This window comes from Vulpes lagopus, chromosome 2 (assembly GCF_018345385.1).
Source record: "Vulpes lagopus strain Blue_001 chromosome 2, ASM1834538v1, whole genome shotgun sequence".
In the NCBI taxonomy this organism is placed as follows: domain Eukaryota; kingdom Metazoa; phylum Chordata; class Mammalia; order Carnivora; family Canidae; genus Vulpes; species Vulpes lagopus.
Genome location: NC_054825.1, coordinates 84,563,159 through 84,707,337, shown reverse-complemented (window position 1 = coordinate 84,707,337; position 144,179 = coordinate 84,563,159).

The window sequence follows — 144,179 nt, the reverse complement described above, 5'->3', positions numbered from 1 at the left end:
ATCACAGTGGGACATATGGGAAAGCTGCCTTTCTCCTGCCCCACCACTCTTCCCTGATTATCAGCTCAGCCGTGGTTGTGATCTTGATCCTTTCATTATTTCAGCAAGGGAATGTTAAGCTTTACTAACTCCTTATTCAAAATGTCCTTGAAGAAAGACAATGAAGTGTCAGAAAATAATAGATTCACAACTTCTCCACAAACCTCTTAAATGTCCTTGGAAATGCAATTGTTTGACTCAGTTTCCCTCTCTCTTGGGGAGAGTAGGAATTACAGGCATCTAAGGTAAGCTAGATTCTTAGATGCCTTTGATACCTAGAATGGTCTACACAATAGTAAGATCTTTTCTATAATGTATCTTTTACATTTCATATTGTCTCACTAAAGTTCAAAATATCTAATAAAACCACTAATAACATAATTTAGTGTTAGCTCTTGGCTTTGCAACAAGCCGGTTCCATCCTGCAGCAAAAAAAAAAAGAGGGCGGGGAGGGAGTTGTTGTTCTAAATGATAGGCAGTTTATTCATTATTATTTAAAATCCATGTTTCATTTTTTTCTTTGTTGGTTTTTAACCTTGAAATCTGTTTTGTGATATAAAGAATATGAAAAGATTTAGAAGGAAAAAAAATCTTTGAATACACTACTCCAAATATTTTAAACCCCTTTGGTATGCACAGATAAAATCCATTGTATTTTGTGTGTGGGATCTTGGTTATGTAGCTATGAATTATGTAAACAATGTTTATGCAACATAAAGAACAATTGTCCAAAATATGAATAATCGTTTTCTTCCTTTTGAGTTGTAAATTCATTGGTGTTGCTGTCATGGAGGAATACTTTATTGACCATAAGCCTAGTTTTCTGCCTTGCGTTTTGGTTAGAGTTTTGGCTCACATGAGCAGATCAATTAATGAGTTTCCCCACATTCAACCTGTTGTTCTTGGGAACAGTGTCAAGTGTGACAAAACAATGACCCCATAGAACACAAACTTCAGGCTGGCCTCTATGACATCTGGGCTGCCTCTTGTGTCAACAAATGTCTAAAATTATAGCATCTAATTGATCACTTTTCCACAAGGGAAATAGTATAGGAAAATAGCCCCAGGCTCTGAAAGCTGCCAGACCTTTCAGTTTGGTTGGCCTTTTTAATATATTAGGGTCCAGCTTAGCTCTGTACTCATACTACATTTTTTTGCTTTTCCCTTCTAAAATATCTCGTTATATCTATGAACTAATTAATAGGCCAGTTGAATTTTTTACTGCCCATAGAAAAGATTTGTGGGGTGGAATGAACACAGAGTAATATCGCTCTGTTTTTGTCTCTGTCTCTCTGTGGGCTTGAAGAAGGATCTACTCATTAGTGATAAATATTAAGTCCTATGTTGTGTTTAAAAGAACAACTTAAAAATATACAATGGAAGAAGTTTGATTTGATGAGAGCTTAATACGAAGAGAAGTTCCCTCTGGACTGGAGGTGGGTCACCTGTCAAATGTGAGTGAACAGGATGGGGAGGCTATCCGTTCTGCAGGACTGGCCTCAAGGTACGTTGAAGGAAGCATCATCCAACAGTTATGACAATCCTTACGGCCTCTTCAGGCGTTCTGACAACTGTCTGTTTGTAGGCCCTCCCTTTCAAATAAGATTTGCCCAAAACTTAGAAAGCGCATTGAAGAATGACCAGGATAATTGGATCTCAAAATAGTGGCACTTGAGTGATGAGCCAGGAAGGATATAATTTAGGATGGTGCATAACTGCTCTTGTAAATATTTGAAGGGTACTGTGAGAAAGGGGTCGTATATCTTCACTGTGGCTTCAGAGAGTGAAATTCTGGCCAACAGGTAGAATTATAAAAAGTATATTCCAGCTTAAGGAAAGGAAGCTATTTCGAATGGTCCAGGCTCTTCGAAGTGGGAGTGCTACAGGATCTAGGGAATTCCCTTCACTGGGGGTGAGCAGAGAGAGGATGGCTGCTCCCCTTGTGGAAGGGGGGTGGGGAGTCCCAGTAGGGACTGTACTGGATGCTCTCTGTGGAGACTCTCATCACAGTCTGAGTCTGTTACAGAACACAAATTCTCTGTGTCTCTAAATGTGTAAAGATTTACCTATAATAGGCACTTTACAAAAATGACGTAAAAATGTCCATTACGAAGGCATTGGCTAAGAGCTGGGGTTCTAGAACTAGGCTAGGTGGGGTTACTATTTAGGAGACAAGGTACTTAACCTCTCGATTTACACAAGTATAAAATGCAGGGTAGTAGAAGGCATCTCATAGGGTTGTTGTAAGGAATAATCAAGACATATATGTGAAGCTGTTAGAGCAGGGCCTGACACCAGAAAGCTCTCTCTATGGGTTAGCTGCTTTTAAATCATCACGGTGCTTGCATATACTAAGTTAACCCTGCATCTTAACTGAATTCAGATAGCCATACATTCTGGTTGTGAAGTCCTGAAGGATGAGAGTCTACTAAGAAGGTTCTTTGAGTTAATCCTTAGTAGTTCCTGAGACTGAACACAGACCGACTAATCAGAGAATTTTTTCTGCTATTAGTGGACAATGATTTTTCTGACTAAATAGATACCAAAATGCATGATACTCTGGTTCAACTAATTGCTTTCCCAATGAGCCATAAACCGTCTAGTTAATATGTCTCTGTCCCCTCTAAAAAATCAAGTTTTCCAGTTTTCCCAGGCTGGTTAAACTCCTAATTATTATTCTAGTAACAAAATTGGAGCCTATTCAGGAAATCAGTGTGAAATAACTTTGAATTTTAACATAAATAAGTAAATAGTGCCTAATTTTAGAGGTAAATGTATATTTAGCACAAGCATGTGCTGCAAACATAATCCAACAGAGGCAGAAAAGGACATTTTGGATCAAGGGAAAAACGGTAGCATGGTAATGGGTTATTAACTCTGCATCATTTGCCCACTCCCTTACTAATGTTTAACAAGGCTTTATTGATCACAATAGCCTTGATTTGTTCATGGGAACAGAAGATTACATTGTGGGCACCAAACCAATTCTTGTATACAACATCTGCCAGCCAAAGACTTCATTAATAATTGATTTTTGGGGAATTGTACAAGCCCATATGGGCCTCTTTTTTGCCAGCATGTTCCATCATAATATACAGATTGATTTACGAATAATCACAGGATATTAGTTCTGGAAAAGACCACAGATTGGAATTTGGAGGAGTTATTCAGTGGCACAGCCAGAATCAGTTTTTTCTGACTCCTTTTGTAAAGTCTTTTACACAAAAAGTATGTTGAATCTTTCATCAACAGACTCTAAACCTTCGATGCACATATAAAACCTTACAGCTCAATGATAAAAAGCATGTCTCCAAGAGGCTCACTCCAGATGACCTGTAGATACTCTTGACTACATCTTCTGTGAAGTTCCCCCATGAAGCTGAATCTCTATGCCAGACACCATGAAGACTGGGTTCAGAAATTCTTTGTTTAGTGAGACACGCAGAGTCCCCAGTTAGTATGGAAAGGTCTCAGGTATTCCAATTTGCAGTGCAAAACTTTCTCCAAAATTATATAACACTCTTGCCTGGAAACTAGTTTCCTACTCATTAACACCCAGGACATCAGGTAGAATTAGCAGATCATGATTTGCCCAGATGTCTGGCTTGTTCTGCCTCTAATAGCCTGCACATTCACCTATGGGGAAGGCCACAGGTATGCCCCAGAGGTTGGAAGGCTCTCCTAGCTCTATCCTCTAGTGTCTGATGTCTGATTTTTTTTTTAAATTTATTTATGATAGTCACAGAGAGAGAGAGAGGCAGGGACACAGGCAGAGGGAGAAGCAGGCTCCATGCACCGAGAGCCCGATGTGGGATTCAATCCCGGGTCTCCAGGATCGCGCCCTGGGCCAAAGGCAGGCGCCAAACCGCTGCGCCACCCAGGGATCCCTTGCTAATTTCAAATGTACTTGCAATATGGTGTCCATTATAATAGAAGTATTTTTATCTGATCTTTGCTATTTATTATCCTTTCCTGATTTTCAGGTTGAGGAGACATTACACGTGCTCATAAGTGTTTTTCTATCCTTCAGATATAAAACTCTTTCTTTATTCCCATCGAAGGAACTCTTTAAGAATAAGGCAAAAGTTAATTAAACTATACTTAAAATGTCAAAAAAAAAAAAAAAAAAAGCTTGCCTTGAATGTTTAAGGATCACATTTCTACCTTGGCCATTTTAATTGCTGTTTTCACATGAACCGCCTGCTTGGTCTTTGGTTTGGCCCTGGTCTTCCTCAGTTCTATGATTTGTGGGTCAGCACCAAGTCACTCCTGGTCCTGCAGGGCCTGTGTCTGGCAAGCTGAACTCTTGCTTGTCTAGGAGGGGAGTTCAGACATTCAATTTCTTCATCACCAGTTGTGTGAATATATCATGATTTACTGCCCAGGGCTGTGGCTGCTGCTGTAGCATTCCTTACCTGGTCCATCTACGACTCTGGCTGGTTCTGCACATGGCTGAGCACTCAAAACTCAAAAGAACCCAAGGGGCATGGTCTCCACCTTCCTGTACTTGATAGTAGCTCCTATAAGCCAGATATTAAGATAGAACTCATGCTGCCAGGGGCTTACCAGCACCTTCCAGTTACAGGGCAGCCAACCGCTTCCAAGACCACAAAATGCCATAGCTTACCTTGACAAGAGATGGCCAAAAAGACCAGCCACAGGCTCCCTCAGGGGTGCATAGATGCACTTCCATGAAGCCTTGAAATAAAAATAGAATGCAAACTGGAACCACAAGTAAAACCCTGGGAGGACCTCCTGAAAACTTTGGAGAGAGTGGCCCAGTGCTCCAATCTTCCCAGTTTTTCCAAAGCTCACATCATGAGAACCCAACGATTGCTTTTTCTTGATTCCCCTTTCCCCTCCTGGCATGGCTATTCCCTGCTCCTTCTCCTCTCACAAGGGGTTTTCTTGCTTTAAGTACTCACAGCCTTCTGACACCCATAGTAGGGACCCTTTGCCATGCTGGGTGGCCATTATCTACTGGGTAAGGGTCCCTTTTTCATTGCTTAGCCCTTAGAGGTCTTCTCCCTTCCCTGGCTCCTGCCCTGGTCACACCCCAGTTCTTAGTCTCAGGAAGAGGTGTGTCCCACTGCACTGAAATAATAGAGTTGGGTGGCATCATTGACCAAGGTAAAGGTCAGGTTTTGTTTCTACCTGCCGGTAGGCATGGACCCCACTACCTGTGTGAGGAAACCAGTGGTCTGTGGGAAGACTATGTTGCAAGGTTTCATCATAAGCTGCCCATGCTTCAGTCTGATCCCTGCAGTGGCCCAGCTGTCTTGTGGAGAATCATCCCCTTGCCTTCTGTCATCAGGGATGCTTCTGTCTCCAGGCAGCATCCACTCTCACTGAAACCATCATGCCAGGGGATCCTGGTCAGACATGTCCCTCGTAGGAAAGCATTTCTAATTGTAGAGCAAGAAAAATTGATCGGTTGTCCCAAGTGCTATTGTGAAATGACACTAGTACTATGGTTGGATTTTCTGCTAAGTGGATATACTCTTCTGAGTCTGATATTGATGCCGTCCACAAATAGGTGGGTGCCAGCTCACAGAGGGGGTTCATCATGCTCTCCATCCCTTAAAGCAAACATACAACTTATGAGGTTACTTGCCCTGGAGTGTCCTAAATGCCTAATGTTTGGCATATGACCTCCTGGTCTGAAGGGCCATGATGTACTTGAGAATGCCTTCCTAACATTTCATAAACTGGGTTCACATAGTCTCTATCAGCCATTGCAGGAGTTCACAAACTTTCCAAAAAGAACCAGATAATAAATATCTTAGGGTTTATGGGTCAGTGCTTTCTTTCTTGTAACTACTCAGTTCTGACATTGTAGAACAAAAGCAGCCTTAGGTTCTTAGGTGACTCAGTGGGTTGGACATCTGCCCTCAGCTCAAGTAATGATCCCAGGGTGCTGAGTTTGAGTTGTGCATGCACTGGGCTCAGTGGGGAGTCTGCTTCCTCCTTTGCCCCTCCTGCTCATGCTCTCTTGCTTGCTCTGGCTTTCTCAAATAAATCAAATCAAATCTTTTTTTTTTAATCTTTTTTTTTTTAAAGTAGCCATAGAGAATATGTAAATGGTGGGTGTGGCTGTATTCTTATAGAATGTATTTATAAAATCAAATGGTAAATAGTTTGCAAATAACTAAGATATTACAATCCCCTTCCTGGTTGCCCCCGAGAAATATGCTAGTCAGACTTAACTGAGTAGAGTTTTGGGGCCATATTTTGTACAGGTAAGCAGGCCGTATAATGGCAGATAGGCAGAATGTCAGCTGTTCCAGAATGGCCTAGGTCAATCAAAGACATCTAATAATTTTGGAAGCTGGGAGATTCATCCCGTTGTCTCTGTGCCCTAAGGACTCTGGTTCCCTGTACTCCTTTCTCTTAGTCTGTTTACATACCAATTCTTCTGGGAGTAGATCAGTAGATTCAGAGTCTAGGTTAGTTTAGCTTTTTTTGGGGGGGGGGGCTATATATCACCTGTAAGTTCAACGAGAACAGGACATTGATCATTGTCTAACACAGTGTCAGACTCATGGTAGATGTCCATTTATGTTTTGATTTTTTTTTTTTTACAGTTGTTCAGTTGAACTCATTCCTCATACATGCTTCTCAGAAAAGGCTGTCCAAATGAATGTGAACTATTCTACTTCGCAATGACACTCATCTTGTCACAGCCACCCTTGAGGTGTGGAGGCTCCACCTTGTAGTGTGCTATCACATAGGGCCAGGGCTACCAATAGACACAGAATCTCACTACACTCAGTCCCACGTTCTGTTTTGAATGCTTATAGTTTTCATTCTTATTTGTTAGGCGGTGAAAGCCACAGAGCAGATACCCTCTCTAGGAAGGCCAAGTGTGAAGAAGAAACTGCAGCTGAGGCTTCCGTGGTCTGGTTCTGTTTACAACTGACGGAGGTGAGCCAACATGGCCACAGGCTGACATCTACATGTTCCTGGCTTCAGGCCTCTGAGGCAGCTCTGAGAGGGGTAGAGTGCCAAGGGAGCTGCTTCTAGTAGAGTGGGAAGCTGGGAGGCAGCCTGGCTGCAGATTATTCTCACCTTCCTGTGGTCCCACTACTTTTCTAAGAGAAGAATTTAGAAACGACACATCCAAATCTACAAGTTGACTCTTGAGCTGGGCCAACAAGGAGCCATGTAAGTTCTGCTCTTCTTTGTGGTTTGGCAGTTTCAGAAGCATGGCAGTCCATTTTGTTCCTTTTCCCATTGGGTATTTATTTGATGAATGGAACGTCAGCCTCAACATAATATACTATGGTAACAGCATTGGCCAATGCGCTGTATCATACAACTTTAGTTCTTAGCTCTATGTGAAATGTCTGGCATTCATTTGGAGAAGAATGTCAGCTCAGACACATATCTCCTATTGTCTACTGCAAAGGTATGGAAAATGGAGAAGAGCTTTGTAAGATCTGAAACTTCAATGAGCATAGTTAATGAGAGAAACAATAGCAGGTTTGGCTGAGTTATCTTTTGAGTCAAGATTTTAGTAGGTAGATTAACTATTTGTATAAGCAAAACAGAAATAGAAAACACTAGCCCTAGTTCAGAAACAAAGTTCTTGAAAAGAAACGTTGACCTCTTAATCACCAGTTTATTATTTTTTTTTAAAGATTTTATTTATTTATGAGAGACACAGAGGTAGAGACACAAGCAGAGGGAGAAGCAGGCTTCATGCAGGGAGCCGGACATGGGACCTGATCCCGGGTCTCCAGGATCACATCCCAGGCTGCAGGCGGCGCCAAACCGCTGCGCCACTGGGGCTGCCCTTAATTACCAGTTTAGAATTAGTTGCCAAGACTGTCTTGTAATGATACTAGCATTCTAATTTTTCCTCTAATACCAATGGGACTGGTGTCTTCACAAAGCCAAGAGAAATAGACTTTTCTAGAAATCCTCACACAGCTGTGCTTTTCTGATACTTAAGATGACTTTTCTAACTCCTTTATTTTTTGGCTAATGGTGATTTACATTTGACCTAGTCTCCTTTACTGTATCTTTTGGTCTGAAAAATTTCTATTTCTCTTATGACTGCTTTTAAATAGGATGCCTATCAAATTATTTTTTCATTTATAAAGCCGGCACATGTTGAATGAGGATGATATGATGAGAAGGGACCATTGTGAATATTTAAATGTAATTTCAGAGGATTTATACAAGAATGAAATTGGAAGAAAACCCAGAAAGTTACCAATTTAAAATTATTTTATTTTCCTAATAAGTATTTCTTGCTTTTGATTAGCTCTTTATTAGAAAGAAATGGATTGAGACGCAATAGGTCTGAGTTTTTGCCCTAACATGACAAATAATTTACAGTCAGAGTCTCAGCTACACCAGCACTTCAATGAGGGTGCCATTTTAGGAAGAAAACAGCTTCAAACATGGCTGGAATAAATAATGTACTTTGTTTCTTGGAGACCTCAAAACAGTCTTTTTGTTGTGACACATGATGTGATGGTATCTCATTGCATATAAAGTCCATGTTCCCGAAGATAGCATCTAAGCATCTTTGTGTTCTAATTCTTAATTCCCTTGCCAGATCGCTTCCCATTTGTCTTCTTGGTCTCTTTTTTTGTGAATATAGTAGACTCTTTGCTGACCTTTTATCATACCATGTATTTTCCTGACTCTGCACTTTTGCCCTTGCTCTTCTCTCTGCTAACCTCAGCAGAATGATTTTTCCCCTTTGAGCTCACTAATAACACAGCATTTATCATATAGGGCAAGTATTTGTTGACGAATTTTATTTTTCACCTCCAAAGTTAGGGTCCTGAGGGTAGGGGACATGTCTGGCCTCTGGAACCCTGGTAAATGGTTGAGAACATGAAAGATGGATGAAGAGATGTCCTTGGCTGAAACTAGTCCACGTACTTATTCACAGAACTGTCCTGAGGCATACCTATAATTATTTCAAAGGCAACAAAAATGTCCTTTCTCTGTCAGTAGGAGGGGAAAGGCAAGTGTTATATCAGGATGCCTAAATGAAATGCACAACCTGGATCTTGAGAAGAAAGGAGAAAATTTCTCTGATTAAACACATCAGTTGGCAGAAGGCCTGAAATCATGGGTAAGAGTGTTATTTTGCTGAACACTTGAATCAAGAAACACTCAAAAGGACATCAGCCACCACAGGTATGGTACCTGAGGTGGATATTCCTGATACCTGTTGAAAGCTTGGCATGAGAAGCCTGAGAAGTACAAATGGGCAAGGAGGTGGTAGAAGTGTCCTGCTGATAAATGCTTGGGCTTTGGAAAATCTAGGGAAGGGAAAAATATCTCAAAGTGTTGTCTTGGGCAGTCAGGAACAGCAGAAATGGGTGAGCGACAAGTTGTGAGGGAGGGTTGAATGGCAGCTCTTCTAGATGACTTTGATACATTGCCAGTAGATGATGCTGTTGCCTCATCAGGCAAATGCAACTTGTCCAAAGGAGGCCTCACACCGCAGGAGCCAGAGTACAGGGTCTGTCCCAGTGCTGCCCCTCACTCAGAGGCCTGGAGGGAAGGGACCTCTGAGTTTTCCAGGGACTCTTCATTTGTAAAACCAAGAAATCCCAGACTGAGTGATTTTTGAAGCCTCTTCGATGATTTTTTCTTTTTTTTTTTTTTTTAAGATTTTATTTATCTATTCATGAGAGACACACACAGAGAGAGAGAGGCAGAGACACAGGCAGAGGGAGAAGCAGGCTCCATGCAGGGAGCCCGACGTGGGCCTCAACCCCGGATCTCCAGGATCAGGCCCTGGGCGGAAGGCGGCGCTAAACCGCTGAGCCACCCGGGCTGCCCGACTTTTTGGATATATTGTTTATCTTTAACATTCAAACCTTAGAGATGCCTTCTATGTATGCATGCTTTTTTTTTACAAAAATATTAATTTTTATTTAACCAAATCTCACTTAGATAATTATATGTTAGATCAAATGCACAATGGCACACCTGTGTGTATTGGTGTACTTCCTGGACCTAAACAACAATCTCATGTTAAATCTTATTTCTGTGAGCAAGAATTGTAGACCTAGAAAGAATCTTACAGGCTGTACCGTTCTATCCTTTACTTCCTAGTATCTAAGCATTGGCTTCTTGAGAATGGGAAGGGGGATCCTTGTCATTTTTTGTTATTCCTTTTTAGAAGCTGCAGTTCTAGAACTCTGGACTTGTCTGCCAAGTCAGCTCTGCACTACATCAGCTCTTCAATGAGGGTGCCATTTTAGGGAGGAAACAGGGCTTTCATGAATTCTGAAAGCCCTGTTAAAACATATGGGCTCAATGAATAAATGACTGACATAGAACTTCCAGCTATTGTATTTGAACTACTTTTCTTGCCTACTCTTGGAACAGGGGTCTAGAAAGACCTTTGCTCTGTATTTGCTTCAGATGTTTTCAGTTACATGGGAATTCAACTTCAAGGCAAGAATATGGTGGTAGATCAAATGCTAGAATTGTGCCCCTCCCTTCCCCTAATCCAGAAGAAGTATTCAGCTCCACGTCTCTGCCTCCTGCTTACCATTGGTGAAACCCAGATAATTTTAACAGACAGAAGGGCTCACTACTCTTCCTGGCGAGTCTTGAAAGTCATTCTCAGCTGTTTCTTACAGTGATTGCAACAACGATTCATCAAAAATAAAATAGCATACCCTGAACCTATGAAAAAATAGTTAAAACCCTCCCCTAGTAGGACAAGACAATTGTTGACTATTAGAATTGGCAAAATAGGGGGGAAAAAATCAAGGTTTGAAAACTCATATGCTCCAGTTTATAACTTACGTAAGTGGACGATATGCATTTTTATCTGAAAAATAAGATGGCCCTCAATTTTGTTCTCCCAAATGAGGACAATGTTTAGTAAATATTTAGGTTCTCTTGCTTTAAGAAGAAAGTCGAGAATGGCAGTGACCTCTGAATGCCCCAGTGACCCCTAATGACCTCCCAATGACCCAGCAAATCATCTCAGTAGATCTGTTCGGCTGCAGTGTTCAGAGTTAACAAGGTTTCATTAGGGCAGAAAAAAATTTGCCTTTGCTTCCAAACATGAGCTGAGCTCTGATAGGGCCTCCACAGGGGAACAGATTTCCCTTTTTTATCTTTCTGCCTCCCTGGTGTGTAATCTTGTCTTTTGAAATAGTGGCAATCAGAACAAATTACCTAAAGAGTGGGGAATGAAAAGATTTCACAGTCATTCGGGGTATTTTTTGGTTTTCTTTAACAATTGGTACCTTCTCTTAGTAATTGAAAATGATCCAACGACTCTATATGTACTTGGTAATGCTTTTCTAAACATGTGAGCTGGAGAGAACACTTAAGGTGACAGAGATTGTTTCAACCAGCACTCAAAGAGCTCTGGAAAACCAGCAACCTGCCTCCTGGCCTGGTTCTTTCCCTGAACAAGGACCCAGAGGTTGGGGACAATGACTTCTATGGTTGGGAGGGAGTCAGAGTCCAGAAGAGGACAAATTTCTGTGGCTGCTGTTTGGCTCACATGCCAGATACAGAGTTCATCGTGGTTATCATGTTCTTTGCAATCTTTTTTTTTTTTTTTAAGGATTTTAATTTATTTATTCATGAGAGACACACACACACACACACACACACACACACACAGAGAGAGAGAGAGAGAGAGAGAGAGAGAGAGGCAGAGACACAGGCAGAGGGAGAAACAGGTTCCTTGCAGGGAGCCTGATGTGGGACTCGATCCCAGGACCCCAGGATCATGCCCTGAGCCAAAGGTAGACACTCAACCACTGAGCCATCCGAGATCCCCTCTTTGCAGTCTTGAGAAAAGATAAAGAACAATGTTACTCAGAATCCATGCCCCGATTCTTGGTTGGTGCCCCTGTCTTCCCAGGACCTGGGTGCCTCTAAGGAGGGCAGCCTGAGCGCACCTCTGAAACATGGAGAGTTCACCGAGTTGGCGGTTCTAATCATCACACTCTGACCTCACATGTATGTTGGAAAACGTGTTCACTTCCAGAGTTTCAGGGAGATGAAGAAGGTGCCCCAGTCCACTAGGACCAAGAAGGATTTGATACACTGAGAGGATAAATTGCAAGATTAGGGTAGAGGAGGAGGTGCTGACATTCCTGGGGCATGCTTGGAGGGAACACCTGCCACCTTAGATGTTGTTTCTGGAGGTTTACAGCTGATAAGTGAGACATGTGTGGACAAGCAAACGGCCAGCCATGTGAAAGGTCACCTTCTAGACAAAGCAGCAAGGCTTCAGCTTCACTGAGAAGACCACGAGAAGCTCTAAGAAGGCAAAGTGGTCACGTCGCTACTAGAGAGTCGGGTGGAGAAAGGTGAGCATCTTGTGCCTTGCAGATATGCCCATTGATGGATGAAGAAATGAGCAAAGATTGTAAGAACCCTCTCTAGGGCTTGAAACCTTCTGAGTCTCATGTTATCCAAGATGAAGGTGTTTGGGGGATATCAGCAAAGTCTGGAGAGACTTCCAGAGGTGATAAGGTCTCCATTGTGTGTAAGTGATAAGGAGTTAAACAAGAAGACATTTTCAATAGCAACTCAAGAAAGTGAATATCAAAATCAGTAATTTCTAATGGGTAAGGCCGTGAGCTCCTTGAGCTTGAAGGGTATGATAGCCCCAAGTGGAGGTATGTGTAAGTGGGAGTCAGTGCAGGGCATCTCTGCAGGTGTATCTAATCAAAAGGAAGCATCAGGGAGCTGCGTGAGTGCTGGGTTGAGGCACAACACTCAGCCTTAGTGGCTGAGAGACTGGGCGCCTGCCAGCAATTCAGTCCTTAGGAGATGGAGTGCAAGGTGCACAGCCTAGACCTTGTTGTGGACTTCAAGGTCAGAGCAGGACCATTTTTATCAAGGATACTAGACCAAGTTCAATATAAGGCCCAATGACCTCCCTTCTCCCTTGGAACAATGCAGAAAGTATAGTTACTCCCTGAGCTGCTTTATTTTTATTTTTTAAAAATTTTTATTTATTTATTTGACAGACAGAGAGCACAAGCAGGGGGGATCGGCAGAGGGAGAGGGAGAAGAAGGCTCCCCCATGGAGCAGGGAGCCCCACTCTGGGCTCCATCGCAGGATCCCCCCCCCCACCCCATGATATCCTGAGCTGAAGGCAGACGCTTAACTGACTGAGCCATGCAGGTGCCCCTCCTTGAGTTACTTTAAAGCTGGGCAATTCAAATATTCATTTCTGTCTTCCATTAGTCAAGTCAAATTTTTCACGTGCTTGGCCAAAAGCTATTAAAAAAATCAGTATAATAACCAGGGTTCAGAGTAATTTTTAAAAAGTACAACAAAGTTTACAAATTATGAGACCACCCCATAAACATACAAACAAGCAACATTACCAACTCACGTTCAAACTCAGCATCAGAAAAAGGAAGTATAATTGTGAATTTTAACAGCTGCATTTGAACTGCATTTTGCATGGGTTTGTGGAGCAATTGTGCAAAAAGAGTTAATGAGTCATGAGCATGTCTACATCAGACTACGAGTAGCCCATCAATTTCTGAAATTGATCTTGAATATATTCATGTCAGAGTCATCTCAGGATGCTTCTGATATGAGTCTTGTGCTAAAGAGTGGAGTTATTTTGGAGATGTTCTAACTAGGGGACCCTCTTGAAGAAGTCCCTGAAAAATCCTCCTCTATCTACCGTGATGATGGCTGCACAGTCCATTCTGCTTCACAAAAAGCAGTTAATGTCTGGTGGGCCAGAGAGGTGCTAGAGGTGGAGATGAAGAATAGGGAGATGTTTTGGGCAACTAAAACAACTTTTGGAATTTACCTGTATTTAACCTTCCATACATTTTTTCAGAGGAAAATATAGTGGCAGAGTTTTGACAATTATGGAAGCTTGGTGGTTGGTCAAGGGAGTTCACTATACTGTCTTTACTGTTTAAAATTTTCTATAATAAAGTTAAAATAGTTCTCTAAAGTAGTTCCTAGAATTTTTTTTTTTAATAAAAAGAAAATGATTTAAGGAATTCCTGATTCTCATTGATTTTATTCATTGAAAATCAACTTAAGAGAAATAGATCTAGTTATATATGCCTATTATTTTGCCTATTTTGCACATTTACATATGCCTATGATTTATATTTCTAGGGAGTAAGAGAAAGAAAGTGAATAAATGAGGATTTTTCCTAAAGACATTATGTATTTTTTTCACACTACATTAATGCTTATAATCTGAAAAATTCCATTAAGATATGTAAAGTAGACAACTAGAGTCTAGTTGTCTTTCCACTTGATGCAATAGGCTATGGAAATGGCTCTTAATTGAATATACATGCTCAAAAGTACACACACCTTTCATTACATTGTTATCTTTTATGTAGGAAAACTCCAGTGAGCATTGATTCTAATCCTGGAGTGTATTCTGAAATATTCAGTACAGCCAGATTTCCTGATAACTCATTCAGGAGGAAATAGCCCTTGGCTTAGCCACCTGCATACCATCTTCATTTTAATAATTATGTATAGCTTATAAATTAATAACCATGAACTCTCATGCCTGGTTATGTATTTTAAAGATCTGTGTGAAAACTCATTAAGACAGGCTGTGTATGAATTTGATTGTGTTTTCTGTTCGTACAGGAAATACAAGAGCTTAGACAACCAAAATGGCTATATTTTACAGAATATTAAGAAAAACTTCAGCACTATTGATATAGTAGTTTAATAAAGTCATTCAGTGAAGAAATATCTATGAAGTACTTTCATGAGTCTGGCATGGTGGTAGGTGCTACGAACAGTGAAGAGCAAGCCAGGTGATTACTGTCTTCATGGGCCCTCCAGACTAGAAAGGGAGCAAATGTTAATCTAAATAACACATCCATGTGACTGTGTAATTACAAATGCCACCAAGTGCTATGAGAAAAGCATAGGGTATTTTGAGAGTATCCAACAGCTATCCCCATCTAGCTAAGGGTCAGGGAAGACATCCTTGAGGAGGTGATATTTGAACTCACATCAGGAAGGTACAAAGGGTGCCAGATTGAGGGAGATGAACATGGGAAGTCTCTGATTCTAGGAAGAAACATGGCACTTTGGAAGTACTGAGAGGCCAGGGTGGCTGGCAGGGGGGAAATGGTGAGCAATGAAGCTGGAGAAGTAAGCTCAAGCTGAATCCTGCAGGGCCATGCGCGCCATGGAAAGAATTTGGTCTTTATCTTAAGAGCAATTGGAAAGTCTATTAAGGGTTCTAAGCAGGGGGAATAAAATGATCTGATTTATGCTTTTAAGGAAATCACTTTGACTGGAGTCTGGAAAATGGACTAGCGAAGGGCAAACATGCCTGCGGCCCCTGGTGATTAAACTATTAGGGCCAGCCTCTCGGCCATCACTTGGGAATGTGGAGGTGAGTAGAATATTATCCCGTCCTCTTCAAGATCACAAGGTGTGGAGTCAGACTTGTAAACAGATAAGGATGATGCAGCATGATGAGCTTCATATGAAAGGTGAGTAAAATCCATTATGTGAGCCTAGTGGCTAAGGCACTTAATTCTGACTTGGAGGATCAGAGGGACTGCACGAGGAGGTATCATATGATCTGCATCCTAAAGAATGAGCAAGAACCAAAGAGGAGATTCAGAATTATTCCAACAAGAAGGCAGAGAAAGAGCAAATTTAAAGGTAGTTTGAAATGCTCTGAACTTCAGGGAATGGGAATGGGAGTGATAAGCAGGCTGATATGGCTGCCACCTTGCCTTCAGCCCAGTTCAGATGCTTCCAGATTCCTGTCTTGTGTATCTGTACTTCAATAATTCTTTGATCACACCAGGGCCAGAAATCCATCAACCTCTATAGATGTTCACTGGGTCTCACTCCCCTATGTCCTGAGTTGTCTGAACTAAATTCCATGAGCCATTATTAGCATCATTTCCTGGTATAAAGCCTCAACTCTTCTGCCCTTCTCTAACTCTTTCTTGAAGACTCAGTGGCCCTCAACCTCGGTTAGCTCCAGCTCTGCCTATTGCACCCTCTGCTTGAGCAGCTGCCCTTTGCTGGAGAAAAACTCATGTCCATGGGCTTTGGAATATCTGGGGTCACTGAACTCAAGGCAGCGCTCAGTGTAGGAAAGTGGCCTTGGCACATTTTCTTAACTGGTTCACCCCAGTAGCTGGGAGGGTCCCAAATGACCATTGTTCACCTTTTCCTTTCTCCTCAAAATAGCCACACTTTCATACTTATTCTCAGCGAATGACCTAGCCTTCTGTTCATTGAGAAAATAGAAGCAATCAGAGGAGACTTTCACATGCTTCCATATCACAGCTACTCATGAACCAGAGTCTGGGCCTGTAGGCTTGTTTCCTTCCCACTGTTATGGATGAACTAACTGCCAACCCTACTCCTGTGAGAAGCTAGCTCCCTTATCTATGCCCATGTCCTTCCTCCTCTTCAGGGACATGGCTCTATCAATTCTTCTGTTCCTTTACTCTATCATTAATTTCCCCCTCTCTGCTGAATCATCTCCATTAACATGAAATAAATTATAATACCTCTCATCTTAAGAAAAAAAGTAACTCTTGACCCCACATCCCCAAACATCTGATCATTTCTTGTCACCTCCACTGCCATAAGTGGAGGCTCCTAGTCTAAGCCATCAGTGTCTCTGACTTTGATTTTTCACTGCAACAACCTCTTAACCGCTTCCACATTTGTTCCTTTCGACTCTACATAATATCTCAGCATCCAGAGTGATCCTTGCACAATGTAACTAATATCTTGTCACTTTTCTGTTCAAAATCTCCCAATAACATACTGTCTCATTCAGAATAATATCCAAAGATGATATAATGCCCCGAGAAGCCCTTTGTGATTGGCCCCCCTGTTTCCTATCTGACCTCTACTCCTACCAGAAATCCCATTGTTTGCTCTACTTCAGGCATCCTGACATTCACATTGTGGATGTTCCCTGGACCTAGCAGGCATACTACTCTCTCTGAACCCTTGTTCTCACTACTCCTTTCTGCAAAGCTTCTCCCAAGAGCTTCCCATTTGACTCCCTCACTTCCACTCTCCACTCATGCTACTTTATCACTAAGATCTTCCTCAATCACTCTGTTTAGATTAGCCACTCTTTACCTGTTGCATTTCTCATTTCCATCTGTGCATTATTTTTCTCAATAGCATTATGGCATCTGATATACTATATTAGTTAGATTCATGATAGACCCTATAAATATTAGTACCAACATTTCTGTAATTTAACATATTCCAAGTCCATCCCATATGCTCCCTTCATAGTTCACTGCTAATGTTCTAGCTAGTGGGTGGCTTACCTTCACCTGGGATTCAGGTGCCCAGATCCTCTCATCTTGAGGCTCTGTCTTAAGAACCTTAGTCTTCTGCGTGCAGCAGAAACCAGGGGAAGAATAATAAATGGAGAAGGCACAGCAGGTTCTTAAAAACCCTGTCCTGGAAATGAAACACATCACTTCTGTTCACATGACATTGGAAAAAGTTAGTAATGTGGACACAGTTGGATGCAAGGGAGACTGTAAAATGTAGTGGCAGGGCCTCTTCATGCCAGTGACAACTCCACTCTGGAAATGTTGTTGGACAAAGGCCATCTCTACTGTACACATTATACATTTACTTGTCTAGGTTCAGGGTTCCTTCATTACAATAGAAACTCTATGGAGAAGTGATATTTTTCTGTTTAGCTTTCTTGTAATTCCAGGACATAGAACAGTTCCTGGTTCCTGGTAGATCCCCAATTATTTATTTATTTTTTTAAAGGCCATAGAGGGAGGAAGGGAGGGGTTCCTGATGGAGTGGGAGTGGAGGCTGAAAAGATAGAATCAGATCATGAAAGACTATGGCTGTATGTACTTACAGTCAGCATAAGCATGGGCTTCTCCAAAGCCTGAATATGACCAGATCACAGGCAAATTGGACTAGAACCAAAGCATTTGGCCCACTTTTTTTCCATAAAACCATTTGGACAATAGTTGCACAACAGGAATTTCTCTATTGCCATCCTGTGGCTTCGTAGATAAGCAGCAGTGAATCAGCCAGCACCAAAAAAATGTAATTCTGTTTGATTTAACTGCACTTGTATACACATGGACTATGTTCCTCCATGGGAAAGTTTTACTTTGTTCAGTGGACTGCGTGTTAAATCTGTGGCATAATTCCAAATTATTTCTTTGGCTTTTTCCTCTACATGCTCTCCTAATTTAGGCTTGATCTGTCATTACACAGGTAAGTATAAAGCATGAAATACCATTAATGTACTCTGGATTGAAGTGATATTATGGGAGTGACTTCAGACTTCAAGCCAGATTCTGAGACTCCTTTGGGCCTCCCTGTTATGTCATCATTTGAGAGCACACATTGAATTGAGTGAACTGTGTTTTTGATTTAATAATTCATGGTGGGTTCCTTTAAAATACAACATGAGCATGATATATCAAACTAAGAGAAGATACACATATATATTTGGTCAACATATTGCCAAACAGTCAGGTACTGGAAATGTTATATAATCGACTAAACACTAGTTATGTTGACATAATCTCTGTACACTGTGGGTGTCATTACTTGGTCACATAGCTTATCACAAAAACGACTTGCATCATAAAAATCACTCATAAGATATATCCCCAAAACAGGTTTTATAATGTGAATTGTCACGTATGCATAAAATGCTGGTTTTATAAAACATTTTATTAAACATTGGAAAGAATGCTTATTATTTGAAGAGAAATGAGTCCAAAGGACTTGTCAACCAAAACAGTGGGTGTGTGGTTGCAAAAATGACATACAGAACTATCTGAGAGAAAGAGAGACGGAAGTTGGCAAATGCCTGACAAACCCTTCAAGCTCTTACTCCATAGTATTTTTGTTTAAACCAAGACATGTTAAGTTCAATTTATTTTACTAAATAAATTGTATCTTGAGGCAAAATTCTTTCTGAAACATCTACATAGACTTTGGGACCCATCATATGGTGTTCACTGTAAAATTGAAGAGTAACTACTTCTACACCTCTGAGTGGGAGATGGGAAAAAATATGAAGTCTCCTCAGCCCAGAAGCCTGGGAGTACCAGGGTATAACATTGGGGGTAAGTGGAATGAAGCCTTGGCTCGTAATTATCTATGTTATACAACTCCCTTGATTACAGTAGAGACATACAAATTGATGCTCTTCTACTAAATAGTTGGGAGAAAAATACTAAGGGTAGGATGTGTAAGGATATTTAACTTTTTCACTCTTTTATTAGTACTGTTATTCAAAACACCAAAAAAAATTGAGTGAGCTATTTCTCTGAGTTAATTCATTGCAGAGATACTTCTATTTTCTAAGCACTATGACAATCACAATTGTCTTTCAGAAATATTTTGATAAGTAAACTTATTTTTTTCATCTAATGGAAATATTAACTAGAAATCTGTTCATGCAAGTGGGAGTTATATCCCATGTGTTATATTGCTAGGGGTGCTGTAACAAGGTACTACCAACTGGGTGGTTTGAATTATAAAATTTATTATCTCACAGCTCTGGAGGCTAAATCAAGGTGTCAGCAATGTTGGCTCCTTCTGAGGTTGTGAAGGAGAATCTGTTCCATCCTCTTTCTGATTTTGTTGGTTTGCTGGCAATCCTTAGCATCTCCTTGGTTTATAGAGTCATCCCAATTTCTGCCTTCATTTCCATATGTGTACATATGTACAAATTTTTCCTTTTTATAAGGACACTGGTTATATTAGATTAAGGGTCCACCCTACTCCAGTATGATCTCAGCTTAACTAACTACATCTGCAGCAATCCTACTTCCAAATAAGATTCCAATCTGAAGTACTGGGGTCAGGAAATCCACATATGAATTTTGTGAGGATACAATTCATCCTCTAATACTGTCTAACCAATTATCCCAGAGAAAGGAGAAGATGGAGTGGGGGGGGCACATCCAGTGAAATTTATATTCCTTATGCTGTATATCCAAACCCAGTTTGGTTTTCCTAGGTGATCCATTTTTACCTAAGAAGATGGAAGAAGAGAATTCAAGTTTCCCTCCTTTTATTGGTTTCTCTTGTATCTAAGGAGGATAAAAATATCTGCTCCCACATCCCGCCCAGTAGACTTATGAGGATAAGATGAAACAAAGGATGTTGTAATATTTTGGAAAGCATAATGCATTGTGTCTCCAAGTGGTAGTGTTGTTTTTTGTTTCTACTGCTGTAAGAGTCAATGGCTCCCTAATTGGCTGATTATGAAAATTGTCTTGAGAGCATTCTACTTAGGGGGATTCCTGGGTCCATCTTCAGAGATTCTAACGCAGTAGTTCTGCAGTAACTAGGGCCTAGGAAATGTTTTAAGGGCTCTCCAGGTAATTTTGGTGATTAGCCAGGTGTGGAACTACTGGGTTTGGAAAATTTCTCCTTTAAAAATGAGCATTGTCAATAATGTATATTTAACTTTATTATTCATGTAAAAGGGAAAATATTGATTGATGGTTCTAAAAATAGCACTATCAATTGATTTTAGGAAAACAATATGTGTTTAGTGGAAAAGTTCTGGGTTGGGCATTCCTGGATTTGAATCTTGATTCTATATATAGTTTTTAGTGCTTGCTTATATATCTATTTTAGTGCTTATATATCCATTGTATATGTAAGTTGGGGTAATTTCTCTGAGCTTTAATTTCATTGCCTATAAAGTAAGGATAGTAATGCATACCTTGCAGGGTCTTTGGGAGAATTAAATTGGATAGCTTATGAAAGGCTGCTGGAATAAACAAGTGTTTATTAAAAGGTCATTTTTTTTCTTACTCTTCTAATAATTGATTTATTTCGAGTCACTATCTCTAAGTTTTTGAAAATGAGAAAGAGTTAAGATAGATTAATTAGAACTATACACAGTGATCCCTTTTGCTCTACCTTTTATCTTTTTAATTAATATTTCTTGGATTCAAAGTTTTAAATGTGTAATTATGATTGCTGGATGTTTTCAGAGTACACCAGGTCCTAATAGTGCTATACTAGTTTTGTGGAAGAGTGAGAATGTTGGCAGTAAATCCTGAATTCTAGGGAAGTGGGTGAGCTCTAGTGTGATGAATGACCCATTAATTTATGAGAAACTTGGGTACATGCTGTAGGGCAGGACAGAGCTGAAGGCACTGGACCATAATGTGGTTTAAGTATTAAACTTTGAGTAGCATGTAGAAGAGGTCTCCATAGCATAGCATGGAATGTTTTAAGTAAGCATCTGGCTTTTAATGAGTCATCATTATTAATGCATGGCCGGTCTTTCCTCAAGGATCTTCTTGTTGGTCTTCCAACGATGCCACTTGTGTACTAAGAGTTCCCAAAGTTGGAAAGAAAATAGTAAGAAACAGGAGGAAAGTACACAGTTTATTTGCAATTGTGTCTTAGGTATAGGGAATCAATCTAATTGTTGGATCTAGTATCTTTCCAAATTGGTTCAGGCATACCTTGAGGTAGCCAATTGGAACTTTCAAGAAATTCTATTTAATTTCATTTTCCTTCTATGCACATTAATGGCAGATGTTAGCACCTGTTTCTGTTCCAAAGCCTCCCTTAGGAGATTTCTCTGCCTCTTGTGGTATTTGCATTCTTGTATAAGACCACACAAAACAAGCAGGAAGCCTACCCAGAATATGGACTAGCATACTATTTCATTACTGATCAAGAAATACTTATAATTTGGCTGGAAAAACTCAAATAATGTAGACCTTTCCATATTTATTGGGTGGTTTTAGTATGCCTTTCAGAAGTTATTTCTCCATCTTCCTATGTGTGATCCATAATAATGGATGCAGCAGGACAATGTTGATAAATGTTAAAAAAATGTCATCAGGTTCTTCTCCAGTTCTAGACAGCCTATAATGACCTTTCATTCTTGCTGGCATACAAGAGTAAAGGGAGAGTTTTTGTAAAAGAAATGAGGGAAAATCACACTCAGAGAAAGGAGCAGATCTTTGTAAGAAGACTCTGAACTAAGCATTTTTTCCTCTCTAAATCTATAGGGGCGAGATAAGTTGCTAGCACCTCTAGATGTACTGAGAAGGGTCAAGCAGGTTATGGGGACCCAGAATCTAGAGAGGAATCATCTAAGTTACTGATGATGCCAGAGATTGGAATTTTCAGATCAGAGGAAGGTAACAATGTGAGACAAGATTTGAGATGACATGGATCTATGTATGTTATGTGTGCAATTCCAGGCAGAATGTTTGGGATGTCACCAACAAGACGGAGAAGCTTGATTACTGAAGATTTTGGACCTGTGGAGTCAAGGGTGGGGCTCTTTGGTTGACCAGGAGGCCTGGCATTTTTGTTTAGGTGGGAAGGGGTCAAAGTCAAAGCTTCTCAGTGGGTCCAAAGAAAAGCACATGAGGGAGCCTGAGCCCATCACAGAATAATAAAATCTTTCTTGAGCTAAACTGTTGACCTGGCCAGTAGCCAGAATAGCAGTAGCAGAGAGCCTCTCAAGGTCAGACACATGAAATGGAGAAGCTAGGAGGACCTTTACAGCTTATCCACATTCCAAAGGTTGACAGCATAGGCGGGAGAAAGAAAGAAATCCCATTTAAGAACAGATCCTAGGGGGATCCCTGGGTGGCTCAGCGGTTTGGCGCCTGCCTTTGGCCCAGGATGAGATTCTGGAGTCCGGGGATCGAGTCCCACGTCGGGCTCCCGGCATGGAGCCTGCTTCTCCCTCCTCCTGTGTCTCTGCCTCTCTCTCTCTCTCTCTCTCTCTCTCTCTATCATGAATAAATAAATAAATAAATCTTTTTTAAAAAAGAGCAGATCCTAGAGTTTTGCTTTTAGATACTGGCTTAGAAAACTCAGGGCTTAATTTTCTTAATTTCATAAAAATGTAATTACTGGTTAAACAAGGTGTTGTCCTACCATTTGAAGTGAGCAGATACTGGGAATGCTGCAAATGCAACTCTTTGCAAGGCAGATTGATGCCATTGGTGCCTTTTGCTCAGATGTCTCCTATCAAATGCCTGTGAATGTCTGTGAAATTGTGCTGTGGTTGTGGAAGGGAGAAGCTTCCATAACCTCCTGGTTTTATATGTGGGAATAATAACTCTTAGGTTAAATGTTATCTGGAAAGCCATCTCTTATTATTCCCAAGTGAAATATACTTTCTGCTAAAACAACTCATTGCTTCACTGTTGAACTGCTTCATTCATTCATTCATTCATTCATTCAGCAATTTGTTCAACATTTATTTTTTATTTTTTTATTATTTTTTGTTCAACATTTAATCTGGGCCCTCACTGTCATACAGGCATAGTACTTTCTCGTACTTGCAGATTGCATTTGCATTGATCCTTACCCTGCGACTTGACATTTAATATATTTAAACAGGGACAGGATATAAATATGGGGGCAAGTTATAGATGAAGCCTTTCCTTCTTAGAATGACAGATTCTAGAGATGCAACAACATCAGTTAATTTTTATGAAAAGCCACAAACGTAAATGGCTATCTTCTAACAATGTAATTTGAAGAAAGATTTATTTATAGATCACAAGGACTCATGATCTGGCTGGATAATTCATCTTTCACAAGGAAATCTCTGGAGAATGCCTAAACCAGGTCTTTTCACATCCACAGTTGGAGGCTATATCCAACTTTATATTTATTTTCTAAAGGCTCTCAACCATGCATAGCTTTTCTAGAGTACAAACCTCAAAATGCTTTCTATGCCTCCAATACAACATTAAGAGAAAACATGAAAAAAAAAAAAAAAGATGAACTGTTTAAATTCTACTTTTCTTTTTTTCTTTTTTTAAATTTGGAGAACAGCAACCTTTACTGGCTGAGGTCAGCCCTTGTCTCCCCTTGTGTAACCAGTCAGTATTTACTGCGGATTACCATGTGTTAAGTGCTTGACACATACTAAATCATATAATCCTCCTGGCAGCCCTAAGAGTTTGGCACTCTTTCCCTATCTTACAGATGAGGACCAAGAGGTGCAGAGGCCAGGTAAAGTGGTCGAGTTCCTATTGCTAGAAAGTACTGTTTTGGGGTGTGAACATGGGCAACTTGGCTCCAGAATCCATGCTTTTTGACCACTTCCCTAGGCTGGGAGAGGCAACAGGGGCAAAATGGGTGCTAGTTCCTTCCTACACTCACATCTGCATTTATCTCCAGAGGCTATCTTTGTCTAGTTCAAAATGAAAAGCAAGTTAAAGTTAAACTGTAAGAGCTAAAGTGACACCGAGTATTCTTTTTTTTCTTTTTTAAGGATTTTATTTATTTATTCATGAAAGACACAGACCGTGAGGCAGAAACACAGGCAGAGGGAGAAGCAGACTCCCTGTGGGTAGCCTGATGCAGGACTCGATCCCAGGACCCCGGGATCATGACCTGAGCCAAAGGCAGACACTCAACTACTGAGCCACCCAGGTGCCCGACACTGGGCATTCTTATTATTCTTTGGTCAAAGGCTCCAACGTGTGTTGAGCCTGGAGTGGAGGCCAGCTTTGGAACAAAGCCCTTTAGGCCAGATATCAGCCCCAGGATATGATAATATATGTGTGAGCCCTCCAAACTTACTCACTTACTTACTTAATTTATTTATTTTCTGTCTATTTTCTCTTCTTTCATTAATTAATTTTTAAAATATACATTCAGATTGAATAAAGAGCAGGCATGGTCTTAGCTCATTGGCTTATTTCTGACCTACCTCAATGTTCACCCTGGTGGTGGTAGTGGTGATGGTGGGGGGTGGGGTGGAGGGAGAAAAGAAGAGAGAGGACTAATGGAGGACTAATTCAGATCGGATTTCAACAGAGACATATGGGAAATCCAGCATGGAGTGTAATGGCAGAACTAAACAATGTCTTTATTCCAATGACACTGAGAGAGACATGTCTAAACATCTTTTTTTTTTTCTTTCTCTTTTTCCTACTTAAGGGAGTTGAAACTCGTTGGAGAGGCTGGGGATAATCCTCATTTCTGTAGGACTAGAAATGTGTGTGAGGAGCATTAGGTTAAGGCGAATGCCTTTCATGCTTTCTGGAAAGGAGAGTGAGCAGGCAACTGGGCTGTCTGCAGCCAGGCTCACATCAGCAGCCTGCTAATGGCCCTCAGGGCCATAGCCAGAGGGATTCCTTCAATAGAGGGCTTACTGAACTTGGTGATGCAAAGAAGGGAAGAGACCTGAGGGAGGAAAGTAGCCTCAATGAAATGAAGCTTTTCGGTGGCTTTGGAAATAGCCATGCCAGTCAGCAGGTGTGTGAGTCTTGCACCCATGACACATATTACCTAAATCCCCTTGAGAGCACCGCTGGAACCTTCTGAAGGCTGAATCGCCTTGCCTGCCTTGCCACTGAGTGAAAAGTAAAGCACTATATGTGTTATTTTTTGTTACCTGCACAGCCAATAGGCTTCCTGTAGAGAGGTCTCCCCCACATCTGTGCGTCTTGAACGTATTATCTGCATCGTCTTTACGTAAAAAGGAAATTTTCATCTCCTGGAAAGCCATTGTGTGATCTGTGAGAAGTTGGCCTCAAATCTGGCAAGTGGGCTTTCAAACAAGGTTATTATCATTGAGTAAAGAAAAAAAAAAGTCAAGTGTTTGTTTTATTTCTTCATTAATATCTACAATGTTTGCCTTTTGCCATTCAGGATTTAAGTAAATATACTTAGGGATGGCCATTTACGTCAGTCACTTAATTTTCTTCTCGGAGTCATTCCAGCCTATGAATGGGGCTAGAATGAAAGTCAACTGTTTTATCAAGGTCATTTCTTCCCTGACTGCCTCTGACCGTCTCTTATCTCCTGAGATTCGCTATGATAGGAAAAGCCACTTCCCAGTATTCCAGGTGTACCTCATTTTAAGAGTAAGGAGATCTTACAGTGTTCACAAGAATCTGCTTTAAAGGTACTTGTGACAGGTCTGTTCTATATAAAGCTTCTCTTTTGCTTTTAAAAATCATTTGCAGGCACTTTTTCAGGAATAAGTTGATGTACTATGTGTAGCTTGGGCACGAGAACTTGTCCTTGGAGAGGAACTCTGAGGTGATCTGAAGGACACACAACCCTGTTGTGGCCTTACTGCTCTGTGATAAAATCCCCACAGGTCAGCATTGTCTGGCCCTCATTTCTTTTACTTTCTTTCTTTCTTTCTTTCTTTCTTTCTTTCTTTCTTTCTTTCTTCTTCCTTCCTTCCTTCCTTCCTTCCTTCCTTCCTTCCTTTCTTTCTTTTCTTTCTTTCTTTCTTTCTTCTTTTTCTTTCTTTCTTTTCTTTTTTTTTTAAGACTTATTTATTCATGAGAGAAAGAGAGAGAAAGAGAGAGAGAGAGAGAGAGGCAGAGACACAGGCAGAGGGAGAAGCAGGCTCCATGCTGGGAGCCTGACGTGGGACTCCAGGACCATGGCCTGGGCCAAAGGCAGGCACTAAACCTCTGAGCCACCCAGGGATCCCCCCGGCCCTCATTTCTGACCAGACATTTCCATCCTCTCAGGTGTTTCTCTGAGGACTGGGAACAGGTAGAGAGGGGAGGTGCAGCTAGAGGCTTGGCATGGCGCAAGGAACCAGCCCAGCGTTGGGCTTCAATTGCCCTGAGGACCAAGACCATACCCACCGCTGACTGGATTTGATACCAGGAGTCTTTAGCTTCTAAGAGGCTTGATTATCTTCCTAGGAAGGTAGAGCCAGTCATACATCCTTCACGGGGTTCTGGTCAAGATTAAACTCTTCCCTCCAAATCCTCAGTTTTGTTTGAATAATTCCTGCCCAGCCTTCAGTCCCCAACTGAGATGTCACCACTTCCAGAATCTTCCCGTGTCTGGGTAGGAATCCTCCTGTAGGACCCCAATACCACTGTTTTCTCTGCCATATCACATTGCATCTCTTACCCATTAAACAGCAAGCTCTATGAGGACAGAAAACAGATCTATCTTGCTTATATGGCGCACATCATAGTGCCAAGCACGTGGTCAGCTCTTGATATTTGTGGAATGACATAGAATTAATACCCGTAAAACACCTAGTGCACATGTGGCTATGGTGGCGACCCTCTGCCTATCCTTGCTCTTTCTGGAGCACAGCCCAACTATAGGTGGGGGATTCATACTCCAGTGGCCATTTGCTCACAGGGATGGATTTCTCTTCTGCCCACACTGATGCCTAAAGCTAGAACTTTTTGATTTCTTCGTTTCCATAGGCCATTTATGCATAAAACTGCTTCCTGTTTGCATCAAACCGTCTTGTTTTGGAGACTCCCTGAAGCTTTATTAAAAACTGATCCTCTTAGGAATGAGTGGTTAGGTGGTGAGACCCTGGATCGGTGGTGGTTAGGTGGCACAATGCCACATAAGTGAGTCTCAGTGGTGGGGAGAAGAGGAAATGGAGGTGGGGGGCACCAGAGGGAGAGGCTGGGTTAGATTTTGGGGACCTGGGGAGAATACTGAACCAGAGACAGGGGAAGAGGTCAGACACAAGGACATCTGACCCCAGCATATGTGTTTGGCAAACTAAAATACATAGAAAATAAGGTGATATGTGATAGTTCATCACTGATATGTTCTTCTGTATAAAAAGGCCAAAGAAGAGGAAGAGTAACACAGAGGGGTTGTGACAAAGATGGAATAAGAAGTCCCAGCTGGGCCACCATTTGGCTTTAAGACCAAATGAGGCCTGTCTTGGAATAACCATGGTGCTGGTTTTGCTCCATATTGCTTGGCCTATAACTAGCTAACTGTGATCTCAGCTGGGCCTGCCCGTTCCTGTCACCTGCCTCCCACTGCTGACTTAAGGGAAAGGTTTTGGGATGGCTGCAAAACTTGGCCGGGTTTGAAGGCTTTAGGTTCTTTTGAGAAAAAGTTCAGTTCTATTGCCAATTCTAAGTTATAGTGACCTCCTTTAAGAGTAATGATTAACTTCATGGCTAAAGATTACTGAGAGAAGAAAATTCAAGTAATTCTCAGGCTATTAAAGTAATCCCTGCCTCGCCCCAAGGATTACTGGGAAAATTCACTGAGGAAGGGAAAAAGGGAAAAGGAAAATTAGTCATTATGCCCTTAGAGGATGGAAAATTAAGGAGTTTCTCTGTAGCTTAAGTTAATAAACAGAGTTCAAGCCACCTGCATTAAGATCCAGGTCTTAAGAAAAAGCACATGTGGAGGAGGAATTTGAGTGACCAGGATTTCACTCAAGGGAGCTGTGGTTGATGGGTTGAGTAGTGAGCTCTCTGCTGTTGGAGTATGAACAAAGGTGTATTCAGGCGGGGCGACTGCACCTTTTCAACCCTTGACATAAAGTGTAGGGAACACGACCAGCCCAAACAGCTCTCATTTGCTTGCTTTGGTCATATTTACCAAATGCTTATTTCTATTTGTGTGTATGTGTTTGTTCCACCAATGTCATCTGTGCTACCAACCAGACTGATCTCCTTCTGGGTGTATTTGTGTGTTCCAAGGATCATGGCCACCCCCACCCCCACCCCTCGACCCTATAGTCACCATGGTCAGTTAGCCCTTAATATCCTCTCACCTTCTCTGACTCAGGGCGCCTTCCTACCCGATACCCCTTGAAATTGTCACCTTTAGAGGGTGGTTTCTCTGGGCTAAAGGCACTGAATCTGGTTTCCAATATCAACTCCCAGTGACGGCTCCTTTGTGTCTTCCCAGCTTGTCACATCTGTCAATCAGCTCACTGGGTATCTCAGATCTGGGGACAGAGAGAGTGGGTGGGGGAGAACGGGGAGGGAAAGGTGATCTGGGAATCTGGAATTGTTCCTATGAAAAGTGCAGGGCTCAGGAGGCAGGATGTGCTGTGATGGGCCCAGGAGCCCCTGCCCAGGCGCCCCGAGGCCTGCCGAAGACCACCGGGGCTTCATTTAAGACGGGGAATAGAGTATTCAAACCCATCGGAGAAATGGACAGTTTGAATTAGCAACAAAGCGCTGGGTTTTGAAGCGTGGGTCAGCAGCTGGAAGGGAGAGTGGCCCCACTCCCTGGCACGCCAGCACCGTGATAGCTCAGCTCCGCCTGAAAACGCTGTAAGCTTCCCTGTAAGAGAAGCACTTTGTAGTTTCACCTGAGTGTTCCCTCCTTCTTCCCCGCCCTCCCTTTCCTCAGAATCCACAGCAGCCTCCTCCTAATCCTCCTCGGGGACCCCACGTTTGACCTGCCACGTGCCAAGTACGCCTTGGCTCATGGGTATGTGGGTGAGGACGCGGGGACCCAGGGTGTTCAGAGGCCCCCGAGGACTTGGCTGCCCTTCAGCAAGGAGTGATCTTATTGTGCAGTTCCTCCTGCAAACTGCCTTTTTCCTTTAGGAAAGATTAAGTGAAATTTACTGGCCGACTCCCCGGCTGGAATTTTTGTTCTTCTGTGTGGAGTAAAATATTCTAAAGCTTTGACAACCTAATCATTAAAAAACAAAAACAAAACACATATCACTTAAATGACTGAAGACTGAGGGTGGATTCTCCTTTATGTATACTGGGGAAAAAAAAAATCCAAACAGGGAAAATGTCAAGGTCCTCTGTCAAGAAATTAAGAAAGGAAACAGGAAAATACAATCTCTTCATTAAAGGGGTATCCCCTGTTATCCCTTAGCTCCCCCCTTTACCCCCGCCCCCCAAGTTTTGGGTGTGAGGAGGTAGAAAATGAGAGACAAGATTAAGGAGGTGAGGGAAAGATCAGAGAGTCTACGTCTCTGGCATTCTCCAGGATGGACACAATCCCAGAGTGAAAGAGCAATTCTCCCAATATGGGATAGAATTTGGTTGTGAGGCCTCTTGCCCTGGAAAGTCCCTGGGCAACTCTGGGTCAGACCTCTATGTTCTACTTCTTTGTTTTTATTCCTTAGCTAATGCACTTCCTAGCATTATGCAGTGGCTTGCTCCTGTTCACTGTTTACCACACAGAGCTTACTAAATCAGAGCATCCTTTTCTAACTAAATGCTTTTACCTAAACTGTTATCTAGGACATATTTTTAAAAATTTAAGCAACCTATAAGTGAGAATCAGGATCAACTCCTCTTAGTTTTCACCATTTGGATTGGGGGTGAGATAGACATCATGATGCTTGCTGTAATGTTCCCAGTTTAAATTTTCATTTATCAGTCAACAAACATTCATTGTGTGCTTGGTAAGTGCATGGCCAGCACAGGGTACAACAGTGTGCAAAGGAAACACTCTGCTCCCCCTTTGGGCACATAGGTCAGGTTGGAAGAAACAGAAATTGTTAAATAATCACAACAGTGTATGATTACAAACTGTAATAGGTACAATAGAGGGAGAGTGCCATGTACTCACATATTTCCCTGGAGAGCAGAGAAACGGGGCTGACTTCATAGCAATGCCAGGCCCTGGATGGAACAGGCTGGGCTCTGTGGAAACTTACATCTGAAGGTTATTCTTTCTGCTATGAAGTTGGAAAGAGGAGAGTGAGGGTGAACTCCTCTAAACTGCTGAAGATTTGGGTGGACAGGAAGAATTTATTAGACTCAGGCAATATTGCTTTGCCCCATAAAGCTGGTGGTAATCCTCTTTGAGGGTCACTGAGCATCCAAGTGAAACTGACCTAACTTTGGATCCAAGTGTATGAGGTCGAGGCATTTTTAAGATCCATCCTTGGAGAAGAATTAGCTTTACAAAGGCTCCACCGAGTTTCCGATGATATTAAACTGCCTTCCTTTCATTAGGAATTACATTCAGTGCATTAAAATGAGCACTAGCAGTAAAAAAATTTAATTAAAATAATAACTACTGGAATAGCCCAAATAAAAAATGATTTAAAAAATCTAATTAAAAGAAGAGTGGCTATAAACACATGTTTTAACCTTTCTGTGGGATTTAAAAATGTCTTCCATAAGTTCTCAGGAAATTAGAGTTCCAATTTTATGGCAAAATGATAAACTCTTAGTACATGAAAGTGATGGTATTTTGTTTAAATTCCAGAGTTTATACATAAACTTTACAAACTGAAGTGGTCATGCAGAATTTTTCATACCCAAAACAGACATGAGAAAGTTGATTTGAACACTAAAATCTATTACTTCCTTTATGATCATATTCTCATAGGATTTTAGAACTTTAAGTTCATTGCGTTTATATTTCCAGTGTCAGTTTTTCTCTTCAGGCTGCAAAAACTTCACTTTCCCTTTCTCCTGGTATCTGAGCCCACTCCCGCCATCTTTTTACTGTTCACTACTCTTGTGTTATTTCACACACTCATTGATATAACTTGATTTCAAAGGTCTACAAACTAACAATGCAATAAAGGAATTTGTAATTCATTTTAGTGGTAGATCTTTACTGATATTTCTCTACAGTTCTTAATGACACTATGTCTGTAAGAGGCATTGATTTAGTGCTGAAATGAGAGCTTAAGTTATAGCTACATTTGTTAAAATGAGCTCTTTGGTCATGTCTTGGGTTCTGCTTAATAATTTCTTTAGCATCAGCATCTTCATGCTGGCCAGGCTGGCATTTTATTTATAGGCTGAATCATTTACATGAATCCAGAGGGTCTATACCGGTTCCAGGAGACCACCAGTCCAACTGTAGTCACTGGTGCAGGTTTGGCAATGTCTAGCATCCTTTGCATTACTCAACTTCTACTCTATGTATAAAAAAAGGAATATTTTCTTTCCAAAAGATGGAAGGTGAAGATGGTTGCCAACCTCATGAAGAGTAATAACGTGTTAAGGATTTGATCTTCGCATGGGATCCTGTTCCCTTAATTATGGACCATGTCTATTTACTCTGTTTTTGTTGCAGCTTGACATAGTGTCAGATAACCAATCAACAGTAGACCTTGTCTCCTCAAAGAGATTGTACAGGGATCCCTGGGTGGCCCAGCAGTTTAGCTCCGCCTTCGGCCGGGGGCCTAATCCTGAAGACCTGGGATTGAGTCCCACATTGGGCTCCCTGCAGGGAGCCTGCTTCTCCCTCTGCCTGGGTCTCTGCCTCTCTCTGTGTGTGTCTTTCATGAATAAATGAACAAAATCTTTAAAAAAAAAAAAAAGAGAGAGAGATTGTACGATGCTTACTAGCACGACCTACACAATCTGGTGTCTGTGTCTGCCTGTTCACTGTCCCTACCGATTATCAAGCCCTGTTGTGGGAAAACACATACTATATACTGTAGTTCTATATAGTAATCACCAAATAGGGAATTGAATCAGAGATGTGAATTGGCAGAGAATATAGATGTATTATTTCTGTTTTATATTTTCAGTTGCCCTTTTGCCTTTTACTGAAAGAAGCCATGAGGAGCAGCCAAAGCAGATTGTCTTGGCATCTTCCCCCAAACCTGACTAATATTAGGGAGGATATTGTCTGTCATAATTCCTCACATCCAGGTGAGTAATTTCCTTTAGACTTAAGTACTGAATATGTTTTGCTCTTTCTAGGAAACTGGTATTTTTCTCCTTATGGACAATGAAAACATGTAACTGACAATATTTCCATTTTTACTTTGAGGGCAAGAAGCTCAGAAACACTTCAGAACCAATTATTGTTACTCTGTTGGACCTTTTGGCTTATGAATTTGAGTCCTGTTTTTTCCCTCTGATTCTAACAATATAATACAATTTATACCTTTCTTGGTGTTTAATTTTATTCTTATTTGGCATATATTACTTTTAGGTCATCTCAGAAGCTTTGTTATTTAAAGAAGATTGTCAACCAGTTAATAAAAAAAGCTAGAAAAAATAAATAAAATAAATAAATAAATAAAGCTATAATAGTAGTTTCTGATCATTCCCACAGGTCATTTTCCTATACCATTTCTGACATACGGTCAGGTCCTCTGTGTTTTTGGATCATCATGTCAGGAGAAGGAGGTGAGGAAGAAAAAGTCAGAGTTCCCTGTTGTGATTCCCTTGACAACTCCCACTATTTAAGAGAGCAGCTCATTTGTCTCTGAGCCAAACTGCCAGGGTTCTCACAGTCCTGCCTTCTTCTCTTGGAAATAAAGGGACTGAGGTTTGAAAGAGGCAATTTATCTCTTTTATGGAAGCAGGAAAAAAAAATCCTACTCTTGTGGTATAAAATGTTGGAAGCTTTAGGATTATCTTGTTTTCCTATTTCTATAGTCAACCTAACTCAAAACCTGTATTTTGTCTGAAGGGAAGATCAGAGTTATTTTCATAGTTTCACACCTTCTGTAAATAGAGTTCCAGGTTTTCAAACAAAAAGAACAGCAGCAATAATGAGAAGTGTACTGGATGAAGTGGCACATTTGCGCAAGACAGATTTGAGAGCAGCATCACCTACTCTCCTGTGGGGGTCTGCACTCAATCCCTGAGTGTCTCTCCTGCCACCCCATCCCATCTATGCCCCAGGGAATGGGACTTAAATTGCAAATAAAAAATACTATGGCAGGTTTAAGGGGGACCACAGAAGAAAGGAGAAAATTCTACATATTAGTATTCTCTAAGGCATTTTTTTTCGCTTTTAAACAAGAAGACCTGCATTTTCTTTTTTCCTTTTTTTACGTTGAAGAGTAATTGACATACAATATTGTATTAGTTTCAAGTGTACAAGTGATTTGATATTTATATACAATGAAATGGTCATCATGATAAGTCTAGTTACCATCAGTCAACATACAAAGTTAGTATACTTTTTTTTTTTAATGTTTATTTTTTTTTTTAATTTTTGTTTATTTATGATAGTCAGAGAGAGAGAGAGGCAGAGACACAGGCAGAGGGAGAAGCAGGCTCCATGCACCGGGAGCCTGACGTGGGATTCGATCCCGGGTCTCCAGGATCGCGCCCTGGGCCAAAGGCAGGCGCCAAACCGCTGCGCCACCCAGGGATCCCCAAAGTTAGTATACTATTATTGACTGTATTCTCTATTCTGTACATTGCATCCCTGTGTCTTATTTTATGACTGGAAGATTGAACATCTTTATCCTATTTACTTGTTATGTCCAGACATTCACACCCCTCTCCTCTGGGGACCAGTTTGTTTTCTGTATCTCTCAGTCTGTTACTGTTTTGTTTTGGTGTTTTCCTTTGTTCTTTAGATTTCATATAAATGAAATCATATGGTATTTGCCTTTCTCTGTATGACTTATTTCATAGCATAACATAGCAGGTCCATCCATATTGTTGCAAATGACAAGATTTATTTCTTTTTATGGTCAAGTAATACTCCATTGCCTATATACTCCCCTGGGTTTACTACAACTTTAACCATTCATTTATCATCTGATGCTTAGGCTGCTTCCATATCTTGGTTATTGTAAATAATGCTGTGTTGAACACAGGGGTGCATATTTTTTTGAGTTAGAGTTTTCAGTTTCTTTGGATAAATACCTAGAAATGGAATTGCTAGATTGTATGGTATTTTTACATTTAATTTTTGGAGGAACTTTTCCATAGGGGCTGTACTAATTTACATTCCTACCAACAGTGCATAATGGGCTCCTTTTCCTTTACATGCTTGTTATTTCTTGTTTTTCTTGATAATAGCAAGGTATTAAGCATTTGCAATTTTCATTTGGCCCAGCCAATTATGCAGTTGGAGGCCTGGGAATTTAAAAGAGAATAGTATCTCCAGCCCCATCCTAGATCTAAATCAGATTTCTAGGTAATTCACCTGCATATTAATGTTTGAGAAGCACTGATCTAGAGGTTCCTATCTAATATGATAGTCACTGACCACATGCAGGTTACTGAGCACTTGAAATGTATTTAGTCCAAATTGAGATGTGCTTTAAGTATAAAAAACATACCAGGTTTTGAAGACTTAGTATGAAAACCGAATATAAAACATCAGTAACTTTATACTGATTAACATTGACATGACAACATTTTGGAGATGTTGAGGTAAATAAATATATTATCTAATGTAATTTTACCTATTTCCTTTTCTTTTTTAATGTGGAAGCTGGATAACTTTACATAGTGGTCTGCATCTGTGGCTCATATTGTATTTGTATCGGACAGTACTGGTTAGATTCCCCCATTCTACTTTCTTTTTTCGTCTCAGCTTACGTATCCTCTGTCACATTCTTTCAGGAACAGGTTAAATAAGTGCTATATTAAAATGGTAAGCTAATTCCATCTAAAGCGCTACTGTCAGTCCAGTACTTTAACATGTTGCCATTTCTAGATATTGTTGAGTTTTAACTGGGATCTTTAGTACCTTATTCCATTGCAGCGTTCTAGAAGTTTAGCTTACTTACATCAGCATCCCCTAGAGGGCTTGTTAAAGTGCCAATCAGATTGCTGAATCCTGCCCCCAATGTATCTGACTCAGTCTGTCTGAGGTTGGGCCTAAGAATTTCATTTCTAACAAGTTCCCAGGTGATACCAAAGCCTCTGATATGGAATCCATACCATAAGATCAACTATTCTCATGGCTCCCAACCCTGGCTACACGTCAGAATTGCCTGGGTAACTTTTTAAAAAATCACATGGGTGCCTACACCCCACCTCCCCAAGCTGGAATTTAGTTGTTTTTGGATGTGACTCTGGGAATGATATTTTATTTATTTATTTTTTATATATTTAAACAGCTACCTTTTATGTTTATATATTTATATATTTAATAATCTCTGCACCCAACAAGGGGGGCTCGAGCCCAGGACCCCAAGATCAAGAGTCATATGCTCTTCTGACTGAGCCAGGCAGGCGCCCCAGGTAATGATAAGCAACATTGAGAATGAATGCTGTAATTAAAAAACAGCAATAAGTGGGAATTATAGGCATTGGGACAGGGCCAGCATAGAGACATTTCTCTCTTCTCTTTTCCTTTGGAAGGAACAGAGAGCAAACTAGATGCTCAATCTTCACCCTACCCTGATGGGACATGGAGGCTGATTTGCACCGTTGCGAATCAGATGGGTTTCAGGGAGAGGTAGTGATTTGCCCCTACTGCACAAGAAGGTAACAGGAACTCAGTGTTTCCTCCTTACTTTGAACACCCTGGGAAGTTCCTGATGTGTTAAGAGGCCAAGACTTGGCATCTGAGGTTTCTGTCGTGTGTTTCCCTGTGTGGTTGGTGTCCCTCAGTGTGGCTCCTGGAACACACACAGTGCAGAGGTATTTGATTTACTTCAGGCAAACTTGGCACCAACAATATCATTTTCATTTGTGACTTCAATGTGTTTCTCAAGAAGATACATTTAAGAAATAATTTAATCTCTTGTGTTTGCCTTCAAGTGATGAGAAAAACATGAATATGAATTCAGTTTAATGATGAATCACCAGCTTAGCCTAGCCTGGGATTTGACTGACTCACTTGGTGTATGACTCATGTGTTATTCGATTTATATTGTTTGAAGATAGATTGCTGTGGCTCCTGGAAGTGTTGTATTTTCTTCTGAACTTTTGAAAACTGTTCTTTACAGTGGATAAAAAAATAAAAAGAAAATAGAAATGATTAATAATGAAATGTTACACACATATACACTTGTATACACCCAACAGGACTTTGGCAGGGAGAGATGCTGTAGTTTCCAAGCGTATGGCAGTAACGTAAAGTAGGTTATTTGTCTTGACTAGATTAATATGAAATATATTTGTTTCTTGACAAATATGATTGATGGGCATGAGCAACCATCCCCAGGTTATTTATTTTGATTTGCTTCTCAATAATTGGGATGACTTCAGATGGCTGTTCATTTGTTCCTGTTTTTTTAGTCCCAACCAGTAGTAAGAATTCCCAAAAACTGTGAGCGTGAAGAATGCAAATATTTTTAAGTTCAAATTTCTTTTTTTTTTTTTTTAAAGATTTTATTTATTATTCATGAAGGACAGGGAGAGAGAGAGAGGCAGATACACAGGCAGAAGGAGAAGCAGGTGCCATGCAGGGAGCCCGATGTGGGACTCAATCCCAGGACCCAGGGATCACCACCTGAGCCAAAGGCAGATGCTCAATCACTGAACCACCCAGGTGCCCCTAGTTCGAATTTCTTAAGGTTATTTCTTGAGTTACTATTTTCTCTTCTTTTTTAGATACACACAAATGCATTCCATGTTTCCTGAGTTCTAAATTTAACATCTCACCACCACTCTCTTGCCTCCCCTTCTTTCTAGTAGAGGTTAGACATACACTTCAAGCCAGGTATGCTTGCTGCTGATATGGTGCTGTCCATAGCTCTGATCTTTGGAACAGTTACTATTTTTTTACCTTGATAATTATTCACAATATGTTGATTGAGAAGATATTCCTTCACAAATCAAATGGTAGGTTATTGGATGACAGAAATCAACCTTGTATATCAAAGCAGCCAAAGTCATATGCTGTATCAAAGTAGCCAAAGTCATATGCTGATAATTTTAACGGGATCTCTTAAATGACCAAAAATACATAGAATTTTCTTAGGACAACCCGTAACATATAAGATGTTTTAAAGTACCTGAGCATTCCAAATATTAGTGATGCAGAGGCAACTGCATTGATTTGGAAATCTAAGATAAGTACCCAAAATGAAGTTCTGTAAAAAATTTACCACATCTAGTATAATGGGTACGCGAAATCCCTAAATCATACAGAAAACTCATTTCACCTCATAATATCTTTCTTGATACACTGGCTTAAAAAGTTAATAAAAACTGTGGAAAATGGTTGGTTTGAATTTTGTCCTTCTTTCCACAAATTTCTATTGATGAAGATACTATCCATCAGTAAAAATGTTTGAAAGGACTCTAGTAGGTATACAAAAGGCTTGTGTATATTTTAAATAAATAATTTAGAGTTTACCTAAAAGAATTGAGTGTGAAAGTCTTGGTAGACATCATCTAAATAACTCAATGTAAAAAATTTGTGAAAATAGTTAAGTGTGCTAAAACTATCTGGAAAATCTTTAAAAACTGTCTAAGACCTAACTGTATACACAGGCAGGTATCTCTGATTTTCCCAGAATGATTTTTGGTATTTTTGTTTTCTGGTCTATAATAGAGACTTTTAGCTTCAAATAACAGAAACCCAACATAAACAAGAGAGCAGAAAAAGAAATGTTAGGAATCCAGGGTTCTAAGTTTGTTCTCAGAGCTCTGTCTCCATTTTACTTCTCTTGACTTCTTTTTTACATTTTGGCCTTCTTTGTATTTATTATCTAAATAAAATGACTTCTGGGGCACCTGGGTGGCTTAGACGGTTAGCATCTGCCTTTGGCTCAGGTCATGATCTCAGGGTCCTGGGATTGAGGCTGAGTCAGGCTGCCTGCTCAACAGAGCGTCTACTTCTCCCTCTACCTCTCCCGTCATACCCCCACCATCCCTGTTCATGCTGTCTCTGAAATGAATAAAGAAAATCTTTAAAAATACATAAGTAAAATGGCTTTTTTTTATGGTTAGGAAAGATGGCAATAGGCCACTCCAGATTTCATTTTTCTTATAACTTGCCACTCTAGAGAGCAGGAGACCCTTTCTTATTGTACTTCTATGTAGGAAATCTTGGCAAAGGTCCCCGCTGGTTGATCCTGCTTGGGTCATAGGTTTATTCCTGAATCAATCATATTGGAAGTGGGAAGGATCACACTGGCCTCTCCTATTAGAGAAGAGGAGTGGGTATGATCAGCCTCATTAAAACCAAATAAATCAAAAAAAAAAAAACCAAATAAATCATATTCCTATTAGGAAAAATGTATACTTTTATTAGAGAAAAGAGAGAAGGAAGTTAGACAGACAAAATACAACAGATGTCCACTATTAGGCTGCTTTAAGTTATTTTTGTTTTTATAAACTGTAAATTAATGGCAAGTTTGTCTTATCTGTTTAGTGATTTCTACATATGTTTTTGTGTGTATGATTGTTTATGTGTGTGCTCATTTTTTGTTTTGTTTTAAATATAGGATCATATTCTTTAAAGGAAAGTTTAACTTTTACTGGGAAATATATTCACCCATGTCCTGAACTCAGCATGTTTCCAGAGTTTGTCCTTGGCATTGCTTTGGAAGCTCTGAACTGTAAATAATCTGTTTAATAACCACATGGAAAGGGAGAAGAAAGAAATATAAATATGGGAGAAATAATTCTTCAAATGATTCTATAATGCTGCCTTACAGAAAGTCCTAAATGTGGGCAAGCACTCCACTTACTGCATAAGCCCCCAGGAAGCCTGCTTTTGTCCCCTCCTCTCCTACTATAATCACCATCACCAGAGATTCCTTTGCTTGTTTTTCAATTTATGTAAATGAAATCATATAGTATGTACTCTTTTGTGTCTGGCTTATTTCACTCAGCACTATTTGTGACATTTCTCTGTGTTTTTGAATGCAATTTGTTCATTTTCATTACTCTTTGGGATTCCATTGTATGCATACACCACATTTTATTTAACATTCTGTTGTTGATGGATGCTTGGGTTGTTTCCAATTTGGGGCTACTACGAAAAGTGTTGCTATGTACATTTTTACATGCTGTATAAGAAGCATATGTACACATTTCGATTGTTTATATACCCAGAAGAGAAATTACTGGATCATAGTATATGTATATATTCAGCTTTAGTAGATGTGTCAAATTTAGTTTTCAAAGTGATTTGTACCAGCTTATACTCCTACCAACAATTAATGAGAATTCTAATTGTTTTCACATTCTTACTAACATTTGATATTGTCAGAGTTTTAAATTTTAGCTATGTTCAAGGATTTGCATATTTCTTTTATCATGATTTTAGTTTGTATTTCCCTGATGACAAATGGGGTTGAGCATCTTTTAATGTGTTACTAGGTCATTTGTCTATTTTGTCCTGTGGAGTGCTTGTTCAAGATTTTTGCCCATTTTTTCCCCCAGATTTTTTTTTTTCTTATGATTTGTAGGAATTCTTTATATGTTCTGGAAGCAAGACTATACAAACACACATACATATTTGTGACTTGTTTTTTCAGTCTTAATGGTATCATTAAATGAAGGGAAATTTTTATTTTACTAGATTTTAATCTACCTCCCTCTCTCTCTCTTTTAATCATTAGTGCTTTGTACATCTTTAAAATTCTTGGGCATTGTTGGACCTTTGCATCTCCATATACATCTTACAATAAGCTTTTCAATTTCCATAAAAAGCCTGTTGGTGTTGAGATGGCTTTGAATCAAAATTTTTGGAAGATCTCCCCTGGGAAGTTGTGCTTAGGCTGAAGAGTAAAGGAATAAAAGGAGCCAGTTATGTATGGAGGGGGTGGGGAGAAAGAATTTTCTAGGGCAAAGAAAACATAGTGTACAAAGGTTCAAAGTGTAAAAAAAAGGTAGCAAAATTGAGGAACTGAAGATGGCTTGTGTGGCAGAAGCAAAGTGGTGGGTGAAGCTGATCTGTTAGTCAAAGCCCAGATCCTGCAGTCTTAAGGCCATAGTAAGGGGTTTGATTAACAAGTGATTTGCAGAGACTCAGAAACTGTTGCTTTGTTTGTATGCTATCAAAATGCTGTTTTTTTTTTTTTGTAAGATTTTACTTTGGCATTTATTCAAATACTCTTTATTTTTTTTATAGGTAATTTAATTTGAAAGGCCCTTAGTAATTTACAAAGCTATAATTTGATTCTCTTTGACTGAAAACAAAAGTTTTGTTGAATTCCATGACTCAAATTTGGGCTGAATATATCCATGGGTACTTTCTAAATCCATTTAACTCTCACAATTCCTTGTATTATTTGAACTCAGTGCATTAAATCATTTCTTTGAAAACTAGGCAAAAATGTCCCCCACATGACTCAGTATATGTTCACTTCATGTCTACTTTCATTCTTTTTTGTTCACTGGGAAGAATTACAAAAAAGATGAGTCAACGGTAAATGGTAAATGCGGGAGTCTGAATCTATGCCCATTATCCTCAGGCATCCATAGAAACACTTGTAGCTTAGAACTCTTATCAAAAGGCCTTTTGTTATTTCAAGGGCAGCACTAACATGCACAGTGACTATATGTTTTTGAATGCTTCAAAGAATCTTTGCTGTTCTCCAGAAAGAATACAGCTGCTTTAGCAACTGCAACAGGGCTCCATGTATAAAGTGCTCTCCAAGTGAGTCCAAACGGTTTTATTTATGTCAAATGGTCAACCTTTACAATGGTTCTTTATATCAAAGCAATGGCATGTGGCTCTAGAAAGTAAAGCCTTGTTACTTTGTCTTACTACCATAAAAAGAATGCAGTTCAATAAATAGTTGAATGAGTTTATGGACAAGATACATTGTTAAGCTCTTCTGAGCATGCAAAGATCACCAAGGCTGGAAAGCTAATATCAAGGGTCTTAACCATTCCTGAGCACAGGGTGGTGGGGTACTCTTACAGAAAATGCTGTGGAGCAGAGTAAGAAGAAATGGAAGACACAACGGGGGAGTATTTAATAAGCTCAAATGAACCATAAATAAAATGGTGTTAGTCCTTTCTTTATCCAGCTCTGCTCTGCCTTGGTAGCCCTGGCCTCACCAACAGGTGTGGTCTGGAAAAGTCTTGTCACTAGGGGTGGTCACTTACTGAGTAGATTGGGGTAAATTTCTTCAGAGTACATAGTTAATTCTGGCTCTGAGCTCCTGAGCTCTTGTTAGGGTCTAGCCTTTTTTTCTGAGGGTATGACCCTGTTCCCTAAATACTCAGCTATCTTCTGGGGTTCTTCACAAATGGGACAGTCCCTGGGACTCCTATGTTTCTTCCTGCTTGATTTCTGAATGTGCTTTTGGCAAGAGACTCTCCTCTTGCAGCCCAACTGCTCGGCCTAGGGCCCCTTGGGAAATAGTACTGGCATCCATAGGTTGCCAAATTTCTTGAACGAGGATATGAATGATAAGCTTACTTCCTTGCAGTAGGGTCAGCTTGGCAGCTTTGTTTGTCCCTTAGCCCATCAATTTTTTGTTTTCTTTCCATTCCTTATCCAGCCACAATGAGGCCTCCTTCAATTTATCCTCACTTCTATAGGTAATTATTCTGGATTTAGATTTGCCTTCTTGGCCTTTTAGAGTTCTACCACGTATTTACCAAATGCTTTCTATATATTCTTGGTGTCCTATATTCTTTGCTTCTGATCCAGGAACTCACTACATAGAAAAAGATTTAAGTCTGCTTCAGGTTCATAGTTCTTATGAACCCCTCTCTCAAAGGTATTTGGCCTCAGAGAGCAATCAAAAAGCTTGCTGAAAACCAAAAACACTAGATGGAAGATATTGTCTTGCCTAGTTAGTGTTTGTCCTGCTTGATGCAGCATATACTATGAGTCAACAAATAGTACATGGTGCTATTCTTCTAGAAACAGAAGGCACAGGTGTGTGTACCAGGGATGTAAGTTGAAGCGGTTCCTTACATAAAAGTCTTAATGACATACCTCCTACAAAAATCTTTCATTTAATCTCTGTAACTCTGGGCTCAACTGATTTAGAGATTTCAGATCCCAGGAGACACCCGTGTCCATCAGGAAACACAATAGTGTTTCCACTGAATTGAAAGCTTAGTCTATTACCTGGGCTCTTCTTTTTTTGTTTTTCTCCAGTTTTATTGAGTTATAATTGACATACAATATTATGTAAGTTTAAGGTGTACAATGTGATGATTTAATATATATATTTGATATATATTTATATATATTTGCTATATATATTTTGCTATATATATTTGTTATATTATTTTGCTATATATATGTATATATATAGTACATATATATAGTATATATACATTCTCTCTATACATAAATATAGCTATATATATGTATATATATATATATAGCTACACAATAAAGTTAACTCATCCATCATCTTACATAGTTACCTTTTTGTATGTATGTGTGGTGAGAGCTTTAAAGATTTAACCTCTTATGAAGTATAGTCACCATGCTGTAGATTAGATCCCCAGAACTTACTTGTCCTACAACTGAAAGTTGGTACCTTTGGCCGCTTTCATTCATTTCTCTCTGACGCCCACCCCTGGCAACCATCAATCTACTCCCTGTTTCTATGAATTCAGTTTTGTAGATTCCATATATAAGTGGCAGCACACAGTATTTGTCTTTGACTTCTTTCACTTAGCATAATGTTCTCAAAGTTCACCCATGTTATCCAAATAACAGAGTTTCTTTTTAATGGCTGGATAATATTCCAGTGTGTGTGTGTCCATGTGTGTATGTGTGTCTCTGTGGAAGACAGTATGGATGTCCCTCAAAAAATTAAACATAGATGGGATGCCTGGGTGGCTTAGTGGTTGAGTGCCTGCCTCAGCTCAGGGCGTGATTCCAGGGTCCGGCATCAAGTTCCATATCAGGCTCCTTGCAGGAATCCTGCTTCTCCCTCTGCCTATGTCTCTGCCTCTCTCTCTGTGTCTCTCATGAATAAAAAAATAAGATCTTAAAAAAAGATTAAACATAGAACTATCATATTATCCTATAATCTCACTTTTGGGTATATAGCCAAAAGAAATGAAATCATCATTTTGAAAAGATATCTGCACTTACATGTTTATTAAAACATTATTTACAATAACCAAGGCATGGAAACAATCTAAATGTCTTTCGACAGATGAATGGATAAAGAAAATGACACACACATTGGTGACTCCACCAATTTATATTCACCAAGAGTGCACAAAGTTTCCCTTTTCTCCACATTTTCACCAGCACTTGTCTCATCTTTTTTTGAGAATAGCTATCCTGGAACACCTGAGTGGCTCAGCGGTTTAGCGCCTGCCTTCAGACCAGGGCATGTTCCTGGAGTTCCGAGATCGAGTCTCACATTGGGCACCCTGCATGGGGCCTGCTTCTCCCTCTGCCTATGTCTCTGCCTCTCTCTGTGTCTCTCATGAATAAATATATAAAATCTTAAAAAGAGAGAGAGAGAGAGAGAGAGAGAATAGCTATCCTAACTGGTGTCAGGTGATATTTCATTGTGATTTTAATTTGCATTTTCCTGATGATTAGTGATATTGATCATCTTTGCATTTAGCTGAGGGCCATTTATATATTTTCTTTGGAAAAATATCTATTCCAGTCTTTTGCTTATTTTTTAATCAGACTGTTCATTTGCTCTTGAATTTATGAGTTTTTAAATATATTTTGGATAGAAGCTACTCATCAGATTTATGATTTACAATATTTTCTCCCATTCTGTAGGCTGCCTTTTCATTGTTGATTGTTTCTTTTACTGTGTAGAAGCTTTTTAGTTTGATGTAGTCCCACTTAATTATTTCATTTTGCTTTTGTTGCTTGTGATTTTGGTGTCATATCCAAAAAATCACTGCCAAGACCAATGTCAAGGAGAGTTTTCCTTATGTCTTTTTCTAGGAGTTTTAGGATTTCAGGACTCATATTTAAGTCTTTAATTCATTTCAAGTTAATTTTTGTGAGTGGTATAAGATAGGGCTCCAGTTTCATTCTTTTGCAAGTGGTTATCCAGTTTTATGAACACCAATTATTTAAAGAGACCATCTTTTCCACATTGACTATTCTTGGCTCGCTTGTCCTATATTAGTTGACCATATGCATGGTTTATTTCTGGATTTTTAATCCTATTCCTTGGTCTGTGTGTGTTTTTTTATGCCAATGCCATGCTGTTTTGATTATTATAGCTTTGTGGTATTGTCTGAAATTAGAATATGTGATTAAATCCAACTTTGTTCTTTTCCTCAGGATTGCTTTGACTGTTTGGAGTCTTTTGCGGTTCCATACAAATTTCAGAATTTTTTTGTATTTTTATAAAAAATACCATTGGAATTTTGGTAGGGATTGCACTGAATCTGTAGATGGCTTTAGATGGTATGGACATTTTAACATCATTAATTCTTCCAATCCATGAACATGTGCTATGTTTTAATTTATTTATATATTTTTTCCATTTCTTTCATCAATGTCTTATAGTTCTCAGTATATAGATATTTCAACTCCTTGATTAAACTTATTTCTAAGTCTTTTGTTATTTTTGGTGTTATTATGAATGGGGTTGTTTTCTTTATTTCTCTTTCAGATATCTCAATATTAGTATATAGAAATGCAATGGATTTTTGTATACTGATTTTGCAACTGATTTTATATCATGCAAAGGTACTGAGGCTGAGTTGCATTACATTCATTAGAAATATTTATTAGTTACTTATTATTTTTGAAGGAATGGTTTGGACATAAAAGCTTATGAGAATATCAGGTAGCCAAAAGTGAGAAGATGAGGTTTTCATTTGTTGTGTTTTTTTGTTGTCTAGAAAATGAAGCACCTTTCCTATTTGGGGGGAGGCTTCATATTGGGTTAATCTTGGTGAGGGCAGTACCCCGCTTCTTCTTAAGGGTGCTGAGACGCCTACCCCAGGAAGGTTGGTGTACAAGACTGTTACCTGCCTCAACCAATCAGAAGCTTATGGAATGGTTTGGAATCCAGAGTGAGTATGTCAAAGGAGAGATGATGGCTACAATTCATTTGCATCAGTGTGTCCTATATTTTAGGTATCTTGAATAATATGGAACAATGGAAGTAATCCAGAAACTTACCTGATAACTAATTAAGATTATTTTTAGTTGTTCTGATTTTTTAAAAAGTATCTCCTTTTTCCCCAAACGGAAGTATGGTACAACCAAAATAATTGTAGAAAAATTCTGACATGCATGCTGTGTTTTTTCCTGTTTATTTCCAGCACCTGATCTGACATGTTGCAAGTATTTGACAAATGTTTGTATAAATGGGTTTTAGGAGAAAGAAAATATAATATTATTAATGAAAAGGCCTACTTTGTTGCATTCTTCAATTAGATTTCTAGTAAAATAAAACACTGACCATTTTACTTCACTTTTGCATATTTATTAGCAGTATTATCACCTTTATTATTACTCTTTGGTTATTTCTACAACAAATACTCTTTACTTTTTAAATTTCCTAATATTTTACCATTCGGATCTGACTGGTAGTTCTGACAAAAGTAACCATTTTTCTTTAGTTTAGAGATTAAACTGGGTGAAATTTATTGCCAGAATTCATTAAAATATCGATGACCCAGTGATCCTACTACATATTAATGAAACCATCACTGATTTGGAAATCACTAGTGTGTTATTTTGGCTCATATCTTTAAGGGCATTAAAGTTCACAGCTCACTGGCTTCAAAATTTCAATAGAATAGTATTACAAAACAGTTTGATTAAAATGTCTAAGAGCCATCAGATTGAATATCCCCATCACCTCCCTGAGAACAACTTTCTTGAGAGATATAGTAGTCTATGTACAACTCTCATGTAACAATCAGAAAAAAAAATGGGAAGAAGTAAGAATTGAAATCGGTATCCCACATTTATAAAGTTTAAATATCTTCCTTTTGGAAAAAGTGCCAGGATACTAAATGTAGAAGTTGTTTTTCACAGCAGACAAACCTGGTTGGTACGTTCTTGGGCTATAGAGGTACTCATTAGCATTGAATAACCTTGCCCATGGTAAATATTTAGAATGTGAGTTCTAATTCTAGTCAATATATCTGAAAATGGATATGTGACTTGACCAGGAAACTTACAGAGTTTCATTATTTCTTTTTTTGGATTGTATTTAATGGAATGTTACAGACTTTTCATAAAGAAAAATTGCTAATAATTTCAGTGTTAAAATCCGGACTAAAAAATCCCAGCACATTTTCCTTCTAATGCTTACCTCCCATGTAGCATACATTATACAAAAGTATCTAAGGGTAGAAGAGATCGGTAAAAATCCAATAAACTATATGACTTGAATATACTTTTCCCAACAAAAGAAGTAATTGTAGTAAAGCTAAAGCAATTTAATTCCAATCATGGAATTTGCGATTGAGCTGCTCCCTGATAACAGGTGGCAATGTTTGCTACATGATTGGAGGGAAAGGAGCCAGTAGAAACCACTCCTGGCACCTTCTGACCATCTGCAGTTACCTCTTAGATTCCTATTAAATTACAGCATCTGATCTGCAAAATTAAATTTTCTTTTTAAGAGTAAGAGGAAGAAAGAGAGGGAAAATAAGAGCTCAAGCAAAATCAGTCTTTGCATCAGAGAGGCACAGAACAACCATTGAAGGATTAAAAATGACCTTCTCTGAGGACATGCTCCTCTCTTCCCAGACTGCTCTCATGCTGCCCAGCAGACGCAGAAGCAAGTCACAGGGCCACGGTCATGGGAATGCTGGGGTGTGGGGCTTGCTGGCCTGATGTGCTCATGGAAGCCCTGCATGTGGACTGTCCTGCAGCTGAACTGAGAGGGAGAGCAGCATGGCTCCACTAAGAACCAGTGGGAAGGGCCGGGCACTTAGATAGGCTTCTTTCCAATTCTAGCTGTGTCCTTCTAGTTAACTACACAGGTCATTTGTTTCATTTCTCAAAGTAACAGTTCCCTAGAAGGGTTGACATGAAGATTGGGTATAAGGGATGCAGCACAGTGCCTGGAGTTAGCAACGTTTTGAGTAAATTGCAATGATGATGTTGCTGGAGGTGATGAGGAAGAGGATGAGGGAGTGAATAAACATGAGGAAGAAGACGATGATGAAAAGAACTAAGCACTGGGGCACCTGGATGGCTCAGTTGCTTAAGTGTGTGCCTTGGGCTTGGGTCATGATGTCAGGGTTGGGGATAGAGCCCAGTGTCAGTCTCCACACTCAGTGGGGAGTCTGTCCCTTTGCCTCTTCCCCTTCCCCTTCTAGTGCTCTGTTTCTCTCAAATAAATAAATAAATAAAATCTTAAAACAAGAACAACAACAAAACATCAAGCATTGGCTAAGGCTGGCTTTTACTTCAACTTTGGGTAAACCAAGCTCACTATCCAGATGAAAGTATTTTCTTCATGGCACGGAGTTGGACCAGGCATTACAATGTACCTTCCTGTTTTGTTTTTTTAAGATTTTATTTATTTATTCATGGACACACACATACACACACACACACACACACACACACACACACACACACGCACGCACGGGCGGGTGGGGGGGGGGCAACCTAATACAGCCTGGGTGGCTCAGTGGTTAAGTGCTTGCCTTCGGCCCAGGGCGTGATCCTGGAGTCCCCGGATTGAGTCCCTCATCGGGCTCCCTGCATGGAGCCTGCTTCTCCCTTTGCCTGTGTCTCTGCCTCTTGCTTTCGGTGTGTCTCTCATGAATAAATAAATACAAATCTTTGAAAAATGAAACAAAAACAAATATTAACAGTGCTGTAAGCTAATGAGTACCATTAAGAAAGGGAAAAATGCTTTGAGAAAATTTAATAATAAAATTCAAGATTTCCATCAAGTTTACTGATTCCTTAAAACTCATGAAAGTTACAATTTTCAAAAAATCTTTTTTTTCCCCATTGTATACTGACAGTTAAAAACATAGCAGTAAAATTGATAATTAAGATTACTGGGCATGTAGGGCTATTACATTAGAACTTTCTGAATGAGTAATATACAGATAAGCTTTATTACAGGAACCTGATTAACAAGTTTATCGTCTGTATAGTAGATGTTCTTTCTGCCTGCCGACGCTACTTGGAAAACAAGCTGGAAAAGACATTTGAAACATTCTTTTTTGCATTCTTTGATTATGTCTTGTTTGCCTCGAATCCTTATTTATGGATGAGATAATGTCTGAAAACTTCCCCTTCTTTATCTTGAGATAGAAGTATTTTTCTCCTTATGGCCTAAGTCAGCATTATTTTGGAGGACTATACAAGTTATTTTGAATTCATTATTTTCTTCAGTCGCTTTTAGACTGTTATCAGCTGTAAATTGTCACAGACCTTCTTTCGGGACTAAAGAAAAATAAATGAAGAAATGAAGCTTGAACATAGGATATGATAATCTTTCTCAAGGATCATTTTTTCCCAAAATCAGGCATTTTTAAAAAGATTTACTTATTTGAGAGAGAGACTGTGCATGAGCAAGGGGAGGGGCAGAGGGAGACAATCATCAGACTCCCCGCTGAGCATAGAGCCCAAGGTGGGGCTCAATCCCATGACCCTGAGGTTATGACCTGAGATGAAATCAAGAGTTGGTCGCCTAACTAACTGAGCCACCCAGGTGCTCCCCAAATCAGGCATTTTTAATGGGATTGTCAGAGAAAATTCTTAAGACATTTCTAGGATTCTGAATCCCTCTTATCAAATGAGTGTGAGATTTGGGCAGTCTCCAAAAACAGTATAGCAAAATGTCTATCATGCTATGATTCAAGGAAGAACTTCTTTTACTAAAAGACATGACAATTCAGAGCAAAGAACTAAAAATATGGTTAGTAACTCACTCCCTTTGGAGTGCTACCTACAGAGTTATCTTCCCTTGCTGAACTTTTTCATGCCATCAAATTTGTTACATGGTGTTTGATTGTCGCCTAGTGGCACAAGAAAGGTCTGAATAGAGGAGATAAGTAAAATCACAGAACTGGACCATAATCCTAATTAATTCTTTAGGCCTCCCCTTATATATTGTGACAACAAGTTATGGGACAATGAAAAGACCATCATCCTTGAAATTAGAGTACCAATGTTCTGGCCCTCCTTCTGCCACCTGGAAACCTTGGGCAAATAACTTAAACAGGCCGAGACTCAGTTTTTCCATCTGCTCATCAAACAATAGAATTATCATAAACATTAAATGTGGTAACATATCTATAATTACTTTGTGAAATATAAAAGGTTGCATAAATCCAATATATTATTTTCTAAGTTATAGTGAATCTTATCTTGTGTATATGTTAAAAGGTTACATAAGAATGTTTTTACTAAATTTCCTTTTTTTGACACATCTACTTTGTCTTAAAGAAGATTCCATGATAATCTGGTTAGAAATTTTCCAGAAAAAAAAAAAAAAAAAAGAGAAAAAAAAAAAAAAAAAAAAAAGAAATTTTCCAGAGCAGAACTAGGGAATGTTTTCCCTAGAATGTTTTAATTTCTCTAGGTCATTGTGTGAGAAATATCTTCCTGGGCCTTTGTCACAACCCCATAGACTTGGACAAGGAGCCAGAAGACCTGGGTTTGTGTCCAAATTCATCATTAACTGTATGACTTTGACCTGATTCTGTTACCTCTCTGAGCTTGTTTCTCAAACAGTAAAAAAAAAAAAAAAAAGTAGAAAGAGTGTTACCCAACTTGCTTATCTCACAGAAGTATTATGGAAAACAAATAAGAAAATGGACATAGACCACTTGGTAAGCTATAATAAAATTCTGCTCAAACATAAATTCTGCATTATTCCTCTGACATCACTAATAATAGTTTGTTATATCATAAATGTACTTGACTACAAGAATAGCTTTTTATTTGGAGGGTATTTTTTTTTTTTATCAAATGTACAGTTAAATGAAAGCATAATAACAATGTTTGCTTACAAAGACCAACAAGAAATGGCAGTAAACTACAGCTTCAGTGAAGTAGCTACTCAAAGGGGAATGAAATGCATTATCTCAAAATATTTGAAGATGGACCATTAGCTGCTTGGTTATTACTGCTAAAAATAGTTTTCTCTCCATATAAAATTATCTCAGTATTATAAGCAACCATTTTAAACTTTAAAAAAGCGTGGCACAGGTGACCTAACTTCTTTTATACAATGTGAGATGAAATGGAAAAGAATACATTTCCCAGAAAAATTCAGACAACTAATACAAATAGTTTAGTGCCACACTCCACCTACTGAAGTTCACAGCATTCCTTTAGTTTCCTGAGTAACTGATTCAAATCACCATTCAAAAGGCTCTTTGGGCCCTGTGTTATCCAAACAGACTGTATTGATCTAATAAATCAGATAATTGGTGAGTAAATACAGAATTTTCTTCGTGCTATGCTGATATAGCTTCAAAGGTGAAATTTGTCTCAGAACAAAGAAAAAGTCCCACAGAGAGACTAGCACATGTGGAAAATGATTCTTCTCCCCACATAAACTGGACCTTTGACATTTTTTCATTTTAAGAAGAAAAAGCATTTAATATATCAAAATTACACATTCATCTGCATTCTCCAGTGTGCTTCTAAAATAGTTTACTGTGAAACTGCCTTGCGGTAATACACTGACGAGTTTTGTGTAAATATATACTATCACCAAAAAAAGTTATATATCATAGGATATTTGGCACCTTGCTATTGACTAGTTTTCATTAGACTGCGTGGGAAAGGGCCATAAGCAATATCAGAATGTTTTGAACACTTAACAGAGAACCAAGAGGAATGTTAAGTAAACCAAACAGCTTCTTTTGAATGTGTCAGTTTATACCAGTTCAGTTCTGGAAAGCAAGAGTTAGAGATTTCCTTTCTTATCAACTAAACACTCTTTCTGATCTCTTTCTCTTTAATAGGCAGCACCAGGCCAGAAGACTTGATCCTCCTGTCTATCACCCTGACTGACCACCATCGATAGTTATGAAGACGTATCAATGGCTCCCAACAAATATAGACTGTAGGAAAGAGAGTAGAGTATGATGTTGGCAAAGCAAGGTGTTTTCTGCTTAGCCTTGAAAGCAGCTATAAAAACAACCCTGGCAACTCAAGACTGAAATGTTTCAAATGGAGTAGGTCATGGCCATGTGATGAGCCTCTTGCTGGTAATAATTTTCTGTTGGCTTCTGAGGGAGAGACCCATAAACATGGTTAAAACTACTTTTTGGTTATGGTTTATATGTGAAAGTCACAAAACTGATTGCACTTTTGGCCATTCTGTGGGACAGAAAGTTAAACACAATATTTGGATTGTTAAAAAATTCAGTAAGTAATTGGAGTTCACTTATATATGATAAAATCTGTCAATAAGCACTAAACTTGCCATCAAGAGAATTTCTTTTGCAAAGTTTGGGGGAGGGGCCGAGGGCAAAGGAGAGGGAAAATCTTAAGCATTTTCCATGCCCATTGCATGAGCCCAATATGGGGCTCAATCTCACAGCCGTGAGATTATGACCTGAGCTGAAATCAAGAGTTGGATGCTTAACTGATTGAGCCACTCAGGTGCCCCACTATCAAGAGGATTTTCAACGTGAATTTCCAACTATAAGCTGCCTATAAAATAAAGATCACATGGTACTGATTCATTAAAGCCAGAAATTGGCCACAAGAGCTCTCCGTGTGATGGACACACTAAGCAGGAATTGTGATTTAGATGCTTCCATTTGATGGTGAGTCTCAGTTTTTGAAATATTTGAAACCAAGAACAATTAATTAATTAATTAATTAATTAATTAATTAATTTATCATAGTCACAGAGAGAGAGAGAGAGAGGCAGAGACACAGGCAGAGGGAGAAGCAGGCTCCATGCACCGGGAGCCCGACGTGGGATTCCATCCCGGGTCTCGAGGATCGCGCCCTGGGCCGAAGGCAGGCGCCAAACCTCTGCGTCACCCAGGGATCCCCGAAACCGAGAACTTTTAAATAAAAAAATGCATTCATTATATTCTGTTGACTTCTTCTCTGTCTTTGCCTCAACAAAGGCTCACTAAAAGCAGGCTGAGAATTTACTTAATTCATTTAGTCTGAGACAATTGAAACTATAGCTCTAGTTTATTTATTTATTTTTAAATTAATTTTTATTGGTGTTCAATTTACCAACATACAGAAAAACACCCAGTGCTCATCCCGTCAAGTGTCCCCCTCAGTGCCCGTCACCCATTCCCCTCCAACACCCGCCCTCCTCCCCTTCCACCACCCCTAGATCGTTTCCCCGAGTTAGGAGTCTTTATGTTCTGTCTCCCTTTCTGATATTTCCCAACATTTCTTCTCCCTTCCCTTATATTCCCTTTCACTATTATTTATATTCCCCAAATGAATGAGAACATACACTGTTTGTCCTTCTCCGATTGACTTATTTCACTCAGCATAATACCCTCCAGTTCCATCCACGTCGAAGCAAATGGTGGGTACTTGTCATTTCTAATGGCTGAGGAATATTCCATTGTATACATAAACCACATCTTCTTTATCCATCATCTTTCGATGGACACCGAGGCTCCTTCCACAGTTTGGCTACTGTGGACATTGCTGCTAGAAACATCGGGGTGCAGGTGTCCCGGCGTTTCACTGCATCTGTATCTTTGTGGTAAATCCCCAGCAGTGCAATTGCTGGGTCGTAGGGCAGGTTTATTTTTAACTCTCTGAGGAACCTCCACACAGTTTTCCAGAGTGGCTGCACCAGTTCACATTCCCACCAACAGTGTAAGAGGGTCCCCTTTCTCCACATCCTCTCCAACATTTGTTGTTTCCTGCCTTGCTAATTTTCCCCATTCTCACATTCCAAGTATTTGCTAAAATTCTATGTTCCCTGCATCAAGTGAAACTTCACTATAAAATATTGAAGATGGCTTTGGCCCCCTGGCCACCTCACTCACTTAAGGTTCTCTGAGAAATTCTTTTGCCCTGTCCTTGGACTTCTGTGATAGCACTTCTGTTAAGCACCACTTCTCAAACTGTCATGTGCATACGAATTGCCCAGGGACTTTGTTAAAGCACTTTGTTAAAGGAATGTTAAAGCATTCCAAGATGCTTTCAGATGATCATGCTAGCCTGTAGATATACTTTGAGTACCAAGGCACTAAACTTTGGCCTTTTTTTCTCCACTACTTACTCCACCCATGGAAGGAAGGGGGATTTATCTAATTGGTGTAGTCAGAATCTGACAGTTATTCACCCATGATCATCCTATTGAGATATGAGGGCAGAGGCCACTTGTTGCAGGTGGCCGCCTCTTTTGCCCTCTCCCCTTGTAGGTGCCCTGCCAAGAGCGGGGAGTGTCCTCCATCTGTCGAAGTTCCTGGGAAGTTTCTGCTGGTAGGGCAGAAAATGTATAGCAGTGCCTATCACAGCCTGGTCTGTAAAGTCAGTGTCCTTGGGGATGCTGTAAGCCTCTTTGGCAAAGGATCCAAATATTGTTCCCAGCCCAGCTCCACCAGCAATAAAGCAAACCTTCAGCTCCTTCATTTGAATCCTATGTATGTTTCTCAGTTTGTTACAAACCTAGTAGAAAGAGGACGGTAATTAGTTGGTCCTCTAAACTCTAAGGAATGCTATAGAAAAGTCGGCCTTCTGATATGGGAGCTCATCCTGGCTTCTTGGATAGTAGAGAACAGTTGTCTACTGTAGAGGATCTGCAGCTGCTTATTACCTCCAGTGTCAAGGTTAAGGCACAGATGAAGGTTATTTTAAATAGAGTTTGAAAAATTGAGTCAACTGTCCTGCTGTTGCTGGGCTTTTTACATCCTCAGAATCTATTGAGCATGAGTAGGTTCCCATTAGAAAGGTGGGATTCAGATGAGAGAGGGACCTGTTTTTACCTATGGACTCCCTGGGAAGGCCCTAGAACTCAGAGCAATGCAGGTGTGGAGCTTCTTTCTAAGGGAGGATAGGATACTATTTTAAGGAGGTTAGAGATTCCAAGAGTTATGCCGTAACAATAATGACTCAAGTTGTATTTAATTCTAGCCTACTTAGTCTCCTACTCCTCCACCCGCTTGTCAGTTTGCCTGTCACCGAGCCTCACGGAGTGAATTACCTTTAACATTGTCTGACCAAAAGTCTATATCCTTAAGCAACCATGGCCAATTGCCCAGGTCTGTGTTCTCTTTCGTGGGAATTGTCTTGGCCCGAAGGAGCTTACAATGCCAGGATTGATGGCATATTTGTCTTTTTTTTTTGAAGATTTTATTTATTCATGAGAGACACAGAAAGAGAGGCAGAGGGAGATGCAGGCTTCATACAGGGAGCCAATGTGGGACTTGATCCCGGGACCCTAGGATCACACCCTGAGGCAAAGGCAGATGCTCAACCACTGAACCATCCAGGTGTCCCTTGATGGCATATTTGAAAGTGTATTGGCTATTGTGTCAGACCAACATTCAAATACTAGCTCTGTTAATTATTAACTAGATGTTTTAGAGTCTAGACCTCGTTTAATTTCTCCGAGTCTTAGCTTTTCTCTGTTTATTCATCTAAAAAATGAGAAGAATGTTTAGGGTTAAATGAGATAGCAGAAATAAAGTATCTGGCATACAATAGACAACCCATAACCAGCACATATTACTAATATTACAACATTCAATCTTCACTTCCCATCATCTTCTTCAATATCTACTTTTTTTGTCACGATCTCCAGGAAAACACATATACACACCTATATATATGCACATGCATTATTTGAATTCAGTTGCTCACTGATCTTAATGTTAACCTATACAAATTAAGTCAAGTAGTAATGTGCCTCAAAATACCATGTACCAAATTCTGGATTATATATGGTGTTAATGATTCTACTACTTTCATCCATTTTCTTGAACTTTGAAGTATGGTAAAATGTCTCTGAGGACTTACCATTTGAGGTCAAAAGCAAGTCTATGAATTCCAGTCTTACGAAGCAGCCAATTTCATGTAAGTGAGCTCACCCATCCGGAAATTTGAATCTGTTCATATTGAAAGAGATACTCAAACTTGGTAACAGGATTGAAAACATGAGGAAGTTTTTAAGCACATCACAATGTGACCTGACAGGTTTGATAGTAATATGCAAAGGAGTATGTTTCAATGGGAACCATCTTCCCTTCCCTTAAGTGCCCACAAGGAAGACCCATAACTCATCTCTCAAACTCATTTCAATTTCTTTAACAACATGTGCTACTATCTCATCTTCATGGAAAAGAACACCTATGGAAACCAATAATAGTACTCACTTTTAAAGACTTTCTGGTCAGAAAATATAAAATGGTTATAACTCCAAATTCATAGAAAAAAACTCCAATTTCATAGAAAATCAATTTAGCAAGATTTCTCTTTGGAGGTGGAAATGTGGTAGATAATGCCATTTGATAAAGATTATACTAAGCATAAAATTAGAACTGTTGGAGAAATAGCTTCTTTCTTAAAATACTAAGTATTCAAGAGAAAAATTTTAAAAGAGGAGCTGATTTAAGATAATTTCGGCATTGGCAGAAATGTATGCTCCTTCAGGGCAGGGCTCTCTGTTTTGTTCTCTGACATGTGCCAAATGCCTGGAACCGTATCTAATACTCAGTGGGTTTTAATAGATACTTACTGAATGAACTTATGTACCATTTAAAAAAACTATATGACCAGTCACACTATGAAGTCATCCCAAGGAAGAAATTATTATTGTTCAATCATTTTAGGACAAAAAGCAGTTAATCTGTTTTTTTCACTTGCCAAATTGCTAGCTTCTTTTGCTCTTTTCTTAAAAAGAGAAAAAAAAGCAAAAGATTTGTACTTTCACCAATGTGACTATTTATTCCTTTAAGTGAAATGTGAGAATCCATTCAAATAAGTTCAAATCTAATTGCAATTCAGTTCTGTCCAGAACATGGTACTTAGCAATGCAAGAGAACATTCAAAAGTTAATAAACAACAACAGCATCAGCAGGTACAAAAACAAGAGTGAACAATTCTATGTCCTTGAAGGATGAGATCAGACCACACCACCACACCTTCCCTTGTGCTCAAGTATGTGTATCTTGTTATAGACTGACCAGAGTGGTTGGTTAGTTTTTCCTTTCTGCCCGGAGTGGTCTGAAGTGGTTCTGTAACTTGTGTCTGTCCAGGTCTCAAACTCTGGTTTTATGATTGCTTGTCTTTTTATCAATCGGAAACTTTTTCCTATATTAGTGAAACTAATTTGCAACAGTGATAAAATATATTACCTTAGCCTAGGCTAAAATTCTGATCTGATTACTATGTGATCGTCACCTCTTCACCCTACACATAATTTACGTGATTGTGTAAAGAAGACTTTGAAGCTTATTGATAATCCCTGAGGTCCAGAGAATCTGATCAGCACACGAACCTTTACTTAACTTATTTGGAAATGATCAATGACCCCAAATATAAGGGCAGGCCAGCAGATGCTCTTATTACCTTTCAGCAGATTGCCCTTTTCCTGTTTTCATGGTGCTTCAAATTGACTTTCTAAGTTGAAGGGCAATTTTTGGCAGAAGAACTCCAGCTTTCAATTTCCTGCATATTTTCTTGGTTTAGAAAATTTAAAGCCTTGGATATTTAGGGCTATCTCCTTTGGTTATATTTTGAATATCTCTTAGATATACAAATATTTTTCCTTAGATGCATGTCGACGTATCAGAAACTTGCTGACTTTCATCCTTTTCACTTCTTTTTTTTTTTTTTTTTTAAAGTCAACATAGTATTTTTACTTCCAGAGATTTCCTCTATATATCCGGTGCATTGTCTATGCTGAGCCATCCTGTATTTTAAACTATGTATCACAAGCTATTGAAAAGATACTGAAGTACTTGTGGTAAGGCACAATCTGGAAACTCCAGGGACCTAAGGATTGGGCACATTTACTTCTCCTCCGTAGAATAGTGGTGGTATAAGGGAAAGAGAAATTGAGAAACAATGTGACAAATTTAACATAGAAATGTGCTATGAAGATCTGATAAAATGAGTAGAAAAACTTGAAAGTTGTTAACTTGAAAAATGTTAAATAACATGGCATATAAATCTATTTGCAAAGTTTTTGGCTCAGCGATAATAGATTTTTGACGTCCTAAACAGAACTTTCTTTTTAGGCAGAGGACAGAATTTTGAAAGGAGACCAGGAGTAGAAGGGGAAGGAAGATTAGGCCTGCTAAATTAGTCAAGTCTAATTTATCTTATTGACCAGGAGGCAAGTGGTGGACACATTAGTTCCTTACATCACATCTTTCTTTTCTGTCTTCTTTGGTAAAAGAATTCCTTACTTTTGTTCAGAGTGGCAATGAACCCAGAATTACTTGCAACTACTGGTGGTCAGATGACCCAATTTCAGTCAGTAAAATACAAAAGAAAGCTTACTGTTGGAGCTTCCAAGAAGTCGTACTACTTTTTCTAATAAAAGTAGGGAAATGTCAGCTGGGATCTGTCTCTTGTCCTCAGCCCTTCCCTCTTCTTCCTGCGTGGAATGACAGTTTATGATCTCAAGTGGGGCAGTGATCTTGTAATCATGAAGACAAAGGTCACAACTTAAGGATGACAGCGCATGATAGAGGAGGAGCTTGATTCCTTGAATGCTTGTCCCAGCTTTGATTATTCCCCTTTAGTGTCCTTGTAAAATGAAATCGATAACCTCCTGAATGTTTCAGCTGCTCTAGTTAATCTCTATTCCGTGCAGCCAAATGCAATCCTAAATGACTCAGCTTAATTCGATAGTGGTTTGGTAAATTCTACAATTTATGATCCTTTTTGCTACTTCCATGTAAGACTAGAGATCAGCAATTTTATTGTCTGCCTCTGGGCCTAGAATTGGCCTTATGAGTTTACAAAGGCCAAAGTTATCATGAGCAGCATCTCCTCTCTGGTATCTGAAATAGTTGTCAGGAAGAAATAGAAATGCAATATTTTTTGTTTGTTTGATCATCATTCCTGCTTCTGTTTCCCCTTGATTGTGCTTTGGAGACTGTTTTGGAACTCACTCCTTCCCTGTTCTTTACATCCGTCTTTGCCATCCTCGACACCCCTCTGCCACCCTGACCACCTTTTCACTCTGGGTTGTTACAAATGCACAGTTCTCTGCATACATTTTACAACCAATTTTAGAGCTGAAAGTACCCCAGAGAGGGTCTGTTTCAATGCTGTTATTTCACTGAAAAGGAAATGAGGAGAAAGGATAGTAAGATAATTGCCAGATGAAAACCTCCCGGTAAAACATGAGTTACCAGCCGTCAGTTGTGTGGGACAAGCACTAATTACCATGGCAAACATTTATGGTGTTTTTACTCTATGCCTGGCCCGGTGCTAAGCATCATTCATGCTTATTCAATATTTCATCTTGCCAGCAACACCATGAGGAAGCATTTGTAAAATGAGGACGCTCAGGCTCAGGAAGGTGAAATAACTTCCCAAAGTCACATACCTACTCATACTTCACTCCATGAGAGTCTAGGGAATGGAATACTCAAACGTTCGGCCTTCATCATAGCAGATGGCAAGCAAATCAGCTTGTGTCTGCCAGAGCAGAGATTAAACATAACATATAATTTGTCTGTCACAGATTAATGATGATGAAAAAAATTGCCCTGTCACACATTAATTACTTACAGTTTGAGGATGGTAAGATTTTTATTCATCCCCTCATTAAATCAAAGGCTACTCTACTTGAGGCATTTAGCCAGAGCCTGGGGATATAACATGCTACAAGTGCCAGTTCTTGTCTTCAAGAGAGTTACAGTCTGTAGGGGTAAAGTGAGAAGGAAACAAACAAGAAAGTCTATATGCTACAGGATTATGCTGTATTTCACAGAGGATGTTTTTGAAACACATAGAGGAGAAAGCTCATGCAAGATGTCCAGGAGGCTGTAACATCCATGCCATGACCTGCAGGAGAAGCAGAGGCTCAACAAGTGAAGTTGGAGAAGGGGCAAGGGCATTGTGTGCATGAGGGAAAACTGATAGTAATGCTGAGGACCAAGAGTAAGACAGAACATGGTGAATTGCGGGATGTCCTCTGGGCAGAATGGCTAGAGTCTTTATTTAAAGGATCATATGTATGGAAATAAGCTGGGGTTTGGTTAGAAAAGAGAAGTGGGAAGCTATCAAATGACTTTAATCTGGAGAGTGGTGGGATCAGATTTATATTATAGAAAAATCATCCTGGCTGTTCCATGGAGGTAATTATCAAAAAGAGATTTTTGATTCTGTGTTTTAAAAAGTGTATTGTCTTTGTTTTAACATTCCTTGTTTCATACCATTTATCATAAATACTCATCAGAAGACTAACATAGAAAAAAACAGATTCCTTGCTTTATCACAAATGCCTCAGAATCCTGGGATCATGTAGAAGTTGGGTTTTCTCTGTGTGTTTGGACAATGGCATGAATCGCTTCAGGTGAATACAAGCTACTCTTTTATGGATTTGGGACAGAGAAATATGCTGCATTTAATGCATTCATGCACAATTGTCTGTGTTTGTGCAAAATCTTTGGTAGTTGAACAGGAAGTGTGATAGAGATGCTCTGACGAATAATACACTCATTTTCTCAGACTTATACATATAAAAATGAAAATCCTGTCTTGCTCTTTCTGAAAAGCCAAATGCTCTACCCTGAGGTCATCTCTATAGGCCGGTTCCAAGACATTCTTATCATGGTTGAAGACATTTTCTAAAATAAAAATAAAAAAAACATTCCAGTGACTGCTCTGTGCTATGTCAGAGTTGCAAGACAAAAATGATGGTAGGTAATTATGCAAATGGACCTGTTCCACTTGTGCTAAATATTAATGATAGTCATTGTGTTCTATGATTTATTGTTATGCTCAGATCCATTCATCTGTTTGTGACTGCCCTAAGCAAATGTGAAAAAAGAAAACAAAGCCCCATTTTAAGCATCATATCCAGTAATGATGAATATTTTCAATCAAGCCCATAATACGATACAAAGTACTTATGCAATAAATACTGAAAAATAGGGAGGCATGCTGAAAAGATGTGATTGTTTCACTTAATGCCAGATTTGTCTGCAGCAAATGAAGAACATTAAACTTGATCAAATTCTAAAATTTCAATTCCTGAGTCTGGTTGTGATGTACTCCAAATGATAGATTTATTAATTAGAATATTTTAAAATCTGTGACTTTGTGCTAATTCTATTTAAACAAATAATGCTAATGCCTCACTGAGAGGGAAGAGGAGTCTTACATGATTCACAACATATCAGGCACAAAGTTATTAAATTTTTCTTAAGATTCACAAAGTCTTGAATTATTTCTTAAGGCTCATAGTAGGTAAATGAAAAGAGTCTATGGAGTTCTTAGTGCTTTCTTCACTTTGATATTTTCATAAATATTGATGATTTATTATTTTTGGTACTTGTGTCTTCTTCATGATTTGTCTTTGCTATTTTACCAGTGATGCGACTTTGAACAATGTTCAAAAGACTTTGAACAATCTAAGATCCCAGTGTGTCTACATTTGAATTCTATAAAATAATCCAATCCAGTATAAGCCATTAATACTACCACAAGGGATTGTTATGAGATTCAGATATGTTTAATACAATATCTGGTATGTATTAAGCTCTTGGTGGAATGTGAACTAAGCCACTGCTCTTTAGTAAGCAGGAATAGCATCCCAAAGTTAAATGAGGGCGAGAATAGAAGCAGACACAGGTAAGTTCAAGATATTTTTGCTCCCTTCTTTCAAATTCAAAATGAGAAATGTGGGATCCCTGGGTGGCTCAGCGGTTTAGCATCTGCCTTCGGCCCAGGGTGTGATCCCGCAGTCCCGGGATCCAGTCCCACATCGGACTCCCTGCATGGAGCCTTCTTCTCCCTCTGCCTGTGTCTCTGCCTCTCTCTCTCTGTACCTCTCATGAATAAATAAAATCTTTTAAAAAAACCACAACAAACAAAGTGAGAAATGTCAACAAAATTCTTAGTATACTTACACACAATTTGAAGGAAGTAAATGAATTTGAGAGAAATCTGGATTAGTAAAATGAGCAATTGCTATATGTCACGTGATTGTGCTACATTTTCCTTAGTATTCCTGATATGCATCTCAACAAGAAGAGGTGTCACATTGCTTTACTTTAAAAAATCAGATCTGACTCTGAGCCTCCAGTCTCTGAGCAGTCAGATGCAGATGCCTGAGATCACATGAAGACCTGTATGAGACTTTGAAGCCTGGTTGCAAATGTCTTCACCATTGCTGCTTTGAGGCTTGGTCTCCATTCTACTGGAGCACAGATCTTGTATGATTTTTCAGATCCTCCCAGTTGTCTCCTGCCTCATCTCACTTGGCTGGTATCCTGCCCGAACCTCATTGCTCCACTGTTTCAGATTTGGATGATATGCCATCTGGCAGGACACAGATATGATTTCCTGAGAGCCATCAGCGGGCTGGCTAGTGGTGAAATGCAGTTCAGGGGAGTTATATCTCTTTGACGTGAGCTTTGAGCAATGAGGAGTGGGAAATGAAAGGGAGCCAGGGTCAATTACCTGTATTTTCGGTTCTTGTGGACTGTTATAAGGTACAATTCCTCCTTGCAAACCTGGCTGGAGAAGACCCTCAGGCCAAGTGAACATGCCTGTTGAGCAACCCGCTTTCTGTCTTCATGGCTTCTGAAATGCAATTTAGTTAGTGACCCATTGCATCTCATTGTCTCACATCGTTCATGCCTCCTCTCCTTTTTCCTGCTACTCTCACTGCCTTGGACTTGCATCTCCCAAATAAAGTTTTATCACTTTCATCTTTGTCCCAAGCTGTGCTTTACAGAAAATTGGGCTAAGACAGACATAGCCGTTCTCCATCATATGCTGTGTGGAACTGGAGTGTGAATCTTTGCTGTTGGAGGAAGACTCCTCTAAAATTGATCTCTTCTCAGTCTTGGGTTACTCATCCTCTTTAGGGCAGAGCAGGTTCTTTCCTTCATCCAAACCCCGATATCAACCTTTCTTAATGAGTGTAGATTCCCAAACAAAACTTGGATGAAGAATTGTCTTCAGGGGCTTTACATCACCCATTTTTTACCCCTCAAGGGTAAAAATTACCTCCTGTGGTCAGGAAGACCAGACTTTGGTCTCAAGCGTGGCTATTATCTTAAGATGGAGACGGAAAGGGGAATGTCAGGACAGTGAGACATCATTGTTGGAGAAGAAAGACCACAGTATTCCATCAGATATTCACTAATGCGATATTGTTTTGGGGTTTGGTCTACAGGTGGGCAATAGAGTCTAAAATGTTTTGCTATTGTTATTGTTCTGGGGCTACTGATCAATGCAATTAAAGAAATCCAGGGTATAAAATTAGAAAGGAGAAAAAGGGATGGTTACTTGCAAATGATGTGATTATTTACTTGAAATAGTCAAGATAATCAACTGAAAACGTAATATTAATAAAAAGAACTAAGGAAGACATTTACAATTAATAAACTAAAACAAGAATTTTTTTATACAACTGGTGGGAAAATATATTGGGAGGAAATGTCCCATTTACAATAGAAAGAAAATGATAAAACACCTAGGAATAACAACAACAACAAAGAAGAAAGTATGCAAGACCCACAAAAATAAAATATCAAAGCTCTACTGAAAACATAAAAGAAGTGGAAGAATGGTATAATCTATTCTTGAATGGAAAATTCCATATCATAAAGGTATTAATTCTCCCTAAGTTTTGAGATCAATTCAAGCCTATTCTAAAGTTCCTATGAGAAAATGAATATGCAAGAATTCCCAGGACAATTCAGAATCAAAAGGAATAAGGAAAGAAAACTAGCCCCAGAGAAAATAAAGCCTACCATAAAGTTACAGTGATTTAATATTGTGGTACTTGCCAATGGAACAGGCTGGAGTCCAGAAAGAGAGCCAGATACAAAAGAGGGGAATCAGGCCCTCTGAAGTATGGTTGGTCCTGATGTAAAAACCTTGAATGTAGCTAGCTAACTTAAAAATGCATAGACTCCGGCCTGGCAGTTCTATTTTTAGGAAGTTATCATAGAGGCATACTCAGAAACACTTAAGTATTTACAGATATATTTGTTGCACCATTTCTATAATGACAAAAGCAAAAATAAAAGCCAATAAAATCTAAAAGTCCAAAAGCAGATAACAAGTAAACCGAAATACCCATAGAATGAACTATCAAGCAGCCATTTAAAAAATTCCACGAGGCAGCTTTATATGAACTGATTCAGCCTGACCTTCAATAAAATTTAAGTGGAAAAACTAAGCAGAATACATATATGCACAAAACCCATATCTATATAAAAATATACATGGGGCACCTGGGTGGCTCAGTCGGTAATTGTCTGCCTTCGGCTCAGGTCATGATCTCAGGATCCTGAGCCCAGTGGGCTCCTTGCTCAGAGGAGGGTCTGCATCTCCCTCTCCCTCTGCTTCTCCCCCTGCTTGTGCTCTCCCTCTCTGTCAAATAAATAAATAAAGTCTTAAAAAACAAAAACAAAAACTAAACATACACACGTCTCTGTGTGTGTGAGTGTGTGTGTGTGTGTGTGTGTGTGTGTGTGTGTGTCATAGTCAGACTTCCATGTTCTAAGATATCATGGAATGAGTTTAAAAATTCCTAGGAATTTGCTTTTGATAACAGCAAAAATTCAACCGTTCTAGTTCACTCTCCATCCCCCAATCTCACACCATTGTACTAGTAACTAAATATGTAAGCATATTTATATTTCAGAGATGAAGCAAATTTGCCTAATTAATATTTAACAGCTTACATAAATATTTAATATAATAATGCTTACATTAAAGGCTTTTCTATCTCAGTTTGCAACATATTAAATAGGAGAAAAACCTCTAAAAATATTCAAGTCTAAGTTTCTGAAAATATTTCTTTGCAAGGGGGGATTAAAATAATTTTCCTTTTCTTTGCAAGAGAGGAATTTATTATCTTTTAAATTTGATATTTTATTCATATTTCTTTTTGTAGACTTCAAGTTTTCAAAGCACATTACACAGTAATTTCATTGACTTTTTTTGTAATCTTAGGGATAGTCTATTTTCTGTATTCTATGAGGAAACAAGTCAAAAAGACTGTATCTGCTGATATCGGAATGAGGTATTAATGACGATTTAAAGGAAGTAAGCATCTCAACACATGAGCTAATGAGGAAATAGCTATTATTGGGAATAGTATACTAATCAAATTCCCCTTTATAACCTTTCATCAGCCACAAAATTTTTCTGAAGCTACATATAATTTGATTAAACAAATTAAAATTTCATTAACAATTTCTCCTGGGTTCCTTTACATTCACAGGTTTTTACTTAACCATATTTAGTACTTCCCAGAAATTACTTTCTGTTTTTGGAAGCATTGACTCTATTCAGATGATGATTTGCTGATCAATTAGTAGATCCGAGTTTAGTTCCTTCATATCATTCCCCCATTTTTTGGATCAGTTTTTCTAATGCCATGTGTTTTGTTCTTTAGCATTATCATTACCTGAATAAATGAAACCTAAAATAACAGAACTAGAAGAAATGCCAATAATTATTTTCTTAAAGTCTCACATTGTGTACAAACCATGCAGATCTAGGATTCGTCTAATATTTATCAAGCGAGCACATGTCCTATGAGATGTCAGTAAGGTCCATAAGAAAAGAATTTTATGGTACAGATGCTTCCTGAGGATTTGTAACACATAATAGCATACTAAAGGCTCTGAGGAATCCTGCACAAAGAAATCAGTCTCCGTTTAATTTAGTTGTTCTCAAATTTATTTGGCCATGGAAATCCTTTCTGCATTGGGAAGTTTTGAAATGCTGCAGTCTCATCAATGCTGCAATCTTCCTTATACTTTGCTGCATTTCTATTTATCATGCGTGTGACTTGACTATTGATCTAATCTGATATTTGTCACGTCCAGCTGGCCTCATTCACCGTCATTCCATAGCTACGACTGGAATGAAATCCCTGCTGGTCACTGACATCTCATTTCAAATATCATCAGCAGTCTTCTTGGCTTATAAAAAATGGAGAAATATGGGAAATGACTAAAACTATGACTCCCATCTGGTTTTGCTGTCACACTGTCACTTCAGACTGTTTGTCACTGAGAACGTGATGAGCATACTCTGGCTGTGAATTACAAGGGCCTGCTCCTGCACTCTCCACCTACTAACCATCTGGGACAGGCAGCGGAGGTGAGCCAAAGATTACACTCCCAAGAGGTAGGATTTGCTGGTGATTAGATCTCCTGGCAATCCATACCCAAGAACACTGATTTGTATCTCGTGTTTTATATGCTGTCTGCTGACCTCGCTTTAAAATGGAGTCGAAGTCTGTGTGGGTGTAACGTGAAACTAAGTTTAGGTCTTGCAGCCTGTCTTAAACCATGCAGAGGGAAGGGGTGGAGTAGGAGCTGAACTTGTCCTGAACTTGTCTGCTTCCTGTTCAGTTGGTATGAGTGCGTTATCTAGCAGAAAAAAAAAAAAAAAAAAAAAGCCATACACAAAATAAAACAAAAAACCTTTCCACTGAGACTTGAATGGCCTCATGAAAACCTAGCCTGGTCTTGCTGCCACCATAATTTCCACAAGTCTGTGTCTGGGTGCATTCCTGGGGTATCCTCCACTAACTGTTGGCAGGACAGGCTGGGTTAAGGAAGTGGCTAAAAACCAAGATAAAGATGTGCTGGACAGGGAGGCTCTAACAGTAGGTGCCTACAGAATCCACCTAGTTTCCCTGCTCGCCTCCCTTGCCTGACCTCTCAAAGTCCCTCCCACTGTTCTCTGCTGTCAACTTCAGATGAACACCTCTCCTACTGTCCCCGCTTTCCTGGAACACCCCACTGAAAGCATCATCTTGATGTCGCCGTCAGGGCACAACCATGACTCAGAGATCACAGACCTTATAAATCATGCATCTAAGTATCCTTCCAAGGACACTGAAGGGTGTCTTGCACTATCAGGCCCTCATAACTCTGTTGGACTGAATCTAGCTAGGACATATTCATTTGAGAGTTTCTTCTTAATTTTTTCTCCCATTGATGAGGAAATTATTTTAAGCATCAATTATTAAAAACCAAAGAAACCTGTAGAAGGAATAAAAATAGCATTAACATATCACAATTTGGGAGGAAAGTGGAAAATGTCAGAAACTAGGGGTTCACTTTCCTGATTTGTGTGATTAATTTGGCAATCTCTGGGTATTGGGACATCTAGCTCTGGTTCACAGATGGTGCTGAAGGTTGTGTCTGTGTGAATGAGAACTGAGCTTGGACTGACAACTATCTCCAATTCTGAAAATACCATCTGCAAACTCGTCTTGATGAGATGTTTGACCATAGTATTAGATTGTCTGAGTGCCCTTTCTTACACCAATTCGGGTGCCCAGGCCCTCTCTGACTCAGTCTTCTTTCTCTCCTGTTGTAGAATAAAGAAAAGGCCATGGAAGCCTTCTTAAGTCTGCAAGTGCTCCTGGCACTATGTAACCACAGCCATGGAACATGGAATTCCATATGGGGTTCCCATTCAAGCACTTACTCATCAGAAGGAGTGAGAGGGCCTGGTAATCCATCTCTTAGTTTGGCTTTTCTTTCCCTGCTATCATGTTAATAGCTGCCTTGGGTTGAGCTGTTCTAGTTCTCGTTTTCCTAGCTACAGATTATGAAATCAGGTACTTGGTCACTGTCCTAGACATTTGGCACAGTGCCCACAAGGATCAGGACTAGGAAAGATCAGCTTTCTTCATTCTTCAGTGATAATGTATTGAAATTCTTTTCCACTTTTTTATTTTTATTTTTTTAAATGATTTTATTTATTTATTCATAGAGACACACACAGAGAGAGAGAGAGAGAGAGAGAGAGGCAGAGGCACAGGCAGAGGGAGAAGCAGGCTCCATGCAGGGAGGCTGATGTGGGACTCAATCCAGGGTCCCCAGGATCAAACCCCGGGCTGCAGGCGGCGCTAAACTGCTGCGCCACCGGGGCTGCCCTCTCTTCCACTTAAAAAAAAGATATTTTATTTATTCATGAGATACACACAAAGAGAGGCAGAGACACAGGCAAAGAGAGAAGCAAGCTCCCTATGGGGAGCCCAATGAGCGACTCAATTCCAGAACTCTGGGATCAGCCCTAAGCAGAAGGCAAATGGTCAACCACTGAGCCACCCAGGTGTCCTGAAATTCTTTCCTACTGAATACATTATGTTTAGAGTTTTCTTTCTCCTCTCCACTTCCTCCTTATTTTCCTCCTTCCCTCTATTCCTTCCTTCCTTCCTTCCTTCCTTCCTTCCTTCCTTCCTTCCTTCCTTCCTCCATTCCTTCCACTGTCCCTCCTCCCCCTTCCTTCCTTCCTACACTTGCTCACCCATACAGTAGTATGTTGTAATGTAGGTGAAAAAGGTTCATTTTTCCAAGTAGAGCAAGAAGACATTTGAAACCTAGAGAAATTCTTTAATTCAATTATGTGTGGTCCACTTTACTCAATTACTGTGAAAAGAATGGAATGTGGGAGGAAGTGACAAAGTCCAAATGGTGTTAAGAATTCTTCCAGTTTGCATGAGGAAAATGTACTTTTTCTTAACAAGTGAAAGAGATAGGGGTGCCTGGGTGGCTCAGATGGTTAAGGATCTGCCTTCAGCTGGGTCAGGATCTCAGGGTCCTGGTATGGAGTCCCACATTGGGCTCCTTGGTCAGTAGGGAGTCTCTTCTTCTCTCTCTGCCTGTCCCTTCTGCTCATACACTCTCTTCCTATCAAATAAATAAATAAAATCTTACAAAAAAATATTCGAGATAAAGCCTCAAACATGGCCAGGAATAATAGCAATGAATGAGGACCTAACTCTTATGGCTCCTAGTATCTGCTTCACTTTCCTGATTTTTGAAGAGAAGTGTCCCTAAGTCCCCCAGTAGCTAACAACATAACCTGCATTAAGGCAATGCTTATGTTTGGGCAGTAGCAATTGAGAAGGAGAACCTGGTTTTTCCTCTGAGCCTAGGAAAAATAATTTAAAGCATCATTGTAGAAACTGATGGTGAAGAATCCCCCCAAAAAATCATTTTTTTTTTTTTAATTTGCTGGTGGGTAAAGTGCTGGGCTCATAGTCAGGAGACTAAGATTCTAGTACTGGATCTGCCACTGGGTACTATAAACTTCAACTTTTTGTGATAAGCAGGGTCAATGGAAATGACCTTTAGGTTTTCTCTTTGTTTTTTAGCATAATCACAAGGCTATGTGGTAAATAGCACTGTAGAATTCTGAGATTTTTTTTCTCACTGATGAATCTATATTGTTTTGCTGACAAATAAATTGGCACATTTTTGTAAAATATTAATATTCAGGACAAAATAAAACTCCAATCTTCTCAGAGATTGGAATTGCATATATAATATTTATGCTGCCATACTTTCTCATTTCAGATGGGATTGAGGGCATGAATATTTAAATGCAAATGGCTCTAAATCTTAATGGAAAGTTCCATGCTAAAAACCTTATGAAATTTTGGGTGCTAATGAGAATTTAAGTCAAAAAAAGAGATCCAGTAGATATAAATCAGATAAATAACATATAGATTTGTGACTCTCTAGCCACAAATGCCTATTTGACAGTACTTACCTAAAATGATATAAACATCAATTTCTTTTAAACATTTGTTCTTTACTTATCATTTTATTATTCTGCTTCTGATACTTTTGCTCCCTATGTTTTGTTCACTATGTATAGAAACTAGCACACAGAAATTTTTCTGGAATTGCAAATTTGCTTTACTTAAAATTCAAGTATAATGAAATTTACTTTTATATACCTTTTCAGTAACCAAGAGAATTTTGGTTCCAAAATATACTAATTGCACAGCATAAAAATCGTTCCTAAGAGCTTTACACATGCTTTACTGAAACACACGCTTTACTGACTTTTTTTCCCTTGGCTTCAGACCTCTGTGAGGTTGACTCCTTGTCCTCATATTTATTTCTGGGAGTCCCAAAGGGGGTTTGTGTATGTTGTGTTTGATTTCCATGAGCCGCCCCAGATTTTTATCCTTTCTTTCTGCTCCAGCATTTTCTTCCTGCATATCTCCATATCCACCAAAAGCCAAGGAACTGGATTTTGCGGGACCTGTCTTTTACTGGGAACTGGCTTTGCTGAACCACTGGAGACCATAGGTGTTACAGGGAATGGTGTTCTGTTGTGATATGATATGTCTGAGAGTACCTTTCTTCCCTCTTGGTGTTACTCTCTGTTGAATAGGCGCAAAATCATGGCTGTACATGTCCTGAAAGAACTTGTGGTAAAACAGATTTTTAGTTTCTTATCCTGAGTGCTACTATTCATCACAAGCCTCAAGACAAATCTATAGGGAGTAACCACCATGCATGTTAGAGTTGGACCGTTTCTTCCCTCTGGCAGCTAAATCATTGTCATACCTAACTAACTCTTCTTCTAGAGTGGAAGGTTTCTCAGGTTTTCATCACATAGATTTTAGGCAGATCTTCTCATCGGTTCACGAACTTTTAACCTATATCTGAAACTCCTTGCAGCACACAACTTAGCTGTAGTATGAAGTCTCCTTCCTATACAAGGATAAGTAGGAAAATAAGAAAGATGTTGGGAACTGTAAAATATGGTAAAACACCCAGCAGAGAAAGAGAGGTGTTTGCAGTAATGCCCTGCGAAGATCAAGAAAGTTATGAGAATATACTGTGGAAGGAACCTCGGTGTCCATCGAAAGATGAATGGATAAAGAAGATGTGGTCTATGTATACAATGGAATATTCCTCAGCCATTAGAAATGACAAATACCCACCATTTGCTTCAACGTGGATGGAACTGGAGGGTATTATGCTGAGTGAAGTAAGTCAATCGGAGAAGGACAAACAGTGTATGTTCTCATTCATTTGGGGAATATAAATAATAGTGAAAGGGAATATAAGGGAAGGGAAAAGAAATGTGTGGGGAATATCAGAGAGGGAGACAGAACATAAAGACTCCTAACTCTGGGAAACGAACTAGGGGTGGTGGAAGGGGAGGAGGGCGGGTGTTGGAGGGGAATGGGTGACGGGCACTGAGGCGGACACTTGACGGGATGAGCACTGGGTGTTTTTCTGTATGTTGGTAAATTGAACACCAATAAAAATTAATTTTAAAAAAATAAAAAAAATAATCTTGACATTGCGGTAGGGCCATCTGGGATGGGAGAGAGGGATAACCTGAGGCAGAGGGAGAAGGAGGGTGTGGGAGGCAGGATGTATTGGAGGTGGGACCCAGAGTATGGGAGTTATAGTTCCTGAGTCTTGCATTATAAAAGCATTGATGATACAGTGTTTTTCACTTACCGATTGACAAAGATTCAAGAAATGAAAATACTCAATTCAGAAAAGGGATGGTAAGATGAACTCCCTCTTTCACAGCTCATTTATTGCTTTGCTTTGTAATTCCTTTTTTCTTTTGATTTTCACTGGGCATGATTTTCTATAAGTTATAGAAAGTGAGGAGTAAAATATTCCCCATGTGGTTTCCCAGGCAGGAATTTAGGTCACAGCCTTATGAGAGCAGAGGCTCTGTCCTCCCCCTTTCATGTATTTAAGAGTACTTCATGAATGATGACACATCCATGGCTGGGAGACATATTAACTACTTTTCACATGCTGAGGATGTGTGCTGCTTTCCTTTCTCTGCATAAGGCACTTGGAGCCAGTTAGACTCAATATCTTGATAGCATTTAGACTCTCAGCAACACACTTCTCTGAAGACTTTTGGCTTTAACAGAATAAAGCAGAGAGAGATATGTAGTGGCCAATATTAAATTGTCTGTGATTAAATACGTGAATTCTACAAATAGTGTTTTCCAATTATTAAAAAAATTGTTTCAATAATTTACCTTCAGATATAATTCAGAAAAAGCCAGCTGTGTCTTTATGTTGGGAAAGAAAAAGTTCTAGTGTCAAGAAAATGATTGCAAAGGGTTTTTCTTATGCATTTGAAAAAAATTTTGCAGATTTGCTTAGTTCATTAATTGATTTCAATATATGGCTTTTGAGTGAGAAAAAATCAGGAATGCATTAGATTTTAATGAATGGATGAGAAAGGGAAGGATTCTAAGTAAATTTTAATGTGAATTATCTGCATTTATCATGGAAAACATTTATTCTTCACAAATAGAATCTTTGTAAGTTTATTTTCATGGCAATGACTAGGCATGGAGAGGAAATAATGCTATCTGAAATAAATGAGTCCACATATATCATCAGGGAATATGCTTAGCACCATATAATCCACATGTTCATTTGAGAAGGAAAAGGAAAAATTGCTCCATGCTTTGTCTCAAGTAGCTGGGAAGCAACGAAGGGTCTTAAGTTCTTCTTGTGACTTGTACTATATACCTCAAATGTTTGTTAAATGTTTATAAAATGAAGAGGTGCATAGATAAGTTCTTTCTTTTAATTAGGAAATTTTTGAAGGTTGTAGTCCCACAGCAATAAGAATGCAACTTTTTTTCCCTGATTCTTTCACTTCCCATGTGGGTTAGTTAGAATTTTATGAGCATGATCCACAAGCTCTACCTACACGGATGTTTTTTATAATTCTTTTGGCTTACGTCTTTGCCCAGAAACCTGGGAAGCATGCATTGCTGACAAACACTATGCTGCTTTTAAACCTTTTTGTTCAAGATATAAAGTCTCTTTGACAGTGAAGTTTGCAAAGCGCCTCCTGGAACCTGGCCTGCAGGAGATCACTTGTTTCTTCTTCCTTGGGAAACTCAAAGGTGATGCTGGGGCCTCTGTGGCTATTTTTCCTTCTCAAAGTCATATACAATTCATATTCACTGTCTCCACTTCCGTAATTCTTCAGCCCTCTGAAGGCTGCCTTCACACTTTCACATCGCTCTACAGAGGTCATCACATGGCCTCTCAATTGCCAAACATATGGAGTTCTCTTGAATCTTGACTTCTCTATAGCATGTAATCACATCCTCATTGAAATCTTCTCCTCCTTCCTCTTCCAAAGCCCCAATCTTGTTTTTTTTTTTCCTTTCTCCTCTTCCCACCCCCTTCTGCATCTTTAATTCAATTTCCCTATGTTTTCTGAATTTGCAGTCTTCAAAACCCTTACAACTCTAAGTGTGATCTGAGGACAAGCAGCATCAATGGCACTCAGGAACTCTCATTGCAAATGCAGAATTCAGGGCACATCCCAGCCGGACTGAGTCAGAGTCTGCGTTTTGACGAGACCCCCCCCTCCTCCCCAGGTGACGCACATCCAAATTCGAGAAGCACTGCTCTAGGTGATGGGGTCCCCTAAGGTTCTGTCCTCTCTCCTTCTTTCCCTTTTCCCAGACAACCACTTCTGTGCCAGACTGTAACTTTTATATCCTTATGACTTTCAAAGTAACTCCAGCTACATGTATCTTTTGAGTGCCAAGGCATTCATTTCGATTTGCTTAACTACTTGCATATCCCTTAGGCACCATGAGCTAAATATGTCTAATATTGAACTCATTTTCATTTACTCCTCTGTCTGCCCAAGCACCCAAGCCAGAAACCTGCTATTCCTGACTCTTCTTTCTCTCTCCAGTGGTTGAATAGACTAATAGAGAAGCATTGGTGATAGAGAATCCCCTGGGAAAATTTGAAATTAAATGGCCCTATTTTATTAAAAGTCAATTTTCCCCCTCTTTCCCACTCACAAAGGGTGGATGGGGAATTCTCTCAAGGTTAGCTGTTAGACCTGGTTTGCTTGTGGCTTTCTGAAAGAACAGGAGAGCACGCGAAGTGTTCCCATCTGAAAGCACTTTCAAGTTTGGCGGAGCCTCACTCTTTTCATTTGTTTTTAATAGTTTGAAATCAGAGTAGAGGGAAAGTTGAACCCTAAACAAATCAGTCAGGAGTGGAAGTGGAGGCCCTTTCCTAAAGCAAGACATGGCACAAATGTACACATCCCTGTTTGCCTTCTGACTGCTATTAAAAGGAAACCTCTGTAGTGCTTGGAAGTTCACCAGATGTTGGTGTTTCTTTATTCATAAAGCTATATGCTTCCAGGAATGAAAGTTTACTTTAAATTTTCTTATGCAGGATTTTAGTTGCCCTCTGAATCACATCTAGGGTTGAGTTAATCTGTTTGTAATTAGCTGAAATGACATGTGTGGGGTCAGATCCTGCGGGTTGCCTGTGAATATCTGGCCTCCCCTCCTCCACAGTGACAGATTCCTGATTTGCTTTGAGGTGGCCTCGACCCTGCAGTTGTCAACGTGATGAGCAGCCTGCCTGAGTGAATGAATAGCCAGCCACACACCGCAGCATCTCTGCCACTACAGCCTTTTTCTCACTGCACCATGGAGTGAGCATCGCCCCAAGGGAGCTACTACTCCTCTGGCCAAGCAACTACTGCTTAACCTCTGGTTAGAAGCCCCAGAGTAGAATGCTGTCTCTGCTAGCAGAGCTTCCACTGGCACCTTAGCGCCCTGGTACAGTGAATGAGCACAACCTCTGTACCAGTCTCCTAGAATAGCCAGTCTCCTAGAATAGCCTCCCCTTTATGGTGACAACAGGGCTAGAAAGCCAGCGAGCATCCCGCAATCTCTTCATATCATCATTCACCTGTATTGTGTGAACACAGGCATTTGCTATCTGGACTGGATAACTAACCACCATCTGTAACATGATTTATATGGGGAAAATGTGCTTGGCACTCCAAACATCTAATTTACTAAGCAACATTTGCAGCATGGCCTGTGTGTGTGAGTGGATGCCTGCCAGAGTATGTGGACTGAGATGAATCAAGAATCAAGAGCCTCAAAATGAAAAATGGATTTAATTCCTAAATATGGCTGTGACTGTGCATGGGAACAGATTTAGAGAAGTAAAATCCATAGATGGTTGAATTCAGTGAGATAAAAACAAAACAAAACAAAACAAAAACAACACAACAAACCAACAACTAACAATTTGATATAATTCAACTATTTCCTCACTCACCCACTTGGCTGAAACCAAAGCGGTTTTATCCGAGGCTCCAAGATGTCCTCAGATGGAAATGTAAATCAGGCCACCACTGAGTCACAAATGTGTCCCTAGAAATGCCCCTGCATCATGAGTAAAGAGATATCAGTTTTGTGTTCTTCCTGTTTTCATAAAGAAATTTCTATAAGAAATGACAGAAAAAATGTCTCAGTTTGGCATGGCTTTAAGTCTGCATTGCTAGTAGGACTTTTAGTATTCCTTTTTTTTTTTTGAGGAATAATTGAACAAGTAACTTGAAGTATACACGTACATGGGATCCACCTTTGGTTTATTTCTTTGTGACTTGCCAATTTCTTGCAATTGACCAGATTTTTCTAAGGGGATTAAAAATATAATTAAGTGATTTAGGAGAAATTGTAATTTTCTGTTTTCCCAAAAGGATTGAGAAGTAAGAGCTAAAGGGGGGGAAGGGCAAAGGACAAAAGACACATGCCAGCTGAGATTTTTCCCTTTTATTAGAAAAAGTGGGGTTATGTTTCCTGGATGTTCCACCTTTCTTTTACATTTTATTGGTTAAAATTGAGTCACATGGCTACCACTAGTTGTAAGCAATTCTGGGCACATTGCCACTCTAAACAAAAGCATGGATTCTTTTACCAAAGGAGAGCTGAAGTTAAAGCAACTCAAACCAAAGGGGACCCAAAGAGAAATGACTTGAGCAGGCAGTGGTGCCTCCAAGCGGCCTGGAGCCACGTCACTGAGCTCACCAGGGCTGTGGTCAAGGCTGGGTTCTGTCACTTACTGGCTGTTCAGGTTTGGAAGAGACATGGAACATGTTCAGGCCTCCCTTTGTTCCTCTGTAGACTGGGGATAGGAATAATAACTGATAGTCACTGCTACTGTTGTTGTGGCCAAAGTAAGCAGATCTGACATGGCGCGGATGGAAACACCTATGTTTTAGAAGCTATTGAGGTTCTCCTGGGGTTGATGGACCAACCAATGTAAAGTACGTTCTATATTTGCTTTTGAGACCTGGCAGAAAAAATTATTGCTAGAAAAGGAGGAGACACTCATTTTTTAAAAAACACACACTTCCAGATCTCTTATTTATTATTATTCTATATCATGATTCTCTTCATAGCACCTTTGAGATTCTTGCATACATGCACACAAAAGGAAGATAATTGTCATAAATTCTCTTCCATTATTATTTTAGGAGGGAATTTCATATACTTCTTTACTGTATGTTACTCTGTCACCTTAATTTTTACCAGAAAACTTGAGATAAAAGTCAGCTTCATGTATTGCCGTAACAAATCGTATGGAATAGTGAAGGCTCTTGTCCTGTGGTCTTCCAAGTTTTCTCCATGTCAAGGTCATGGGTCCTAATTCCCATTAGGGGGCTAGGGTGGGTGTCATTTATTGAAATGAGGAATATTGGGGTTGAGGAGGAGAGCAGAATGTGGACATATCAGTTTGAGACACCAATTTGACATTCAAGTGTAGATACCATATTGGCAGTCGGATGTGTGAACATAAATTTAAGAATGTGGTTGAGGCTAGAAATCTTCAGTACATGCTTGATGTCTAAAACTATGAACCTTGGTATGACCACATTGGGAACAAGTACAGCCAAATAGAGTAGAGGTTGGAGAAAAGGCGATATAGTGGCATGACACCTGCTTCTTAGGTTTATTTCCTAGACCACAGTAGATTCCTGACAGGCTTGTTCTCTCCATGTCCCAAGGATCTTAGCACCTCTTGCCCATCTGCATTTCTGCCAGTTCCCAGGTTTTATTTACTGAAGGGCAGCAGCGGTATCTATACAGGTGGGTTAGCATTGTGTTCTTCAAAGTCTCAGCAACTTCTCTTAGATCCTCAAGGGCACAGAGGCAGGGTGGGGAGAGTGATGCTCAGTCACCACGTCTCCCCACCACTTCACCCAGAGCGCTCTCCTTATTCTGTTTCACATCACAGCTTCCATTAATTTTCCTTTGAAAGAAAAAAAAGAGAGACATTTCTATAGTTTAAATTTTGTTTAAAAAAAAAACCCATTGAACTGTGGAAGTGGTGGCCAAATATATAAAATATGCAGATGTGATGTGTTTGGGAAGCACAAGGATGTATTGTTTGACTGATAATCTCAACCAGTTAATCTCTGAAATGGAAGACAGTGGGAGATAGAGGAACAAACCCTCAGACAACTGCACTTAGTAATAGAGTTACTCTATTGGCCGAATTCTCCGACAGTCTCCTATTCAACTGAATATGCATCTTCCCAGATGACGTCAACAGTGACCTTTTAATGTATTATTTTTTAAATTTCTGTGTGTCATGAATCCAGTACAGTCTTAGAACACAGGCATTATTTTATTCCTGTACAATTTCCAGGACTTGGCTAAACAATAGACTGGACATTGTTTCTCTATTCAGAACACAGAAGGAAATGGGAAAAAGTTAGATATCAAATGCCTTTCTTCTTCTAAAATCATTCACCTTCAAGAAGGACGCAGGGTCAAATACTAACAGAGAAACTGGGGAATGAAGAGAGGAATGAAACCTTTTGGTCCCTAAACCATGAAAGGCTGTGGAATGTTATCGCATTGCCAATGTGCCATCTTCCACATCTTCGAATTCTGTTTCTCTCTCAAAGCAGAGCTTATATCTCACCTTCTTCTTGACAATTTTCAAGAATAGTATGGAAGCTGTCAGTGTACCTGTGTGGCCCTTATCATGGAATTATACTCCGTTTCTTAGATGTCTTCCAGATTCCCTTGAACACTTCGAATATTTGTTTTGTCCTTGAAGTGGCATATGATAGATGCTTAAAGAAAACATTGACAGTGTTCTCTGGGCAAAAACCACCAAGTGTCTACCCGTAGGTGAGCAAGACCAGTTTATGACTCACTATGGTAAGGGAGGACACACAGCATGGGGGACTGTGAAGGTGCTGGAAGTGATGAATTACAGGGTTTGGGCTGGTGTTATGCAATTTGGGGGAGGACTTAAGGAAGTGGGCTTTACTCTAGATTGAATACTGTCAGGAAGTGGGGTTGCTTTTATGATTGGGTATTTTCCCACATCTTAGCTAGAAAGAAGACTAGCTTGAGGCTAAAGCTGTAATTGGTAAAGCAGCACCAGTAATTCTTTTCAGTCGGGATGGGGGTGGGTGGTGGAGTCATTTTTATTTGTGTTTTTGTATTTACACATTGCTACGTAGTGGTCTTGTTTCTGTCCTGATCCACCATGGTCACAGAATGGCCTTGCCTAGTGTCAGTGTTCTATGAAATCATTTTCATCCAGCAGGAGAATGAATACAGGGCCCAGCTGTGAGCTTCAGGCCAGCTCCCACTATCAGGGTCTGCACTGCTCTTTCTCAGTCTTGAATTGAATTGATTTTCAGCAGCATTATATTTTTATCAAAGATTCCTATTTGATACCACGGGTGGGTGGAAGGCATCCTAAGAGAGAGGACCTTTGAGCTTTAAACTCTGATCTTGCCTTTCTTACTTACACTGAAGACATTGTATAATTTCTTTTCAAGATGTATGGAGGGGGTTGCCCTGAACTTCAAGGGAGTGTCCCAATTCTTTCCTTTTACTGAAATCTCATGGTAAGGCTCAAAACCTGTTTTCTTCTTTATGCTAATGAGGTGCTGGAATCTAGCCCTTAGTTTGCTTATTCCATTCTCTAAAGGGACTAAGTCACAGTGAGGATCGTAGAAAAGGGGAAATGAATCCTATTACACAACACAGTCTTCTATGCTTGAGGACTGCTTTCTGTACCCAATCAGTGTGGCTAACTCATGCCACCTAAAGTTGTTTGGAAGATGTGAGTGAAGATTAATATGATCCATTTGATCTAATCATAACATAAACATTTGTTTGGTAATTTGCTTGTGATGGATACTGACTTTTGAGCAGTGGTTCATAATCCTGGCTATTCAGCAGAATCAAAGTGGGGGGGGGGCTTTTATCCTTTTGAAGGATATCCTGGTTTAATTAGCTGGTGTGGGGCCCAAGCAGCTAACTAGCTAGCTAGCTATCCAAAAAACAATAGCAACAATAAAAGTCTCCCAAGGTGATTCTAACAAGACTTATTGCTAATAATAAGGATCTTTTATCCTGAGTTGATAGTGTAAACTATCCCTCGAGGAGGTCAAGAAAGATTTGTAACTGTAGGTATCCAGGCTTGGAATAATTTGTCTTGAAAGAATGATAACATGTTTGCTTAGGCCAATGAACTTTATGTGACTCGCTCTTGGGAAAGGGTATTAAGCTAAAGGCACAAGTGAAGAATGAATCGTCTTAACATAAAGCAGAACTGCTTTCTACAAGGCTGTGGTGAGTTAAAATAATTCTGCTTCCTTGGTCATCCCCTTTGCCTTATAAACAGGATGAGGGAGCAGCAGCAGTAAAAAACGGGAGCGCCAGTCACTGGCGCTGGGTTGACAAGCAGACATATAAACAGAGCCTTGGAGGAAGCTGTGTTTACAGCAGCTGAAGGGAAGCCCTAACCTCTGAAGTGACTGGGGGACTTTTGTGCCTATAAATAGGTTATTTCCAACATTTGATAATAACTGCTCATCAATAAATATCTTACAGTCTTGTGGATTGGAAATTAATCATTGGTTTGACACCTATTCAGTTATCTGTTGGACTTAGAGTTTCTGCAACAACATTAAAGATGAAGCCATATGACTCCTCCGTGTATAAATAGCCATCTGTTTCAAACGGCTGGCTTCCAACACCTAAACTCTAAAGGAGCAAGGTGACTAGGGGTGTAAATGTTAACTCATATAACTCCACCTCCTTTGTGAAGGCCAGCTTAAAAGGCCCTTAGAAGTGTTCCTGTGTAACTGATGATAGTGATTACCCCCAGGGAAATGGATTATATTTGTTGCAGAGAAACGCATAGACTGACTGAGCAATGTAATCTGGCATATATGCTATATGGAGAGATAGGTTTGTCTATTGCTATACATTTGCTGAAAATAAACATCTGTGGATTGACTGATGTGTTGTATATATAGAAAATTGTTGGACTCATAGCTCATTATGTTAATAAGTTGGCTTCCTGGGATACGTTATTACCTTCCGTTACATTCTAAAGGGAGGTATTAAGAATTTTATTTTAGTGGAAGTATGCTGTGGGATGTCCCAAATTTCAAAGGTATTAACTTTCATTTTTGGGGAAAAAAAGGTAATTTAATTGAGCGGTTAAGATTGATGAATCTGGAGCCAGACCTCTTGGGTTTAAGTAATCACTCCATCACATACTGCTTTGTGTGACCTTGTGCCCATTACTTAACATCTCTGTACCTCTCACTCCCATCTGTAAAACGGGACATTCATAGTACTGTGTACATAGTAGCAACACTCATAGTACTATGAGGATGAAATGATTTAATATAACAAAACATCTGGAACAGTACCTGGCACAGAGTGACCACTTTATTATAACTACGAGGTTCTGGGATTGTTGGTCTTTCAGAGAGAATTAAATAGTATGAAATGATTTTTGATTGAACAAGGAAACTTGCTGAAACAATCTCTGTTTTTTGAAGATATTTTTCTGAAATGACACCTGGTTTGGGGTCAGTGAAATCGTATCCTAAGTACCTGTGCTAAGGAATAGGACTCAGGGGACCCCTGAGACTAGGCCCATGTGCCTTCCTGTCAGTTTAGTTTGTAATTCCTGTGACTTCTGAAGGGGAATAATAATTTCTTTGAACAGAAATCTTTCTGTTTCCATCTCAAAATGGACAAAAACCCAAATCTAATTAAAATAATTTCAGAAAGATTTTCCTTTGTATTCATGATTACTGGTGAATAATAGTGAATTATCTGTTGTATAGAAGGTGCTTTCATCAGCATGGAGGATCCCAAAAGACAGAGAGGATATCTGTAGTCAATAGCACAAACTTCCTGTTATCTGCTGGCTTGGGAGGTTTGACTTCTTGAATTATCTCTACACAGAGTGCCCAGGTGAGGTAAAGCTCACTCGTGGACCTTTCTGGAAAGCAAGCCTTACTAGGAGCTCTTCAGGGGCTCTGTGAGTGCCAGCAGCCAGGCTGGATGGTCACTGGTTTGTAGTTGCTAAGCATTTTCTTTAAAAGTGACAAGAGGAAATCGGTACCAAGATACCATCCGTGGACCCCAGGAGACTGTGGGGGATGGTTCTACACTGAGGCGGTCTTCTGGCCTTTCTTAATAAAGGAAATTAAACAGATTTACGATGATACATGTGCTTGGATGCCAGAAAGTAAGTGGAAAAGATTTTAATGATATTTGTGGGTTCATATCTGAGGAGGCAGGATAATTAGCTCTGTTTTGATTATCTTTTTTAAAAAGTTTTTTACTTAAATTCAATTTGCCAACTTTGATTGCCTTTAAGTGACATGGCCCTGGAGTTGAAACTGGAAGTTAGTACCCATTATCTAAATAATAATAACAACAAAACCAACAATGAATTTCTACTATATATTTATCATACCCTGGCATGATTCTGTGCTTAGCATATTAGATATTACTCCTGTAATCCTCACAGCAAGCCCATAAATAATCACTATCAACTCAGGTTCCAGAGCGTGGGTGGTAGGATATTCCAAGTTGGAAGACACGTGGTAGTGTGAGCAGTGCTGGGATTTACCCAAAGGCATAAGATGTTTTAGAGATCACAAAATCTGGATGAAATCCAGGTGTTCTGACCCTCTGTCTCATGATCTGGCATTTCTCCAATTAAGGAGTTTTAAAACCAGAAAAGGCGAATAACTCCTCAAGATGGGAGTATTTTTATGTAAGGCTCATCCTGTTCATGTATTTATTTAGTGCCCTTCACTGAAACTACCATTTTCTGTCAGTGTTATCAAAGCACACAATCTAATTCAGAGATTTTTTTTTTAAAAGATTTTGTTTATTTATTCATGAGATACACAGCAGCAGAGACACAGGCAGAGGGAGAAGCAGGCTCCCTGCAGGGAGCCCAATGCTGGACTCGATCCTGCGGCCTCCCCGGAATCACAACCTGAGCCCAAGGCAGATGTTCAACCACTGAGCCACCCAGGTGTCCCAAATTCAGAGATTTTTTTAAAAATAAGACAAAAAGATTAGCTTGTTATGTGGCTGGGTGCTAATCCCTGAAATTGTGGGAAGCTTTTCTCTTCACAGGAACTATATCCTATGAAGAAAAGATTTACATAATCTCTAATACTGCCCTGCAGTTCTGACTGAATTACATTTTTCCGTTATAGTCCTTGCTCCCCCGTGTTCTTGCCCTGACCCTGAAAAAATAGCCTAATTTTCTACCAGGGATAGAAAAGAGGCCATTAGTTTGTGTCTGGAAACAGTGAAGGGATTACTGGGCTATTTACAAGCTCTGCACATGTGGAATCAATCTTACTTTCCATTGGATGGTTCAAAAATGTATTCAAATTATGTAGTTTTGAAATGCTAACCTCTGGAATTTATTTCTTAATAGAGAGTCTTTTAAGGTGGTGTGCCTAATGAATATCCCCGTTAGTGAATCTGAATAACAAATTGTTTATAAGAATACAGAAGCAGTCTTAATTTATGTTTTATTCCTGTTTCTGAAGGTCAGTGCAGATCTAGTGATGTGTGTTACTCCTCCCTCCCTACTGGGGAGGTAATGACTACAGAAAATAAAAGAAACTCAAGATTAAGGACATTCCGCTCCATTTCATCAGGCTCCTAGTTTGATATTTGTATATGCATTGGAAAGCATAACCAGCCATAATCTGATTTTCGTGCTAGGTTTTTCTTAAAGAATATGACACTGTTTAAGTACGTTTGGGTTTTTCAGTGAGACCTTTGAAGCAATAAACTAAAGGTAAGTAAGTGATTAACGGAGAATGGGCTATCTATAAGAGCTCCTGAGAAGAAATCCTGCAAGATCTGGTTGAATTAGCTTAAAATATGTAAGTTTCTTAAAGTTAATGAAATGCAAAGTGAAATTTCAGTTATGTGTTGAACAAGATCCGTATTCCTGGCCCAGTATAAACTTTCCGCATGTGTTTGTAATAACGAGGCTGGAGGTACGAAAGAGACATAAAGGTTGTTGCATAGAATTACTGTTAGAATCTGCATTTCTACGCAATACCCTCGCATGTATCATTTCTTTTGATTCTTTGTAGTAGTGTCACAATTAGATATTATTATCTGTATTTTGCAAATTAGGAAGCTCAGGCATGTAGAGAGTGATCGAAAGAGTGCAGGGAAGATAACATGATCTGGTGGAAAGAGAACAGCTTTTGGGATCAAAGGAACAGACTGAAAATCCCAGCTCCACCTTTTCCTGCCTTGATGAGCTGTGGATACATCCGTTAGCCTGGTCAAGTCTTATCTGTAAAATGGGATCATTCTATCTATCTCACAGAATGGCTCTGAGCGCCAAGGCAATAATGTATTTGAAAGGCCCCACCCTGTCTCCGTGTAACTGTTTTCTGGAAGCTAGGAGTTTCAGCACTGGGAGACTCCAAAGCCAGTGCTTCATGAGTCTGTGGTTGAGATCTCTCTCTTTTCCGTCTTTCATGACATGGACACACGTTTTCCTGGGCCCTATTGCTGAAGCTGTAGGAAGTCCCTGCACTGAGAGGAGCAAAACGACCTCTACTCCAGGTAAGAATCGTTACCCTTTCGGGGCACCTGTGTGGCTCAGTGGTTGAGCATCTGCCTTCCGCTCAGGTTGTGATCCTGGGGTTCTGGGATCGAGTCCCGCATCGGGCTCCCGATAGGGAGCCTGCTTTTCCCTCTGCCTGTGTCTCTGCCTCTCTCTCTGTGTCTCTCAAGAATAAATAAATAATAAAATCTTAAAAAAAAAAAAAAAAAGCATTGTTACCCTCCCGATGCCTTCCATCATCTGGATCCAGCCATTACTATTCCAAGTAGTAGAGATCTACAAATGTCTATGTACAGTGAGAATTACATGGTCCTGCTGCTTATATTTTACATGCTTTGCTTTTTTGTACTTTGTGGGTACATGTGTTCATCAGCTGTAAGAAACTGCTGTGTATACAGATTCTTATCACCCCCACCCCATGTTTACTGGTCTTCCCTGTGTGCATAGTTAGGGCTATATTTGTTTGTGACATGCAGCAAATTTATAGCTTTGTGGCATTAGCTGACTCTATTTTTAAAAAATAATTTTTAATTTTAAAAATAATTTTACAATTATAATTAGAGCATATTTACAGCTTTATGGGATTAGCTACCTCTAATGTCTGCAAATGAAGATGACCAGCGCTGGTTACATTCACTTCAAAAATGAAGTGGGGGAGCAGGGCAGGTTATTGTTTGTACAGCTTCACACAGAAAGTCTAGGATGAAGTGCGAATGGGATCCAACAGTACAGACTTCTGGTCCAGTTCCCTCCCTCGGCGAGCAAGCCACATCCTGGCACCTCCTGGGTGTACAGGGGCATCTTGACTCTTCTGCACACTCTCAAGTGTATTTTCCAGGGACACCACCCGCTGGGGGCCTCCACCCTCCTCCCCCCCCCCCCCCCCCCCCCCCGACAACTTATATTTAGCTCTAGAGACAAGGGTTTGCTTGAGCTAGACAAAAATCAAAGTCTGGAGGCCAAACTGTTGGGAGCTGGAGAGGGAGGGCAAACTAAAAAGAGGTGGCTCTGTAGAAACTACAGGAAAGTCTCTGACCTTGAGGTCCTCAGAGAGAAGGCATTCTAACCCTGATGATGACAGAGTTGAAATAAAATATAAATACTTCCAAATATCTGTTGCCAGGAAGCAGATGACATGCTAAATTACTCTGCAGATTGACTACTTAATTCAGCAATTTCCTGAGTCAGGAGTTGCCAGAAGAGCCATTTTGTCCTTTCTGGCAAAAAAGCCGCTGGGATTGCTGTCTCCAGTCCTCTTTCCTGTGCTTCCTGCGTAGGAAGGTCTGTTTCCTGCTCAGAGATGCCGGATCAGACAGGACTATTTTAGTAGGCTGGGGACTAGGCAGCAAATGAGGTTTTTCATTGGATATTGATTTGCACACGGTGTGGATGTCATATACATCACAGAAGTACAAATCCTTTTAGAAAATGTAAAATAGTGAAGCAAAAGCAAATGAGACCTAGCAAAGTTTCAAAAAGCTGTATCGCAACATTTTTATCTGTTTGGTTCGATTTGATTTTCTCTTTAAACTTTTAAGATTTCAGTATAGTTGATACACAATGTGACATTAGTTTCAGGGGTACAACATCGTGATTCAACCTCTCTGTATGGACATTATGCTATGCTCACCACAAGTGTTCATCTATCTCATTTTAAATGTTTTGGGATGCCTGCTTTATTTTTTGTGTAGGTTATTCTGTTTTAGTCTCTTTTTGTTTAAGATTTATTTATTTTACAGAGAGAGAGAGAGAGAGAGAGAGAGAAGAGGGGAGAGGGAGAGGAGAAAGAGAATCCCAAGCAGCCTCCACACTGAGAAGCCTGATGTGGGACTCGATCCCACAATCCATGAGATTGTGACCTGAGCCAAAACCAAGAGTCAGTTGCTTAACTGACTGAGCCACTCAGGTGCCCCACTCTGTTTTAGTCTTAATGCAGTTCTTCAGAATTGAATTTTGAGCAATGGGGTTAATTAATATTTAGCAAGCAAATATGATGCTGCTGGTCTGATGTTGGTGAGGAATGACTTTGGGAAGGCAGACCACCAGTAGGCTAGAGCTATGGGGCTTGCCCGAAGCCAGAGTGGGGATTTTATAGAATCGGATGGATGAGCTGTTTGTATCCTGGCTTGTAACAACTCATCTGGATTCTTTTAGCTTTATCTTTACCTTGTCTCTAAAAGAAGTAAAATGGCTAAACAAGATGCACATCATTCAGCAAAGCTAAAGAGAAACAAAGGTCAGAATATTTAGGCAAAAGGAAAATAAGAGTTGGAAGCAAGTTGGAACCACAATGAATTTGTTCACAAAACAGAGTGAAGATTTATTTATTTCTTCTAATAATGTTTGGCATCGATTTCGTGTGACCTTGTGTAACTACTGTGTGCGTGCCTTGACCACTTAATTAGATTGTTTTCTCAAGGGCAAGGCCTCTGTCTTGGGCTCCTTGAATTCCGTGTCTTGTACAGAGCCTTCTTATGGTCTGTGCTGCTAACATATTTGTTAATATTAATGGTGGTGATTGCATTTCTTCTCATCCCCAAGGCTCTGTATTGGAACCCTTGGTATTGAAATATTGTTAAACATATTAGGAATTATTTTGAGAGTTATTTTGGATCAAAGAGCACCAATTGCCTTTAAGCAAGTTTGGGATCACTTGTTGAAGTTTCTACTTTCTATTTTTAGTTTTTTACTCCAATATCTGGGTGTTGGTCAGAAAGCTTCCTGTCACTAAATGTTTGTAAAAGAAATGTCCATTGACCATGGAGGGTAGTCACTCCTTCCCTGCAGAGAGAGTGATTTTTTTGTAATTACAAAAATTACATTTTGTAATTTTGTATTTTACCACGACAATGATTTTGCAATTGAAAGTGTTATAGTTTATTCTCATATTTTGTATTTATGTAATTATAAAGAAAAGAATATGAAATAAATACTCAATAGACAGCTTTGCAGTTTCTGCCCTTGACTTTTGGGCAGTGTTCTCTAGTGTGAGAATTATATAGGTCTGAGGGGTCTCTGAATATACTGTCAGCTAGTTCTGGGATTTGTTGTCATCTCTGCAAAAGAATATCAAAAAACAACAAAAAAAGAGAAAATCTGAAGCTTTCCTTTGGGCTTTTTTTCTGATTGTACTGGTGAAGAGTCCAAGGAGAAAGAAGTCAAAGAAACTAATTAAATGAGATTTTGGTAATGTTTTTATTAAAAAATGCTAGCCTGCTTCATTAACATAGGTAATGAATGAAAATTCTAGTATAATTATTAATTAGTTTAGTGCATATCCAAATAAAAGAGAAAAAATTTCTAAGCAAAGTAACTCACCTTGTAAATATGGCATGAATATAAATTTTATTCTGTCTTAATCTGCATTTTGAGCCTCTTTCTTATTTGTAGTTCATATTTGCCAATTTAAAATACAGAGTACATCTCACCTGGAAGAATAAATGGGAAGCCATAGAATAAAAACTTTTATAGAAAGGAAGAGAGTTGTGAGAGGTGAGGGAGAACTGTCTGCATGTTCTGTTGTATTCTAAAGCTATAATCTATAAATCAGAGTGGTACTGATAAGAAGTCCAGACTGCTTGGTGAGTCAAAGTAGTCTAGAAATAGATCATATCATAAAAGATCATCTGTTACATATAAAGATGACATCCCAATCGCTTTAAAGGAGAATATTCAAAAAATGATGTCAGGATAGTTGGTTAATTATTTGAATTAAAATCCTGCTAGATTCTCCCATAATATACATAAATCTAGATAGATAAAATAGCTATACACTAAAATAAAACTATTAAGCAGCTGAAAGAAAATACAGGTTCTTATTTATTTGGTCTCATTATAGAAATAAGCTTTCTAAGAAAAAAAAAAACCTCAAAGGGAAGATTGTTACATTTGACAACATAAAGAAACTTTAGAATCTTTGTATGTCTATAAAAAATATTAATTGACTTTTAACAGCAAAAAAATCATTTAATATTGGCAGCATATGTGACAGACTATATTACCATAATTATATAAAAGACTTATAAATCATTGCAAAAAATATAAAAATATCAATGTATTTTTACATTTTACATTTTAATAGTAAAGCTATTAAACAGTTAACTGAAAAAAGAAAATGCAGACATGGCTAATAAGCATCACAAATTCAGTCTTTAATCACCAAAGAATTGCAAATGAAATCTGTTATCCTTTTTCTCCTATCAAGTTATCAGAAATTTAAAAATTATGATGCTCTGTGTTGCGAGGCACTTTATTCACAGCTGGTAGGGATATAAATATTGCTTTCTAGAGGACAATTATATATTTTAAAAGCCTTAAAAGTCTGCTCTTTCATCCAGAAATTCTCTTTCTAAGAATTTATCCAAAAGAAATAATAAGATATTTATACAATGATTTAGGCGCAAGTATACTCATGTGGCACTGTGTCTTATGACACAATATTGGGGAAAACAGCAAATGTTCAACAACAGGAAAATAATTAAATAAAATTTGATAGATTGTATCATGGCCGGTTTATTAGGCAATCTTTAGAAGTTGTGTTCCTAAGAATAATGGCAAAATGAAATGCTGATAACATATTCTTAACATTAAATAAAAAGCAAGATACAACAATGTGATCTGAATATTGGAGGGGGTAGATAGCACAGAAGAGCAAGGAAAAGAACGTGTGTGTGTGTATAAATTAAGAAAAAGAAAAATAACAACAGGAATAAAAGAAAACAGAAGATAACTATAGGTTTTTGTTTTCTTCCATGTTGAGGGATATTGGATATCTTTCATATTTTAATGTTATACTTTTCTGAATATCTTAATTTTTAAATTTGTGTAGGCAGAAATAAATCTCACAGTAAATATCTCTTTTTTGTTTGTTTTTGTTAAGAGCACATGGACAACAATTTTGGGGTGCTGTGAGTGATAAGCTTTCCCAGAGTAGGGTATTACTGTCCTATGACAAACAGGGCTTATCTGTTCTTTCCAGTCAGGGCACCAAGAGAGTTTCTGTTCAAGTGCCTCTCCTAAACAATACATTTAATTTGGTGGTTTATAAGCTCAATAAAAGGGTTAGTTAAAAATGAACCATGTGAAAAATGAAGCATGACCAGTGACTAGAGAATGATTCACCCACAATGGGTCTTTTATTCTGTAGACCTGGTTCTCTGTTACTCTGGCTTTTCTGTCACTCGGAGTGCAGTATGAGTAAGTTGGATGGACTCTTGCATTCACACCTTCTGAGCATGCCTGTCCAGAGGTGGGACGTTTCCATGATAGCCGAGGCCAGAAGTCTCCTGATGGAGGTCTCATTGGATAGAATTGCTGCCCAGCACAGCAAGCTTGGCTAGTGTCCTGAGTGTGCATTAATTATTGATCAAAGAGATCTTGCCTTCCAGCCCCACTGTGTCTACTATTCCCATGGGGTTGAAGGTGAGAAGATCTCAAGTAAATGATTGCAAGTTCTTTTAGAAGAAATTCTTTTAGAAGACTCTGGGTACTGTTTTGTTGCATAACTAACAATGTGTACTAAAAAAAGAACAGAGTTGTTTTTTTTTTTTGCCTACATTAGATTAAACATAATTCTTGGATCATGACACATATACATCATTGTCTATGTGAGGCACTTATTAAATTTAATTAATTAATTATTTTTTATAATGCAGTAATCACCCATGAACCTCATAAGTTTATCTAGCCAACTGTCCTTCACAATCTTTTTTTTTTTTTTTTAAGATTTATTTATTCATGAGAAACACAGAGAGAGAGGGAGGCAGAGACATAGGTAGAGGGAGAAGCAGCCTCTGTGCGGGGAGCCCGACACGGGACTCGATCCCGGGTCTCCAGGATCATGCCCTGGGCTGAAGGTGGCACTAAACCGCTGAGCCACCTGGGCTGCCTGGCCCTCCACAATCTTATTCTTCGCTTCCTCCTTTGTGAGGTAACCACATCCTAAATCATATAATCATGAATCTCTTGCTATCCTTTTTTTAATATTTTCAGCTCATCTCTACATATTCCTTAGTAGCATAATTCATATAAGTTTTTTTACTTTACATAAAAGGGCATCAACCTTAGATAATCTTTCAGATTCATCCATATTGTTGCACGTTCATTTTCTTCTGTTTAGTATTCTATCATGTGACTGACTATACCACAAATTGCTCCTCTACTCTCTCCTGACAGGCATTTGGGCTATTTCCAGATTTTTGTTATTTTGAACCATGAACATTCTTGTATATATCTTCTGATAAACATGTTTAGAATTTCTCTTGAGTATATGCTTAGGAATGAAATTGCTGGTATCTCATATCTCAAGGTATGAGAATGTTTAACATTAGGAACTAATACCAAAATGTTCTCCGAATAGCTTTACTGACTTACATTCCAACCAGTAATATTAAGAAATGTTTTGTGGATATATCTTCTTCGACATGAAGTGTTATTAGAATCTTTAGTTGTTGCCATTGAATAGGTATAAAATAATACTTCATTATGACACTGAATTATTTCCCTGAACCGAAGTAAAACATCCATTCACGTATTTATCCCAGAAGCGATTTCCTCTGTGAAATTATTGGTCATGTCTTTTGTCTATTTTTCTGTTGGGTTGTTTCTGCTTTTCTGTTGACTTATTGACCTCCTTTATATATTCTTGATACTAATCCCTTGGTTGTGTATGTTTCAAATATCTTCTTTCAGGTTTTTATTTGTCTTTCCATTCTATTTAAGGTCCCTTTTCATAAATTTCTTAATTTCAATTCCTTAATTTTAACGAGGTTAAATTTAGGCCTTTTTTGTTTTTAAAAGTTAGTATGTTGTGTGTTTTATATTCTTTCTTACTTGAAAGTCTAAAACTGTCCTTCCTACTAAGAGTTCTAAGGATTTTGACATTTAAAGAAAGGTGCTTTCTTTCACTTCAAAGCTTAAGTTAATCTTAGTCCCTTAAAGACCCAGTGGATTTGAGAACAATGTCAACTGAATCAGACAATAGACCACAAGAAAAGCAGCAGCACTTGATGAATCTAAGATACTCAGTATCTTGGTTATTGTCAAGGTGCTCTATGATATATAGATACTGGGGCCCTGGTTAGAAGTAGAAGAAAGAAGTGGATCTGCATTCAGTAACTTACAAATTTTCAGACCAGTCTTGATTATGTATACCTGGGGACTCCCCAGATAGCCAAGTGATCATTAACAGACCTGAACCTTTTTAATGGATGAGAGACAATAACAGTGATTGGACCATATCATTACCTAAGACCATTGAGGAAAAACTGAATTACACTAGCCACAGAGACATTAACCTGTTTCTCCAAGTTCAAGTCCAATTTTTCTGTTCAGGGCATTTCAAATGGTAAAGTTCTACATGTTACTCTCTGTTGTGAATGCTCCCCACTATGCATTGCTGTAGTAGGAAGAGTTTTATAGGCATCTATTTGCTGGAAGTCTCTCTTTCCTTACTTTGTCCTTTTTAGGCATGTCCTGTTTCTTACTAGATATGTTTTTCTTTCTTTCTTTCTTTCTTTCTTTCTTTCTTTCTTTCTTTCTTTCTTTCTTTCTTTCTTTCTTTCTTTCTTTCGTTCTTTTTTTTCATTTCTTCCTTTGCTTTCAGGGCCACATGGGGCACAGTAGGTGGGGGAGGGGGGACACAGGCAGAGGTGCCATTCCCTTCTACGTTGTGATGCAGGCCTGTCTGGTGGCTACACTGTTCTCTTGTTGGCATCCATTTGCATTTTCTTTCTTGCAACTACCACTTGTTTTCTTTTTTTTATAATAAATTTATTTTTTATTGGTGTTCAACTTACCAACATACAGAATAACACCCAGTGCTCATCCTGTCAAGTGTCCCCTTCAGTGCCCATCACCCATTCACCCCCACCCCCCGCCCTCTTCCCCTTCCACCACCCCTCACCCCTAGTCCAGAGTTAGGAGTCTTTATGTTCTGTCTCCCTTTCTGATATTTCCCACTCATTTCTTCTCCCTTCCCTTATATTCCCTTTCACTATTATTTATATTCCCCAAATGAATGAGACCATACACTGTTTGTCCTTCTCCGATTGACTTATTTCACTCAGCATAATACCCTCCAGTTCCATCCACGTTGAAGCAAATGGTGGGTATTTGTTGTTTCTAATGGCTGAGGAATATTCCATTGTATACATAGACCACATCTTCTTTATCCATTCATCTTTCGATGGACACTGAGGCTCCTTCCACAGTTTGGCTATTGTGGACATGGCTACTAGAAACATCGGGGTGCAAGTGTCTCGGCGTTTCATTGCATCTGAATCTTTGGGGTAAATCCCCAACAGTGCAATTCCTGGGTCGTAGGGCAGGTCTATTTTTAACTCTTTGAGGAACCTCCACACAATTTTCCAGAGTGGCTGCACCAGTTCACATTCCCACCAACCATTTGTGATTCAAATTGCAACAGGTGCCTGTGAGTGGGCTCTGGCTTCCTGCTACCGGATTTGTTTCTGTTTTACTTTGGACAATACTTGTGGAGAATAGCACCTGGAACTATAAAGAATAGTGATTAGGGTACAATTAAATATCCCCAGACTTTAAAATAGCATTTATATGACGACTTCCTGTCAAATGAAAGGCTGTTTATGGCATCCTTATAAAGGCAAAAACTCTTCTCTACTTGTTAGCCTTTACAAGCTGGCCTTTGAATCAGGTACCATGCCTTTGATTGATGGCACATTTAGTAGTGATGGTGGCTGGCCTCTAGAAATTCATGTGCTTTTGGGAAATTTGTTATGAAAAGCAAGGATTCTTTGCAACACAATTTAACTATGTAAAAAGGTCCTGTGAGTTTGATAACAGATATAAATACATAACTATAAATAAATAGGTTGATGAGTTTTAGCAAAAAGATATTAAAGACATTTAAAGGCAGTAACTCAGCCTTTACACAGTTACAAGGTGTAACCCCATAAAGTGGGGTTACAATCTAGAATTAACTCTAAAGTTTCCAAAGCCAAGGCTAAAATGAAGGCAATTTCTCCAGCAAAAATGTGGCTCTTGGGTCAGGGTCTTAAAGAGTAAGAGAAATAATTAGCTAACACACAAGTGAAGAAATGATCAACATCGTTGGTCAGGGAAAGTTAAGTTCCAACGACAACAAATACTATTTTATACTCAGGTGATTGACAATAACTTTGGAGTCTGGTATTCTCAAGGAGTGGAAATGACGGGGATCCACAGGATCTCCATGCTTTTGATGGGAGCGCGCATCGATGCAATCTCTTTGGAAAGTAGTTTGTCATTATCTTGTGGGTTTGAACAGCATGTGCCCTTGAAACCCCAGCAATTCTACTCCTGTTTCAAGAGAAACTTATGTATCAGTATGCAGAGACGTGCATTTGAAAATGTGTAACTGCATTGTTCATCACAGCAAAAAGCCCCGGATGCAGCCCAAGCACCCACCAATAAGACTGGGGGATAATGAATTTCACATGATGAATGTTCGCCATGAGTCAAAGATAGGAAAACTACAGAGACATGAAACAACATATTTGAATCAAGATTAAAAACAACTGAACTAAAAATATATACTCTGTAAGGGGTGCATATAGATGCTGTAATACTTGCTTTAAAAGGAACTGAAGGTTTCATGAACGCAGGATGCAAGATAACATTTATCTGACATTGGAGTGTGGAGACTGGGATGTTGGAGATTGCAAGATTGGATGGACTTAGCATCAAGGTTCTGGCTTTTGTTTTGGGAAGTTCGTCCGCTGGTGCTTATTACATTTATTAGAAATAGCTAATTGAAAAGCTAATAAAAGTAGTTTCTATCTTATTAGTGATAGGATGATCATGATTGATTCCATTCTCTCTATCTTGGGTCTGTTGTTGAAATGGAAAATTTTCTTATTTCTGAATTTCATAAAGAATAGAAAGTGGTAGAAAGCACAGGTTCATGACAAATTTGAATTCTGATTCTGTCCCTTACTAGCTGTATGATCTTAAAACAAGTTATCCAACCTCCTGGTGTTTTGACTTTCTCATATGTAGAATGAAGATATATTTGAGTTCTCCCAGGAGTGTCATGATGAGAATTTACTAAGATCACATTTGCAAAATGTAAGTGCCTGGGACAGGTTAAGTACTTTAAAAATGTTGGCTGATAGTATTATTACTAGTAGTAACAGTAGTTACATATTATTTCTTGGATTGATGAGGCTAAGAATGCAATTTCTCTTTTATTTAGTTCTGTCCTGATTCATGAGTCTTTTCCAGTTATCCGAGTCATTATACTTTGTTTTTCCTCTTCGGTCCTAGGTTAGGCTTGAGTGCTTCTCGAGATCAACTTTGGAGAAGAAAGATTCTTCCCTGTTTGAACTGTGCATCTCATCCTTTGGCTTCTTGCTGCCACCAAATGGGCAGTCTCTGTAGGAATGGAATTAGCCAAGAAATCTTTGACTATATAAGGTGCTGGCAGAAGCCTGCAAATTCTTATTTAGGCAACTTGGGTAATCAGAGAACTGAGAAGATGGGAAGGATGATATGGCTTTTGGCAACCTAAGTGTGGAAAATAAAAGTTTGCAGGTTGAAATGATTTTTTTCTATAGATATAATACTTTTAAAAACCTGAAAGAACTCATATAAGGAAAAAAAAAGTATCTCTACCACATGTTTCTCTATGCCAATCATAAGCAATGCTAAGTAGAAACTGGATTTTTCATCCAGTGATACAACATTGATGTAAAGAGTTTAGTAGTTTCTATTCTTTCTGGTTACAGTTATAGATGAAAAAATAATTAATTGGTAATAGAATTATATAATTATAACCATGCAATTATGTAAAAATACAAATAACACTTCCATGTTAAAGTTCTAATCCATGTACCAAATGGGATGCTAATTACATTTTTTAATAGTTTGAGGTTCCCAAGTGAGAAAAAAAAATCATGTGGCAAAATGAAAAGGAATACCAAACTATATATATATATATATTTTTTTTAAATCAGTTCTTTTAGTTGCTGGACTTTCATTGTTCCATTAAAAAAATATATCCTGCATTAAGCTAAAAGATAAAAACAGTTTGCCCTTCCTGGAAAAGGTGAATAAAGGAACTTCTAAATGACAATAAAAAAAAATACCATGTTTCATAGCTCTTTTTCCATTTATTTGTAAAAAAAAAAAAAAAAAACCAATTAAACTACTTCAAAAGAAATTTCTGGAGACCCTTGGCTGTGTGCAATTTCAATTGAAAGTCATCATCAGTGATGTTTAAGGAACTGTGGTGCACAGGAGATGTGTTCTGAGATGGATAGGGATGGAAAATGTCCCAGTTTTCAGAAAGAGAGAGGAGTTCAGACTCCACCGACTGCAAAATGGACAATTTGATATTAATACTGACAAAGCTTTGGAAATGATTGTCATCACGAGCCCGTAGAAAGGGAAGAGGTGATCATTTAAGTCTGAGTAAGATGAGTAAGAACTCCCGTGACTGACCTCACTTCCTTTTGATAGGGCCGTTGGGTTGGCAGATGAAGTGACACCGGTTCTCTCCATGATTGCAACTGGGTGGGAGGGCAAATATGTTGAACCCAAAATAGCTTGACAGGATAGAACAATGGGCCAAATCCAGCAAGATAAAAAGTAAGAGGGAGATATAGAAAGGCTGCCCTTAGTTCCAGAAAATAGCAACATACACACAGGAGGGGTGGGCAGATTGCAAGACAAACTGATGGGGTTAAGCAGGTTGTATCCTGCACACAGGAGTCCTTGGCTGAGGGTGTTAGTAGGGGCTGTGTCTATCCGGAGAGGGTGCCTCTTCCTAATTTGTGAAAAAAGTATCATATAGCATAAGGGTGAATACTTAAAAAAGTACAGATTAAAAATGTTTGCTTAACTAGGCAGTCAACAGAATAATACTACAGTGTGATTGTCCAGAGTTGGGGAGGGCATTTCTTGAAGTACCATGGCCAGAACGAAGGTGATCAGTGTACAAGTTGAGCCAGATATATTGAGAGGAGAAAAAAAGACACTGCTGAATTGAAACATAACTAGAAGAGAGAGGTGAAAACTCTGGAAACCATGATCTCTGAGTGATAGTAAAGAGAAGAATGTTTAATTTAAGGAAGGGAAGACATAGGGGGCTGTGATGGATTCCCCACCAGCACATTCAGCATGAGCACAGGATACTGGAAAGCAGGGCATCAAGGACCAAAAGGAAATTAAAGAATGGTGCTTTAAAAAGAATTTGGCATTTGAGATTAAAAAAAAAAACACCACAAATTTTTCATTATTAGACAATTTTGAACTAAATTCTGTTCCCTTATTTTACAATTCAGTGGTTTACATTTTTGAATTACAAATTGCCTGAATGTCAGGGAGCCCCACAATCTTTTAATGCATATGGCTTCTAAAGTCTTAAGCAAGATCATACAGGATACACAACTTTCCATCAATTTGAATTGTCCAAAAATGGAACAGGCAATGTTGTGATACAGTTGAGTTTCTTGTTGCTAGAGTGGCTTAGACTGAGAGTGAGTACCACTTCTTGGAAGTGATAAAGAGGTAGTTTGTGCACTGAATAAAGCATAGGCCTAGATGGCTTTTAAGGTCCTTGCCCTTGCCAAGACTCAATGGTTCTGAGAAAAAGCAATTTCTCAAGAAAGAGGAAACCCAAGATGGCTGGTATGATTGTCTGGTCTTTCATAAAGAACTTCAGGAATAGAAGTTGCATTACAACCTGTTAAACAAAAATCTGAGATGTATTCAGTGTTTCCTTCTTCTGAGTGGTTTCCTAGGGTCAGTTCATAAATCTCCTTCTCTGACCTAGAGTTTCACTAGTTGAGCTTTGGGATATGACATTGCAAGGTCTTGGTTTGGTCTTGGTGAGAACTAGTTAGCTTTTAAAGGTTGGATTTCTATGTAAGAAAATCACCCAGCAGCTGTTTTTTGACTATCAACTTTATTGAAAACCATAATTATCTTTACCGAATATATTCAGAGTAGCAAATGGACAATGGAGAATGGATGGATGAGTTAATATTTACCTTTCCTCCTAGAAAAGCAGTGCAAAGCTTCATTCTCCATGTGAATGCTGGATAACTGCAACATCTTGTGTTCATTCTGTGTCCTAATGAGACCATTAACCGGAAGTGACTATCCTTTACTGCTGCTTTGATTGGGCCTCAGACTGATATTTGCAAAAATATTAAGCACACATTTCCTGATGCTGTGTATATGGTGATATATATATATCCACATGTGATTAACGATCTAACAGAGAAGAGTTTGATTTTCCTTGGTTACGTCCTTATTCTGTTTCCTCTTGGGAGGTGGATGCATAGCTGATGAGATAGCAGTAAAAGGTATTGACAAAACCACCCAGAGCTTGCCATGCCCCCAATATACTCCCACTTCCCCATCTCCCCCATGAGTTACTTGACTCTAAATCCCATTGCTGGCTCATCCTGGGGACATGGAGAGAAGGACTGTGAGGCAAACTTATGTTGAATACTCTTTTCCTAATAAAACAAGACAACATAAGTAAAATCAGCCTTGAAGGAAAAGAAACATCACAAGAGGACAGTCTGAGGATTCATGTGGATAAAGTTAGAGGCTGTCACACCTACTTAGTCTTGATAATTTGCATTGGATTTCTCTATAGTAGCCTTCTTAACATGTGGAGGCATCTGGAATAGTGCTGTAATTTTACATGAACTATGATCACTGTCTCAACAAACACCCTGAACTCCTTGCTATTGACTAAAGATCAGGGAGCACAGAACTTTCCAGCAGGGTTAACCTGGAACAAACAGGATCATTGGCACTTGCTGCATCAGTGGAGCAAAGTCAAAGTTGGGGAATTTTGAGATGATATGCTGCCTCTGCATTCCAGTGCTGATCACTAGACTTTTGGGGCATGGGCATGTTACAATAAGCATTATTGAATATTTGGACAAAAGCCAACATGAGGAAGCATTTGAGGGGGAAAGGAGAGGGTGGCAGCAACAAAGTAAACAAAGTGAAGTAAGAATCAGCACCAGGTGGCTCTCAGTTGATAGACTTGAGTAGATAAGATCAGACAATTCAATTTGATTTCTCTGTCTCTGGAGCAAAGTCATTCCAGGATTTAGGAGCATTCCAGGGTTTCTTTATCAATGGGGTCAAATATACACATTCTTTCCACTTAAGTAAACTGTGGTCATACCTAAGGCTCTGAAAGGCCAGTCAGATTTCTTCCACTTAAGGAAATATACCTTCATAATTGCTGTATTTCTCCAGTTACATAAATGTTTATTAGAATTCCTTCCAGGATCATGGGGTGGACTGCAAAAACTTGGAGAAATCATCTATTGTGTGACAAGTTGTTCCTCCAAAGACAGATAGTTTTATTTGGGATTTAAGTTCCTGACCAAAATGCCTATAAGAGACAAGGACGGCTGTATATACATTTATATACACAAATACTAGAGTAGGAGGTGAAAAGGTATGGATTGGGAAGAGATATTTGGATACTTGAAAATGCAGTGTAATGCATTAACTGCCAGGCTCAGCTTTAATTCAGTACTTCCCTGCACACTAACAAAATAAGCTATGGTGGACTTTAAATGATCCCATTTTGGATTCATTTGGGGTTCAGAGGGCCCCAAGGTTAAGGATGGAAAAGGACACAGTACAAGTACTCTATGTAAAACTCAGGGTAGGAGAGAACAGTGAAATTGACCCTGACCCACATTTCAGACAAAGTCACAGCTTCACAGATTAGCTTTCTCATAGGCAGAGGGAGCCAGACGTGGCCTAGTGAAGGAGGAAAGAAGGGACAGGGGTGAGTGGGTAAGGTGAGATGGAGTACTACCCACGCACATTGCATGACGATTACCATGAATTCCTTCGCTATGACTAGTCACAACCAGGAGGTTGCTGGGTCACTAAATATTTGAGTCTGGACCAGAGAAAAGATAGACACTCACCTTTTAAGAGATGATTGCATGTAACTCTCAAATATCCATATGAAACATCAAAAAGCAAGAAGTAAATTGCTGTGAAGTATGATTTTTTAATGAAACAGTACAGAGGGATATAGGGCACTACTTTTTTTGTGATTACAAGCCAAGTGGAAAGCGAGACAGTAAATCCTTGAGTCATCCTTTACTTCTCCTCTCTTTCCTCCCCCATCACATATATATGATCTCGGTACTAATGTTTATCTTATAGTTATTTCCAGGATCTTCTCCCACCTCCCACTGCTCTAGTTCAAGTTCTCATCATCTTTTGTCTAGACAGATGTACCACAAAATAACCACTGAATGTCTTCTTTGTATATTATCTTATGTTGGGTGTTCAGACAGAGTTGAAAAGGATACTAATGGGTGCCCGCTTTCATGGAGCTTATGGTTTTGCAAGGAAAACAGAAAGTGAACAACCAATTAGACAATTCGTTATTAATTAAAATGATGACAATGAAACAAAGGCTAAGTGTAGGTACTGTGGAGCATACCAAAGTAACTTAAGCAAGGCTTGCTTGAGGAACTAACATGAACTGAGCTTTGAAAGATGGGTAAGAATTAACCTGGTACAGAGGGAGGCTCCAGGCAGAGGGCAGAGCATTCCAGATGGCCCTTAGGTATGGACAGAGGGAGATGCTGAGAATGCCTGATGTAAGGAGAGAGGTAGGAAGAGGCAAGCCTGATGAGGGAGGAAAGCTGGAACCCAGGGATGGTGGATGTGAATAAAGGATTTTTTATCTCCTTTTGGATGATACATACTCATCTTTTGGAGGTCAGATCATGCATGTTCTCCTCCAGGCAGCTTTCCTTGCTGCATCTCTTCACCTCCTTTACCCCCAATGGGTTGTTTGGTGCCCATAGTCTATTATCACACATAGTAGAGTGAACTTGTTTGCTCTGTGTCTCTACTGTATATTTGATGGTGAGCCTCTTGAGGTCAGGAACCACCATTATTCAGCTCTATGTAAAAACCTGTTGAAGGTTTCCTAATCTTCCACTGAAAGGAGACATTTCATAAAACAATTGCCTAGGGGGGAAAATCATGAAAGATAAGAGAAATAATATTTGGTGTGAAGAGCTTTAAATTTTTAATATTTATTTATTTGTTTATCTATCTATCTATTTATTTATTTATGAGAGACACAGAGAGAAAGAGGTAGAGACACAGGCAGAGGGAGAAGCAGACTCCATGTGAGGAGCCTGATGCAGGACTCTGAGCTGCAGGCAGATGCTCAACCACTGAGCCACCGAGGTGTCCCTAAAATTTTAATCTTTAAAGTTTTCAAGAAAGGTGCATTAGTATTCAGAATTAATTTGTATTTAAAAAAGTGTTTATGGGTATTCAGAATTAAATGGATACTGTTTTTTTTTTTATCATAATCATTCCCCCACCCAATATACATGTGTATCTAAATAGTAAAAAAGAGAGAGAGAAAGAGTCCTTAAGAGTATTTAGTGAAATAGGAGATTTCTTTAAATACTCCAAGGAATTGTGTATGAAAAATTAGAGATGAAGGGTCCCTGGGTGGCTCAGTTGGTTATGCATCTCCCTTTGGCTTGGGTCGTGACCCTGGCATCCTGGGATTGAGACCCAAATCAGGCACTCTGCTCAGTAGGGAGTCTGCTTCTCCCTCTGTCCCTTCCCTTGATCGTTCTCTCTTTCTCTCGCTCTCTCCAATAAATATAATATATTTTAAAAGTTAAAAAAAAAGATTGGGGGCAAGACTAGGCCAGGGAATGAGAGCCACAGCTAAAACTTCAAATGTAGGTCTATTTTAAGAGAAGTCAATTCTACAGCTGAGAAGCAGGTCCTGCCTCTAGAGGCATAATCATATCCTAATGTTATTTCAACATCCCCACAGCTGAATTGGAGCTAGAGCTAGAGGCTCTGCTGGTGTCATTCAGTCCTTGGAAGGTTCAATGGGAAAAAATAGTTTATGGGACACCTGGGTGGCTCAATGGTTGAATGTCTGCCTTTAATTCAGGGTGTGATCCCTGGTGTCCTGGGATCGAGTTCTGCATTGGGATCCCCGCAGAGAGCCTGCTTCTCCCTCTGCCTGTGTCTCTGCCTCTCTCTCTGTGTCTGTCATGAATAAATAAATAAATAAAATCTTTAAAATATATATATATATATATATATATTCTAAGGACAAGATTTCAGAAATCCCAATGTATTAACCTATATTCCACGTATGGTTTTGTTATAAGGAACAGCAGTGTTTTCTAAGAGATGTGATTTCTGCTTACTGGGCATTTATGACTTAAGTCTTTTAAAATGAAATATGTCAAATACACAAAATATATAATTATTAACAAAATTAATTCAGTTTTCGGAAGGCTTTTGGAGCCATTTATAATTTTATTGAGGTAGCAAAATAACTAAGCAACTCTTAATCATCTCTGCCCATGGGAAAAATCAATAGCTAGCTTTCAAATTTCCTTTTAGGCAATGCAGCAGACTTTACAATATAAAATCTAATAAGCGGAGAAATACAAAAGAATGATAAATAAAGGAAGGAGATGAGGATGGAAGTGATTACCTGGATTTTCTATGTATTGAGCAGTCAATCCCAGCACCCATTTCCATTTGGCAAGAAATATTTTTTGTTAAATCCTTGATACCACACACAGACACACACACACACACACACACACACACACACACACACACCCCAATACTCTTCTAAGTGTTAATGGGTACAAAGTGGCATGGTGAGAATATAGCCCAGCCAGAGCAAGAGAATGACCCAGCTAACTCAGATATTCTGATCAAGATCTGATGAACAGGGTTGAGTATTTTGGCTCTCCATACTATTCCCATTGTAGGCAGCATACATATTTTATCTCTGGCTTGCATTCTTTGTCTCCTTGTCCTGTTATAGAACAACTCATCTTTATATATTTTTTGGTTATTACTTAACTTGCTAGTTTCAAGAGTTTAAACAGATTTAGACAAATATGCCATACTTTGCACTCTGATTCCATGCTATGCTGGCCATTTGAATAAGAATGATTTGTACCTTTGGAAGACATGTTTTTGGGGGATGGCAGGAAAACACTGGTAAAGTTTCCCTGTCTGAACAGATTGCTGTGCTGGTATCTGTAGATGTCCTAAGGCTGAAGTTCTTTTAAAACTATTTTTAAACTGCTCAAATCCCCAACCTCCCACCATCCCCCATATGGCAAATTCTTAATGATGCCATCTGAAAGGAAATCCATGATTGTGATGCAGTATGTATTTGTGAGTGTGTTAGGAAAGGAAAGAAATATATCAAGACAAGAGAATTTCTCCTCAGAGATTTTTTTTTAAGATTTTATTTATTTATTCATGAGAGACACACAGAGAGAAGAGAGGCAGAGACACAGGCAGAGGGAGAAGCAGGCTCCACGCAGGGAGCCTGACGTGGGACTCAATCCCGGGTCTCCAGGATCACACCCTGCGCTGAAGGCGGCGCTAAACCGCTGAGCCACCCGGGATGCCCTCTTCAGAAATCTTTAAATAAAGAAACTATATTTAGGTATAAATATAGGAAATACATCAATCTATTTCTCTTCCAGTCAAAATCCATCATTCTTTCCTGTTCCTTTTTATACTTTGTTAAATCTGTGTCAGATTGGAAATACTTGTGTGCATGTGCATATCTTTCTAGCTGACTTACTAGTGGGGCCCAGTGATTCCTTGCAATGTGGGGCCAGGTGTTGTGTTTTCCCTTCTCCACCTGCAGGATGCTTGGCCAATGTACAGAGTAGATGCTCAGTTATTATCACTTCACTTGAATCCAGCATATTAGACGTTTGCAGACAATGTCATCTTGTTTCTCCATGAAAGATTGTGTTTAGGAGGCTGAGATCAGTACCACAGTGGGAATCTCTTTGTGCTTTGAAACATTTTTGGCATCACAATGTAAATGCAAGAGCACTGTTGGAAAAGTCCTTTTGCTGAGGCGGCTGAGGGTACCTCATGGAGGGATTGTTGATTTCTTCTCAACTCATGAGGAGGCTTATCCTCCAGGCACCACTGGGTGTCTGCTGCACCCTCGGTAGGTGGACCCTGCAGCAGCCAGGACACCAGCACATTACTACAGAGGCTGAGGGTGCGGATGGAGGTGAGGGTGGGGATAGTGAGAAAGGAAGAGGAGAAATTTAGCCAAGTGTTGATATTACGACACAAAATCTTTTATTGTTGTATAGAGTGAAGTCCTTGGGGATTGGTCCATAAAATCTAGTTTATGAAATGGCTGGGTGAAGTCCTACATGGTAAACAAAGAAACAAATCTCATACTGAAGTGACTTTAAGAAGCAATGGCTGGGGCAGCCTGGGTGGCTCAGCCGTTTAGCGCCGCCTTCAGCCCAGGGTGTGATCCTGGAGTCCCAGGATCGAGTCCCACCTCGGGCTCCCTGCATGGCGCCTGCTTCTCCCTCTGCCTGTGTCTCTGCCTCTCTTCTCTCTCTGCGTCTTTCATGAATAAATAAATAAAATCTTAAAAAAAAAATAAAGAAGCAATGGCTGGGAAACTTTACCACTATCTTTCAGGAGATTGTCAATGATGATAACTTGAAGTGCGGGGAGATCTTCAAATCTGTACACTACCGTGAGGCATTAGCACGTGTCTGTAAACTGGGTAAGAACAAAGCTCACCTGAAAATCATCCTAGCCATCTCTTTTGAATGGAGTCCAGGGCAGGAGAGCTTCTGAGTCAAACTTTCTCTTGGCTCCACTCAGAACACACTGTGGAGTGCTGTTGTGTTTCAGTCCCTCACATGGGCAATGTTATGAGTCATCTTGATTCCTTGATCCCCAAATAGTAACCCCCTGAAGTCACTAATGAAGTCACTAATGATGAGGCTGCATCAGCATCTTCCCGGGAGCTTTCCACAATACGTTCTGATTCCCGAGCTCTGTCCCAAGATGTCTGGCTAATTGGCCCAGGGTGGAGCCTGGACATCTGTATTTTGTGGAAGCAATCCAGATGATTCCAGTAGCACTAGGGAAGCCAAGGTTGAGAACCACTAAGCCAAAGCACTAAGGAGGACGGCATAAGCTTCGTGGCACTAGCACAGCTGGGCAGGGCTGGGGCCTTGGCAGCAACTACCACTGCAACTCCAGGGGCAGCAGCGCCGGTCACAGAGGAGCCGCCTTGACTGGGAGAGCAGCAAAGGATGATGCCTTGCTTGAATCTGGGCTCCCCCGGCACCTGCCGGAGTGCGGACACGCTCTGCAACCAGCAGGGCGCCGGGCTCCTGGCCAACAGAGTAGACAAGTCCTGGGCTCTGCCTGTGAGGGAGGAGAGGCACATTACAGGTACATGATAGAAGAGTGTACAGAGGAGCCTCCTTCCACCTGTTAGGGTGGGGGCGGCAGACAGAACTCTAAGCGCTTAGTGTCATGAGGCTGGAGGCCATGTGACATAGAGCCCCAGTGTCTCTTTAAGGAGCACCAATATGCAGTGCAGCTGTAGTAAGGGGGCTGGGGGAGGGGGTCCTGTGGTCAGGGTTTTGTTCTGGAGAAATCATTCCAGCAGCAGTATGGAAGGGACCATGACAGGAGATTGGGAGCAGCGAGTAATTGTCCAGATGAGAGATACAGTGTCTGAATAAAAGCGGGAATTGTGGGTGGAGAGGCAGGAGATGGTCGGGAAAGAAGCGTGGAACGCTTTTCTTCCCTATGTGGCTTGTCGACTCTTCGCATCGTCCTAGGTGGCCTGAGCGCCTCCCAGCACGCTTAAGCGAGGACAGGCAAAATGTTGTCTCTTGGCATTTGATGATTTTCATGTTTGTTAGTTAATTACTAAAGTACCACCATTGCTGCTTTTCAGCAATTATATCCTAGGGTTTTTTTTTTAAAGATTTTATTTTTATTTATTTATTCATGAAAGACACACACCCACAGAGAGAGGCAGAGACACAGGCAGAGGGAGAAACAGGCTCCATGCTGGGACCCCGATATGGGACTCGATCCCGGGACTCCAGGATCACGCCCTGGGCCAAAGGCAGGTGCTAAACTGCTGAGCCACCCAGGGATCCCCCTATCCCAGGATTTTATAATAGGTTACAACTCTAAAATACACACTTATTCAAACAAAAGAATACTTTCCCCTCTCTTTGCAAAACAAGCATTGATTGGGTCGGAGATGCAAGGTGAGGTCAGGTAAGATTAGACATTTCCTGCAAAAATCCACTCAGGGTATACAGAGTGGTGGGTTAATCTCACTGTCCTACCCACTAAGTGTATGGGTTGGGGTTGGGAATGGGCAGCAGTGAAGGGGGCAGGTAGGAAGAAATGGGGGAGACAAGAAAGACCTTGCAAGGACCCATTTCTAGTTGTTCTCCTCCCACTCTCAGGATCTATGCAGGCACTGCAGTTCCTGAACCTCCAGAGCTCAAATCGCAGCTGGTCTGTGTGTTGGCAGGCAGAGGGTGGGAGCCCCACAGAGGCACCTCTGGGCCCCCAGGGCCAGTGCCCACAGTCTGAGCTGCCCTGGCTCCCACTGCAGTTGACCTGCTCATTAGCAAAACCTCAGATCCTTTCTGGACTCCAGTGTTCCCTTCGCCTGCCATACCCATGCATCACCAATACAATATAACAGTAGCTACATTTTGAGATCATCCCTGGGATTTATTTTTTTTTTTATTTTTTTTATTTTTATTTTTATTTTTTCATCCCTGGGATTTAAAACATTGCCAAGTATAAAGAAACTTAAGGCCTGATTCTCTGAGCGATTGCTTCCTCTCCAGGGGAAGTAGCAGTCAAAGTAAAAACAGCAGGATATCATTTCAGGAAAATCTTTCAAAGAGACCTTAGAGGGGAAAAGCAGTCCAAAGTGTGTGTAGGATAAATCTCTCATTTAGCAAGATAAAAACCAGCTTGCTCAATGGAAAAATAGTGCCTTCTGAGGACGAGAAGGGACAGCACTGAGTTTGGTCAGTGTCCTTGAAAGGGTGTGTTATCCCGATGGTATGTTCAGAGCAGGGGCAGTGGTGCTGTTGGGGCATGGAGTGCAGATCTAGGAGCTTGAGATGGGTGGCTCTTGCTGGACAGCCGATCCATCACACTGGACTAAGGTCTCAGTTTCTCTGCTTGCAAAAAGCACATGGTATTTGCTGGGAAATCAACTCATAACATTCTTTAAAGCCCCATGCAATATAGAATTAGAAATGGCAGATACTTGTATCAAGTTTCTCTTGACCCTTCAACTTTAGGGATTTTTATTTTTATTTTGTATTATTTTATTTTTGACTTTAGGGATTTACTTCTTCCTTTGAAAACTAGAAATAGTGGGTGAAGAAGAGGTGGGACTCTAATATGACTTGTCTTTACCAACAGTGTTAATCTCTTTCTAAGGAGCAGGGCAGGTTCCATTGTGTATTTGATTTCTGACTACCTCTCTAGGAGGAGCATTTAATTAGACTAAATTCATTATATTGTTGGAAATTTCCAACCAACCCACAACTCAATTACCTTAGCCAGGTGAGTTCTTAATTTCTTGATCTTATACCACAGACTCAATCCAGGTCTAATGAGCAAATGGATGTAGCAGTTCTTTTATTTCTATGATTTTTAAAGCTTATGTTTTGATTTACCTTGCAAGAGAAAATATTTCATAGTATGGTGGAAACAAGTGATAACTTTGAGAGGGATAAGTTTAACATGCAGAATATAGATTCCCTGTGTTTATGCAAGAGAGAGAGAGAGAAGTAGCTGAGTAGGTATGATTTCTAACGGTGACCTAATTTGAATTGTAATATAACTGAATCAGTGGCAATTCGAAAAGTGGTTTCCTGCACCTTGCATCAATATAACGACTCAAGGATCTTGAAGGAATTTATATTTGTTAAGACAGGGAGGGTCAAAGAATATAAGTATCCCTAAGCTAAGCATATTCATAGTGAAAAATGAATTGGCTCATTGCAGCAATGTTTGTATTAGGAAAAGCTGGAAACAATTTCAATAATAACAGTTAAACAAACAATGGTGTATTCATTTGATAAATGTATTTAAGGCCACTGTGAAAACATATGTGTTTCTGAGCCAGGCCAGATAGCCTGGCAATTATAACTTGATGTTTTTAAGGTTTCTGTGCTCATAGCTCCAATGATTTTTTTATTCCTTTAGGAGAGTACACCCCAGCAGTCTATCTGAGTAGTCCTGAGATTGAAGTAGTGTAGTTTAGCACTCTAGAATAACTGTCATTAGGTAATCAGAAACTCACAGACTATTACATTCTGAGCATGTTTTCATTGCCTGGTGTAAATATTTTGACAGTAGCCTATCTGCATCAATAACATTTTGCATAACAAAGAATAACAGGTGCATTAAGTGCACACCTAAATGTACAATGATAATTGTTATTATTGCTATCGTAGTGTCATTGTTTGTTATGGACAACCTATGGCAATGAACTCTTTTTGGAATAAATTAAGAAAACTACACAAATGAGTGCAGGAGACCATTAAGAGCGTTAAGAGGCACTGTCATCAAAACTTCCACTTCCCAGGAGTGCTGCCCTCCTATTCCTGGGGTGATCTTTCCCTGGGCTTTGTTGAGCATGCATTTTTAGTGGGCTGGAAGAGGCAGGGGTATGACAGGAAAACGCAAACTCAGGTCTGCCCATTCAATGACAAGCACTTGGATCTCACATACCCACACAGAGTAGATGTGAGCACTTGCTAATTTAGAAATGATAAATAACACCTGCAACCAGCCAGGGCCAGAGGGAGGACATGGCAAACTCTTTTTGGCAGGTAGATCTGTACCCCCACCCCCGCTACTTTTTAATGGATATATTTGGAAAACCAGTTTAACGTGCAATTGTGATTAGAAAATAAACCATAAAATAGCTTTATTCTATCGTGTTAAAGTCCTTGGAAATCAAAGAAGGTGGCTTCCCCCTTTCCCTGAATTGCCAGAGCTGCAATTTCTGTTAGGATATGTAAACCAAACCTCTGTATGTCATGCTGTTCTCATCATGTGAAGTCAGGCTGCAAATAGGATTTGAAGAAAAATCAAGATTAATACAAAAAGGTGTAATATAAATTCCTTATCAGCCATCTTGGCATTGGAACTATGCACAGGAAGAAAAGTATGTCTGTGTCATTATATGAAATAAAAACTCTTGGGAAATTAATTCAGTAATAGTTGTGTGAATGGCTGCAGAGAAAAAAAATTAATCCAAATTCATTTACCCAACATAAAATTAATACATTGATCTTCCCCCTTCTATTTTTGAAGTTATTAGTTTAGGGATGTTCATTTTATATAGTTTTATGAATATAAGATAAATGTAGCTTTCTGGTTAGATACGGGCTTATGGTTCTGTCCCCCACACCCCATCTCTTTTTCTTTCTACTTCTTGGTGTAAGTCACTTCATCTCTATTACTCTGCATAAGAAATTTTTAATCTTTGCAAACACTGGTTTTTTCCATTCTTGTCTGAAACCAAGTGGAAGGCTGGCACTTTAAAAATACTGATTAAATCTTTCTTCCTATATAATTCTAGTTCATCTATATTGAAGAGTTCAAGGCAAGTTATTAAATTCTAGCATTTCATTCATTCATTGAATCATTCTTTATAATAGTCACAAATATTCTCTTTCATGTCTTTAATTATTGGGTTTGTTGGCTTTTGCTTCTTGTAATTGTTTAATAAACTTTGAAAGTATACAACATTTTACTGAAGAAAATACCTTGTATGTTTCTCCTGGTTGTTGACATATGAATCCTTCACTCTCATTTAGATAACTCTGTCCTTCAGCATCTTTTATTATTATTATTATTTTAAAGATTCAATTTATTTATTCATGAGAGACACAGAGAGGCAGAGACATAGGCAGAGGAAGAAGTAGACTACTCATAGGAAGCCAGATGTGGGACTCGATCCCTGCACCCCAGGATCACGACCTGAGCCAAAGGCAGTCGCTCAACCGCTGAGCCACCCAGGCGTCCCCGGCATCTTACATTATTGATGAAAGAAGAGTAATGGAAAAGCAAACCAAAAGATAAAGTGACAGATGACAGACCAATAGTTGACTGAGGATGCACAGCCCTATATACAGAGTAAGAGTTCAATACATGTTGAATGATGGAAAAAATATTCAGGCAGGGTTTTTGGATTTCAGTCCTGAGGAGTGTGTGCTCAATTATACTAGGCTTTTTTTTTTTTTTTTTTTTAAATTATACTAGGCTTAGTGAGTCTGAAAGAGAAATCAAGGGTCTCTTTTTAGGAGCTAGTTCAGGGGAACTAAATCATTTCTGCAGATAAGAGAGCAACAGCCACCTACTCTGACTCTAGGTGACATCTCACTGGATGTGTTCTTAGGATGCCTGCACCGAGAATTGAGTTGTCCTGGGTTCTGATGGGCCTGGTGTGACTCATAGAAAAAATAAAAAATCTATGAATTCTATATTGCTACATGGTCTGCCAAGCATCAGAAGCTTAAGTCTATGTGTCAATTTCTATAAGATTTATGACTAGAAACACAGAAATTAATTATTTAATGAATTTCAAGTGAAAGGCCTTGGGGAGGCAACAAGAGTTAGTCAAACCCAATTAAAATTCTTTCAGGAAATAGATTCAAATTTCTTACTGGATTCATGGGCAAACCACAGAATTAAATGCTCAGGACTGACTCACATGTGTTCTTTAGTGTTTGAATGTAAAATGCAGATATTATGCAGATATTAAAAAGTTATTTTCTTGGGATTGATCAGTGAGCTTTTACTGTACCAAATACTACTTTGGGTTAAAGGTACATAGAAGTATACGAAGGTCTCTGTACTTGAGCTTACCCATTTAGTAGGGTTACTATTAATGAGTTTCATTGATTTAAGTCTATTCTATTAATAAAATACTATGTTCAAGCAAGGGATGGCTTACAAAATGAGTATGACTTAGGCATCTACCCCAAGGTGTTTAATATCAAATGAGGGGGACAGACTTCTGAATATCTATCTAATCATAATATGAGTCTGTGCTACAGTTGAAGTCAAGTGACTGGAATGAGAGAGACAATAACTCTTCTTAAATTTATAGGAATTTTCCACTTCCAAATGCAAGATTCTTTCCTAGCCCAACATATGTAAAATATTTGGGTGAAATATGTTTTTAAAAATGTTCTTTAAATGCAGTTTTTACTGGCAAAAAATTGTGGGGATTCCTTGAAAGCCAGACAAAACATCTATAGGAGTTACAGAAGCAGGATTATTGGCACAAAACCTGTGTTTTTAAAATGCACATGGGACATTTCTGGAAGTTGATTAGGTGTATTTGGCCTTAAAGAAGATCTCAAAGTTTTTTGAAAATTTGGTAATACACCCATCACATTTTCTTTCTCTACTTCAATTATGTTAGATCACCGAAAATCTTCTATAAATTCAGAAAGTTAAAAACATACTTCTAAATCAATCAAAGAATGAATAGAAATGAGGAAATTCTAAGAAATGAATACTAACAAAAATACTGTATATTAGGACTGTGGGATGTAGCTAAGACCACGATGAGAGAGATATCTGAAGACTTAAATGCTTACGTTAAAAAAGAATGGTGGGTGCCAGGGTGGCTTAATCAGTTAAGTGACTGACTCCTGGTTTTGGTTCAGGTAATGATTTCAGGATCCTGGGACGGAGCGTCCTATTGGGCTCTGTGCTTGGCTTGTAGTCTGCTTGAGATTCTTTGCCTCTGACCCTCTCTGCCCACTGCTGTGCACACGCGCACACGTGGCCTCTGTCTCAAATAAATAAGTCTTTAAAAAGAAAAAAGAAAGAATAGCTGGACAATGGGCTAAGGATCCAAGTTGAGAAGTCATGGAGAAAAACAGACTCCCAAATAACCCCCCAAAAACTGAAGGGATAGAGATCGATGAGATACAAATGAAGGATACCTAGGAGAATATCAAGAAAAGTTTGTTTTTAAAACAGTAAGTAAAAATGGCATCTTTTGTTAGGACTTATCAGGAAAAAAAATAAAAAACAAAGTCGCAAATAGACAATACTACCAATTTAAAAAGAGAATGTTACTACACATGTGGCAGTACAGGAAAACAACTATATGCCAATAAATTTTAAGACTTATGAGAAATAAGTATGTTCCTAGGAAAACAAAAATGATTAGACCTGACTAAAAATATAAGACAAAACCTAATTTGTGCTGTAACCGTTGAAGGAATTGAGTTAAAAGAAAACAAATCAACAACTTTCTGCGAGCCAAATCCTGAGACAGGACTACTTTTGTAGATGAGTCAAGGTATGGGTATCTCCCACTTTTTGCAAGTCCACATTATACCATTAATTTTTATGAAAAACCTACATTAGTACTTATTTTCATTAACCAAAAGAAATCTGAAGAGGATTTTTGCTTTTATGAAGAAAAGTTAAAAGTGAAAATAACACTCAGCATTTGTTTTGCAGCCAGCCCTTCTAGAGGCAGATGTGCCCCCAGCAGTGCGAGGGGCGCCACCAGGCTCCTTCCCCAGGAGCTATACTTGAACATCTCAGCATCAAGCTGCCAGAGCTTTGAACTGTGTTTGCAAGCATCTGTGCTTTATCTCAATTTATTTTGTGCATCCTTTAGCAGGATATGTCCTAAGGTATCAGAGAAGCCTAAGAGAGTTTAATTTGGGGGGTCTGAGAATGCTCAAAAAATGTTCCATATACATTAATGATAACTTCTTTTTCACTTCATTTAGACTTATAAAAGGTCTCATAGGAACAGTCTGCTTTCAGATAGAAGAGAAGCCTGTACTGGAAATTCCAAATTTAAACTCTTTTGGAGAACAGAAAAGATAGAACACTCCTCAACTCATTTTATAGGCCTGTTGTAACCTTGGTACCAAAACCAGACAAGGACTAATATGAGAAAAGAACATTATGGGCCAAGTTGAGAAACAAAATTTAGCCATTGATTAGGAAGAAATCATGGCCACATTAGTTAATAGGTCAAGGGCATGTGGGAAGATCATCTCTATAGCCATACCCCCCCCCCCCCGCCAAAAAATCATTTGGTGGAGTTACACACCTATTCATGGTGTAACAAATAAGCCGACAAGACTTTTTGTGACAGTAAGATGATCAATATACTAACTGCAAGAAAATGATTCTAAAATATTTTGTTTTTCACAAATCTGGTAGCCAACCAAAAATAAACTCTCTTTCTTCCTTAATAGGAGGATGAGGAAAAGCTGTTAGTATTTAAATAATTTTTTTGCCGTATTAAATAATTAAACATGTGTGTTTATTTGTACAGATGTAAACACATACAATACAGAGTTTTACTGCATGGTGGTTAAGAACGTGAGCTCTGGAAGAAGATTGCTAAATTAAAATTGTATGATTTGGCGCAAATTTCCTAACCTCCCTGGGCTTCAGTTTTCTTATCTGTAAAATGGGTGTGGAAAATACCTCATTGGGTTTTGCGAAGGTTAAATAAATAAATATACGTGAAGCATAAAGAAAAATGCCCAGCAGATAGTGAGCACTAAAATCTACATTAGTGGCTGCGGTGCCTCTGATGTTTATTGTTAACATCAGAGTGTTAACATGAAGATTTCTGTCTGGGCAGAAGAATCATGGGTGGTTTTTCCGTTCTTTATGATTTCCCCATGTTTTTCAAAACTTTTTACAATACTCTGCTTTTATAAAAAGGGCTATTTTAAACACGCGCACACAGGCGTGTACACAGGGCTGACATGTGCCACCACGACAGCCCAAGCTCCTTGATCGGAGTTGGCTCACATACCTCCCTGGAGGCTTGGGTTGCAGCCGCACATCTCTTCTGAGGGCTCCGCTCTCACCTGCTGGGGCCCTCCCTTGCTGCTTCTCCTGCGGCACAACCGTTGATGTGTCATCTCTAACCACATACAGTATCGGCCCATAACTGTCCACTGCGAGCAATAGTGACTCCAGAGGAAGGGAAAATCTCTTTCTAATCATGTTGTGACAAAAGTGCATCAGAATCACTCAATGAACTTCCTACCCAGGGATGTTCAGACTCTGCCCCTAGAGACTGTGCCTCAGAGGGTCAGAGTGGGGTTTCCAGGTTTGTGATGCTGAGAGGCGCCTGGCTTGTGAACAGCTGCTGCATTCTGTTTCCACTCAACCTCTTCCCACATCCTAACACAGACCGCTCTGAGCTGGTGAGTTTTAACAGTATGCATTTCCCAGTTAATTTTAAACGTATAGATAATGCCCACTCATTCATTCCAAAAAATGTACTGGCTCAGCGGTTCAGGAAATGTTCTAGATTAGAAAAGGGAGATACAAAGGAGAAACTAATGACTCTCCCCATTCTCAGAAGTTTAAATTTTCACATAGGCAAACAGAAAATCAACAAGTAAACACAGAATAATTACAGAGGATAATAAGTGTTCTTAAGGGGCACCTGGGTGGCTCAGTGGTTGAGTGTCTGCCTTTGGCTCAGGGCATGATCCGGGGTCCTGGGATCGACTCCTGCAATGGGCTCCCTGCATGGAGCCTGCTTCTCCCTCTGCCTGTGTCTCTGCCTCTCTGTGTGTGTCTCTCAGGAATAAATAAATAAAAATCTTTTAAAAAATGTTCTTAAAAGAGGACACAAATGGGATGATATGACAGAGTCCTAGAAGAGGACGCTTCAGACAGGTAAGCAGGATTAGCTATGCTGAGCAGGTGACATTTCAGTGGAAATATTAGGGGGGAGAGGGAGCAGGTTATGCCTAGAACAGAAGTGGCTGATTTCCTGGGAGAAACAACAGCCAATGCTGTGCATCGGAAAGAACCCAGCATGTTCAAGGTTAGTGCGTCTGGAATATAACGTATAAAAGACACTGGTATGGGATGCCTGGGTGGCTCAGTGGTTGGGCATCTGCCTTTGGCTCAGGGAGTCATTCCGGGATCCAGGATCGAGTCCCACATCGGGCTCCCTACAAGGAGCCTGCTTCTCCTGCCTATGTCTCTGCCTCTCTCTCTCTTTGTCTCTCATGAATAAATAAATACATATTTAAAAAAAAAAAAGACAGTGATATGAAGAAGATGTGAAAGGGTGGATGCATAGGAACTTGCCATCCAGGCCAAGGAGTTTGGGTTTTATTCTGAGGAGAGTAGAAAAACACAGAAGTCTTTTAAGTGGGGGTAGGATGGAGGTGATGCAGGAAATCGTTGTTTGCAAAGATCACCCTGGCTTCTGGATGGAGATTGATCGGTGGAGAATAATAGCAAGAACAAGGAAAAGAATTAGAGGCAGTTGTAATAAGCTAGGTGACAGGTGATGAAAGCTTGGATTTGGGGCCCAGAAGACATTGCCAGAGGTGAACCCAGCTGGGGCATCTCTGGAGGTAGAAGGGCGCTAGGGTAGTCGTGGCAGGTCAGTGGGTTCTCATCGGCTCTGTGGTGGATGCAGACCAGACCACTCGGGCCAAAGCCCTGCGGTGGCTCCTGCCGATGGGCAGATGTGAGAATGCTGACTAATCTCAAGAGTTCAAAATACAAGCTCCCATTTGTCCTTTGGACCCTTAGAATAGTTATACTGTACAGCCGTTGTAAACACTCTGCTGCCTTCGAAGCATGAGATACTGTTTATGCTCAGGGATGGTTTTCCAGCTGCTGAGCTCCATATTCTGGGGGAACACTTGGGGATCACATGACTCTCCTGTGTCAGGGGTAGAGCAGGTCTAGGATTTATGCATCCCAAGAGGCGAGCTCCAGATTCAGGGCAGGCCAGAGGCCACAGGCCCTGGGGAGTGACTTAGTTCCACAACGCACTGAGGAAACACCAAGGAGTCCTGACCTCACCTGAACCTGTGGGACCTCCCTCTGGTGAGGTCCAGAGCCAACCTCCTTCTCAGAGGCTTCTGCTGAACTGAAGCCAATCTGAGTCTGGGTCAGAGTCCTCTGGTCAGAGTCCTCTGTCTCTCTACACTCTTCTTTTGCATGACTGTAGTCTCCTTGAGTTCACTCAAAGCCTGCTTAGTTCCGGGGCAAGCTCCAGAGAATCTAGGGCAGCTCAGAAACTGGGGGTGGGGTGGGTGGTGGTGGTAGGTGGATGGAAGGGCTAGGATGGTCACTGTGGGCAAAAGCAGGAATAGAATTGAAAAATGCTCCCCTTCCCCATTTCCTCTCAGGGAAAAATGGTGAAGATAGAGCACAGCCCACAACCCTCATAGTGGGTATATGCATAGGACATGGTGAAAATCCTGATTACAGTCTTCCAGAAAACGTGAAATAAACCTGTGTGTTAGTTGAGGAAGGTTATGCTCTCAGCATTAGGAAAAATATTTGTATTTTGTGTGCATATTAGTTATGGGAGTGTTATGGGAGTGCTCCCAAGAGTATTATTCAAATTCTTTAGCTCATCTGCAAAATTGTTTTATAAAGGACTTGGACCTTTACACCTGTGGCACTGTGTGAGGCATCAGAAATAAACTCAGAAGCTATTTTAAGAGGTGAGAGCTGTCGCCATAAGTGTTATAACTTTAAAATATCAAACAATATGTGGATAGATGCAGTGAGAATGGTAAATACTGTGTAAAGAACTTACTTAGGTTCTCTTGAAAAGTGAGTTCCAAAACAACACATCAAGCATGAGCCATCTAATTACAAACTAAAAAACTGGGTGTTTCACTAAGTGTAAGAAATGTAAGACAACCCAATATCAAAAATGTTAACATGTGAAAACATATGCATTTCAAAATCAATAAAGGTTATTATAGATGCTTTCTATAGTTGTTTTTAAATGTTTTTAGATGCATAAAGAGTCAGAACAAATGTTAAGAGAGAGAGATTATACTTAAAAATGTTAAGATACCTCTGGGAGAGGGGAGTAGGATGGGGTAGATAAGGGACTCTATACATATAGATTTTATTCTATATTTTTTATACTATTTGAACTTTTTACAATGAGCATGTACTGAGATTTGTGTGTATCTACATGTGTATGTGTGTGTGTAAACGACACTGGTTCATATAGGTGATGCTGTGTGTAAATTTGTTAGTAAAAAACATTTTTGTGTATGGAACAAATAGCTTAATAGATCCTGACTTTATGAAGCCCAACAAACAAACTTAATTCAGGGAAGGCTAAAGAAATTCTCTGTGCTGTAATTGCACATTCCCACTTGCTGTGAAGTAAACCCAACCTTCCTGCCGGGGTCTGTTGATTCAGCTTTGCCATCTGGAGCAATCGAGCATTAACAACCTGAATGGAATAATGCTGCTTTGGTCAGCGGCTCTGCTGGTAGCAAAGTTTGGGGTATATGGTGTTAATTACATTCTTTCCATAAAATAGCAGTTCTCTAAGTATGGAGCTGGGTGGAAATGGATGAACTCGTGTGGCAGCCAAGATTCAGGATAAAGGTAATTCCCTTGGATTTCATCTGTTATCTCTCATGGGAGAGGAGAGACTCCAGATCCAGGTCAGGAGGTGAAAGGTTTGTGGGCGAGAGAGAACACCAGGCAGGCAAGCCTGTGAGGTCTGGGAAGTGGCTGCCTCATTATTCATGAGGCCTGCAGCTTCTGAGAACATTCTGTACCATGTGCATAATTGGCTTAGTACAAATTCCAAAGCCATTTTTCATTTTCATTTAGAATCTCATTTTCAGAGTAGGTAGATAAGTAAGTTGGTAGTTAAACATTTGTAAACCAATACATTCCAAGGAAATCCACCCATTGACCACGTGGCCAAAGACCATTACAGGGCTTTAGGGTCGGTGCTGAAAGCAGCATTCTCCAGTCTACTGGAAAAGAATATCCATTCTCTGGTTCATTCATTTCTGCATTTGCTCAAGAAATGACTTAAGAAGTACCTTCTATGTGCCGAGCACCGTGCCAGGAATGCACCCTAACAAACACACATAAAGAAGTCCCTGCTCTTGTAGAGTTTACATTTTGGAGGAGTTGACAGATAATGAACGAACAGAAAAGAAATAATTGCAGATTGTGACAGTACTATGAAGGGCATGAGCAGGTCCTATGACAGAGCCAGTGGGCATGGAGGTGAGGGGGTATCTTCACATAGTTAAGGGTACCAGCCAGGCCTCTCTGGGGAAGCATCCTCTTATTGCTGGTGGGTGACAGGCAGCAGTGGGAGCTGTGGGAAAAACCCTTCCTTGAGGGGCAGGAGATCTGGGTGAGGTGCGCTCTGCCCTCCCTGCCCTAGAGCCTCTGTTTCTGCAAGCCTCCTACCCTCTCTGGTTAGTCTTTTCAGCTGCAAAAAGAGCACCATTCTCCACTAGTCTGGGAATCTAAATAATTATGAATCTGCTAACTGAAGAACAATAACTTTTATGTGAAAGTACTTTGCAAACTGTAAAGAATTTTCAAATATTACCCCCATTTGATCTTCATAATAACTCTGCTAAGTAGGTCAGATAAGGATTAAAATTAGTCAGATACTGGCAAGTCTGGCTACATAATTTGCACTACCTGATGCAAATTGAAGAAAGCAGGGCCCCTCGCTCAGAAATGATTAAGAATTTTAAAAGGGCAATAGCAGAGGATTAAACCATTAAACCTCTGAGTGCAGGGCCCTGTGTGACTGGACGGGTAGCCTGCTCACAAAAGCTCCAGATAATATGTTATCATCATCTGTGGTGACGGTGGTTTGGGGAGGAGCTGGTGGTGTCATTTTCTGTTTTCATTTATATCCATTTATGTATAATATATCCAAGATATATTATATCTTGGCACATAGAAGGTACTTCTTAAGTCATTGTCAAATGCTGTTTTTTTAAAAAAACTATTTACTTATTTATTTATGATAGACAGAGGGAGAGAGAGAGAGAGAGAGAGAGAGAGAGAGAGAGGCAGAGACACAGGCAGAGGAAGAAGCAGGCTCCATGCCGGGAGCCTGACATGGGACTCGATCCTGGGACTCCAGGATCACGCCCTGGGCCAAGGCAGGCCCTAAACCGCTAAGCCACCCAGAGATTCCCTGGTTTTTATTAATGTAACTGTAACACTGAGCTTTATTCCAGAAATCCTAGTCTATTTCTTCATTTGGTGTTTTCGACCTTCTTTCAATAATTCAAAAATCTGGAAGATCACCTAAAGGGCCAATATCTTTTCCAAACATTGGTAACAGTTGAGCTGTTTTGATGCAAGTTGTCTTGAGAAAAACCACTTTTGTGCAGTCAAACATCTTGGTTTGAAATAAGAATGCCTAAATGTGACTCCTGATTCTGTCATTTAGTATTTGTGTGACCTTAGGTAAATTACTTAGTCTCTCTGAACTGTAGTTCCTCCTGCAAAATTGAAATATCACTTTATAAATGTGTCTGGGTTGTTGGTAAGGATTCAGTGATCATGCCTGGTGGTCTGCAATGTGTGACACGTATAGCAAGTGGTTCTCTGGGAGTTTTCTAACTGAGGGCTGGCAGGACTGACATCTAGCTAGCTGGCCCTAAATGTTAATGGAAGATGTCATTTTTGACTGGAAGCATGTAATATTTTGAACATCACCCTTCACTCTTGAATGGTAGGAAGTGTACTTTACTGGTTTGCAAAAGAATGGCAAGTTTGTAATTTTATTTAGTGTATTAATAACATCTCAGTGGGAAGACATGGTTTATTTGTTTGTTTATTTATTTATTTATTTGTTTGTTTGTTTATTTATTTATTTATTTATTTAGAGAGAGCACATGCATAAGTGAGTGGGGGTGGAGGGGCAGGGGGAAAGGAAGAGAATCTTAAGCAGGCTCCCTTTCCAGCATGGAGCCCCCACATGGCACTTGATGTCATGATCCTGAGATCATGATGTGAGCTGAAATCAAGATTTGATACTTAACCCACTCAGCCACCCAGGCAGCCCTCATGATTTTTTTTAGGTGAGATTTATATAATCTAACATTTAAGCATTTGAAAGCGCACACTTCAGTGGCATGTAGTACATTCACAGTGTTGTACATCCATCCTCTTTATCTATTCTAAAACAGTCTCATTACTCCAAAAGGAAACCTATGCCCAGGAAGCAGTCAGTCCTCCATTTCTCTTTCCCCTAAGCCCCTGGCTACCATGAATATGCTTCTGTCTTTTGGATTTACTATTCTGGATATTTCATGTAAATGGAACCTGTAATATGTGACCTTTAGTGTCTGGCTTCTCTCACTTAGCCCCGTATGCTGAAGGTTCATTGTGTTACAGCATATGGATCAGCATTCTTTTCTTTTTATGGCTGAATAAAGTCCACTCTATGTCCATGCTGCAATTGGTTTATCCATTTACCTGTTGATGGCCATTTTAAAAAAATCTTCTGGCCACCGTGAATAATGCCGTGAACATGCATTTACCCATATTTATTTCAATACCTGTTTTCAAATCTTTTAGCTATGACCAGGAATAAAATTGCTGGCTCATATAGTAATTTTAGATTTAACTTTTTGAGGAACAAAGCATATAATTTTAAGCCAAATAGTTAATCATAAAGACTATTTTTCTTAAATAAAATATAATAATGCAAGAAAAACACTTCCATTTTTTCCCCCCTCACTTTTCTATTCCAACTGTGGGTTATTGAGCTGCTTCAGGCTGACTGATCAAAATTAAGCATTTGGACTCCAGAGCCCCTGCTTTTGATTCGAGCTTAGTAGAGAGCTCGAATAAATAAAGTGTTAGATGTCAATACTAGAACATATAAACCAAATTGCCTGTTGTGTTGCCATCTTTGACTGTCTGCTGATATGAGCTTGTTGCTTTTAATAATCCCTCAGTCAGTCTAGTGAAGAGAGCTATTAGCCAAGGTTGATTATCATCACTGAAATGTGAGTCAACGAAAGAAAGTGAGTCATGCACTAAGGCGATTTTATGACGCTTATGAGGGAAGGGTAAATCAAATGTACAAATCTAAACTACAGGGAACATTGGAGTGGCTGAATCATATGTCTAAGTGGAATATATTTTATAGCATGTGCTTGTAGATCCTTAACATAATTGTTCCACTGCTTTGGTCAGAGTGTTCTCTTCCTGGAGGCCTGGCAGTGACCTCTCCAAACACATCGAAGGAAACCCAGGGCACTTCAAATGGAGGCCACCCATGTTGGGAAAAAAGACAACAGGAAGGGAAGAGAGAGCAGTAGATTCACCTTTTCTACTTCAGTTTCATTAAGAGCTAGCTCACATCCTGCTGTTGGTTATATTCCCTACAATTTATCCATGTTAACAAATTTTAGTATAGCAGCCTCACGGAAGTAGCACGCAAGGAGTACTTGGAAATGAAGTGACCAAAGAGAAAGAAAGGATCATGGTTCTCCGGCCCCCTTGCCACCAACATGTGTTTATCATGGATCTATTCTCACTGTTTAATCCTAGATGCCCTCTGCCTTCTTCACTTATTTGTTTATTCATTTATTGAGTTAATGACTTGATTTGTAACTCTGCTCCAGGTATTATTTTTAATATTATGTAGAATATAGACATGAATCAGAATGAACTCGGTTCCCAAGAAGCTTTCAGGGTAGGGGGAAAGATTCGTGTGGATGCCTACAGCCTTTCACCACTGTGAAAGAGGTATAGGGCAGGGGTCAGAGTACAGACAGTGGACCTAGACAGCCTCAGTTGAAACTTGCTCCACCTTCACAGATTTACCTACTATCTGTATGTTAGGTCCCCAAGTATAAAATGAGGATAATAATAGTACATACCACATAGGACTGTTTTAAGGAAAGCCCCTGGATTAGTGCTGGTACCAGGTAAGTGCTACATAAAAGTTTCCTAAACATATAAGAGACAAAGATCCAAACTGAGAAATAATTAAAGTGCTCTGGGAATCTAGAAGCAGATGTGTATACTGGGAGCCTAGAAGCCTCAGGGCAGAGACTACACTGAGGTAGTCCTTGAAAACTCATTGAGTTCTCCGAGGCATGATCTTTGTTCATCTGTTCTTCTGAATCAGTGCTCCAGCATTAGATAAGCAGGACTTCACCCAGATTCCTCTGTGCATAACTATCAGAATTCAATATACAACTGGCTCCTTAAACATGCTTTCTGAGGACACAGAGAAAGAATCATTTCTTACACAAGGGTTGGTTACTTGTCCTTCAAATAATCAAGCCACTATTTGCTTGACTTTGAGTAAGTCACTTGACCTCTCTGAGATTTGGTTTACCCATTTGGAGTAGAAAAGATCAAGACTCAGTAAGTGTTATGACTTTTTAAAAACTAACTCTAAACTATTGTGATTATTCACCATATTGTTATGAGTTTTAGCCTTATAAACATCATTCACATTGTTTATAAAGAGTTGACTACAAATCATATAGGACTTGGGCCTGCATTTTAGTGATTGATTTCTCTCTGTAGTTTTATGTTACAGAGTCTTGAAAGGAGCTTTCCAAAACCTTAAGAGTGCCAAAAATTCTATTTGACCAATGAAGTTTACAATGTCTATGCCCATATTTACAAATGCCATCCTAATGCACCCACCCACCCTTCTCCCTATCTTCTTTCCTCTATTTCACTAGTTATGGAAAAACAACTAGCTTACTACTACAGAAAAACTGCAGTTCTTTCTACAAACACCCAAATCTCTACAGGGAATAGGCTTTTTTCACTGTGCCTTGATCTTTCCATACTTGTTATGTATCCACATACTGTATGGCTCAAAGAAAATAATAGAACTTTTGTTGGTTTTCTAGAGACTAGAACCATTATTGAATTTTGGAGCGTCAGTATGTCCTTCAGTCAGGATAAAGATGCACATTGTAGTTAACAGAATCCACTGGATCTAGTTTAAGAGAAAAGGACTTAATTCCAGGAATTAAGAAGAGCAGAAGTAGAGTTTAGATTGAGTTTTCAGATTCCAGCACTGAATTGGCCTCTGTAGGTAGCTTCTGCCTTTAAGAGAATGGGAAACTAGGACATAACAAGCAAACACACACCCTAAAACTGTAACTGCCAGTTTAAGGACTACTCCATTATACTGTAATGGGGTATTGTCAAAATGAGTGTTGCCCTCTCTCTCTCTACTCCCTGCCTCTTAGCGCTTGAGAGGGACCAGCAACAGTTGCTTCAGAGATGATCCCCAACCCAAATGCCACCACTGCAAGGATGCTACTAGAAATAGCAGAGATGGTGAATGGCCTCGATGTGGTGAGACTCATCTCTGCATTGCACCTCTTGCACAGTTAGGTCTGATTGGTAGAAGCTAGGCTTTGGAAGAAACTAGAGCTGTAAAGAAATCTGGAAAATGACAATTTTTAAAAAAAAATCTTTTTGGCCTCTTGGATGTTAAGGGTGGTGGAAAGGAGATGGATGAGCTAAAATGGGGCTGAATGAGTCAATCTATATTATCTTCCACTCAGTGAAGTGGAGACTGGAAGAGAAGTTTCGAAGACTGATGGGATCATGAGCGATGGAGTTAAACAACAGGATCATCAGTTAGTAGTGAATTACTACCTTCTGCTCTAGAATGGGATTTATGAAACTTCCTTTTCAGCTACCATGGGCAATTAAATAAATGGGGCTAGGGATTGTAGGTATTTAAAAAGGCAAGTGATTTATTCTTTTCTTTCCTGCAAGATTATATTTAGGCTCAATATCTTTGAAACCTGTCAAAGCCCAGGGGGGGATGTCAGATTTAAGTATATAGGGAAGAAAAAAGAATAAAGAAAAACCTGACATATGCTGGGCTGGTTCATCATGTCTACCCACCAGGTCTTTTCAGTGACAAATCTTAGGAACATCCTCATGCTTCCATTTCCCTCACTTTCTAGCCCAATGCTTTCATTGCTAAATCCTAGAAATTTTGTTCTAAAATGAATCTCAAGTTTGGCTACCCTGCTTCATCTCACCACCATTCTCTGAATTTAGTTCCTCACCACCTCTGGACAGTGTTTATAATCACCTGACATTCCCTACTCTGGATTCTCTCCCATTCTTTCTTTCATGCTGTTTCCAGAGTTATTCTTCCTACAAATTGGATTTGGCTATGTCCTACCCACTTTCTATGTTGCTGCTGTCCTAATTACTGTTGTTATTAACCATTGTTAGAAGCAAACACTTGTTGTGTTTTTTTTTTAAGATTTTATTTATTTATTCATGAGAGATACAGAGAAAGAGAGAGAGGCAGAGACACGGGCAGAGGGAGAAGCAGGCTCCATGCAGGGAGCCTGACGTGGGACTCGATCCCCAGACTCCGGGATCACAACCTGGGCCAAAGGCAGGGGCAGAACTGCTGAGCCACCCAGATGTCTCGGTTTTTTGATTTTATAATTTTCTAGACTTTTTCCTAAACTCCCGTTATGTTTGTAACCGGATATGTAATTTGCTGGATAGTTCTCCCTGGATATCCTTGAGTATCTCAAGCCCTGAAGTAACATACTGAATTGTCATCAACTAATCTCCTCTCTGAAGATCAGGGTGGTGGCATGGTCAAGCTCTGATGAAGGCCCTCTTCTGAATTGCAGACTGCTGGCTTCTCACTGTGTCCTTCCATAGTGGAAGGGACCAGGGAGCTCTATGGAGTCTCTTTGGTAAGACCCATAATCCCATTCATTAGGCTCTATCCTCATGACCTAATCACTTCCCAAAGGCCCCATCTTTTAATACCAGACACGGCATAGGGTGTCAACATGTGAATTTGGGGGTATGGACACAAACATTCTGACCATAGTAATGGCACTATAAATCTATCCCAATGACAGGAGGCTTCAGGAGACCACAGGAACACCACTTCACTTGGCTGGCATCGGGTGGTCCAGGAGCTCTTCTACACTCTGTATTCTTGTGTGAATCTAAGTATAATCTGGCAAGTATACATTCCCTTATACTATCCAGCCTAAATCTTCACTTTTCATGCCTTCCAAAACTCATGCCCTCCTTCCCTCTTCCAAGTATCTTTGTGAGTTTTATTCTTTCAGTCTAGACCAGCTTCTTTGCATTCTGCAGGTTTTACTTTAGGATAACTGATGACATTGATCTTGTGTGGACGATAAAAAGACACAGGCAGTAGATGTAGAGCCTTAAACTTCAATCTTATTTAGCTCTAAAGACCGAGAGGAGGATTCAAAATCTGCTTGTGCATGTGTTCATGAGTGAGTATGCACATAAGTTTGAGAGATCTTGAAAAATAAGCCTAATTGCTACAGATAGCCCCTGGTCCAGTTTTTAGGTTTGTTTGGATGAGCCTCTATATAATTATTCATAACTAAAACATATGAATTATGTTTTATTTCCTGATTGCATAGCATGTAGTAAAATAAGAAAAAAAAATTAATAGACTACTACTTTTTTCCCCTTATTTGAAAGGCTTTGTTATAGGTCTGTTCTGAGTCCTAGAAAGGTCTTTATTCTGATCTTCTCACAGACAGCACTGCCTTAAAAAGAAAAAGCTGAATTAAGTTCTCTGGTTACTGAGGTTCTTCCTTTTTGTTTGGTTTACTAGTGTCAGTGTCCAAGCCATTCTTAAATTATAAGGCCTATGATGGGAACTTAAAACCTTCCTTGCAGTTCTAGTTATTTCATTTCTATGCTTATCAGTTAAGACGAAAAGGGTTTACAAACTCTTCTAGGATAACACCTCATCAGCTTGTGGAATAATGCTAATTTTTATCTACCTAAAGTTAGAGGAAAGAATGTATTTGCTGGCCCAAAGTGCATTTGAGGCCGTGGTTTAGAGATTTTTTAATCACCCTCACCCATCTTTGTTTGCTGACATTCTACTTTTTCAGCCTCTTTCAAATGTCTCATTCTTCACAAGGGCTTTCCTGGTCCCAATCAGTGGGTTTCTTTCTCCTCCTACCCTTTTTGGTTCTGTTCCTACTTTTTTTTCAGACTTCTATGTTTTAGTTTGTACTGTAGTTCCTGGTGTGCACAGGGTATGAAAAGAAAAGCATGAACTCTGAAGGCTGGTAGGCTCCATTGAGATCACATCGCTTGGATTGTGTGGCTCAGTCCACCAAACCTCAGTCTTCTCATCTTTAAAGTGGGGATAATAGTACCTGTTTTGCAGGGCTGCTGTGAAAATTAAAAGGAATAGCACATGGAGTCATTCCAGAGGTGCACTTGTTGTTAGTAGTGGCAGGAGTCACAGCTTGACATGCTTTAGTGTGTTTTCATATCTTGTAGGGCACATACCTCCCTGAAGTTTTCATAGAGGCTGGAAGCCACTTGAACACAGACGCTGGAGAAATTTTTTGTTGAATTGGGTAAATTGGTCTGTTCTGCAAAACAAACACTATTCCAGATCTCCTATAGCTTCTTTTTAAAACTACACATTTATTTGTTATGGCTCTGTATACTGAGCAGCATTGCTAATTATATCCTGAAAATGGAATATTTGGGATTATGAAATTAGATTACTGTAAGATACTTAAAAGTAAATCAAATCTGTAGATGGTTACAAGCAGAAGATGCGTGGTATGTATGCATGTGTGTGGGTATTTCTGTGGGTGTTTTCCCAGAACTGGAAGTCAGCTGTCATTTGGTCCTCAGGGTTTGTGCCAACAGTCCCCTGGTCTCTGAAAACAGCCATACAGAGAAATCTTGTAAGCAAACTGTGCAAACGCTTTTCAATTTTCGTCCTTCATGAAGACAAAAATCTCATATATGAAAAATAGAGGTTTTCTTGACTATGTTTTCCCTGTGGATCTTCTGGTCAAATTTCTCTATTGGGGAGGTGGTAAACACAGTTGCTACTATATATTGAAATAAAATATATTATTGGCTCTTTGTAGATGGAGGATTGTGTATTCCAAACGTTTGTCATCCATACATCTACTTTCCTTTGTGGGATCTGCAGGCTCCCTCACGCTTCACTGCTGTGCGTATCACAGAACCAACAGCAGCCTTCTTCCCACCTCGCCTGCCTGAGCCTCCCACAGTCAGCATCACTGTTCCACTGGCTGTCCTTTCCTCCCACAAATGTGTCAACAGAGAAGACATACCAGCAGCAGAGATTTTTAGGACACTGGTTACTATAGTTAGGTATTCGAATGTACATTGAATTGCTCAAAAGCAGAACAAGTAGAAACAAAAACAAAGACAATGGGTTGAGGTTCTGAGGGCCAGAGTGCCAAAGGGCAACATTTATGGAGTCCAGAAAAGAGGAGACCAAACTTCTGAGTAAAATCTAGATTTCTGGAAGAGGTTTGGTAATTACTAGCACATCTTAGGAAAGGGGAAAACGCTGGAAGCCTGTATCTGGTCCTCAGCTATTGATTTGTTCATTTATTCATGCATTTTAAAAATCTTCCTTTCTCTGCTAAAAATGTGCCATATTTTCTAACAAAGGCCACAGATAATCATAAAAGGTTTGTCACGTGACAAAGACCTGTTCTACTACCACAGGCTTCCTTCTTCCATTTCACCATCAAAACCACATGCTAGCTCTCTCCCTAATACTCTGTTTTGGGAGTACTCTATCTGATTTTGGAAGTCCTTAGAAGGAAGTAGAACCTGTAGCTCTCAGCACTGGTACCCTTCTATACATATGTATGCAATTATGTTTCATACAATCAGAGAATTTAGGACTGAAGGTCAAGAGGTTCTCATCACAAAGAAATTTTGAAATTTGTCATAGCAAACAGCAGGTCCCCTCTAGATTGTTTTCCATAACCTAAGGGTGTCTTTTCATTGATTATTAGCAACATCTAAGCCTATAGTTTCAGCATTTCAAGATCTTATTAAATCTTGGCCTGCCCTTTGGCATGTAGGTTATTTTTCTCAGTTTTGAGTCACCTGTAAATTTGGTTAATCAATATTCATAGTCTCTTTGAATTATCCAATTTACTATGAATCAACTAATTGTACTATAATGTAGCTTGTTCTGCGAAGATATTATGGAGAAAGTGGCCAAATTCTTTTTAAAACTTATGCCACATTTGTAACATTTCTAAACTCTAATGATTTTGCCATGAGACTGGTTGGCCATGACTTACTCTTGGTCAACTCTTGGGAGATCTCTTTGCTTGGCACTTCCTTTTCTAAGTGTTACATATCTATCACCTGTTTAACCAAATAAACTTTCTAGGACTTTGTTGAAGATCAATGTCAAAATCATTCATCTGCAATTCCTGGAAGCTGCCTTTTTAAAAAGTTGGGACATTTGTCCATCTCTAAGTTTTCAACCCTTCTTTTATTTCTGTAAATGTAGGAATTACTAAAATTGGCCTTTCAATAAAAATATGGAACCTTTCAGAAGCTTAAGGCAGCTCATCTGAGCCTGGAAACTTGATATTGGATAAATAGGGCAGATTTTAAAATGCATTCATTATTTCCTCCACTATTTTTATCCCATATCTTTGCTATGTTTGTTCTACACTTTCCAGTTTGAAAATACTCTCTAAGGTAGATGCAAAATAGGAGAGACATATTTTGCCTTTTCTTATCTGTTAATTTTACAGCATCTACCAAACAATAGGCCCATCTCTTGTTTTTAAAAAAGCCTTGGCCTGCCCTTGGCAATTTGCACAAGAGCTTCTGGCTTTTAGCCTTTTATTTCAGACTCTACTATATGTTCTCTCCTTCCAACCTTCCTTACCTGCACTTTTTTCTTCTATATTATGTACTTGTATTTTTAATACTAAACTCTTCAGGAAACTTCTTGTGAATTTGCACAATCCCACCACCAGCACACTTCTTGTGCCTTTGGCTGACTTGCTTGATCTCTCTGGAATTTCTTTCCCTCATCTGTAAAATGGGGTAGAAATGCATTACTTACAAAGTAGTTGTGAAGGTAAAATAGAATGGTAACTGCAAAGGCTTTTGGTAAGTTTTAAAGCACTGTTAAAAATGTAAAGCTTTGTAATTCGGGGAGCCAAATAGTACTTTATAGAACCAAATGAGCATGGCCTATTAATACTGGAAAGCAGCTGGGGGTTCATCTAGTCCAGTCCTCTCCATTATCAGATAAGACAATAGATCAGGAGGGGCGAAGGTGCTAAAGCTCTCAGTAGGAGGCAGCATGGTAGGGAGTTTAGCACACTGTGGAAGGTGATTTGTTATCTCAGCTGTAGCTGAACAAATCTATGACTGTGATTCTGGTCCTGGATCTGCCACTAAATAATTAAAACTTCTTAGGACCGAGCTTGGAATTATCCTACCTTGTCTACCACTTCCCACTGCTGATGTAGCCATTCACCATGCCTTCCTCCTGCTACCTTACATTCCTTCTTAATGAAGTGTCTCAGACAGCATGACCAACCTTCCTCACCCAGCCTTGCCTGCTTTAGGTTCTTCTTTTATATTCTATTGACGCTCATTTTTTTGTTTTATGGTTAAAGGGTTTTTGTTGTTGGGTTGCCATCTGCCATTAAGCAGCAGGCTAGTTCAAAAGCCATTAAGGAAATGAATAAACAAAGCACGGGAAATGTAAGCTGTAGGGGAAAACTGGCATAACTTGTTTTGGACAAAACATATAAGTAAGTCAAATTAACAAATATTTATTTAGTGCTGACTAGATATGAGGTGTGACAGCTTCTGTAAGGGGTACACAAAACAGAATCTAACAATAATAGAATCTAAGCTAAGGAGTTCCAGATATTCTAAAGGATATCTTATAAATCCATTGTATAAATTACGCTGCTTTATAATTGTGACTCATAATAAGAGCTGCAACTTTTGGTGTGTCTACAGATTGTGGACTAGATGATATATTTCATTTTATTTAGCATTACAAAGTACTATTGTTCCCATCTTCTGGTGGAGGAGACCTGACTCAGAGTTTAAGTTCCTTGCCCCAGGGCAAATAGACCAGGTTACATAATCAAAATTTGAACTTACATTGGCCTGACTAAAGTTTGTTCTTTTTATGAAAGTTTAAGAGATGTACTTCCTTTTGTAAATTACATGTCTGACTACAACCGGTATTATGAAGTCTGAGATGACATGCTTGTTTTCCCCCAAATTTGATTCATCCAAATAATTAGGGATAGAAGCAAGAACACTTAATTTTAGAAAATCAGTTGATGGCCAGATGGAATTCTGCCAAGAACCATTTCCAGCCTGGAAGTTTCCTATCCCTGCTCTGGGTCTTTCTGTCCTCAAAATATACAGATCAGACACTTGTTTGAAATTTACCTTTTAAGCTACTGAAGAGCAATAGAATAATTCACTAATCCAGAAGCCGTATATCTTTATTGAAAATTTATATATACAACTACTTACTGCATTTATTTTCTTGGCATACAACAGATATAATTTATTTCATGTGGAATGCACTGAATTGGCCAGATTTTCTGAGCTAGGCACTCTTTATTCTGTCCTGCTTTAGCTACCCGTTCTTTTTTGGAACAAAACCCTCTTCCCTTAGTCATTTTCCAAAAAATATTCAGATTGCAATGTCATTGTAATTCTTTTAATGGGAATAAGGAGCAGCCACATGAGCTTTCATCCCAAATCTTAGCCTTGAGGTTATGCTGTCCTGACCTGTGTCCTAAAGATGAGGATCAGCTGGAAAACACTAAGGAGCATCCTCTGTGTCCCTAGGGACCAATAATGAAAGAAAATGTTAGTGTGTGTGGGTGGCTTGGGTTTAGTCTGAGAGGTTTGTTTATTTATTCATAGATAGTAGCACACCATAGATACTCTTTTACTGTTAGGAGAATTAGCAGATTTTTCTTCTTTAAAGAACTAATATCCGTTTGCTGTTTAAAGATAAAATTATTTATGGCACTGCTAAGTCTAAACAGCGTAATGTAGGATCTCCTCCAGGATCACTGCCGATTGAATCCAATATGTTAATTCATACACCTGTTCAAACAAGTCAGGAGTTTTTGGTTGAATATGTCAAATTGGGGATCCCTGGGTGGCTCAGCAGTTTAGCACCTGCCTTTGGCCCAGGGCTTGATCAAGTCCCACGTCGGGCTCCCCGAATGGAGCCTGCCTTTCTCCGTCTCTGTCTCTCATGAATAAATAAATAAAATCTCAATAATTAAAAAAAAAGAGATGAATATGTCAAATTGGGCAAGTGGTGATAAAACAAGATTGGGCATCTGTTAGCTTCATTCTCTTTGTGGTCCTTTTACAGACAAACTATGAGAATTTGAGCTCTGGGTCTATTTACCTGTCTGAAAAAATAACAGTAATAAGCACTTTGGTACTACCTACTTATTTCCTTTTTTGGTGTACTGAGGATTTAAGAGTTAAGCTCCCTTAGATCTCCAAATGAACGGTTTGGCAAAAAGCACCCAATTATGATTAAGGAAATGAGTGAAGTGACAGGCATTCTACCACCAGAATGTATTTCTGGAGTGAACTAATTTTACCTCTCAATTCTCTGTCATCAAATCCATACTGGGATACCGTTTAGTATTAAGCAGGCAGGATAAATTGCCTTTACTGGTCAGGCACTGAGGAGCTTTGCTTAATTAGGATTTGGTTTGGACAAAGGGGTAAAGAGTTGTTATCAATGATTACTTCTGACACTTTTAAATTGTTTTTAAGTTCTTAAAATGCACCTGATCCTGGATTTAAAAGAATAGAAAGAATTATGGGGCGAGGGTAAATCAGAAGGGATTATAAAAATTGCAGCATAGGGTATCCTAATAAACCTCTCTACTCTTTCACTGATTCTTGAGTTCACTTTTGATCTTTTTACCGGAAAAAATTGTGCAAGTAAGATTTGTTTAATTTTTTCCTACTTGTCTATGGTATGTCAGAGGAGGGGTAATCCTAGGAAGTTTACACTAAAGTAGAACTTTGGGAGATAAGGGAGGAGGATGGGGAGCGCCTGTAAGTATATGTTCCTTTGCAACTTTTCTCATGAAAGAATTTTGTGTAGAAATATACATTAGTGAGAATGTACTTGGTTCCTTTAGTCCTCTGTGACTTTGATTCAAGAGACATCAAACATATGTGTAAGCATTGGTCCTGCTACTCAGGAAACCCCAAAATGAACAAGCCATGGCCGCCATCCTCAATGCTCCTTTTGTCCAATGGAGGAGACAGCAGGGTAAGCACTAAGTAAGAGTCTGAAAAGAAGTAGGACAGATGATGTGCGTGGGGATAATAGAGGAAGAAAAGATTACATGTGACCTGGGTGGTCAGGGAGAGATTTTGAGAAGGTTGCATGTTGTTGGAGCTTTGAGTGGATTTGGGGAGAGAACATTTTATATTGACACTGATGAAGAACTTGGGACATGGGTGGGCCTGTTTGGGAAGAGATGAGGAGACGGACGGGGCTAGAGAAGAGAGTGTAGTGGGAGAGGAAGTTGGAATGGGAATTTGGGATCATATTATGGAGGAAGATTAAGGCTCTTCTCTGGCTAATGAATTCTCTTTGGACCAGAACCTCAGATGAAATCACAGAGACTCTTTAGTTGCACTTGCCCTTTAGAACAAGTGATATTTGAGGAACAGTCTTGTCAACGTTCCTTTAACAAGATCCACTAAGGCACCCTCCCCCTCTCCCATGTATTGCAAAGTCTGCACCATTTTAGCACCAGGTCTTAGCTGCGAAGTGGCAGTTAGAGGGAGACGCAGCCACAGAAGTCACCCAGTACAACCTCTTTTTAGTTTCTTCTTGCTGCTCTAACAAATTGCCACAAACTTATTTGCTTAAAACAACACACATGTATTCTCTTATAGTTCTATAGGCTGGAAATCTAAAATCAGTTTCACTGGGCTAGTGTCAAGGTACCACTGGGCTCTTTCCTTCTGTGAGGGGAGACCTTCTTTCCTTGCCTTTTCCAGCTTCTAGTAGATGCCTCTATTCATGGGTTTATAAACACTTCCTCTGTCTTCCAATGACCTCACCCCAATCTGTGCTTCCTTTGTTACCTTGCTTTCTCTGACTCCTTCTGGGCCCTTTTCATTAAGACAATTGGTATTATCTCAGACACACCAAGGTAGTGCAAGAAAATATCCCCATCTCAAATTCGTTAACCTAATCACATCTGCAAAGTCCTTTTTGCCATATAAGTCATCTGTTGCAGAAGTTAGGATGTGGACATATTGGAGGGGCATTATTTAGCCTGCAACAAACCTCCACATTTTACAGGTAAGAGTGCTCAGGCCCAGCTCGGTCCAAAGCCATACAAATATCTAGTGATAGACTCCTGTTTCTGACTACTGGTTTTCCTTGTACTGCACCATGATGACAATCTTTCATACTTTCCAATGAGGAATTACTGGTCCTTTCTGAAGGCAGAGATCTCAGCCAGCTAAGACCAGGACTGACCAGAGAAGCATTTGGGAGTGGATAACACTCTTCTTCCTTAGTGTCGCCGGACAAGGGACCAATTTGAGAGAAGGATAAATACTCTTTTTAGGACCAAAAAAGGCTGGAGAACTGCTCTTTCACTGAGTGGAGCAGAGACTAGGGGAGAGGAAAAGAAGTGTGCAAGGAAGGAGAAGAAAGAGAAGGTAGAGTGTAGAGAAGGAGATGTTGTAGTTGAAGTGGAGTTAAGAAGACAGGAGAAGATAATCATGTATATCCCATAATGATGTCCCTTTCTCTGCTCTATGTATATGGTTTCTGAAACTAAGTATATCCTGCAACACTTTCTCTTCATTAATACCTAGAGTCTAACTTCTATAATAACTGTATTATCTGTTTATGTATTTCTTGCTCACAATTTATGTCCTTTACAGTTCATCCTCCTCACTATTAGATTCCCCACAGAGTAGCAATAATCTCCATCTCTTTGTTATACTACAAATAGCTGTGTTATAACAGTTTTAATCATTTTAATGATAACATACAGAGTGTATCATACTAGTACCATTAGCACTTTTCTTTGAAAAAGTTCTGGAAAAATTCCAACCTAATTTTGTACTTTAACTGAAAGAAGAGTTTGTGGCTAATATAAAGGGCATATTGTTCTAGAAACTAATAAAGAAAGTAAAGATTACCAAGAAATAGCAAAAGTGTATTGACATTAAGTTGGAAAAGCCATGCAAGAGATGAGATAGAACATTTGAGAGGAAAGAGAAAGTTAAAAAAAAATTTTTAACTATAAATGGAATAGGGAAAGGAGAATATAAAATGTTTACATTATTACTGAAGGAGGCACTGCTGATTGATGATGCTAAAATAGAAGCTGAAAGAAGTTTTCATCTTTACCCAAAGAGTGATTTATAAGAAAAGTTAAACTAAATATTAACTAGAAGAGAGATAAATCAAGTTAAAGAATATGGAACATTAGTAACATATTTATTGAGAAATGCTGAGTATTTTTTTCTTTCTTTCTTTCTTTCTTTCTTTCTTTCTTTCTTTCTTTCTTTCTTTTTTTTTTTTTTGAGAGAGAGGTCATGAGAGAGAGAGTGCGCGCACAAGCAGGGGTAAGGGTGGAGGAAGAGGAGAGACAGAATCTTAGGCAGGCTCCACGCTCAGCACAGAGCCCAGTTTGAGGCTCAATCTCAGGATGCTGAGCCAAAATCAAGAGTAGACACTCAACTGACTAAACCACCCAGAAACCCCAGGGGTATTTTTTTTTTAAGATTTTTAAAAATTTATTCATGAGAGACAGAGAGAGAGGCAGAGACACAGGCAGAGGGAGAAGCAGGCTCCCAATAGGGAGCCCAATGCAGGACTCCATCCCAGGACTCTGAGATCATGCTCTGAGCCGAAGCCAGACTCTCAACCACTGAGCCATCCATGTGCCTCATCCCTATGGATATTTTTAAGGTTAATGTTTCCATGTCTTATAATTACCCAGTTTGTCTAAGGTAGGCAAGTTTTATGCTACTGTTGTAATTTGTCCAATATCTGTTAACAGATTAAAATACACAATGGATGCTTAGTAAACATGTAATAATAATCATTGCTATTAATTAAGGCTGTTGAAAATGTTTTGGTGTGCCCTTACCTACAAACAGATATTTAAATTAGAATATTTATTTTTACTCATCAGCACAGAATATATCAAAATTAAAGTGAAGTAGGATAACCCAATTTTTACTTTGAGCACTTTATTTCAGGAAAATGCCTGAAAATCCTACTCAAATGCTCTCATTCCTGCCCATGCAAATATCACCTATACTTTAAGGTCCAACTTAGTGACTACCTCCTCACAAGACCTTCCCTGATCCTCTAAGTTATTTCTGACTCTTCCAAGTTTCTACAACATTTTAAGTAATTCACATTATTCTCATGATTACATATTGACTTTAATTAGAATAATTTCTGTTCAGTCTATGTCATCTAATATATAATAATTTTTCAAAGGCTACAACTATTTATTCATCTTTATATCCTTAGATGCCTATCATAGTCATTATCTACAAGTGAGCAATAGAAGTATTGACAAATATATAGACAGACATAGATAAGTATGAATATAGTGATGCAATGACTATTCTGCAGTAGTAACTCAGAATTATCTTTATGAAATCCTACTAGCTTCACCTGTTGAGTAAATTCTTCTAGGCAATGGGGTGGGATATACAAATCTGTTATTTTTAACAGACTTCCCAAGTTATTCATATATAGCCAGTCTGGTGCTAGCACCCATAACACTTGGGAATCACTCATCAATAAGTCAATCAGATATCAAGTTTATGTTATTGTGTGCCTGTGAGCAATGTTCACCATAAATATAGGTAATTAGCAGAGAATGGGTAAACTGCTTTGGAGGGGAGAAAATACATGATTCCAAAAAAGCAAGAAATGGAGTGTATCAAGGAGGGGTAAGATGGGCTGGAATTCAGGTAAAGGTAATCTTCTGAGGAAAGCCTAGGTCAATTCTGCCTAGCAAGCTCAGCCTGACTTCTATCCAATGGAGAGTTAAATTAAGACCAACCACTAACTAGGCTCTAGAGTACTCTTTCTTGTTCTCCATGAATAATCAGAATAATTGAGTCATCCTCCTTCCCTTCTATCAAGACTTGTTACAATAAGTTTATCTATATGCCCACTCATTTGATTCTACAGTAATATGAAGATTGCCTTTGACATTCTAAGTACCAAATCTTCTCTCTAGTTTTCCATGTTGTCAAAAAGTTCCTAGAAGGAAGTTTCAGTAAAGATGAATCCTCTTGGGGATCCTGGGTAGCTCAGTATTTTAAGTGTCCGACTCTTAAGTTCAGTGTAGGCTAAGATCTCAGAATCCTGGGATCAAGCCCTGTATCAGGGTCTGCACTCAGCTTGGAGTCTGCTTGTCACTCTCCCTCTGCTCTCTCCACTGACTCTCTCTCTCAAAAATAAATACATAATCTTAAAAAAAAGATGAATCCTTCTCAGCAACATAATAATATTCCAGTAAAGAAGAAAACTGCAAAGCCTCAAAGACAAAGAGAACAGAAGAAAAATCAGGAAATTAAATATCTCAACTTTTCTGTGAGATTGAAAGAGGAAGAAGTGGTAAGTGACTTAAAAGAGAGGAAGAAGCTAGAAGTCATAGGGCCCTCAGAATAAAGTAGTAATGCAACATGAGCTCATCCTCATCACAGGATCCCTAAGAGACCTGAAACTAGACACACAAAGTTCTGCTGAGGGTGGGAATTTAAAAACAGAAAAACTGGTTGGAAATCATGTTGTTGAGTGACTGGACCCTTAGATTTCTTTCTGTATTAAAGATAGCCTGTGATTATGGTCAAGGGATGAGATTAACTATCAGGCAGCACTGAATATGGGTAGTTTTAGACATGGTGGCAAGATGGTGGGTGAAACATGGGTTGATCATAGAGGTACTGAAAGAGAACGCATACTGAATGATAGAAACCTCCCCCACCTTCTGCTCTGTATTTATCTTCCAGATATTTACTTCTCGGGCAGAAAACAGAGGACTCCGCCTTGAAGAAACAGAATGTCACCTGGGAAAGAGATTGCCACATCCTGATGTTTGGGGGTCTCACCCAAAATATGTGACTCCTATCCTGATTGTTCTACAACGAGTCTTGTTAGTTGATAAGCAGTGTGCTTGTACACATAGAGCTTTTCAGTGCCTTGTTCTTAAATGTTCATTATTTGCCAAGGAATATCATATGTTCCAGGAAAGCCTTTAACACAAAAGAGAGAGACCAAATATAAAAAAAGAAATCAGCCTTAGAAATTCAGATAATTTAGGAAATTATTTCATTTTTTCACTTCTTTCTACTTTCTGAATCCCTCTAATTCTAGCTCTAGTTCTAATAAATTGATTTTTGCCTTTTCTTCTTTTTTTAATGACCAAATTCCCTTCTTGTACCTCTCTGGGGAAGAGGAGGGGGGTCCTGTCTTGTTTTCTTCTTCCCAAGACTGTGTTTGATACCCCACCCAGTATTCACTCCTTCCTAGCTCTTCTTTGCTCTTATTCCTAGCCACACCCAGGTCACTTCTTTATGAACTCAACTTCTGCCCAGAATCTCAACCCTGTAGCTTTAGCCTTGCTCCCTGCCCACAGTCTTCTCTGACCTACCCACCTGCCCACTTGGCCTGTGAGAGCTTAGACTTTACTCCACCCACCCGCTATGATACTCCAGTTTCACCAGCTCTGCTGATGTCTGCTGGCTGCCTATGCCTTCCGCTTTTGCCAATATCCAATCTTTAGGATACCAGCTAGTCCTATCCTATTACCAAAACTGCATCTGTGGCCTAAAAACTTAACCCACTTAGATGGATTCTTTTTAATTCTTCGTCCTTCTATGGTTGAGTCATCCTAATAAATCCTGAACTGAGTACTAAGTACCAAAATGGGTCAGGCACCTATAAGTCATCTACTACCCTGTAGCCCAGGGAGTAAGTTGGTTCAAAGTTGTCTATCAAAAAAACATTGTTCTTTGGTTGAAGGAAGAAAGAAAGAACTTAACGCTATTCTTAATTCTCTTACTGGGAGCTGAAATCCTGATTGCCTAAGTCATTCTGTGAGTTAAGGTAGTAGTAGTAAAGAGCTGACCTTACCATCTGCTTCTATGAGTAAACACTGTTCTGCTATCCCAGCTTCCATAGCTGTGAGGTTCTGACCACATAGGCCTGAGTACCCAGTGCTACCTTCTCCCAGCCCACCTGGATGCTGAGAAAAATCTCTGATGATGTCTCTGTGCCCAGAATTCCATAGTTGAATTGCTGTGGCTCTGAATACTAAACAAAAAACTTTCTTTGGAGTGAATTTTTGAACTTTAAAAATCTCAGAATGATTAAAATGAAAGCTGATGTATGAACATACGCTCCCAAGAGATATCAAGTAAGTCTTTACTATTTTTTTTTTAGGTTCTGCAGGAAATAAAGGAGATAAAAAACCATTATTCAATTTTTTCATACTTATCTTTCTGAAGTAAGCATTCTACTTGGTGAACCATTAAGTACCCATTAATAAGTGAAATGCTCTTAAGGTGTAAATTGAAATAAGGAAAGCTTCTAAATCCACCTAAATTTTTTTCATTGTTCTTTTTTCAAAAGCCTTATTTAAATATAACTTGTTTTTCATAAAATCAACTTCATATTTTAGCTCCTGAATATTGCCTACTTAGTCAACTATTACAAATCCTTCAAAAATGGTGAATCATGGTCTTTAGCAAGACACATTGTCATGCTGCAAAACACATGATCATAAATGAGAATACTGATTTAAAATATTTAATTTTAATCCACCAGTTTTGGTTATGATTGTATTTCCCAAATGCAAGTTGGTGCCCCTCTTGGTACGGATATTTTCAGAGAAACATAGTAACAAGGATTAATGTTAAATTAATTACATAGAGAGAAAGCTGTTTTCCTCAAATTCTTTTCAGTTCTTTTTCTTAGTGTGAATTTTTTTCAACTCTTTAACTTTTGTTAATCTCTCTTTTTTAATAAGGAAATCACCTCAAACACGGAGGTTTCCTTATATTCCAGCTAGAATTATAATCACATTGTTATGTTTTATTGTTTTCTTAAAAGTAATTGCCTCTTATTTATGACAAATGATATCGATATTTATTACTATCTTATTCCAAGAATTATTAATTTACTACAATGTGGACAATACACAGATATGGTATATGTTGGGCATCTGGTATGTGAACCTAGAAACATAAAAAAATGTTTTTGAAGGATTTATAATGTTTGACTAAGTAGGCAATATTCAGGAGCTCGCAGGCTATTGAGGCAGACAGAGGAGAGTAGGGCAATTATAAGACAAGACAGGATATGATTGAAAGCCTTAATTGCACAAATCAGTTACTGGGATTTGAATGAGGAAAGCTTCTTATCAGTAGGGGAATAAAAGTCCTAGAAGAGATGGCGTTTGAAATGGTCACTGAAGAATGAGTAGAATTGAGACAGAGTGGGTATTCTCAATAAATCACCTTCAAACTTTTATTTTTTTTAATTTTTAAAATAAATTTATTTTTTATTGGTGTTCAATTTACCAACATACAGAATAACACCCAGTGCTCATCCCGTCAAGTGCCCCACTCAGTGCCCGTCACCCATTCACCCCCACCCCCCGCCCTCCTCCCCTTCCACCACCCCTAGTTCGTTTCCCAGAGTTAGGAGTCTTCATGTTCTGTCTCCCTTTCTGATATTTCCCACACACTTCTTCTCCCTTCCCTTATATTCCCTTTCACTATTATTTATATTCCCCAAATGAATGAGAACATACGATGTTTGTCCTTCTCCGACTGACTTACTGCACTCAGCATAATACCCTCCAGTTCCATCCACGTTGAAGCAAATGGTGGGTATTTGTCGTTTCTAATGGCTGAGGAATATTCCATTGTATACATAGACCACAGCTTCTTGATCCATTCATCTTTCGATGGACACCGAGGCTCCTTCCACAGTTTGGCTATTGTGGACAAAGCTGCTAGAAACATCGGGGTGCAGGTGTTCCGGCGTTTCATTGCATCTGAATCTTTGGGGTAAATCCCCAACAGTGCAATTGCTGGGTCATAGGGCAGGTCTATTTTTAACTCTTTGAGGAACCTCCACACAGTTTTCCAGAGTGGCTGCACCAGTTCACATTCCCACCAACAGTGTCAGAGGGTTCCCCTTTCTCCACATCCTCTCGAACATTTGTTGTTTCCTGCCTTGTTAATTTTCCCCATTCTCACTGGTGTCAGGTGGTATCTCATTGTGGTTTTGATCTGTATTTCCCTGATGGCAAGTGATGCAGAGCATTTTCTCATGTGCCTGTTGGCCATGTCTATGTCTTCCTCTGTGAGATTTCTCTTCATGTCTTTTGCCCATTTCATGATCGGATTGTTTGTTTCTTTGGTGTTGAGTTTAAGAAGTTCTTTATAGATCTTGGAAACTAGCCCTTTATCTGACACGTCATTTGCAAATATCCTCTCCCATTCTGTAGGTTGTCTTTTACTTTTGTTGACTGTATCCTTTGCTGTGCAAAAGCTTCTTATCTTGATGAAGTCCCAATAGTTCATTTTTGCTTTTGTTTCTTTTGCCTTCGTGGATGTATCTTGCAAGAAGTGACTGTGGCTGAGTTCAAAAAGGGTGTTGCCTGTGTTCTCCTCTAGGATTTTGATGGACTCTTGTCTCACATTTAGATCTTTCATCCATTTTGAGTTTATCTTTGTGTATGGTGCAAGAGAGTGGTCCAGTTTCATTCTTCTGCATGTGGATGTCCAATTTTCCCAGCACCATTTATTGAAGAGACTGTCTTTCTTCCAGTGGATAGTCTTTCCTCCTTTATTGAATATTAGTTGACCATAAAATTCAGGGTCCACTTCTGGGTTCTCTCTTCTGTTCCATTGATCTATGTGTCTGTTTTTGTGCCAGTACCACACTGTCTTGATGACCACAGCTTTGTAGTACAACCTGAAATCTGGCATTGTGATGCCCCCAGATATGGTTTTCTTTTTTAAAATTCCCCTGGCTATTCGGGGTCTTTTCTGATTCCACACAAATCTTAAAATAATTTGTCCTAACTCTCTGAAGAAAGTCCATGGTATTTTGATAGGGATTGCATTAAACGTGTAAATTGCCCTGGGTAACATTGACATTTTCACAATATTAATTCTGCCAATCCATGAGCATGGAATATTTTTCCATCTCTTTGTGTCTTCCTCAATTTCTTTCAGAAGTGTTCTATAGTTTTTAGGGTATAGATCCTTTACCTCTTTGGTTAGGTTTATTCTTAGATATCTTATGCTTTTGGATGCAATTGTCAATGGGATGGACTCCTTAATTTCTCTTTCTTCAGTCTCATTGTTAGTGTATAGAAATGCCACTGATTTCTGGGCATTGATTTTGTATCCAGCCACACTGCCATATTGCTGTATGAGTTCTAGCAATCTTGGGGTGGAGGCTTTTGGGTTTTCTATGTATCATGTCATCGGCGAAGAGGGAGAGTTTGACTTCTTCTTTGCCAATTTGAATGCCTTTAATGTCTTTTTGTTGTCTGATTGCTGAGGCGAGGACTTCCAGTACTATGTTGAATAGCAGTGGTGAGAGTGGACACCCATGTCTTGTTCCTGATCTTAGGGGAAAGGCTCCCAGTGCTTCCCCATTGAGAATGATATTTGCTGTGGGCTTTTCGTAGATGGCTTTTAAGATGTCGAGGAATGTTCCCTCTATCCCTACACTCTGAAGAGTTTTGATCAGGAATGAATGCTGTATTTTGTCAAATGCTTTCTCTGCATCTAATGAGAGGATCATATGGTTCTTGGTTTTTCTCTTGCTGATATGATGAATCACACTGATTGTTTTACGAGTGTTGAACCAGCCTTGTGTCCCGGGGATAAATCCTACTTGGTCATGGTGAATAATTTTCTTAATGTACTGTTGGATCCTATTGGCTAGTATCTTGTTGAGAATTTTTGCATCCATGTTCATCAGGGATACTGGTCTGTAATCCTCCTTTTTGGTGGGGTCTTTGGTTTCGGAATTAAGGTGATGCTGGCCTCATAGAACGAATTTGGAAGTACTCCATCTCTTTCTATCTTTCCAAACAGCTTTAGTAGAATAGGTATGGTTTTTTCTTTAAACGTTTGATAGAATTCCCCTGGGAAGCCATCTGGCCCTGGACTTTTGTGTCTTGGGAGGTTTGTGATGACTGCTTCAATTTCCTCCCTGGTTATTGGCCTGTTTAGGTTTTCTATTTCTTCCTGTTCCAGTTACCTTCAAACTTTTATTGAGAATGTGCTCTATACCAGGGGCTGAGGGTATAAATATGGTTAATATAATAATGATAATAGGAATAATAATAAAATAATAATTGTTAAAGAAAATCACTCTGATGGAAGACACAAATGAAAACAAAATCATTACTGTACAATATATTAACTGGTGTAATAGAACTCTTGAAGCAACTGGGGAGGAAGATACTAGTTCTGTCTGGGGAATTGAGAAAGCGTTTCTGAAGGAAATGAACTTTGATCTGGGCTTTGAATGATGAGTGGAGTTTTACCAGATGGAAAAAGATGATAAATATATTCCAGGCAGCGAGCACACAACATATGACAAGACATGAAGACATGAAAGAGCATAATACCAAATTTGAGAAGGTTGATAACCTTCTATGTGGTTGGAGTGTGGGTATGCCATGCTATGGAATTCAAACTCTATCCTTTAAGAAATTACTTTAAGTAAAACAGCACAATTTAGATCTTTGTTTTCAGGAGTAGCACTTTGGTGACAGGATAGAGGCAATCCATGAAATACGGTGCAGGGGAGGTAAAAAGAAGCCACCCTGAACAGACGGTCTTGTATGGGAATATGGCCTAGAAGTAGGGAAGTTTGAAATGAATTGTAGAGAGCCCCAGAAACTAGATTGATAAGTTGGCACTGAGTTCTTCCTTCCAAAACGAATCCTGGTTTTGTTCCACTTATCCTTCCTCCTATCCCTAGTCATGATCATGAGAAGAGGAGGCCCTTCCCCTGCCCAAAAGATAAATCTGCTCCAGGATGAGTCCATACGGTCTATTTCTAGCCAATGAGATGCAAAGAAAATCCTCTAGGGGCCTTCTGGGAAATGTCTTCTTTTTTTTGAAAAAGGGAAACACAGGAAGAGGCAATCTCTTCTTCTGCTAAAAACTGTCTCCATATGACACTTGGAGCTGCCATGCCACTCCTTTGCTACGATAAAAGTGGCCAGTCTGTGGATAAAGCAAATGTTCAAGTTACCTAATTTCTTGATGTTGTTATTGAGCTACTTATATAAACAAACCTGGAACTGCCTTCCCTTCAGACATCTTAAAAGATGAGCCAGTTTGGGAAAGAAGTTAATAAACCAGATTTTATACACTTATATTGAGAGTATGGTAAAGATGTCTACAGATGAAGTTCAGGGCTGGCATGACAAGAAATGAAACCAAAAGCCAAACAGAGTTCTTTGTTTTTTGCCTTGGGCCTGGAGGAATTCTTATATTATAAATGCTTGCTCCTTACTACATTTTCTACTGTTAATTATTCATGTCTTTATAAATATAATTAATGTATTCATGTCTTTATAAATATAATTAATGCAATTTATATCAATAACAATAATGACTAACACATAACCTAACAAACAATTTCTTTTTTGGGGAAATTTCATTAGTGCTTTCACAGTATTAATGTTGGTGAAAGGATTCTGCTGTTACTTCAAGTCACAGAAATGTGTCCCTGTGAATGATGACAGAGAAGTAGCACAGACCTGGGCTCAAATACCTGCTCCTCCACTATGTTACTGTGTGGCCCCAGCAGGTGGCTACATTACCATGGACCTCAATTTGATTAAATTTTAAGTGAGTTTCATGAAATTTACTCTGAAGGGTTTGTGCTTAGTGATAGTAATTACTATGTGCATCCACATTTTCAGAGTTGTATTGACCTTTGTTCTTGAAGTTCACAAAATTGTCAATTACACATCATGGCTCCCAATCTTTGATTTTCTATTTTAGTCTTCCTTCTACCAAGGTCACTACTCACTTGAGAACCCTCAGGTCAGGAAGGAGGAGTTGCAAATCTATTGAGTTCAAGGCCATGGACAAGGCCATTCAGTTGTCTGACAGGGTCACTGCATCAAAAGTGTGGACCTAGCCATCTTAGTTTCTCTCCCTCTTATTGCAGAATGACTTTCTGAGCTCTGGACCATTCCCTTTTTCAGGTTCTGCAGCCAGCCTGGGGAAAGGCTTGGGACATAGAGGTGTAACTAGACCCACAGCGGACGTGAGCCTGCAATACGGGTTCCAATTCAGCCTGCCAGACAGTCCACAGTTGGGATACTAAAATCTCTGCAACTCATATTAGATTTGTATTTTTATTTCCACTTACCCTTGTTTCTTATGTGCATCGCTCCCCTAAGAAGCTCACTATTGGACCATCAGCAAAGCTAAATCTAAGTTCTAGGTCTATAAATTTATGAAGGTAGAATCTCAGTGATCAGCAATAGACTGGGGAAAAGCAACTGTGACCCTATCCATGCATATTAAGAACTCTTTTAAATAAAAGGACCACACCTTACTGACTCAGCGGACTTACTTGTAAGCCCAGTGTGGCTTGTGAGCCAGTGTCCCACCCACACACTGGTTTCCATGACCAGGTACAAGAGCTCTGCTCTGCTTCTCATGAGCGTGTCCCCAGTGACTGACAGGGTTCAATGTATTTTGACTAGACACCAGTCTTGTCCCTGGATAATCTGAACACTTGGGCTCATTCCTTTTTAATTTAGTGACCAGGAATTCCTAGTCAGGACATGTTCTGTTTTGCCTTTTATTGATTGTGCAAATGAGAGTTGCTTGATAATTATGGATATCAGTATCCATTCGATATTTGGGAACAAAAATGTTTCCAGTTCACTTGTAAAACTCAACATTTTATTTTTATAACAATAAATTCAATATGTAAACTCTAAAATACATCAGAAATATTTGGTCATCAAGAGAGTTACCTTTTTTTTTTTTTTTTCTTTTTTAAAATCACTTCCCACCAGGGAGGTAGAGGTTAGACTATATTGTTTATTTTCCCCTTCTTGGGCGTAGCACAGTGAAAAAAAATAGAAGAAGAAGAAAAAAAAAGATATACAGTGACTATACCCATGTGTGGAAAAGCTTCACTATTTATCTCCCAACGTACACTCAATCATTTCTGGGTGGGCTTGTGTTTGCTTGTCTTCTAATATTATACACACACATATACACACACACAGAGTTTGAGCTTGGGGTAAGTAGAGAAAGATAAAACTAAGATAATCATCTGATTTATTTGAGTACATACTTTGTCCACCTGTGCTCTTCTTCCTCAAAGAGAAGTCCCTATATATAAACATTGTAACTACTATATGAAAATAAACAAACTTAATAAATGCATATCTCAATGTAAGCCTCCGTTAGCATGAACATATTCTGAGCTAAGTGGGATTCTTTGCATTTTTTAGCCAGGGTTTCATATGGAATATTGATTTTTTGGAATGGTTCCTGGAAAATTGTACAGAAGCAAATATACTCCAATAATTTATAGAAACCTTGTATTTCTATAAAATTTTAACTTCTTACTCTCTTCCAGGCCCTGCATGAGCAAGCTGTGGTCTCCGCTCAGTCCCCCTCCACCCTCCGCTGCCTCCCTCTCCTGACCTCCTCTGTAGGCACGTTGACTTTCTAAATTTCTTTTCCAACTCACCAAGCTGTCTTTGCTCTCAGACCTCCACATGGTCAGTCCCCTCCCCTGTGTGTTACCACCTCCTCAGGCAGCCTTTCCTGTACACACACTCTAACACTGTGCTGCCCAGCAGACATACCAGGGGAAACAAATGTGAGCCTTACATGTAACTGTAAATATTCTTTAAAAAAAAAGATTTTATTTTATTTATTGAGAGAGGGAAAGAGTGCAAGAGCTATGGAGGAGAGGGAGGGTTAGAGGCAGACAGAATTTTAAGCATGCCCCACACTGAACCTGATGTGGGGCTCCATCCCATGACTCTGAGATCACGGCCTGAGCCAAAATCAAGAGGCAGACATTTAACCAACTGAGCCACCCAGTTTCTCCAATAACTGTAAATATTCTAATCGCCAAATAAAAATTTTTTAAGTGGACTTAATTTTAATATTTTAATTAATTTGATTTAATCCAATATATCTAAAATATCTTTAGTCTACAAAAATTAATGTGATAGTTTACATTTTTTCCTTATACTAAGTCTTTAAAATTGTCACCTCTATTACATGGTATTTTAATTTGGACTAGCTGAATTCTCAGGAGCCACATGTGACTAGTGGCTGCTATATTGGGCAACACAGACCCCAGGTAAACCCCCACCTCCACTCACTCTCATCACATTACTCCTGATGGATCATTATCACACTTGCTGGCGTTTGAAATTATCTTTGTTTATTTACTTGTATGTTGTCTTTCCTCCCATCCGCTATCTACCCCCTGTCCTGAGCTGAAAAGTCTAAAGGACCAGGAGCTTCAATTTGTTTTTTTGTTGTATCCATAGAGCTTGATGTATTGCCAGATTTCAATAAATGTTTACTGAAAGTTAAATGAATAAGAAACCAATGTTTTGTTAGAACAATGCATCTATGTGCTGCTTTTGCTTCTTTAAAAACTCTTCCCTCTCTCATGCTGTGTTTCAGATAGATGGAGTAATAATAGCCACCCTTGTTTTATTCCCCTTCCACTCTTCATCCGTGTC